General features: G+C 38.2%; 3 protein-coding genes and 1 pseudogene across 3 annotated transcripts; 3 read left to right on the top strand and 1 right to left on the bottom strand.

Annotated features, from left to right (window-relative positions):
- Window positions 1-2,213: 2,213 nt before the first annotated feature.
- On the top strand, window positions 2,214-5,106 carry LOC140230704 (uncharacterized). Its single transcript, XM_072310845.1, has 2 exons — window positions 2,214-3,373; window positions 3,600-5,106. Exons 1-2 carry the CDS (start codon window positions 2,214-2,216, stop codon window positions 5,104-5,106), a joined length of 2,667 nt encoding a protein of 888 aa, XP_072166946.1.
- A 10,080-nt stretch (window positions 5,107-15,186) lies between these two features.
- LOC140230800 (cotranscriptional regulator ARB2A homolog) lies at window positions 15,187-37,611 on the top strand. Its single transcript, XM_072310941.1, has 9 exons — window positions 15,187-15,298; window positions 19,308-19,371; window positions 23,164-23,286; window positions 28,268-28,431; window positions 29,679-29,870; window positions 30,764-30,841; window positions 32,258-32,377; window positions 35,358-35,474; window positions 36,987-37,611. Exons 1-9 carry the CDS (start codon window positions 15,194-15,196, stop codon window positions 37,452-37,454), a joined length of 1,431 nt encoding a protein of 476 aa, XP_072167042.1. The 5' UTR covers window positions 15,187-15,193; the 3' UTR covers window positions 37,455-37,611.
- Window positions 37,612-53,630: 16,019 nt separating this feature from the next.
- Window positions 53,631-95,961, bottom strand: LOC140230363 (uncharacterized). Its single transcript, XM_072310511.1, has 33 exons — window positions 95,755-95,961; window positions 90,522-90,694; window positions 89,316-89,667; window positions 88,825-88,908; window positions 88,028-88,125; window positions 86,822-86,966; window positions 85,921-86,034; window positions 85,304-85,429; window positions 83,740-83,907; window positions 82,698-82,823; window positions 82,066-82,233; window positions 81,168-81,305; window positions 80,206-80,367; window positions 78,638-78,817; window positions 77,628-77,707; window positions 77,109-77,274; window positions 75,749-75,957; window positions 74,821-74,981; window positions 73,706-73,828; window positions 67,842-67,893; window positions 66,428-66,683; window positions 65,653-65,805; window positions 65,248-65,475; window positions 64,059-64,190; window positions 62,773-62,988; window positions 61,872-62,003; window positions 60,738-60,802; window positions 59,571-59,664; window positions 58,437-58,465; window positions 57,815-57,951; window positions 57,135-57,291; window positions 55,792-56,146; window positions 53,631-53,798 (listed from the first exon to the last, which is right to left on the bottom strand). Exons 1-33 carry the CDS (start codon window positions 95,905-95,907, stop codon window positions 53,631-53,633), a joined length of 5,100 nt encoding a protein of 1,699 aa, XP_072166612.1. The 5' UTR covers window positions 95,908-95,961.
- Window positions 95,962-109,872: 13,911 nt separating this feature from the next.
- Window positions 109,873-129,978, top strand: LOC140230795 (uncharacterized; annotated as a pseudogene).
- The last annotated feature ends 14,201 nt before the right edge of the window (window positions 129,979-144,179 follow it).

The raw sequence follows: 144,179 nt of genomic DNA, 5'->3' as shown, positions 1-144,179 counted from the left end.
GTGTTTTTTTTTATAAAAAATGATTTCATGCACTTAACTTTATCACATGGGTTGATTTAAATGCAATACAACGTAAACTTGGTTGTTAAATCCGTTAGGAGTGACTAATAATCAATATTATACAAAAATGAGAGAGAGAGAGAAAAAAAAATGTTATGGTTAAGTAGACCATGGATCTATAAAACATGAGGGAAATGTCTGAGGGAACATTAACCATGCATGCGTGTATGTACAGTATGTATGTGTGCATGTATATACTATAACTATGTATACAGTTGAACCTCTCGTATCCGGACAAGTCGGAACCGGGGCTCATCCGGATAAGGGATTTGGCCGGATACGGGAGACTCAATGCTTTTTATACATGTACACATACATACACATGTACTGATGTAGCCCATTGTAGTACCACGCGTAGTAATGTGTATACTGCAACCTTTTCATTGTTACATTTGGGGATGTTTCGGGATGTTGAAATGTCTGAAGGTAAGCAATTTGGAAGGAAATTTGATGCAATGTATGTTAATCATATTGAAAGTAATATGTAATTCATGTGTGTTTGGGTAGGAATTCTCAAGGAGTTGGGAATCCCCCTTTCTTCCCGTAATTATTAAAACAAAATCACGGCGAGATTGCGTCCGGATAATAGAGAGATCCGGATAAAGGGAGGCCGGATAATAGAGGTTCAACTGTATATAATATATCTATATCTATATATAAATATATATATATATATATATATATATATATATATCACGTTTATATTTATGCAGGTTTGTATACTTTTGTGTTGTGTGTGTTTGTGTTCAAGGATGTTTGTGTATGACTAATGTGTTAAACATTAGACATATTCAGAGTGTAAATGTTTAACCACAACGAATACAATATTTTCATGTTTTCCACAGAAATTAGAAATCTATTATAATTAGATAAATTTGCTAAAATGATTTGAAGTGTATCTGCTATAGGCGTATCTGACGTGCAATCCACTTTATAGAGCGCATGTAAGTTCCGCTGGAATAACAACTCATGCATGAATTAAATACACCATCCAATGTTTTCAGATATCCATGCCCTACTCGTCCGCCGGTCCTTTTTAGATAGAGTAACTATAAATGTGCCTGATCGATATCCTAAAGATTATTGACATTGCCCGTTAAACACTTTTACTAGGTTGCCATTGTCGCGAGTCTCGATATGCTAATACATGTATACTATCTACCACAAATCGATTCTTAGTCTACGAGTGACCGTGGTGATCTTATCATGGCTTATCACATCTTGAGGTCTATGGTGGTAATCGTGTTGATCGTAGAAGAATTATTGGACTGTTCGAAAAATTACTACGATCAACACAATGTCTTTGACTGACGTCAAGATTTGATTATGTGATGATCAGCACGATTAGTCCGCGAGTAAGACCACGATTTCGGGCGAATCGAGAAAGTGGACCCAGCTTAGTGAATTCCACGAGAGTGGTAACGTACCATAAGGATAATCAACACGACAGTTTCAATACCGTACATATCAATATTTACATATCTTCAAAGATTACTTCACCTATGTAATCTAGATTCTTTTGTATGCCTCCGCCAAGAAGTGGTGCCGGAGGCATTACGTTTTCGGGTTGTCCGTCCTTCCGTCCGTCCTTCTCTCCGTCCGTAATGAATTTTGTGGACAGCGTAACAAAAAAAAAAAAAAAACCCTGAAATTTAGCATGTATGTGTATTGGGGGTGAAATTCTGCCGATCAACTTTTGGGTGCACATGCTCAAGGTCAAAAGTCAAAAGGTCGAGGTCAAATGCTTAAAATTTCACTATTTCCCTCATATCTCTGCAATGCCTAAAGATATTTTCTTGAAACTTAGTGTATACAGGTATTACCCAATTAAAATTCACTGGTAAAAGTTTGGGGTCATAAGGTTAAGGTCAAATGTGAAAAGGTCAAGTGAAAATGTTAAAATTTTACTTTTTTTCTCTGTATCTTGGATATTGTTCAAGGTATCTTCATGTCAGGTCAGGATGATCTGCTACTGGTACCCTGTAGCCCAGTACAACCTGTTTCAGGATCGGATTGTTGGCGACTAAACCGGCAACCCCACCAGTCTCCAACTGGAGAATGGTGAGGAGGGTGGCTGGACACCCTGGTGGAACTAAAAACAAGATCTATCTTAAGGACATCGACTCTGGAGAGTCAACGATGGCCATCCAGCAATGCAGAAGGACCCGGCCACCCACTGCATTTTCTTGGCCACGATAGTTCTTATGAGAGTTCGTAAACATTGTGGAAAACCGGCATCTGATGGTGGGACCCGCAGGCCAGATGATGCGTCAATGGCTACTGGGGAAGAGGAGCGTGTTGCACCGACTAGGCACAGCTGTAAGGACGCAGAATATACTGCCGATAATCCTGTGCATGAAAGAAGCAGCACAAACCTGAGAAAACCTAGAATTATAGGGACATGGAATGTTCAAGGAATGAATGCTGACAAGATGGAGATCATCATAACCCGAATGGGAGAACAAAATATCAGTGTGCTTGGTATTTCAGAGACTTGGTGGCTCAACCCAGGTCGTTTCACTACCGAAGATGGCTACACAGTTGTGTATTCAGGCAAAGACGGCAGAAAGAGGGAACACGGAGTAGGCTTCATCCTGGACAAAAACTCAGCTAAGTCTTTCTTGGGTTTCAACCCAATAAGCAAAAGAATTATTACTCTCAAACTGGAAGGTCACCCATTTAACATCTCCGTCATCCAGGTCTATGCGCCAACATCTACTGCATCTGATGAAGCCATGGAAGACTTTTATGGTCAGCTCCAAGATACTCTTGACAAGATTCCGAACAAAGATGTTCTTGTGATAATGGGAGACTGGAATGCAAAAATTGGCAAATCAGTGACCAAGTCTAAGATCGTCGGAAAATATGGATTGGGAGAAAGAAATGAACGTGGAGATAGTTTGGAAGATTTCTGCCAAGCTAATGACCTGATTGTTGGAAACACTTTCTTCCAGCGGCACCCCCGAAGACTATGGACATGGAAGAGCCCCGGGGACAATGTAAGAAACCAGATTGACTATATCCTCGTTAAAAGAAGATGGCGCTCTTCACTGCTCAGTGTTCGGACAAGACCAGGTGCAGACTGTGGGAGTGACCACCAAGAAAAGAAGAAAGAGACACCACCATTAAGGTTTGATGTAGACAACATACCGGAACAGTACACTGTTAGTGTGAGCAATAGATTTCAGGCACTTCTTCAGATTGATGATGAAGAGCTGTCTCCCAATGAACTGTGGGAAGGAATGAAAGAAGCAGTGTTAAGCACAGCTAAGGAGATCATCCCAAAGAAGAAGAAGAAGAAGAAGCAACCATGGTTATCCAGAACAACATTAGAACTGACTTGCTGACAAGAGACAGGATGCGAGGAAGAGAGGGGATGTGGCTGAGTGGCGAAGACAACACAAAGAAGTGTCAAAAGCAGTTAGAGCTGATCAACGTGCTTTCGTTGAGAGAAAATGTGAGGAGATAGAAAGAGCAGGGAGTGATTCTAAGAGGGTGTATGCTCTGGTCAAAGAAATTACTCAAAAACCATCAGCAAGGTCAGATGTCATCAATGACAGAAATGGTACCACCTTAACAGAGAGCACAGACATAAAGAACAGATGGGCCGAGTACTGCAAGGAGCTCTACGAGCAGAAGACCCAGGCAGACTCTGCCAACAGCAACCTAGGGGAACAAGAGTTAGAACCACCCCCGTTATTGGAGGAAGTGCGCCAAGCAATGAGAGAAATTAGGAACGGGAAATCACCAGGCTGGGATGATATCCCAGGCGAGTTATGGAAAGCCTCTGGTGAGGAAGGCATAAACATCACGTGGAAACTATGTGACAGAATCTGGAGGAATGTAGAATGGCCCGAGGACTGGGGAAGAGCGGTCTTTATCCCGATACCTAAAAAAGGAAATGTAAAGGAGTGCTCTAACCATCGCACCATTAGTTTGATAAGCCATGCCAGCAAAATACTACTCAAGATCATCAACAACAGAATGAAACGGCAGATGGAAAATGAGATAGCTGAAGAGCAGGCTGGTTTTAGAGCAGGAAGAGGCACGAGAGACCATATCATCAACATCAGAAACATCATTGAGAATTGCCGAGGACACTCTGTACCACTCTACCTGTGCTTTATAGATTACAGCAAAGCCTTTGATTTTGTCTGTCATGCAAAATTATGGAACACTATGAGAGAAATGGGTTTTCCTAGCCATATAGTGAAGCTCATTAGCAAGCTATATAAAGATCAAGAGTCTACAGTACGAACAAGCAGAGGTGACACAGAATGGTTCAAGATTGGTAGAGGTGTCAGACAGGGATGCATACTATCGCCCCAGCTTTTCAACATCTATGCTGAACGGATTATGAGAGATGCCCTGGGAGATTTCCTTGGTGGAGTGACAATAGGTGGCCAACGGGTAACAAATCTCAGGTATGCGGATGACACCACCCTGGTTTGCAACAACAGAAGAGAATTGATGGATCTACTCAGAGCAGTAAAAATAGCAAGTGAAGAGAGGGGGCTAATGCTGAATACTAGAAAGACTAAGATCATGGTTGTAGATGGAGAACGGAGTTTTGCAGATGGTGTCTTTTCTCTAGATGGTGATGCCATTGAAGAGGTGGAAAGCTTCGAGTTCCTGGGTTCCATCATAAACACCAAAGGGGACTGCTCACAGGAGATTAAACGAAGACTAGCAATGGCCCGGAATGTGGTACAAAGTATGACAAAGCTCTGGAAAAGTAAACTCCCTTCCTGCCTCAAGGTCCGGCTACTAAGATCTACAGCCTTTGCCGTGGCATCATATGGCTCAGAATCCTGGACAATGAAGTCAGCAGACAAGAAGAGACTGGATTCGTTTGAGATGTGGTGCTATCGTAGGATACTGAGGATACCATGGAAAGAAAGAAGAACAAATACATGGGTGCTAGAGGAGCTTGGAGTGGAAAAGAAACTACGTGCTGATATTGTGCATGGCCAGAAAATTGACATATTTTGGCCATGCTACCAGACATCACTGCCTGCAGAAAACAATCATCCAGGGAATGGTTGAGGGAAAACGTAAAAGAGGAAGACCCGCAGCAAGCTGGCTTGATGACATCAAACAGGTGACTGGAGCAAGCATTACAGAGGCTACCAGAGCTGCCGCTGACCGCAGACAATGGCGTTCTCCCATCCGAACCACACCTGCATATTTGTATGCTACGTGACTAGAGAGAGAGATCTTCATGGAACATAGTATATATTATGCATGTACTGACTGGAAGTGATTATCTAGGGAATTTGGGGTTCATGGGGTCAAAGGGCAACACTTCAAAATTTTACTATTTCCCTCATATTTATGCAATGCCAGCAGGACTTAAACTTGGTGTATGCATGTATAACCCAAAATAGAGATTCTCTGGCAATTTCTTTTTTTTTTTTGCCAAAAAGGTCAAAGATCAAGGTTCAAGAGAAAGTGCTGAACTTGCTTCTTCCTCCATGTCTCGGAAGTGGCTCATGGTATCTTGAAACTTAGTACATATTTATGCATGTTCTGCCTGACAGTGATTCTCTTATGAATTTTAGGGTCAAAGGCCAGATGAAAATGGTAACAATTTTCTACTCAATACAAAAATCACACTTTTTCTCCATACCTTGAAAATTACTCAATGCATAAACTTATGCAAGGGCCAAAGTCAAGTTAAAGTCCTAAAATTCCCAAATACAAGCTCTCCTATTCATCCAATTAGACCTAGGTCAAGGAAGGTGACCATTTTGAATTTTAAATGGAAACAATGTCATTATCGTTTTCAAATTCCCAGTAACAGGGCATTTAATCTTGTTGCTTTCGCGTGGCCTTTCTTTCTATGATATACAAGAAGTAAATTTGTTATTGCTTTCAGCAATAACAAATTTGGGCCCGTTTATCTATATCATGACGAATCTCCGGAATAACGAACCTTTGGGGGAAAAAATGAACCTTCGGAATAATAAACTGTGACCAATATTGTTATATTGTACAAGCTTTAACGCCGACATCTATTAACCTACTACTACTTTCACTCTTTGAAAGGAAACACGCCAACAACCAACGACACAACAGGAATGGAAACAATGTCATTATTGTTTTCAAATTCCCAGTAACAGAGCATTAATCTTGTTACTTTCGCGTGGCCATTCTTTCTATAATATACAAGAAGTAAATTTGTTATTGCTTTCAGCCGGCAGCATAGCTTTCGATGGTTTGTGATATCATTAGAATTAAAACATTGAGCTTTCCATAGCTGACTATTATTGTAAAGTATAGTAGCCCGCCAAAGTTGGATTACCTTTTTTTGATACGCACTGTATAACCTGAAAAAAAAAAACAGATTTATTGGGTTTTTATCAATTGTACATTATAGCCACTCAAATAATGATGTATTGTTTGAGTTAGTCTTCGTACACCACTTAATTACCAACTGCTAATAGTAGTCGTAATCTTCGTTGTAATATTAAACTAGAAATGTCGCTATGACGACTGGTATGCCTCCGCCATAATGCATGATTCTCCTAATAGGTCTATAGTACATGTGGACAATGTGTGATTACATTTTCACAAAATTGGCAAAATATTATAATGGCATGTTTGTCACAAATGTGTTGAATGGTCACCTTCCTTGACCTAGGTTTAATTGGATGAATAGGAGAGCATGTATTTCACTTGATCTTTGACCTTTGACCTATCGTAGATTTTTTTTTTTTGGGGGGGGGTGCACGGGGACCATTTCTGAAGAATAGTAACGCAGTATGGGCCGACATGAACTACACAGATACTTCCCTTCATTTTGTTATGAAAAAATAAGATAGCCATGTTTCATTTTAAACTCTGAAAGGCCATTTAACAAGTTCTTTATTTCTTAGGGCTTTTAGCATAAGATTCTTCTTTTTTTTTTCACTTTAATCTTCCAATAAGAGGAAACTGTCACGTCAAATTTTTTTCTTTAACTTTTTAATATCAGATAAGTTGTGATTTTGGAGGGAATCCAAAAAGACAAGAAACTGTTCATATGGGAAGCTGAATGGATTGAGTTTGGTAACACAGAATAGAAAAAAAAAAAACATTTTTATTTCATATAAGGAATAGAAAGTGTAATTTGTCTTTCTTTCTTCGCCAATTTTGATGAGATTTGATCAATAGATAGCAGTGATCTACAACAAACCCCAGATACAGAACCTACGCAATTGCGCGCGGAGACATTATAACCCTTAAAATAATATTGCTGTAAAACCTATTGAACCTTATCCCCTTTAATGTCGTGTAACTTTTAAAGGAATTGGTGTATTGGAAAGCCGTTTTCACATGATAATAGCTATGATTGGGGGATAATTTTAGGAAATTTCAAATGTTATTTGTAAATGCATATTAGATGTATGGAAAAGAACATTATAACCAAATTCCGTATCTTTTTAGAAAAATGCTAAAAAACATAATTCCTTCCTTAATATTTCATGACAACATCTATCTATCCCATCAAATGGGGTATCAGCTTGTAGGAAATTTAATTCTCTTCAAAATGATACCATTTTTATGGTAATTTGTTATTCATAACTAAAGTTATTCAAAAATAATCCGTCTCCTAGCAACGGGCGGCGCCCATCTTAGAAATATGCAAATTAGACGCACGCGCAACCTTTTTTTCCGCTGGCGACAACCGGATTTGGAAAATACAGGTTCTGACGATCTTCGAACATATCGTAGAATTTTGTTTTAAGGGGGGTGCACGGGGACCCTTTCTGGCTGCTAGACTAATAGTTTTGGTAAGGGTTTGGGAACCCGTCTGGCACCATTTCATATTTGCTTGCAATATATCGAAAGAGTCTACAAAGAAACTTACCTGGCTGACGCGATTTGCCGGGATGATGAGTCATTTTGGAGTATTTTGAGAAAAATAATAAAAGTCGGAAAACTGACTTTTATTCCAGAAGGATCCAGACTAACTCGGTCTCAGGGAGAACTCGACCCTATTTCAGACAATTTACACGCAGTTCGTGATCGCCATATTCTACTGTATAATACTATAGTAACCAAACGAGGCCTAAATGAACAGACAGGAAAGTGCGTGCTAATCCTGTACAAAACAAATGGACAGCGCGCGGTCCTCAAGCCTATACGCACATCACCTCAGTTGCTGAGACGCGCTGTCTTTGAAGTTTTTGTTGTTGTTTATCAAGCGTCTTTGATTGTTTTTAGAGGTGCTTGATAGGCGCACACTAATTTTGCATGCGCGCCAAAGAGGTTTTTTGATGCGCGCTTTGTAACAACCAGGACCATTACTGCGAGCAGTGCCGTATAATATATATACGGCACTGACTAGACTGCGAGTAGCCAGAACGCGAAGCGCTAGTTTATACAGGCCGCTCCCATAGTACAACACTGTACAATCCAGAGGGACAACCAATACAACTCAGCCCGCCGTCAAAGCGAGGCCGAGTTGTCCCCGAGTCCGAGATTAGCCTGACCCCGTTCGGGTAAGTTCTGAGACTGAACCTTTTGGGTTAATATTTCGCATTTTCGTCGTTACCAATCGAATATCTTGTTATTACAGCGTTATTCCGCACATTTCCTAGGCATACGTTCACATTTGGGAGCGAAATTTGACAACTTTTGCAGGCGTACCAGAACTATGTTTTGGCTTTAAAGAATTACTGACTGCCCAGTCAAACCAAACTTCCTTCTTTTTTTTTCTTTTTCTTTTTTTGGTTACAATAACCTGTTTTGCATGCAGTGAAATGAATTTAAACAATATCAATATTATTAATATACCTAGTATGCATAAAACAACATATGCACACCTATGGATGATTTCTGGACACATGCTGTATTTGGTTAAATCTGTATAATTTCCATGCCATAATACAGACTTCAGGTATTCTACCAGCACTTCTAACTTAGACATGTTTTTCAAAATCTTTATTACAGTCTAGTTAAGGCAACACCACATAAAAACTGAAGTTCTGCAGGAAGACGAATTATGTCCGAAAATGTGTAGTTTATATTTGCCTTATGTAGACATAATGATTTACAAACTTCTTTTTTCGTAATCTGCTTTTATTTGTGCAAAATACTGCATTCCTCCCGTTTGTCCCAATTTTCCTCATTAACCGAGTGGCACGGCTAGGCAGACTCAACACTGCTTGCACGTGTATGCAGTCAAACGCATCCACAGCTGCTCTGACCCAACATGCTGGCGAAAAGTTCCTGCCACCAACAGCCGCTGTGGGGAAATTTGGCAGAAACAAGCTCCTGTTTGTGTACAGAATTTGAATTGTGTGCCCGACTGTGGTGGAAAATTGTCGGATTAAACAGCTCAAAAAAGAACTCAAATTTCATTAAAAAATCTGATTTAAAGACTGCTCTTTGCTGCCAATTGTGAGATAAATGGGTAATTTCACAAAATTGATGGAAAAATGTAGCATAAATTGACTCGGCAATGATGAAAACTGATCAAATTTCACGACTTCCCTGATTACGGAATCAATGCCAGCGATGGTAAGTTCCAGCACATACTCCTACGGAAAAATTCACTGCTGAGTGACGTGACCAAATTACATGCGAAAAAAAAAAGGATATCAACCCACCCTTGTCACAAGCTCACTGTGCAACACAAAGCCAAATATCTGGCAAGTCGTGCTTGCAAAATAATGGATGTGCGTGTGAGCGCCAGATAGCACTTTTAGCGCCGCTGGCCATGGCTAGTAATACTGTTCAGCGAGTTTAAGTGACCAATGTTGTGTATAATCATCCTACACCCTTCAGTAAGAGGCAAAGCACTCTATCCCTTGGATGCTGACATAAAATGAAGGTCCCTTTTGTGAGGGAGTCACAACTCATGCACATAAAAGATTTTGCTTCATTCATTCATTGCAAAGAGCATGCATAAACCCTATGAAATCGTCCCACCTCGCATCCAAAGTACATTCCGTGACAGATCAGCTAGCACAGCTGAATATGGGCTTTAATTGTCAATTCTAGACATCATAATGAGGGAAAATGGAAGTGTTACAGCCAAAAGATGTCCCAATTAAATGGGATGTGGTGCTGTGTAAGTGGGGAAGTTAAATTATGTAGAAAGTTTATTGCAACTACTATTGCACTTGAGCTGTGTTCCTACTAAATGGGTCCCCAATTATTACATGTAGGTGAGCACTGCACTACTATATCATAAGAACCACACTGGGCGTAAGATAAGGGGTCTGGAGCAGGGTTTAAGATCAATGGGTTGTGATTCCATTATGGAGAAGATTATTGATGATTGATATGCAAATTTCAGTGATACAGACATTACAACGTATTTATGCAGATTATTTCAGATTTTTTTAGATGTCATTAATCTTTGCAGGAAATTTATTTGAAAGGAGCAGATACATATGAAGGCCCACATGAAAAGAAGCATTTCACTGAAAATATGCATAAAATTTCACAAATGAAACTTTTGAAGTTCTGACCATTTGCATTTGTATCAGATAAGACACAAGGGCTTCTTATTTTACATGATTATATTTTGAACAGTTAGAACTGCTTTTTATACACGTGTAGTGCTCTGTGAATTTTGTACACCTATACGTATGTAAAAGAAATGCACTTAATGACCACAAGTGTAATTTTCTTGAGTTTGCATCAAGTTTGCTTGATATGTCATGGAAGACGAAGGCTTTTAATGTTGTATGAACTGAAAACTCTGAAAGTGTGAAGAAAATATCTCTCTTAAAAAAAAAAAAGAAAAACATCCTATCAACCTACATAGTTTAAAACATAGACATTAATGTCAAAACGCAGGAACCATTTGTAATGATTTAAATACCAGCAAATCATTTGTGTGTGTCATATTCAGGCTGCTGAAAAGGTGTCAGTTACAACATAATGGAAATTTAAGCAAATGATCAGTACTTACTAGAAATTTGTTTCATGTGAATTCTGCTGGAGCTACCTCTGCTATGAACCAAGGTGTCCTTGTAAACAAAACAAATGCATATCAGTTACTACAGTCAAACCTAAGTGGCCACCTGTATAGCAACCACCTGCTTATAGCGGCCACTGAAAAATCCCTCGCACAAAATTACTGTATTATAGACCCTTTATACATGTACTGTATAGCGGTCACCTGCCTAACGCGGCCAGCGGCCACTCATTTTGTATTATAATTCCGTGGTGAATATCTTTAGAACTGGATATAGCAGCCACAAAATTCTTTTAGCTGAACTGTTAAATCAGCCATGAATATGTTCACTTTTATGTTCATTGCGTGAATTTTACTCTGTCCTAGCTCAGTCGCAACCACATGGACATGATTGACAAATGTACATGTAGCTCTTCGTCGTGAAAAGCCATCTTACTACTAACTTGACTAGATCTAGGCTTCAGTAATGCCACCGTAAGTAGATGCTACGAAGGCAAATACAACTCCTAATATTAAATAACATGTTCGAATTTTACCAAAATGCAGACTAATTAGTGAATAAAATCCCTTTCAAGGACAATGGGATACTTGTCTGGGTATATTGTTTGTTGTGTACATCAGCTTCACATATTATCGATCATCTCAAACTTGCTTGTGCGAACCCTTTTCATGCAAAACTGGTATGAACCAGCTCCTGAACCTGGAAATGTTATTTTGATGACAAGCTTACAAAAATTCAAGAAAAAAAATAAAGCCATAAATAATTGATTCAAAAAATATCTTATGAGTAAATATATTTTTATCAATCTAGTAATGCCTTTACACATTTCAGTCTTCAGCCAATTAAACATTAGAAGAGCAGAAGTAGGCTACAAGAAAATTTGAAATGAAGTGATTTGTAAAAAAAAAAAAAAAAACCCCAAAACCCCCCCAAACCCCCAAACCCATATTATAGCTGCTTGTGCAAACTTATTTGCTGTTTTTTAAGAATAGAGAAACATGCGGTATTTTATGCTATTATACAATGCAAACTCTTAAAATTCAAAAATGGCCACCAACTTGTCTATAGTGGCCACTTTTGCTGTTTCCCTTGGGTGGCCGCTGTAGACATGTTTGACTGTTTGTATGCCATAAAGTTTGCAGACTGATTCAATTTTTTGCATATTTTTTACAATTCGACGGATGTAAATTACTAGCAACAGCTCATGACAGTATCACCCATCTTACACGAATGCAGTATTAGTACAACATGTGCGCAATACGAGTAATGGTACAATTGTAGTAAGCAACACTATACTCCCCACACACACAGACCTGAGACCTACATGCAATAGGCTGGACTGATGAGGTCAGTTTGAAGCACTTCCATATACACACAGGAGGGAGAGGAACACCTTTTAAAGGACAAGTTCACCTTCATAGACATGTGGATTGAGTGAATGCAGCAATATTAGTGGAACATATCAGCAAGAGTTTGAGGAAAATCGGACAATCCGTTTAGCGTTTAAAAGATATGAATGTTTGAAGTTTCTGCTTTAATAGTCACTGCTGGATGAGAAGACTACTATGACTTGTGATATGACATGTGTACAACAGTATAAAGAAAGTACAGTATTCATCGCATAATCGGGACAGGTTGGGAGGAGCAAACACGGCCCCTTTAAGCGGGGTGCCCGATTTCGCGATGAGCACTCACCATACACTAACGGCATACGACATGTACAGTGTACATTATGTAGTGCACACACACACACACACACACACATGCATACTGATGTACTGTACATGTACATGAATACACAACCACGCTACCCCTCGGCGCGACCCTCTAGCTGTCCCTGCATTCTCGCAATGATGTAGAGTAATCGCAACCGGGTTCTTCTTCTGTCGCCTCTCTGCGAACACAAAATATGTGGATTAAAAGCTAGCACTTTCTTAAACATTCATAGAATTCTTGGACACATAGGGTGTTCTGTATAAATACATATCCACAACCATGGGAAATGATTACCCAGAACTGATGTGGGAACGTCAATGAAAAGTCCTTCAATCATTCAATCATCACGGCTTGGTTAGGTTCTGAAACCACCTCCACGGGGTGGTTTCATATCCTGTTATAGCAGCCGTGAAGAGCCTCCGCTGCAGTATAAACGCTGGGGGGTTTGAGAAGCTGCTTTTTTGCTGACCCAGAAGTTATTTCTGAAGGTCATCACCAGCTAATATAAACAACCCAGATTATTGTTACCAACCACTGCTAAAATTAAAATGCCACCCAGGTTGCACACTTTCACGCTCAATCACGTTTGCAGTTATGTAAGAAATTCAAAAGCCTGCGCCATGTATTAGATGGGAACTCCATTACCATGGGAACAGAATCAGTCGGGCCTGCAAGGGTCTGCTTTGGGCGAAATCAGCTTGCGCAGTATTTATAAGCAGACAAGAGTAACGCTTTATCGAGTGGGTTTTCAAACCTCAAGGAGGCTCAAAAATCCGCCCACAGTATAAACGGGGTAAAAAAATGCCATAGAGGAGGAAAACATTTTTTAAACGTGTGAATGCTATGAACAGTAAAAGTCAAGGTCAAAAGGTGCTATATTTGTTCATCACATCCGATCTACCACATGAAATGTCCTAGAGATGTAATCAACTGTTCATATTAAATGGTTGATATCAGTAGCACATAACATAATACATGTAGTATTATGTTAAAACTATGTAGTGTACAATAAAATTTGTCATAAATTGCAAATTTTGCTCTTCCCATTGACCTTGAATTGTTGCCGACACATATAATTTTGTCCGTGTCAAATGTTAATGAGAAATACATGTACATGGACTTTGACAGTGGCTTCTTCTGCCTGACCTTCAAATGATTTATGAGATTTAATGTGTTGGCAGTTGTGCTATATATCACCATCATTTGAAAATTGAAATATTTATTAATTCCAAGGTGGGATATGACAGGATGATTTGCTTTCAGACAAAAGGGTAAACAGTACTCATTATGTCTTCTAACACTCAAACAAGTGGTGTACAGAACCTGTTTCATGGCCATGAAATATAATGGCCAGCACATTGTTAATACTACATCTAGTGAAGTACATTGCCCTCCGGAAATCTGACTAACTTGCATCATGTCTCACAGTGTTTCACTCATGACAGAGTAGTAAAGTATCAATTTATGTATTTATTTGATATTCTTTAATAGTATTCAAAATCTGATACGGCAGAAGCAGAAATTTACCACTAATCAAACAATATTCAGTGAATCCATCAATAAGGTACCTTTTGAGGGGAACTTGATTCCATATTCAAGTTTACAAGTCTTTCAGTGGTTTGTACATGAAATCATTTTGGAAGGAAATGTGTTATATGTGCCCAAATCAGCTGCGAACTTTCTTTTTTTTTCGGGGGGGGGGGGGGGGGAACACAAAACTATCATAACTGACTCATTGTTATTGTAGATTTATTTGATAGGAGGGAAATAATATTTCTTCATTTTACCATTAAAAAAAAAAAATGTTGCTTAAAGGGAATGCAAACCCAAAGAGAAATGTGGATTGAGTGAAAGCAGCAACATTAACAGAAAAGATCAATGGAAGTTTGAGGAAAATCGGACAATCGATGCAAAAGTTATATATTTTTAAAGTTTTGGTGTTTGAACCGCTGGATTAGGAGACTACTAGAGGTTATGACGTATGAGTGGACAACAATATAAAGAAAATATAAAGAAAATTCCACAAAAATTCATTTTTCATGAAAATTACAAATTCCATCAACTTGATACTGACATGTGTTAAGGGAAGCAATCATTCCCCCTGCTTTCAATCCCCCTGCTTTCTGAAAGCGGTTAGTCAAGTGCTCTTTCATAATGCTAGAAAAGCGAATTTTTGTTGAATTTTCTTTGTATTGTTGTCCACCCATATGTCATAACCTCTAGTAGTCTCCTCATCCAGCGGGTCCAACACCAAAATTTTAAAAATTCATATCTTTTGCATCGATTCTCCAATCTTCCTCAAACTTTCACTGATGTGTTCTACTCATGTTGCTGCTTTCACTCAATCCACATTGGTCTTTGGGTTTGCGTTCCCTTTAATGTGTGTGTATGTGATTTGTATTTTTTTTACACAGTAGACTGTACATTTCTTAGCATTGTTATTTTCTTGAGTTGCTTAAATGTTTGATACTTGTTTCAACTCTTCTAGCCACCACCAAGAGATGAAAGCTTTTTCATGCCTTGGCCTAGAATTGATCTTCTTAGTAGGAGGACTGCTTCCGTGGCTCATTGCACTGCTTCCTACTGGTCTCTGTGTGAGTCGTTTGGTGAGTATCCAGCATAGGGGAGCACCATGCCATACCCTGGATAATGGCATTGTGTAGCGCCATTTCTTGTTCGTAAAATATGCAATATACATACTGCCATCATGGCGGCCAAATCTTAGCAGACTCAGCGATAATGATCCCATTGGCAATTAGCCCTGTTATGACTTGCTTTTTTTAATCAAATTGTAATTACCTCCGCCAAGGGAGGAGGTTATGTTTTCGTTACCGTTGGTTTGTTGGTTTGTTGGTTTGTTTGTTTGTCCGTATGCAAAATAACTCAAAAAGTAGTTAAGTGATTTGAATGGAACTGACAGAAAAGGTTGAGAATGACACAAGTAACAAATGATTAAATTTTGGCAGTGATCCGATAATTTTGGGGGAATTTATGATGGATTTTTTATATTTTGACAGGTAGGGTCAATGAATTTAAGAATTCAAGCTGCGCATTTTTGAGGTTTGCAAACACGCACTAAAGTGTGTGCTCCAGTTTCTGCAGCTGGGCGAGGCTTGCCATGCAGCTGAGGGTTTATAACGTTACAAAGGCTTCTGTATTGGGAAATCAGGCGATTTTTCAGCATGTATACCTATTGGTGGAAATCACTGATCTCTATGGAAGAGCCCAAAGAACTTTTCCTCAGTGGTGGAGAGGAGAAAAATCTCTTTTGGAAGAAGCAAGGTCAACCGTGTTTTAACATGCTATTACAATTTTGAACAGTAATTCAGAATGAGGTCATTTCAATCCACAAACTCATCTTATGATGACTTAAAGGGATCGTATAATTTTGGTTGAGACCTAATTTTAGGATTCTAACATTTGTATTGGTGAGATAATGAGAAACCCCTTATGAAATATGAAAGAGCATGTAATTCCATGAGGAATTCAATGTTTATTTGATGAAAATTGGTTTTGAACTGGCTGAGATATCCAAAAAAAAGAGGGATTCTAATTAAGTGTGGGACCCACACTTCATTATGATCGCTTTGTTTTACTTTGTTTTTGGATGTTCTAGTCATTCTAAACCCGATTTTCATCAAATAAAATTTGAATTCCTCTTAAAATGGTATGTTCTGTACTCTTTCATAAGTGTTTTCTTGGTATCTCGCAAAAAGTTAAAAGCCGAATTCTCATCTCCACCAATACTGTACTATATCCCTTTAATAAGTCTTTAATAGGTGGATTGGTAACTTCAGTCCGGTGATACTCTCTGTGTGTGACACTGAGATCACTGGTGTGGTGTGTGTAAGGAGCGCTGATGTTATGATGCTGCTGCACTGCCAAGCTTATCGTGGCAACAAAATTTATCTTCCATAACGCACTACAAATTACTGTCACCCATTGGTTGGTACAAGGGTATAGCACCAGGAAAATGAAAATAATTCAGCAAAGTCGCGGATTTCTATTTGATAAACCTGGGTTACAAAAGCCACATCTTATGCTGATTTGATATTTTGGGAGAGTACACTGATTATTAATGGCTGCTACTGATATTCATGGATCACTACAACTTTTGATTTTCCTTTGTGACACCCACACAATATCAGTTTTCATTTGGTAGAATGAACTAAGATGGAACCATTTAAAACATTAGTATGCACGTCATGTCTTGAAGTGTTCTTTTGGAGAGGAAGGGATTGTATGAGACTCCAGTAAAGAAGACTGTGAGTGCTCTGTTGTCATTGACAACAGTCATTGATGATTGTTATTGATAACAACAATAAAATTAAAGGCATAATTTACCATTTGCAGATGAAACAAAAACCCAGCATTAGTGCTTTAAAATAGTTCTGAAATGTGAGTTAGGGATAGAAACAACCAGTGTAAAAATTTGAACCAGTATGATTGATGTTAAGTATTGTTAACGGTGAGGATTTTATTTTATTGTGTATTCATCTATAGGTAGAGAGGAGTGGGTATTAAAATGGAGTTGTTGTAAAGATTTTAACAATAACAAACGATGTGACTTTTTGAAGAATGGCGAGTATGTGTGAGAGAAGAAAGGAGTGTGAAGGCTTGTTTTGTCTGTCTCTGTGAATAGAAACCCCTCGGCACCTGCTGTCTCACTTAGGTGAATAGGGAGTTTTCGATTGGGTGAACGAGAAGGACGTGCCGCCGAGCGCAACCGTACGTCAAGGCGTCACGTCTGTACGTTGACCCGCTGCTAAAACACATTTCGATTTCGGGCACCGGCGTCACGTCTCGTGCGTGGCGTGTGCAGGAGGCAACCTGTGCCTTGCGTGCATATACTAGTATGCGGAATTTGTGACTCGTTTCTGTACTTGTAATATTTATTTTGTCTTTGACTAGATGCGTATCCTGGGAGGAATTATGTGGATTTTAAAACATGATGCATGGTAAGACTACTAGGCAAATGCACTGCTGCACTAGCTAGGCCAAAAGCACCAAGATCTGTTTGCGTAAAGCATTACGTGTGAATGCATGTGTGGGACTACGGTAGGCAGTTGAAAGTGCGAAACAGTGAAAACGGACAAATAAAGTAGGTACCAGAGGCTGTAGTTTGTGTGTCAGCGCTGCTGCTGTGACGTATCAAGATCATAAGCTTTCATGTAATTAGAATATAAATATTCTCTCGAAAGAAAAAGGAAAACTGGTGAACTGAGCACGGATTTCCCGAGAGTCATCGTGCTCTTTCGCACGATACCCGAGAGGAGTGTGACGTCATAGCAAGAGTGGGTTGAGCGCGGCGCAACCGATTTGGGTGGACGGTGATAACCGGGGTTAACGCGTTCGAAATTTGTGCGATGAGCCGAGGGTCGACACTCGCGCATGCGCAGTACGTAAAAACTACGTCATAACAGGGTGACGCCTGGCTCAACGTGCAAATCGAAAAGTCCCTAATGACAGTCAGGAAGGGCGTGGAGATGACACAGTCTTCTCTCACAGCAGACTCTGACTTCACACCTTCCAAGGTCTGCTTGTCTGCTCTTATGGTAGTGTGAGTGTGCCTGTGTTTGTGTGTGGTGTGTGTGTGTGTGTGTGTGTGTGCGTGTGTGTGTTTCTTTCATTGTCTGACGTTAGAATAATTTTATACCACATGTGTGAGAGTCAATAATAATAACTGATAGTTGTATTTGTTTGTTTGTTTTTTTAACACAAAATTAATGTTCAAGGTTTCAGTGAAATGTAAATGCACGATCAAGTGATTCCTGAACAACATTTATAATAGCTGGGGAGAGGGCAGTGGTAACCCCTGTCAAAGCAAGCGGCAGGAGCTATTATAAATCATCCACTTTTAGCTGGAAAAGTTTGGATTAATAGTCACTTTATGCCGGAACAGTATAGATGATATAACATGGAGAAGTACAAATATTGTCAGTGTTGTGTAAGGATTCACAATGGTGGCGGTTGGTATTAACATCGAAGCACTGATTCCATGTGATTCCATAGACTGATTCCATAGACATGGCCTATACCATGCTAGCTCACAAGAAATGCTGCATTATCCCTGTCAAAATCTTATTCTTAAAGTTTCATATCAGGAGATATAATGAGAAAGAAATCTTCATTGAATTAAAGAGAATCAAGATTTAAATATATCTTGAACTCTTCCTGTTTAAACCAAGTTAATTGAAAAAGGATTTTTGTGCTCATATGCAATAGTACCATCTCATAAATCTTTTATATTGCCATTATCGTATACTTTTACAACATTTCATGAATTAACATAGAATTAAAACCCTATTAAACTGCAAATGTCAGTAGCCTTCAAAACATGATTGTCTTTCGTATTAAAATGTCATTTCAATTCTAATCACCTTGGTTACAAGAGTACGCAACATCTTATGTAGTGTGATTATTAGAAGTTTGAATTCTTACCCATTGTGCAAATACAACTTGTACCTGTATCTTCTGATAGGAACTTTGATGAATGTTTTCCTAAATGTGATATGCTTTTATCTCTGAGTTTAGATATACTAAATGAAAAAAAAAAGTATAGCATTGTCATGTCTTATACACTGTTTGTTCTCTCTTTTTTTATTTTTTGTGCAGACGGCAACTGCTCAAGAAGAAGGCATTGACAGTATGAGTGGCAGGAATCCGACAAAGAAAACAGGTTTGTGCATGATACTCATCACAGCTCTGCTGTGCTCAGTATATCAAAGCTCCATTCAATGGGGCAGGTTTCGGTGATATAAAGAATTACATCAAGTATGCTTGGTATACCATAGAGGTGGTTTGGTAGAAATGTTGAAGGATTCAACTATGTAATGGTTTATAAAAATCAGTTGTAATGAGCAATTTGATCTCATATGGCCATTGTTTATCAAAGAGGTGTCTGTTGACACTTAGTTTGCTCATAGTTTCACTTTCTGTCCCATTTAGGTTCATGTTTGTACAATTCATAATCAATACACTATGTCCATAACTTTCTGAGTGTATGCTTTATTGCGTCTGTCAACATTTGAATGGGGAAAAAAAAGTAATAGAGCAAACTTTCTAGAGAAGTGGTTGCTGCCTCAACAATTGAATAACAGTGATGAGTACACTTATAGGAAATTCACCTTATTCTTCTTTTTGCAGAAGAGTAACTATGCTATGCACTAAAGATGAATGGATTTGATACTGCCTGCCTACCACAACATACATGTACATTAAAAGATTTGGCTACTTCTGAAAAGTAAAAGGGTATAACTTGGCTCTCCATTTGCAAATTCCCACAAACAATGAAATACTACAAATTGGCATACAATGAAGATCGATAGTTTATTTTCAAACTCATTCTTCATAACTACATTATAGGTCAGATAATTTCTTTGCTGATTAATATTATGACAACGGATGTTGTCAGGACACAACGATTATATGTGACCCTGCACCACAAAACCAACAAAAAGTCACCAGACATGGATTTTTAGTTGAATGGAATGGAATGGAATGGTTTATTGATCAAACTTCGCAGCCGAACGGCTGAGTTGTGGGAAGTTAAGGGCAGATTCTGAAAGAGCAGACTCTAAGCTTTAAAATGATGTATAACTCAATTCAAGTGGATTTTCCTAACCTTTATAAATATTGGAAAGAGAGCCACACTCTAGAAAAGTATGAACTGAGAAAAGAGGCTCTGAAGTACAGCGTCTATTTAAGCGCTTACTAAGCCATGCCTACCTGTGCCATGAATGGGACAAAAAATAATCATGTTAATCCACTGTAGCAACAACAATGAAGGGATTATCAGATTGAGCTGAAATTAAGCATGCTCTATTTACACATTCTGCCCATGATAAATGCCAGATTTCACAGCACTAGCGCCATCCTATTAAAAATTTATAGACTTGAAAGTAAAGAGTGTGCATAGGATTTTCAAGAAATGAAAAGAGGCCTCTAAGAAACATCTGATCACACTGCTCTACCAAAAAAGTGGGTTGTTGAAAAATTGCTGAAAACCCACTTTCCTATTCAATTTATGATCCCAAACTAGAGATTAATGTAGAAGAAGAATAGCTCTTTCAGAAAATATGGAAAACTCAAAATTGACTTGGTTGACCCATTTCACCTTTCTTGAGTCCTCACATAAAATCAAGGGGTGCGACTTTTTGTTTTGTGATGCACGGTCACATATCATCTTAGAAAGTTTTCACGAAGACAGTTGATGGAAAGTTTTGATGTTGTGGCATGCATACCTCATTGGTTTTAGGTTGAAAGTGCCTTGTACATTGAGTTTCTTCCTGGTGAGACCCCTGGACATTTTGCCAATTACAGGTCGGCCTCGATTATCTGGCCATCTCTTTTCGGGACATGCTCACGCAGTGAAGATGAAAAAAATGATTTCAAACTCAATTAAAACTTCTACAAAACTCACACAACTTATCTATAATATACCCAACAAAAATGTGCAATGAATTTTACATTAAACTGTTATAATTTCAGTAAAAAGCAGACTATAATATTCAGTATGCTAGCATAGATTACACACACCACTGTTACGATGTATGCTACCTACTATTTAGCTAACACTGGACTGGCAGCTACATTGTACATACACTACACTGTATAAACCATAAACATGGTTTGTCCCATATCTGGCCAAATCACTTATCCAGACAGGTGCTGTTCCTGACATGGCTGGATAACAGAAGTTGGACTGTATGGTACTTTTTAAAAAAGAACATTCAAATTTGATGTGCTTATCATTCCTCACCGTGTCAATTGTTTTGCATGTCAATCTTATTTATTGTAGTTATTGTTGTTTTAATTGTCCCATGGCATGTATCTTTTTCTTATAGAAAAGACAAAAATTGAAAAGGGGCGTGTGCATCCCCCCTTTAATTTCTTTTTTTTTTTTTTTTTTTGAAGAAACCATCTTTGTTAGCCGATTGTAGTGGCACCAGAAATATTTTTGTGCCCTCTGTGGAATTCCTGGATCCACCCCTGGCAATTGTTTTATTTTTATACCCCCGCCAAACGAAGTTTGAAGGGGGTATATAGGAATCAGCGGACGGTCGGGCGGTCGGTCGGGCGGTCGGGCGGTCTGGCGGTCGGTCCGTTGCAAATCTTGCGTCGCGAACTACTTCCTCAGTTTTCAACCGATTCCCATAAAACTTGGCACAGATGTGTGCCTTGGGTTGTAGATGTGCAAGACGTATTTTTTGACAGTACCCAAAAGTACGTTGCCATGGTAACGGCATATTATGGGCAAAAATGGGTACAAATCTTGCGTCGCGAACTCCTCCCACAGTTTTTGATCAATTTTTATGAAATTAGGTACAGATGTTCATCTGAATATGTTAATGTGCAAGACACATATTTCCGCAGTGGCAAAAAGTGCGTTGCCATGGTAACGGCATGTTCAATTCAATTCAATTCAATTCAATTCGTTTATTCATCTCATTTTCGGATAAAACAATACAACAGTATTGGATTTTACAATACGCAAAAGGATAATCAATCATTTACATATAACAGTGAAAATGAAAAAAGAGAACTTGAGAAAAGCCAAAAGGCCTTGTGAAGTAAGTTCCCTTACGATTATGCACAAAATAATTGATTTTTAAGGTACAAAGTGTATACATGGACAGAAAACCAACAAATACAACAAAATAACATAACAAAACAAAACAAAACCATAAGACAAATGATATGATAAATTGACTATGACTATGTGTGATTTGCTAGAAGGTATATTTTCAAAAATTTCTTAAATGAGGACAGGCTATTGCGTGAACAAATATCTCTAGGAATTGAATACCAGATTAACGGAAATTGGTGACGTACGGAGTTTGAAACCAGATTTGTTTTTACTACCCACATATGAAATCTATTGCAATTTCGTGTATTGTATTTATGAATTTCATTATTAGTTGAAAACATACATGAAATATTATGAGGTAACATATCTTATTGGTAAAATATAGGGCAAAATGCTTCATGGCAAAACTGCTTCATCAGTGTTCTTCCAATTCTCATGGAATTCATATTGAATGTTTGTCTTAGGATATAGGTCAGCATGACACATTTCTTGACAGTGACAAAAAGTATGTTGCCATGGTAACAGCTCACATATTATGAGCCAAAATGATGGAAAATTTTGTGTTGCAAACTACTTCCTCAGTTTTTGCCCAATTTCCATGAAACTTGGTACAGATGTGTGCCTTTGGTTGTAGATGTGCAAGACGCATTTTTCGACAGTACCCGAAAGTACGTTGCCATGGTAACGGCATATTAATGGCAGAAGATCAAGGAAAGATCTTGCGGATTTAACTACTTCCTCAGTTTTTTGACCAAAGCTTATGAAATGTTGTTTTGACCAAAGCTTATGAAATGTTGTTTGGCAGGGGTATAACCAGTTGCTGTAGCGACATTTCTAGTTAGTCCCTAATTTCCCCGTGTTGATTTTGTTTTCATCTACCAGGTAATGATGAAGAACCTGTGAGAAAGAAGCTCAGGATGCAGCCCTCCGCCTCCACCTCGTCCTCTTCCTCAAAGTTCCAGTTTCCCAAGACTCTGGAGGAGTTCAAGTACAAGTTTAATGAAAGTAAGGTCTGTGATGGGGCACAAGTTGTGATGTATTTGCGTGTGTAAGCATGTGTGCCTGTTCATGCATGTATATTTGGTGTCTTCGAAGGGAGAGTCCATCCTGATATTTTGAACGTTGCTTTGTATGAGAATAGGAAAACCAGCTAGAGGTAGATCATTGACGATTTTTGGAGAAAAATAGAGACACACTATTAAAAAAAGTCATGAATTGGAGAAGTTTATAGAGTACGACAAATTGACATCTCTGTGTGATCTTGGTATTGAGCAGCTCTCCTGTGGGTTATTAAAGCACAAAAATTCATTCATTATTTTTCTCTATAGAAATTGGTGTTTGTTTGTTTGTTTGTTTGTTTTAAGACCTGGTCTTCCTATACAGTTAGAGTAATACGTTGTGCATGTCTTCCTCGGGGATAAGCTTTGTTCATACCTGGATATTTTAGAAAAATGAAAATTCTTGAATTCTTTGAGCAAAACAAATGAGAGCTGTTCAGGAGTAGTTTCATACATACATAGTTGCCAATATGTCTTACTCTCTGAACTTCTACAATTTACATAAATTCTGTATTGCTTCCAATCTTTCTCAATCATCCATTGATTTTCCTTTTTTTTTTCCCTTATACACCATGTATAGGCCTATGTATGGTGGTATTAGGAGATTGTAGAATTTTCCAGGAATGTCTGTTTTCTCTTTCTATATAAGAGTTGAGCTTCATAATACTTCAGATCCATGAAGTGAATGGTTTAGGCAGTTCTTCAAATTAAGTGAACTTGACCAGAAAGAAAGTGTAGCCTGTGAAACATATCCAGCCTGAAAGGAAATGACAGTGAGCTGGCTGTTTGAGCAGCACAACTACTGTAAGAGGTTCAAGAGTATGTGCAAGAAGTTCCTGGTTCAAGCCCTTGAGTGAGACCAGCCGAGCCAGTGTTGTTAATCACGTGCCATTCCATCTACATGTACTGTATACACCGAATATTTCTCGAGGTTTTTATTTTCTTGCATTTCGTGAGTCGGGTGCTATTCACGAAATTAAAAACACACGAAAATATTGACTCTATTCCCAATGTGGATGTGACGTACATGTACGCGTGTACATTACATTTCTCCGTTCAGTACAGGACTCCATGATCGCGAATTTAACCACTTGCGAAATCGTCAGAAATTCCCGATTCGCGAAAATTTAGACTTGTGAAATATATGGCATATACAGTACAAAGCAGCAGAGCACACTGTCCTTCGAGTAATACATGAAGAAAAAAATTCTTCTTGAGAGTCTCTTACTGGCAAAAATATGAATATGATAATGATGATGATATAAAAGAAAAATCCTGCTCCTCTGCTGTGAAGAACAACGTGCCGCCTTTGAAAGGCTCCATTACGATTTTACACACTTGAGAAATATGAAAGAATTTTAGCCGCCCGTGGTGGTGTTGCCCAAGGTAATACGATTGTTACATTTGTAGTTAGAATCAGTGAATGGTATCAATACTATTCCAAAAAGAAGCCTCTAAAGATTGTAATTGTATACCCACCCATAACGGCTTTCTCCCTCTTTTCTAGCCTTCCTTTCAGTTTCATTTCCCACCGTATGTGAGGCAGAGACACAGAAATTGACAAGTTGACATAGACGATAGAGGGAGAAAAAACAAACAGAATGTTTGACTCTCAATTTCACTGGGAAGTGAAACCATATTGATAAAGTAAAAACAGACCATTGATGTGTTCAGTGTACAGCAGGATAAAAGGATCAATATTAAATTCCCATTAGCATGGGGATACATGGGCCCATCGGTAAATATGGGCATTGAAGCGTACACTTGTTGGTAACAGTCGACTCCAGTCAAGATTCTCACAGCTGTGTTTGTACTCACATACAACTGTACATATCAGTGATACAAAAGCTGTACACAGTTCTTTGCGAGGGTTTCTCAAATGCTAATATATCAGATCTAGGGGTCAGCTTTCCCAATTCATGGTATCCACACGCTTCCGGGTGACCAATTGAATTGAGTTTTATTGTCATCTGCAGTCTTTGTAACTTGTCCAGGGTATTTCCTCTTGAAATGCTTTTTTGTTATCAAGATAGTGCCATAGAGTAAGAGCATCCAAAAATGTTCTACTTCAAGCATATGTTAGTGGATAGTGACTGAAGGTGGAGTAATTGATAGTGTTCATACATCCATTCAGCACACTGCAGTCATTATCCATGGTAGTAGTTTCATTGTTTCAATTACAATTCAGGGACAACAATATGCGCTGATCATGTGACAAGAGAAGATTGCAGCAGTTGACCTCTGTGCAGCAATATCTTTGCAGATTCAATCTTGTACCTTTACCATGAAGTACATGGATTTAAAGAAGACAGACCAACAATTTGTTGCACAATTCCTTATCATTCTCACGATATTTGAAGATTTGGACTAAACTGAATAGTCCACTTCCTTTATTAAAAAAAAAACCCAGAAAGAAATAGAAATATGATTAGTATACGATTGTACAATATATCATAATAATCCATAGGAAGTGGCAGAACCAGTAAAAGCCTAATGGCTTTAGATATCAAGAACCCTTTCAAACGTATGAGTGGGCAAACTATTAGAGTTACAAGACACCGGTAAACTAATGGATATTATGATTATGATGAGAAAAATGAAAGAGGGTAATCGATGCTATTTGTTCAGAAGATGTTTTGATTTTTGCATTGATGAAAGTTTTGAACATTAGTCAGTGATTGTACCTGTGCTGATTCCTTCACATTGTTGTTATAAAAGAGGAATATTATTTCATAATTGTTGGCTAGGGCAGGAAATAGACAGTAACTCTGAAAGAAAAATGACAAGGGTTAGGAATAGGGAAACACAAACAAGTTCTTATGCCCCTCATACCAATACCCCTTTACACCACTTACAAAACCTGTTGTCCTTGGTATCAGCTGGATTGTGTATGTGTCTGTGTGTGTGTGTGTGTTTGTGTGTTCCCTTAAATTTGTTTTCATTTGACTAGTCAAGACAACCATTATCTCAGAATGCATACTTTTTTTTTTTTTTTTTGTCACAGTGCAACCAAAAAGACAGACCACTAGGTAACGGCTCATCGCTGGTTTTCACTGCCTTTTTAAAATTTGTTTGCTATGTATATGCTCCATGGGAGAATAAAGAAATTTAGACAGAGAACACAGTGTAAGCCATCACTATTTTCCACCTTTGCAAGGAGCACATCATTTAGATAGCGGAAAGTGTTTGTGCGTGGTATGTGTGTGTGTCACTGTTGAATTAACCAAGGGTTACATCTCCTCTAAGGAAAAGGTATAGCAGATCCTGTTGATATCCTTTGGATGGCACGAACATCAGTACCAGCACAAGTGCAAAGTGCAGCCTTCATTGGGTATTAGGTTGCTAGCAAAGTGATAGAGACTGGAGTCTGGCGGATTCGGGGGCTCTGTGTCAGGGTCAAACCCTGCAAGAGTTGTTGCGTGCAAAACTGACGACTACATCATGTATACAAACTTTTGGCCAGACAAACTTCCTTCATGGTGCATTGTAATTGCTTTTATTTTGCTCACGGCTGGCAATGTAATGAAGCAAAATCTGGAAATTATGGAATGATTTCTTTTAAAACTTGGCTGCTTTTCTATGGAATGACTGTTGAAGGAGCTGTAAAGAATACATGTATTTCAAATATAAAGATTGATTTTCAGTGTGTGCTTTAAGTAAACTTTTTGTCCCCGCCGAACGAGTTCGAGCAGGGGACTATGAAACGGGCTCCGTACGTGTGTGTGTCCGTGTGTCCGTCCGTCCGTCCGTCCGTCCGTCCGTCCGTGTGTCCGTGTGTGCGTCCGTGTGTGATCAAAATCTTCAATTTGCTACTTCTCTGTCATTTATGAGCCAATTTTGATTCTGTTTGCTTTATATGATAGCACTACATGGGAGCTTTGAAACTTCTACACAGAATTTCAGTCGTGACCTTTGACCTTGACCTTTGACCTATATTGTACATTTTGCTACAAAATGCTACTCCTTCGCCATTTCTAACCCGATTTCGATTCCGTTTGCTTTATGTGATGGCACTAGGTGAGGGCTTCAAAACTTCTACACAGAATTTTGACCTTTGACTTCTTTGACCTTTGACCTTGATTTTTTGACCTATAATGTACATTTTGCTACAAAATGCTACTCCTTCGCCATTTCTAACCCGATTTCGATTCCGTTTGCTTTATGTGATGGCACTAGGTGAGGGCTTCAAAACTTCTACACAGAATTTTGACTTTTGACTTCTTTGACCTTTGACCTTGATTTTTGACCTATATTGTACATTTTGCTACGAAATGCTACTCCTTCGCCATTTTTAACCCGATTTCTATTCCGTTTGCTTTATATGATGGCACTAGTTGAGGGCTTCAAAACTGTTACACAGAATTTTGACCTTTGACTTCTTTGACCTTTGACCTTGATTTTTGACCTATATTGTGCATTTTGCTACAGAATGCTACTCCTTCGCCATTTCTAACCCGATTTCGATTCCGTTTGCTTTATGTGATAGCACTAGGTGAGGGCTTCAAAACGTCTACACAGAATTTTGACCTTTGTCTTCTTTGACCTTTGACCTTGATTTTTGACCTATATTGTACATTGGCTACAAAATGCTACTCCTTCGCCATTTCTAACCCAATTTCGATTCCATTTGCTTTATGTGATGGCACTAGGTGAGGGCTTCAAAACTTCTACACAGAATTTTGACCTTTGACTTCTTTGACCTTTGACCTTGATTTTTTACCTATATTGCACATTTTGTTACAAAATGCTACTTCCGGCGGGGACATATGTTATGCACCGCGTAATTTCTACTTTTCCTTGTTTATTTGAGAATATCTGTTGGGTGAGAATATCTTATTTACAATGCAGTTTTTTTTGTAAAGGTCAGTGTTTACAGCAAATCATAGTTGCCTATCCTACAAATTTTTGTTATCAATCTGTCCCACCAGAGGGAGAGCTGAGGCATGTGACGTCCGGAGAGCGCTACGTGTTTGAGGTGGAGAGAGGCAACCAGGCTTACAACCAGAAACGTTACGAAGCCCTCGGCAGAGTCATCACCCAGCACATCTACACGCTGCTGGAGGCAGAGGGCCTAGAGAGAGTGTACGTGCCAGTAAGTACTGCGGCTGTAAATCTCAAATGGTCTGGCGATAGCAGAAGACATGAGGTTGTGACCGGATCTGGGCACAAGAAATGCCCTTGAGCAATACGGATGTTTTTCCTCAGTGTGCTGATCCATGCTTTGGTAGACTATATCAAATAAAAGAAGGGGGTTTTCCAAGTGGTAGCAGCTGTTTGTCTCTATACTTGACAGTAACTGGAATGTAAATGCATATGTTTGCTCATTTTGTTTTGTGTAGTTTGATTTGTTGTAATTAAATCATTATAACCAAGTTTGTATGCTGCAACCAAACATCATATCATTGTCTCATTATTCACCCTTCCATGATACAAAAGGGACAACGCCTTCAGTCTTTAATACTTCACCAGCACTTTATGCAGCAAACATTGTAACTGCAGTAAAGTACATCTATTTATGCTGTGTCCTAAATGCAAACAGATTTTCCATATGTGTGATCAACGTAACTATGCGTGTGGGCATCATGGTGTGAACTCACCTGTTCTACCAAGATTTAATCTGAGAAAAGGCCACTTTCTATGGTCATTTCTGGGTCTAATCTTAGATTCATAATGCCTTGACGGCTAAAATTAACGAGAGGAGAAGAAGAAATAACATGATTTTCCTTGATGCTGCCAAGTGTCAGCTAGAAATTGAGGATAAAGTGTTTTTTATTTTCCCTTGTTTTTTGTCATTGTTTTTTGCCAAAAATACTCCTGGATTCATGGAAAATACTACTTTTCAATTGCATGGAAGATATAAATACTGGGTTTCTCTGGGTTATGAACATAGCATAGAGTCGATCTTGATATCAAGCATTTCGTCCTTGACAGGACTGATGTCCGTAAAGGTTTGAAAAAGCAGGAAGTAGGATCCAAATTGTGTATTTCAAGCTGCTAATTCAGACCAGTTTTTATAGTCATGGATGAGAGTTCATCCTGCTGTTCTTGTGTTTTTGTGATATAAGGGACATATCCATTATGCTGCCATATGCCAAGATGAGGGATGGGGTTGGGGGGGAGAGGAAGAGAACAGGTGATGGGAGTGATTTTGTCATGTTAGTCTGGGTATTTCAAAAGGAGGAAACATGTACTGCAAGATATCTTTTGTTGTTGCCTTTTGATATCATTACTCAAACCTTCATGTAGATACACTGTGACTTCCATTTCCACTTCCTCAAGCTACATATGTATCCTTAATGATGGATATAACCCTGCCTGCCATGTTTTTCCTTCCGCCAGTTAGGCACCGACGAGGATGAACCCAGGAGCTTCATCTTTGCCAGCCCCAATGCTGCGACGACCACGGACCGGTTGCTGGTTCTCATCAACGGGGCGGGGGCCGTGCGGGCGGGGCAGTGGGCGCGTCGCCTCATCATCAATGACTGCCTTGACAGCGGGACGCAACTGCCATACATCAGGAGAGCCCTGCGGGTGAGGCCTGGTCCTGGGGGTACATCTTTGTGTGTGATTGATAAAATCAGGGAAAAGAAATATGAAAAAAGCATTGGATAGAAGTAAAATGTGGGATATTGCTGGTGTCTTCTTGTATAGCAGCACAATTTCATTTTGAAGGTTTCTCTTGAGAGAACATATTTTTTTTCTAAACTCTTTTGTTGGACATGTTCTTGAAGGGTTGCAGGAATGGGAGGGTGGAAGGAGGCTGTAATTTCCGACACTAGATTCCTTGAGTTGGAATAACTGGACCCTCTCCTTATGCATGAATGATGTTCTTTATACTTCCTGAACACTTAATATATTAGGCTTTCATGTGTAGCTCTCAATCATTGTGTAGTCAGAGTTCATTTTTTGCAAGTTGCCTAATGTGAATTTTAAACAATTTACATCAGTGTTGTTTTCTGGTGTCTTGAATTGTTAATTTCATCCCCTCAATTCATACATCTGTCATTAACAGGAATGCAAATCTAACTGAACTGATAGAAACGCTGTTCTCATAGTGTGACGTCCTGTCATTCCGATTACTGCATTTGATAATATTAATTAACAATGCATATATAAAAAGCATAAAACACACGTGTCTATGTCCCTGTATTCTCAAGATGAGGAAAGACTACAGAATGTACAATTGCAACGGCATTAAGATTCAAGTTTGCTTAAACTGTAGAGACATGGATTTTCAAAGCAGATTTAAATTCAGTGATATTTGATGGTGATATGTGTCGTACAGTTATATTTTGCCTTTGATTCCTTTGAACAGATAAAACCATTTAAAGGAAGGAGCAAAATCTTTTTACTTGATCTTTCTGATGTGCCTTTCATCCTTCCTTCACTTTCCCCATTTCATGAATGTCCGTCCTCTTCGCTAGGAAGGGTATGAAGTCCTTGTCCTCAACACCAACGAGAACCGAGGGTTGAACGCAAGGGGTGACAGTCTGCCTGTCAAGGTACATTCCAATGAATCTAGAACCTCAGAATTACAGATACAATGTATGGTCTTGGTTAGAAAGAAACATACTGTTGAGGGTCATTTATCTCTTAAAGGGAAGGTAAACCCAAAGAACAATGTGGATTGAGTGAAAGGAGCAACATTAGTAGAACACATCAGTGAAAGTTTGAGGAAAATCGGACTATTGATGCAAAAGTTATGAATTTTTAAAGTTTTGGTGTTGGAACCGCTGGAGGAGGAGACTACTAGAGGATATGACGTATGAGTGGACAACAATACAAAGAAAATATAAAGGAAATTCAACAAAAATTCACTTTTCTAGAATTATGAAAGAGCAATGGACCAACCGCTTTCAGAAAGCAGGGGGAATAATTGCTACCCTTAACATATGTCAACATCAAGTTGATGGAATTTGTAATTTTCATGAAAAATGGATTTTTGCAGAATTTTCTTTATATTTTCTTGGTATTGTTGTCCACTCATACGTCATTACCTCTAGTAGTCTCCTCATCCAGCGGTTCCAACATCAAAACTTTAAAAATGCATAACTTTTGCATCGATTGTCCGATTTTCTTCAAACTTTCACTGATGTGTTCTACTAATGTTGTTGCTTTCACTCAATCCACATTGCTCTTGGGGTTTATCTTCCCTTTAAGGTAGTTTGTATTAATTTCAAGTGACAGTAGTCTCGATCATTAGTATTTTCCTCTTCTTTTTTCTTTTTTTGGTTCAAATTGTTTTCTTACATCAAGAGTAGTGAAATTAAAGCACACATCAAATATAGTGTTTGCGAAGTGGCTAAGTAATGAATAAAGATCTTGTTCCTGTTTGCTGTGTAGCGATGAATCATTGTAAACAGCATGTATAATTTCAAATTGGCAACATTGTCACACCAGTGTTGATATTTGATGACTAAATGGCCTGTACTGTATTTACTCTGTGCTCAAAGGACCCAAAATCCTATGTCTTTATTTAGAGATATCTTGTTTTCAAGGATGTGAAAGAAACTGATAATATGTAATTCAATCCTAGCAGAGTAATGGAGAACATTTTTTTTTTTCATCCCAGGAGAACTAAAAAGAAAAAAGAATAAAAAAAATATGTATATATGTACCTCTTGAAATGCAAGCAAAACAGTGACAGTAAGATAAAGATTTTTTAAGAAAAAAAAAAAGGAATGAAAATACACTAGCTAGAAATGAAAGTAGGATGTTGTTTTATAAATGAAACAAAGTTGTTTGTATATTTAGCAGCATGCTCACCAGTTTGGAGAAGATGTATGTATAGATCACTTGTCCTGGCCTATTTATTGTGACTATACATTGCTGTGTTCATTGTATGTCCTATCAGTAAAATCATTTCGTTCATGTGGTCTTTTGTTTGATTTCATACATGATTTTTGTTTCGTACGTAGGGAAACTCCAGTCCCTATGAGCACGGTGTGTACGTGTGGGATAACTTCATTGCCAACAAGCCTGTCAGACGAGTAGCCATAGTGGCACACAGTATGGGAGGCGGCGTCACTGCACACATTGTAAGTTGGGGGCGGGGATAGATGAATTGTGTCACTGTAGAAGTGTAAATTTTTGCGCATTTCGTGCAACCTGAAACCAGCGCAAAAATAAAAGCACGCAAATATTTTTTGCTTGCCGTATGTTCCAGTAGTTGAAGTCGTGATTCCGCAAAATTAAAAACACGGGAAACTCTTCTTACCCCACCAAGCGCGAAAATATCAACTTTTACAGTATCACATCCTTACCCACAAGCTATTTGCTGTTCAGAGTAACGCATCACAAAAAAAAAGAAAAAAAAAAGTTGTGGCCGAGTGGATTGGACCATGAACTGCCAGTCATTAAGTCCCCGGTTCAAGTCCCCTGGATGCAGCGGTCATGTCCCTAAGCAAGACACTCTATCCTCACTACCTAGGCCAAGAGAGAAAACTTAAAGCTGTCGGCCCTGTACACATGGTTGCTTGCTTACATTCCAAGCTTCCTCAAAATACAATGTCACACAAAATAAATCCATTCAAATCAATCTAGTTCAAGTTGCCATTTGATGTTAAGTAGCAATTTACTGTATATGCTCAATATTTCGCGAATTTTGCGAGTCAGCCGCTATTCACAAAATTAAAGACACGCGAAAATATAAACTCTTATCCTGATATGAATGTGACACACATGTATACATTTCTCTGTTCAGTACAGTACTCCACTATCGCGAATTCAACCAATTGCGAAATCGTTGGGAAGTCTTGATTGCGAAAATTTAGACTCGCTAAATATATGGCGTATACAGTATCCCAATTTACGTAGTAAAAGAAAACATACTTATGTCTAGACTGTAGTGAATTGTATGTCCGGCATTGAGTTCAGATATGGAATAGCACTTAGGAATAAATAACCTCTCTTATATTTCCAGGGCAGCCTAGTCAGCCTTGGCACTCCTCTCAAGGCCCTTTTGTTATCATTATCAAGGATTTTTTTTTTTTTCATTCAGGAAGCGAGCCATCTTACCAAAACCAGCCATCACTGGGCATTGACCTTGCTTACTTTAAAGAAGATGTCAACATTAAGCAGAAGTTTTGATATCGACCACATGAGATAACATGTGTCTTCCTGGTTGGATGATAGCAGAGTGGTATACATTGAAGTAGCTTTCCCGTACACAGACAGCTTATCCTGGTGTACTGGTACCTTAGCCTGAGACCGTTTGCTTCATCATTCACTGCACAATAACATATACAGTCATGTGAATGAGACAAAGAATATTTTGTGCTGCCGTTACCTCCGCCAACGAAGGAGAAGGTTAAGTGATCATCGGTGTTGGTTTGTCTGTTTGCAAAACAACTCAAAAAATTGTGTACGAATTAGAATGAAACTTGCGTAAAAGGTTGATATTGACACAAGGAACACCTCATTCAATTTTGGTAGTGATCCGGAAATTTTTATGGATTTTTGAAGGATTTTCCATCTTTTAGCATATAAGGTCAACGAACTTGGGGTTCAAGCTGCGCATACTGGAGGTTTACACACACACACTAAAGTGCGCGCTCTGCTCGGGCAAGGCGCCTTGCGATGACGTAAACAAAAGTCTTCTATTTTGGGAAATTGCATGCGTGCAAGGGTGGAAATGAGTTACTGGCTTGGCGGAGGTCTGTGCTGTCTGAGTGCTTTTCTAGTTTATCTTGTGGTAACGCCATGTAAAATGATAAGTATAATAATGTTGATGGTGACAATAATCATAGCAGGGATGATGATAATGACAGCAACAAAAATAACACTCGGTGTGGTGTAGATCTCGGCCAGCAGCTCATTTCCAACCATACATGCATGCTGAAAATTGCCCTATTTCCCAAATGATAAAAAATAGTCTATCTCAGTTTCCTGCTCTGCATTGAGTGCGCGCTCAGTGTGCGAATGCACACCTCAAGTACGTGCAACTTAACCCTAACTAGGCCGGGCTATTCAGGTAGATGATAGAGCCGGGGGGGGGGGGGGCCTCCCAGGTCCCCCCTCCGGATCTCGGCCGTCGACCACGCGATCGCGACGAAAATTGGCACAAGCATTGCCTATGATGTAATCTAAAGTACCATGAAGTTAATTTTTTCAAAAATTATCATTTACACTAAATTATGCTAATTTATTCATAATGATGCATGAAATCAGACAATTTGGTATAAATCACTAAATAAAGCTCAAAACAGGCACATTTTTTGTGTAAATATTCTTTTTAGTGTCCTTAGCAAATGTAAGAGAAAAAAATTGCGCAATCAGACAAAATTTCCTAAGTATTTTATTGTTTTTTGAATTTCTTATGTATTTCCTTGTTTTTTCGACTTAATGTTTTTCATTGTTTTTTTGATGAAATTTGTCTGTGACATTGTTCCGAACAAGAAAATGAGTTATTAATTGATTTTAATCAATAAAACCCCAAAATAATCATGCTTTTATGAAATTTGCCTGGAAACACAGTTTGCATTGAAATTGTACACAAATTCACGTTTTTGAGCAATTTTTGGTCTGACATGCACGTGCATATTTATGCGCAACTTCGGAACCCCACACCCGGGCATCGCAAATTTGGTGTCAAAAGATGCGGGAGACTCGAAAGAAAAAAGTCATGAAACGTCGCGGCGATAGCTTCTCGCGATAGCGATACATCACGCGAAACGTCGAGGGGGGGGCCTCGGAGGCCCCCCCCCCCGGCCTAGTTAGGGTTAAACTCCCTCATTTGTTGACCATAGAATCCTTTAAAAAAATTAAATGAAATAAAAGTATCCTGGATCCAGACAGTTACCTGGATCACTACTAAAATTCAGTTATCTATTTCTTAGGTCATTGTCAGCTTTTCCCGTAAGTTTCATCCAAATTGGTGTATGACTTTTTGAGTTATTTTGCAAACAGACAGACAGACAAACAAACAAACCAACACCAGCAAAAACATGAACCTACTTGGCATAGGTAATTACAGCAACAATTAATAATAATCCTTTATATTTAACTCAATATCTGCAGGCTGAGAAAAGGGAGACATCTTTCCTGCGTAAGACGTTTGCCATCGCTTTCACTGACTCCATCCACAATCTGGCTTTTACCAAGGTCTCCATGAATGTCAGGAAATTCTTCGCAAAGGTCAGTATAAATATATTTCTTTTGTCATTGTCCCCGCCGAACGAGTTCGAGCAGGGGACTATGAAACGGGCTCCGTACGTGTGTGTGTCCGTGCGTCCGTCCGTCCGTCTGTCCGTCCGTGAGTCCGTCTGTGTGTGCGTCCGTGTGTGATCAAAATGTTCAATTTGCTACTTCTCTGTCATTTATGACCCAATTTTGATTCTGTTTGCTTTATATGATAACACTACATGGGAGCTTTAAAACTTCTACACAGAATTTCAGTTGTGACCTTTGACCTTGACCTTTGACCTATATTGTACATTTTGCTACAAAATGCTACTCCTTCGCCATTTCTAACCCGATTTCGATTCCGTTTGCTTTATGTGATGGCACTAGGTGAGGGCTTCAAAACTTCTACACAGAACCTTTGACTTCTTTGACCTTTGACCTTGATTTTTGACCTATATTGTACATTTTGCTACAAAATGCTACTCCTTCGCCATTTCTAACCCGATTTCGATTCCGTTTGCTTTATATGATGGCACTAGTTGAGGGCTTCAAAACTTCTACACAGAATTTTGACCTTTGACTTCTTTGACCTTTGACCTTGATTTTTGACCTATATTTTGCATTTTGCTACAAAATGCTACTCCTTCGCCATTTCTAACCCGATTTTGATTCCGTTTGCTTTATGTGATAGCACTAGGTGAGGGCTTCAAAACTTCTGCACAGAATTTTGACCTTTGTCTTCTTTGACCTTTGACCTTGATTTTTGACCTATATTGTACATTGGCTACAAAATGCTACTCCTTCGCCATTTCTGACCCAATTTCGATTCCATTTGCTTTATGTGATGGCACTAGGTGAGGGCTTCAAAACTTCTACACAGAATTTTGACCTTTGACTTCTTTGACCTTTGACCTTGATTTTTTACCTGTATTGCACATTTTGTTACAAAATGCTACTTCCGGCGGGGACATAAGATTACGCACCGCGTAATTTCTACTTTTCCTTGTTTTGTAATATATTATTGGCAAAAACTTGTTGAAGGGGCGTGAGGGTGATATCTTAATGAGTGTCATGGTTTCTGTAGTTAGAGATGGAATACTGACTACTGCATTGTGCAGACATAATGAATCCATAGTACTGGTACACCATAATAAGGGCAGCAATGAGCACATGGAAAGCTTTCAGCTTCCTGCTAATTTGTAGTCTGAATCAGTCGGGTCAGAAGTTAGTATGAAATCTGTTGGATGATACAGACGATACTGCACTCCTCATCACACTCTCAGTGGTTCTAGATTTTGTCCTTGAAATTAGAACTTTTGAAAAGTACTTTTTTGTTTCCAAAAGGCTCTTTTGCATGATATCTTTGGGATGATCATTCCATAACAAGGCAAATATGGAGTGCTGTGTACAACTTGCCCTCTGTAGGTCAGTTGTTTTTATTTAAACTAATTCAGCTTGGATGATCCAACTCAAGATGTTGTGGGCCTTACATGTTTTAAAATCCCCCCTCCCGCCCCTCTGCAGCACTCGGTAAACTGGGTGTCATCCCCTAAGCCCCTGGACACCCCTATCATGTCCCCCTCTTCGCCGGCGCTGGACAGCAAGCGCGTCTCCGCGGGAACCAAGGTCCACGCCGAGACGTCTTGGGCCAGCTTTCAGTCTGTCTTCACTTTCCTGAAGGACAAGGAGAGCGAGCTGGAAGCGAGACTAGCGGGCAAGCCTGGCGTAAGTCTGGCCGAGGATGATGAGGAGTACAGCGATGATGAGACCGATGACGATGACGACATCGATGAATTTGACGATGAAGCGACTGAGGAGTACCTCAAACAATATGATAATGGAAGGAACTTGATTCAAGTGAAGGATAGCTCACAGAAGGTTTTGAGCAAAGTATCGGGTGCTAAGTCAGCCGGCATTGACATATCATCATCAGACGAAGAGGAGGACACTGAGGCAAGCTTTGATTTTACTCGCCATGCCGATGAATTATAAAACTCCTAGACGTTTAGGACTGGAAATTTGTAGAACTCAGGGTATATGCATCATGATAGTGAGAGATGCTTCACCATCAAGTTTGGCTTACCGAGAAACATCGATATAGCCAGATACAGTAAACTTTGCGTAAGTGGCTGCCTACAGACCTATTCAGTTTTAACCCGTTGAGGACGAGTCCCGAGTATACTCGGGCAAGTGTCTATGGGAAATGCGTGTTGTAGCAAATTCAGTCTGTCCTCAACGGGTTAAAACACTGTTACTAATGACGGCCATAACTGGGGAATTTCCAAAATAAGAAGATAAGGTGATTAAATATGTTATGAATTGGTCAGGTGCATTGCTATGTCAGTGCATAAGGCAACTGTTGTTAGGCATACTGAAGCCCCCTCGAGATGGCTGAAATAGACTTCAACATAATAAACTGCATTCTAACCGAACATGTCTATACATGGGATCAGAGTAAATCTGTTGCCTGGCAACAGATTTTCTCTGGTCCCATGACAAAAAGTCAAGTTATGCAGTTTGTATTTAAGTCACCTTTAGATCTGCAGAGAAGCAGGGTGATATTGAATTGACTATTTGTGCTGTGAACTCTTAGAGTGCATTGACCTTTGAACTCTTTTCCTTTTGATTTATGACAGAAACTTTTACAAAAAAAAAGTGAAGGTCAGATTTTTCCATAGGTTTGTGTTAACCCTAACTAGGCAGGGCTATTTAGGTAGATCATAGAGCCGAGGGGGGCCTCCCAGGCCCATATTAATTTGACTATTTGTGCTGTGAACTCTTAGAGTGCATTGACCTTTGAACTCTTTTCCTTTTGATTTATGACAGAAACTTTTACAAAAAAAAAGTGAAGGTCAGATTTTTCCATAGGTTTGTGTTAACCCTAACTAGGCAGGGCTATTTAGGTAGATCATAGAGCCGGGGGGGGCCTCCCAGGCCCCCCCCCCCTCCAGATCTCGGCCGTCGACCGCGCGATCACGACGAAAATTGGCACACACATTGCCTATGATGTAATCTAAAGTACTACAAAGTTAGATTTTAAAAAATTATCATTTATGCTAAATTATGCTAATTTATGCATAATGATGCAATGAAATCAGACAATTTGGTATAAATCACTAAATAAAGCTCAAAATGGGCACATTTTTTTGTGTAAATATTCTTTTTAGTGTCCTAAGCAAATATAAGAGAAAAAAATTGAGCCATCTGAAAAAATTTCTTAAGTATTTTATTGTTTTTTGAATTTCTTATGTATTTCCTTGTTTTTTCGACTTTATTTTTTTCATGGTTTTTCGATGAAACTTGTCCACGACATTGCTCCGAACAACAAAATATGTTATTAATTGATTTTAATCAATAAAACCCCAAAATAATCATGCTTTTATGAAATTTGACTGTAAGCACAGTTTCCATTGAAATTGTACACGAATTCACGTTTTTGAGCAATTTTGGGTCTGACATGCACAAACATATTTATGCGAAACTTCGGAACCGTGCATCCGGGCATCGCAAATTTGGTGTCAAAAGATGCGGGAGACTCGACAGAAAAAAGTCATGAAACGTCGCGGCGATAGCTTTTCGCGCTAGCGATACATCGCGCGAAACGTCGAGGGGGGGGGGCCTCGGAGGCCCCCCCCCCCCCGGCCTAGTTAGGGTTAAGTTAATCAATATATTAAAGGAGAATGAAACCCACATATGGGGATTGAGGGAATGCAGCAATAGAAATAGAACACAGTGAATTTTGAGGAAAATAGGACAATCTGTTCAAAAGAGCTACATTGTAGGAGCTAGGATGCTTATACTGGACAGAAAACAAAATGGAGTCATGTTATTTTTTTATTCTAGGGCACCCCAATGATGCAATATTTCAACCACGGTGCTTCCTGTCTTGTGAAGACAGAATGAATGGATAAGTGACAGAGTGACTTTGAGAACAAATGTAATTTAAATGCTAATATTCAGAATGGTATGTACTCTGCCTGTGTCTCTCTTTGCTTATGGATTTGAGGAGTTTAGACGTTTAAAAAAAAAGAAAGAAAGAAATTGGTGTACAAGCACCCATGGACAGTTATTTATTGTCACCTGCCCGGCATAAGGGCCCTAGGACAGAAATTCAACCTAAAATCGAAGTTTGATTTGTGATGTAATTTGATAGTTTTGAAAGCTCTTTCATAATCATATGTTGTAACCATCATCTTTTGTGATTTTGTGAGCGTGCAAGCCTTAGGGCCCTTCTGCCAGGCAGGTGATGAATTTGTAGAACCTAAAACACATACATGTTGTGTCTTCCTAGCAGTGAGTGTGCTTCATGCAATTCATTATTTTTTTCTCAATAGATGCAACTTTTCATTCTAATACATAGTGGTTTATTAGCACAGCTGGAATAATCGATGCAATGCTATGGCTAGATGTTGCATCACCTAAAATCCCCTTTCCATCCCACCATCCCCCCCCCCCCCCCCCCCGCCTTTATGATCCCTCTTGTCGGTCAATTAAGGACCATTTGACACCTTTGTTGTGGCTCCACATGTCCCCTTTACCCCTTCCTGTTTACAAAGTACCCAATGTCTTTGCATCGTGCAATTTTCTTTTCCCCCGACAAATTCAATTCAATTAATCTTTAGACTTTGTCTTATAACTGCAGACATTTAATTGAAGGATGTATGTGTTCAGGGGTGAGTTTCTTCAGTTTGTCTCCCTCTACAAATTAAATTTGTTAAGATTGCAACTGCTGATCTGTAAATTAACAAACATGTCGGAAAAAAGGAACCAGTGGGACTTGAACCTGTCATCTACTGCTTTCCGGGCAGCGACACTGCCACCAGGCTGTCCCTGATTGCTGGCAGTGACACGATGAACATGGAACGAATACCCAAGCTCCGAGATTCTGACATTGTTATGTTAAGTAGTCCAAGGCGGACAAGGCATAGGATAAATGAAAGTTGCAATCTTAACAAATTTAATTTGTAGAGGGAGACAAACTGAAGAAACTCACACCTGAACCTTCACCCCTCTGAATAATATCCTTCTTTCATTGATGTATGTGTTGTTAGAAAGTTTAAGGATATATGTATAACAATTTCTATTCCCAATGAATGAAATCACATAGGTATCTGCTCATATATGATGTAATTTATAGCCCTATGGGTATATTCCATGCAAGTGTTTACGAGAAAGGAGACAACACGTGCGAGTCAACGGTCTTGTCTTGTTGAAAGAATAGAGAAAAAAGTAAACCACTTGCATGTAGCAGCCTTCAGGGCAGCATTGCGTGTGTGTGTGTGTGTGTACTAGACAGAAGCATGTGAAATTGCACAAAGTTACTTGCCAGATCAAAATATTTTAAGAATATGGTAAGATGTTTTTCTTGTGTTCCATGGTTGCAAATACTTTGTACGTTGTACCTCGTTTGCTAAGTATACGGGCCGAGTCACACAAGTGCGTTCAACTTTGACAAGGTTCTGAATGGCAATATTTTTTGTGATTATTTGTTGTTGTTTTTTTTTTGCGTAAGTAGAAGTTGACAATCTGCATATCATGAAATGGCATTTTAAGATTACAGATGTTATTCAAAAAAATTGCTTAAAAAAGTACAAGTGAACCCCATTGTTACAAACATGGATACAAGACTTTGCTTGTAAGAGAGAATTTTACTGGTAAAACCATCATTTTTCTCTTATTAACTTGTTTGTTTGTTTGTTTGTCTGTTTGTAATGGGATTTTGTTATAGCAATCCCAGCTATCGCATCAAAACAGGGTTCGCCTGTACTTTGATTGTGTTGACTGATAGATTAGTATATTTGTACCCAGATCCAATTTACAAACTATATTTTGATTATCGCAATTCTGCTTCCTTTTATTCATTCATTCATTTCATTTTCTTTTCCACTTTCAAACATACACTATACATGTATAATTTATTTTGAATTATGTATTACAGTGATTTCTTGTAATCATTGTATGTGAATTAATAATTGGAAATAAAATCTGAATTGAATGGTATTAGATTAATGTGGATTATTTCTTCTAATTTCCCTACAGATTACGTAGAATTTATACATTGTATATCATCCTTTCTATGTCTCCTTTGTACAGCAGATTGTAGAGACCATGTCCATTGGGTTCTGCACAAAACAATAGGCACATTGTTGTGCAAAGCAGAAACTGTTGCAATGTACACTTGCCATGACAGCTATCCTTTTGAAACTGTATGTATAATTTGTAACTGAATTTCTCCGTGGTGAAACTGATCAATAAATTTCGATTGAGAATTCTACACACATTGTCTGTACACATATTGTGGAGTGACGGTAGTGATCTATTCTGTTCATATGCTTTCATGATTTCTTTTCTTTCTTTCTTTTTTCGCGAGCAAAAATTTTTGTATGTGCAGTGCCTCGATCACTGTTTGGCCAAAGATTGTGTCCTAAGCTTTCGTCCAGTCACATCTTGGTCGGTCTGTGGTAAATTTGGGGATGTTAACCCTAAAGGGGCCGGGCTTTTTTGGCTACGCTCAGACGGGGGGGGGGGGGAATGGATTCGGCCCCCCCCCCCAAACTCATTTCAATTCTTATGTATTTTATTGTTTTCAGAATTTCTTATGTATTTCTTTGTTTTTCAACTTTTGTTTTTGCTTTGTTTTTTCATTGGAAATTGTCACTGACCACTTTTCTACCATAATTAGCACAAAATTGATAAATGAAAGTGAATTATTGTAAAAATAATCAGATTTTTATGACTTTCATTACAGAGCACTGTTTTCCATAGGAAATGTACACAAAATCACAAAATTGTGCCCGTTTTGGGGCGACATTCCATTACAAAAATGGGCGTGGCTTCGCAAACGTATGCGCGGACGTTGCAAATTTGGTCTCAAAAGTTGCGTGAGACTTGAACAAATAAAGTCAAGAAGCCTCGCGACGAGGCCTTCTCGCATTACAGAATTATAGCGCGAAACGTTGAGGGGGGCGGATTCCGCCCCCCACCCCCCCCCCCCCCCCCCCCCGGCCCTTTTAAGGTTAAGGAGCAAAATAAGATAAGGTGTGCCATTCCCATGAAGAGCCATTATCTAATGTATGGGATACCACATTATAAACACTACAAGATTCAGCTTTTATTTTGTTAATAAGTTAATAAGAGCAGATATTGGAAAAACAATCATGAGGATTTACAATCTAGTCTAGAGTGTTGAAACAATTGTAAATTAATTACTGGTTTTACAGTGTTTCTTGTAAGGCCCCTGAATTACTCATATATCTATCGTTCTAAAATCAAATCAATTGTTCTTGGTGGCAAAGCAGATGACGACTGAACTTGATATAATCGCTACTCATTGTAATAGGGACTCGCGCTGGAGTGATGAAAGATGCTTTCCAAGTTTCTTCTAAATTCTCTAGAGTCATTCAGGCCTTCCACGTATTTCAAGATTGAGATTTAATGTTTAATGTTCTATGTCATATGAGCTGTCTAGGTTTCTTTCAAATGAGCATATTTCTTGCTGGTATCATACTCACAAAATATGGGAAGTTTTGCAACTAGATGGCAATTTCTTGATGCTGTAGCTAGAAAAAAAATAAAACAATTAAATCTCCCTCCAGTTGTCTCTAAATTTGGGATTCTTCTCTTCTACATGTACTTCTCTGGTGGAGGAAGGCAGTGCAATGCAGTTATGATTTGTTATTCTGAAGGTTCCTTATTCCAAAGGTTTTTTAATCAAAACATAAAGTCATACCTGTTTTAATCTGGGTCTGTCCCCGAAACGGGGAGTGGCCAGAATTTAAACTACCTCACCTCTCACAATAGCTCTCACACCTTCTAGCCATCTCTCCTGATTCTGGGCATCCTCCTCTCTTAAGCCACACCTCCCAAGCTCTTCCTCTAACTGTCTCTTCCACATATTCTTTGGTGAGGTAATGAAGAAAGGTTCATTATCCTGAAGGTTCGTTAATTTGAAAATGATTGTCATTTTGAAGGTTCATTGATCCTGAAACGAAATAATGTTCAGAATTCCAAAGCTTCGTTAACGCTCCACTCTTTGTATTTCTATTGTTTAAGTGTTTGGTTATAACGAAATTTTGATATAATGAAAGAAAACTGCCAGTCCCGAGGACTTTTGTCATAACAAGAGTCCAATGCATCATTTTCAGAATTATGGACCTTGGTAATAAAGAACCTTAGAAATATATACATGTACATGTATGCACCATACCACATATTTTCGGATTAAAGAATACTTTTTCATTTTCAGATTAATAAACATCTAGGTATACAGAATTTGTGTGCTTCGAGTAGACTAACCATATTTCAATTTTGGATGTAACGAAACTTTGGAAATGTACAAACATCACCTGTACAATACAATGTAATGCACTGTTTAATTTCATCAATACCGATCATTTCTAGCTCTTTCCATCGCAAAAAAATAAATAAATAAATAAATAAAATGTGAAGCTGTTTCTTCACACTGCCATGAAAACAGACACCAAACATACTCGAGCACAGATGCCTTTTTGTTACGAATGTGCTTTATTTTCATATGGTATTAAATAAATACATTACAGCAGACTCGACCACAGCACAACATGAATGTACGATATATTGTTTTTAAAAAAATGGACAAAAACAACTTTACTGGCTTCCAGTTGTGTAAAAGTATTGAGATATTCCATTCTTTTAAGTTCTCTTCCTAATTACATGACATTCTGGGGAGAGTAAACACAAATCGATCTAAAAATACAAGATTATTCAAACTTTGTGTACATCATCAACATGTATGTGCATACACTATTCTTAATGGCAGAGAGATACAGTACGTGCACACTTATGGGAATGTTCTTGTCTACTCAGACATATATTAATTGTTCATTTCTTTCATATCTGAACGATCACATCATTTAGAGATTTCACTGAATACATAAATGGAAATGTTTCTACAAGGTGCAGAAATGCACAAATTGTTATTAAAATACAAGTGACAATTGTACAGTTATAATCTACTCAAGTGATCAACACAGGTACTGTAAAAGTAATGTTACATAATTTACAATTTTTCTAATAAAAAAAAAAATCAATTCTTATGAAGTATACACGTATGGTAGCATATTTGATTGTACGCTGTTATCTAACCTTCAAAAGGGATGATGATACATACAGTTGTATCTTTTTATTTAATGGAATGATTAAAGGCATAATTTACCATTTGCAGATGAAACAAAAACCCAGCTTTAGTGCTGCAAAATGGTTCTAAAATGTGAGTTAGGGATAGAAACAACCACTGTAAAAATTTGAATCTGTATTATCGATGTCAAGTATTGTTAAATACACAAAATGTGAACAATAGTTACAATAAAAATGTTTCCAGACTAAACCGTCTACAGTTATGGTTTATTGAGAGAAATACTGATATCTCTTTATATTTTAGGCTTTATTTCGAAAATTTTATATGGTAGTATGTTTTGTGATACAACAGACCTACACATATGCATCAAATGTGATATCTTGAAAAATTTTTAAATCACTGCTCCCGAAGGTAAACTGGATCTTTAAACTTAAAACAACATAGATGTGAATATTCCTACAAACATAACAAATAATGTTGTAGTAATGGCAAAGATTGCGACATTAATCCATATTTAGGGCATGCATGAAGACAGGATTTTGTTCCAAGGCATGAGGAAGACTAGTATGATATGCAGCCTCCACTGAGTCCAAAGTGGTAGCCCACTTTAGAAAGCCTCTAATTTCCACCAAACTTACTGTAAGACAGTCATACAGTACACTCCCATCATACTGAGCACAGTTAATAATGAAATTCCTGTTTACAACAAGGTAAAAATTCAGGCCAAAATATATTATCCGCTCTATGGCTTTTGTTGTTTGTTTGGTTATAACAACATTTTGATGTAACGAAAGAAAATTGCTGGTCTCGAGGACTTCGTTATACCATAACCAGATTCCATTGTACAAATAAGACAAGCGTGCGTCCAATCTAAATTGATTCTTCTCAATATCAACACTACAGTTATATCATATCAGTGAAAAGATATTTCTTGGAATCCCACTTAACCTTGTTTGAGACAATTTTTTGTTGCTTTTAGGTGAATGAGTTTAATTTTTTTCTTTACAAACTGTGAAACACTGACCAAAACCCAACCACTTTAATATACATGTACAATACATTTGCCAATGCCACAAGTAAATATGTCTTTGTGACAGAGGCCCACAAGATTTGTAAATCAAAGCCACCATACTCGCAAAGGCCAATACTTCAAGAAGTAACCCCCACACACAGGTTGTAAAAAGAATTAAAATACTGCCAAAGTTTGATTTAAAAGTTTTTGGTTCTCGCGTCTCTTAAGTTCTTTTCTCTTTGTTAACTACATGTATACCGCTAGAAGAGCACAGTTAACATGTACATTCAGTGTGTTACTGTATGTACAAACTGTGCAAAGCTAGTAAATTGTTACTCCTCTTTCCTTGCATATCTTTGAGTTTTTCTGACATCAAAATGCCTTACTTACATATATTAATTCCATTTCTAAAGCCGTACCTCACACATTAAAAAAAAAAATAATTTGTCATGGCAAGGGATTGTCACAAAACCACTTCAATATTCATCTTTTGCAAAGCAGTATATGTACAAAGTTTTAAAATTGCATACAAACTCAGTAGAATTAAACTCACAAATATTTAATAATCTTTTGTACAATTGGGAACATCCACAGCAAACTTGTAAAAAAGCTACAACTCTCCAAATTAGGCAATCCATGGTTATACAGTGTACTAGAAATGAAAATTGTGCCAATGAAGCAATACATAACTATATATGACCAATAGGCCTGACAGTGTGATCATGTAGTGGCTGAGAATTAGACTATCAAAAATAAAAAGACATCTTTACATTGTCGCGATACAAAAATCAACTGCCGGATTCAATGATGTGCACATCACCGTTTGAGATGTTGACCACAAGCCTTGTCCTAATCCTGCCTGCTTAATGTTTGGCACTCAGCTTCTACATTTTCTCCTTCCCTCTGACTGGGTGCAAACTTTCACGGCAGAAACGTCTCTGACATTTGTGCAGATAATTCCCACTTAATAACCACTCATTTACGAAGAAGAAGGTACACTGTAAGTGGTCATCTTTGACATGGCTATTGTATGGGGACAAACCTTTGTGTCACTATATATTTCTTATGAACTCATCCACGCGGACAGGTTGTACTGTCATAATTCTGCAAGATAAATCCCTTAATTTCTCTCTTATGGTAGTCAAGGGGAGGCCCAATGAGAAAGGAGGGAGGCTTTCATCAAATACCATCACATTCTACAAATTGGGGAAAACTGTCAAACAAAATGATGGCCCTCTTTGTAATGAGGCTATACTCTTTTGTTCAAAGACGCCATAAATCTTCCTTTTCTTTCCACATCTTTATTGCTCCTGCCATGCATTGGTGCTGGAAAGTTAAATGTATGATCTCAATTTGCTTCCAGTACTCAGTACTAAACTCATGATGTCTTTTTACCCGGTTACAACATATGAATATTAGAACACGCTTCTCGCACTACTTGCATGCTGTGTGACAAGAATCACGTCCAATAGTCAGCATTTGCGACTGCAATGCATTAGTGACCTTACTGACTGCACATGCCACTCAATTTATCAACTTTACAATGCTGATTAATAGTAGAAGGTCACAAGTACCAGACTTGATAGTAGATGTTATTGTAATAATGATAGCAATGAACATATTATATCAAAGCAACAGAAAGATGTAGGTACAGCAAATACAGAAAAGGAGGAGAGGTTGCATACGTCTCAATCAAATATTTGATGCCATTTCTCCCAGCACAGACATAAGAGAGATAACCAAGAATTTAGCAAAAGTGTTTTCCACATATTGACTTGTCCAAAACAAATCTTTTGACAAATTTTCATTGCAAGGCTTACATCTAGAACTCTTTTTCAAGACTGATTGTTCATTCACACTTCTTTACACATTCATTTTAAATGCAGCTACAGAGAGATCACTGCATCTGTTATCAACAATTATGCAATTAACAGAATAAATTTTACATTGTCCAAATTTGGGAGCTTGACATAAATGCAACAGAGAAAAAAAAAAGTTCAGGCTTAAAGGTTAGCCCATACACAAGAAGAGACATACAAAGAAAGTTCTCAACATTCACGATTCAATGCATATTATTCACTCTCTGATAAATATATATATTTTTAATTCTAATTATAAACACTCAGTTCAATCTATGGCTTTTGATATTATTTGCTTGTTCATATTCTATTTGTTCATATTTGTGTACAGCAAGACAAAAGGCACAATCTCTGAATATTTTGGTATGTATTTTCTATTATTGTCAGGTTTGCACACAAAACATACAAAATAATGTGTGCCACTCATTGCTATAATTCTATTAAGTCCAACCAAGATTTGTTAAACCTTTGTGTGTTTTGCGTGCCGAATGGCACAGAAAAACCACATAGCGTTGTACACACTGTCCACAGTCCCTGGCCCAGAAAGGATGAAGCACAGGGTAATCACAGGCATGTGAGCCCCTACTGTTCATTGATTGAGGTTAACCCTTTAGCACTCAAATTTGCCTGTGGCTGCCCTTACCTGCGTGTGTTTCTTTCTAAAGTCACTCGTTTGATAGTGTAATAGTTACGGCTTACTTCAGGAAGAGGGGATGACATTGTTACGGATCTAAAAGCCCTCACATAGTCAAGATATCAAAGCATAAATTAACACTAACTTTGATAAGATTGGCTAATAATTGTTGATCGCTTTGTACGGTACCACAGTCCATTTGGCATTAATTATCTTTCTTCAGAAAATCAAATTAGTAGGCATTATGACCAAAACTTGATTAGTCCAGTATCATACTGTCTTTGCACTATGAGAGTCTATCTCTTAGTTCATACTGCAGAAAATATCCTTCACAACACAGATGCACCACTATGTCCATTTAGATTCCTAAATCTTAAATACTTTTGGCATCACTGAGATATTTTTGAGTGATTAGGAAGGAAGCAAAAAAACAGAGTAGCAATCCTGTGTGAGCGAGCCACCATCATGCTTCACAATGGACTGAAAAATCTAGTAGATTCACACTTTCATATTTGCACATAAGGAGGAGAGTTCAAGACTTCATCTCTTCTTTGTTGCTGCTTTATGAAAATCAGAAAACTGCACTGTCATCTGACATATGTGACCCGCTACAACAAAAGGATTCTAAAGTCGCTGATGGCTGAGCCGAGAAAATCAAGTTTGAAGTCAGCTCATCAAAATCGGTCAAAATGATCGGATTTCTGTTTTTGGCATAATTTTGTAGTCTAGTCTATCGTCTATCGTCTGCCAAATTTCAAAGCTAAATGATCAAAGGAAAAGCAAGAAAATAGCATTTTTTCTGGGCCATGATTTTCCAACTTTCAATGGAACAGCAAGATTTGGATTTAGCGCCGTAGCTAGACTCCTCCCCTAGCAAAAAGGGAGTGATCTTATTGGTCAGTGCGTGGCATCCTGGTCACTGATTGGTCGTGTGTAGACTGCAGCTGGCGCTAAGCTTGAATGAGCATCACGGAGGTTGCTAGGAGCATACCTTCTATTGTCAAGCAATGAAAACTGTCTTGCCTCCCCTTGATCACGACAGCGTCAGAAGGAAAACTTTGAAGGCGGTTTTCTTGAAATGCCGACTCCTAAACCGCTCGACATGCGCTAATAAAATCGTTGATATCTCCGCAACTGAGTACTTTTATGAGTCGTGTTATATATGACATTAAAGTGGAAGAGCAAGGGAATAATGTCATGTCATTGTCAGAAAATTGTCCTCCCCCGACTTTCGGATCCTTTTATTGTAGTGGGTCACATACGTATGTGCTAACTGGATGCTAGGCATGACCTTTGACGTAAAATTCAAAATGGTTGCAAGTGGCCTGTCTTTGTGCTTGGCAGGTCAGCGCACAAAGTCTGCTGCTTTTAGAGTTTTTGTCTTTGTGTTGCCTTGGATTGGATGGGATCTCATTTAAGATACAAGCAGCAAGATGTTTGAGAACTAACAAGAGATGTGTGAACTATGTGTACGCTTCAACAAAAATGAAAAGTCCTACAAATGGAGCTACACATAGATTTGTGTTAGCCGTAGTTCAGGGGCCCGTTTCATAAAACTTGTCATCAGTGACAAGTTGTCATAGATGTGACAAGCTACTGAAATCCTTGCATCTGATTGGCTGATAGCAAATTTGTCATAGAAATGTGGCAGTTGTCACTGATAAGAAGTTTTATGAAATGGGCCCCGGATGTCTGTGACATGTACACGTGTATCATGGAAATTTAAACACACAAATGAAAAATATCGTGTGATACAACAAATGAAACAGAGAGACCGGCCCTCATGGGGAGAGCCATGGTGTATCTCATGAGCAAGTGAGCTTTTTGACTTGACGATCACATGACGTAGTATCTGACTTTGATCTTGACCCACAATGCATTAAGTAGCATCAGCAGGTCATGGCTTGTTCTGCACAGTGGATCAATTTACGACAGTGGCGGATCCAGAGGGGGGGGGGGGGGGGGGGGGTGGACCGGGTGCGTGCCCCCTCTTTATGTTTTGTCAAAACAAAAGAAATAAAAATAAAAAAATGGGGGGGGGGCATGTGCACCCCCTCTAATTTTGTAAAGGCACCTCCCCTTTACAGAATTCCTTGATCCGCCCTTGTAATCCACCCTATTAACCCTCAGCGTGGCATTATTACTCTCCTGTATGTGTGTGAAATTTGTGCACATTAACTCTTTGGTACAGAAAGGGGTTCAGAATGCCTGCACAATGTTATGAACACATTAATTGCCACTCAGAAATGATAACTGTTAGAAATCAATTATGTCATCATTAGTGGTCAAAATTAGTATTTTGCTGTTATTGTTGTTAAATGAACTGCTTCAGAACATCATAGTTTTACACAGGGGTTAATACACTTTCTTATTTTGTGGGGCGTTAATACACACACTGTACTTCCATCACAAAGTATACATATGATACATTGATTTCACTCGTGGTTTTTTTTTCGGGAAAACTTTAAAAGAAGCTTGATCCATTAGCAGGGCAAGCAGAACATTTTTAGCACACGTCATAAAGTCAGTAGAAATCACACAGTCACCATCCCTTTAAGCAGACTAACATAGCATAATGTGCCACATCATAGTTAAAGTTATGAACATCATAGCAGAATTGCTGACAAAAAATGTCCTTTTGTTCAACACGACGCTGTACAATGAGGCATAAACACATATTGTGGAGTCACTGTTCAATACTGTCACATCAATCAGGCATTGTCATTGTCATACAAAGAGTATGATCGGTGATGCATTTTGGTGGTAAAACCTGATGGATACATGTAAGCTGGGGTGGTATGTACATGGTTATTTGTTAGGGGGGAAAAAAAGATAAAACTGCATCAATGTACCCAAAGTCTGCCAAATACTGGTGTTAGATGAGCGCTCAAAAAAAAAAACACACGCAAAAATTTCAAGACATGACAATGTAAACATAGTACACATTTATGTTTGTTCTTTTCAGTCTCTATGTTGTGGAAGCTCTGGTATACCATTGAAAAATCTAGCTATTTCTTCTTTGTTGACATTTTTTTTTGTCACATTTCATACAGGCAGAATTAGGGTGGAGTTATTATTTCCTACTGGCACATTTATGACTCTCCTGCGACATTATATTGCTTACTAAAATTTGACGCGTAAAGTTTGCATTGTACGACCATGATCTTAAACCATGATAATGACATGACAGAACATTGATAAAGTATTTGATCAAGGGATTATGACTTTGATCTCAATGGCTCATTGATGTATGGAGAATAATCAAAACAAACAGCTTCGGTGCTGCGTGTGGAACAGTACAAACCATATCATACTTTGCCTTGGATGCATATGAACATACATTGGCACCCACTATCTTTTTATCATTTGTTCGTTTCATGTGGTAAGACAAATGTTCCAGACTACAAGCTCATTATGATGCACTTTAATTCATCAAGTCAGATCAACATTTAAACTTGCACATATTTGTTAGAAAATGTACATATATATGTATGTATACAACACACAAACACACATTAAAAAAAGTCCAAGAATTGCTGCCCATTTTGGATGAGGTTTACATGATAAAAAATGGTACTGTTAGTATAAAAAGCATGAATGAACAATGTTAGGGTAACCTCCAATTAGAAGGGCTGTCTCTCTCCCACTGGTTTAGACCAGTATCACACAAAGCGAATAATATGATATTACAACAGTGAGCTTTTCATTGTGCATTGCTTGGTTCATACATACATTACAAGATTTTTACACTTCATTATCCTCCATTTGGTGTCTATTTGAAGAGAAAGAGAAAAAAACAGAGAAAGACAGAACAATGAAAGACATTATCGACTCACGATCACACAGTACTATTTCATTACAATCTCTCCTAAGCCGTAACATTTCCAACAGATGAATTCAGCAGAGCTAAATAAAGTGGCCTCAATTATGAGTTTTGTTCGGGAATGGGTAAAATGACCCACTTTTTTGGTGGCACACTTGTACAATGCATAGGCTTTGAATATTTTGATCCGTTGCAGTTAAACATGTAAAAAACAAAAACAAAATGAAGACAAAAAAAAAAACACCCTCATGAGCCTCCTTTCTCAGCTATACCAGAGAGTGTAGATCTGCGGTGGGAAAAGAAAACATGAGTTTGTACTCATACATTCACAGAATCAAAACTATCTATACATATGCAAATACCACAGTAACGAAGTGGAATTACTAGGAACTTATGACTTTCAAATAATGCTAAATATTTGATCTTAAAATAATGGTATAGTTTTGGTTGAGAAGGGGCTTCAGGTTTCCAACTTCTTTTGTGAGATAATGAGAAACCTCCAATAGAATATTAAAGAACATACAATTCTATTCAATACTATAAAATGAGGAATGTTCGCATGCATTTTAATTTTGCGAATTTCGTGAGCGCGAAGATCCGCGAAATTAAAATGCACACAAAAGTTCTTTTCTACACTATATGCATTGAATGCCAGGGGCAGTTCGCGAAAATTTCATGCCGCAAAACAGGCCGTCGGCTCCAATTCGCGAAAAATTCATGCTGCGAATATATCATGTTTTACAGTAAAGAGAAATTCAAAGTTTATCTGATGAAAACTGGTTTTGAAATGGCTGACATATCCAAAAATAAAGAGGTTCTAACAAAAAGTTGAACCCATCTTTTATCAGGACCACTTTGTTTACTTTGTTTTTGGATATCACAGCCATGAGGATTGTTTTTAAAATCTAAATCCCCCATCTCCACTAAAACTATACCATCCCTTCAAATAGTGCATTATGGGTTGTTACATGTAAACCCCTGTCTAGAGGTTACAGATAAACAACTCTTACTTTATGTCCACAATTTGCACCTACTGTGTTAAAAGAAATCAGCAGCATAAAAGCACAATTACAATTTGGCCCTTTTGGCCAAGGCCTTTTTGGCCCCCCCCCCCCCCCCCCCTCCAGATCTCGGTTGTGGATTGTGTGACCGATTTTTATATGAATTAATTGCAAAAACACAATTTACATTGGATTTGTACACAAAAATCATGTTTTTGAGCAATTTTGGGGTCTGCGATTTTTTTTCAAAGGGGCGTGGCTTCAAAACGGTATGCCCGGGAGGATCCTGTTTTTGCCTCTTTCATCACACAGAGCACAGCTTGGTTAGATTAAGCACTGAAATAGACCCTATACTTCAGAGCCTCTTTTCTCAGTACACACTTTTCCAGAGTGTGTGCCTTCTTTCCAATATTTACATGGATTAGGATAGTCCATATCGATTGAGCTGTGCATCATTTTAAAGCTTAAAGACTACTCTTTCAGAATCTTGCCTTAATTAAAAATACATATCTGACGACTTTGTGTGTTTGTTTTGTGATGCAAGGTCCCATATTCTCGTCAGGATGGAAAGAAATAAAAGCTGTTTTTGTTGTTGTTAATGTTGCTGTTGTTGTTTTTTCATGGAGCCTCCTTGTAGGATCACAGAAACTTGACGGCTTTGTTACCCCAAATGTTTAGTGCATGGAGTCTACTAGCTGTAAATACTGAAAATATGGCACAGTACTCACTTTGACCTAGAAGCACCCCCTGTCGATCCCAGGGACTTCTCAAACTTCTTGCTGGACGGAAGGACGAACCTCGCCTGCTTCTTTGCCCCATCCCCGCTGGCAGTCGGTCCCGGACTCGTGTCCCGTTTCACGGCTGGCTTCTTCATGTCCTTTATCGTCTTATCCTAAAAACAGAGAGAATAGGAGTCTTACCATTATGAGATCTTGAAAGTAATGTGAAAATAAAAAGAATATTCCCCCCCTCCCAAAAAAAAACTAGAAATGTCGCTACAGCGACTGGTTATACCCCCGCCAAACAACATTTCATAAGCTTTGGTCAAAACAACATTTCATAAGCTTTGGTCAAAAAACTGAGGAAGTAGTTAAATCCGCAAGATCTTTCCTTGATCTTCTGCCATTAATATGCCATCACCATGGCAACGTACTTTCGGGTACTGTCGAAAAATGCGTCTTGCACATCTACAACCAAAGGCACACATCTGTACCAAGTTTCATGGAAATTGGGCAAAAACTGAGGAAGTAGTTTGCAACACAAAATTTTCCATCATTTTGGCTCATAATATATGTGAGCTGTTACCATGGCAACATACTTTTTGTCACTGTCAAGAAATGTGTCATGCTGACCTATATCCTAAGACAACATTCAATATGAATTCCATGAGAATTGGAAGAACACTGATGAAGCAGTTTTGCCATGAAGCATTTTGCTCTATATTTTACAAATAACATGCCGTTACCATGGCAACGCACTTTTTGCCACTGCGGAAATATGTGTCTTGCACATTAACATATTCAGATGAACATCTGTACCTAATTTCATAAAAATTGATCAAAAACTGTGGGAGGAGTTCGCGACGCAAGATTTGTACCCATTTTTGCCCATAATATGCCGTTACCATGGCAACATACTTTTGGGTACTGTCAAAAAATACGTCTTGCACATCTACAACCCAAGGCACACATCTGTGCCAAGTTTTATGGGAATCGGTTGAAAACTGAGGAAGTAGTTCGCGACGCAAGATTTGCAACGGACCGACCGCCCGACCGCCCGACCGCCCGACCGTCCGCTGATTCCTATATACCCCCTTCAAACTTCGTTTGGCGGGGGTATAAAAAAAAAAAAAAAAAAAATCTTCCACATGATTACACGCTGTTTGGTTTTACAAGGACTGGTTTAGCAGATGTGCCAAGATAACTTCACAACCCTATCCTGAAAAGGGGAAACCTGTAAACATCAACTTGAACACACATTCATCTGCTCCCAATCAGGAGATACAGTAAACAATGTCTGTGGAGCCCTTTTTGCTTTTTAACCAATAAGTTGTTGGTGATGACATGCAATTTGGGTGCCAGAAAACAGACAAAGACATCAACTTTGCATTCTGTGCCTGCAGCACTTCTGTTTGGAATTCCACAGATACGTGCGTGATTGAGGTGAAAGGCATTGTGACCATTTCAAATACTAGCAGTGAAATGGACTTTTACTAAATGCAAAAAAAAAAAAAAGAAGAAAGAATATATTTGTGATAAAAGACAAAATGTATTGATTTCTTGCCCAAAGGTCTTGCTTGATAGTCTCCTATCATCCATACATTATCCATAAATGGCCTTTGTTCAAGCACATCAAGAATAAGTGTTAGTGTTCACTAATGCCGATTGGGGGGGGGGGGGGGGCGATAAAAACAAAAACCTCACAAGCATAGTGCTCACCCGAGAATCATACTCTGCCTCAAGAGCGTACCTGAGGTAAACTATTTTAAAAATCTCGAGATTCTGAATTGCTACATGTGACTCAGGTCAGCTGCATTAAAAGAGCAGATATCTAAGGGTGCGTTTGGGTGCTCTAAAGTGAGCCAAATCAAACTGAATCAAAGTGTGCCGTACTGAACAGTACCAGATTTGATTTGGAGCATTTGAGCACTCTATGTGGAGAAAGCATACCTTATGAGGTTATTTTTTAGAGACGGTCACATATTTTGTAGCAAGATACATGCATAATACATGCATTCTTCTCATGCAAACTTTTGGTACACTTTTGGAGCACATTGGGAAGTGGTCCACTTTTGGCTCGGTTCAGTACAGTATAGTACATTTTGTTCTCTTTGATACAAGCTGTCTACATTACAAATCCCTTCTTGTAAAGTACTGGTGACTCACTTGTGATGAACGTAGGGCCTGCAGCCGAGCCTCCATGTTGTTCAGTGAGGTCCTCCTGTTCTCATCATAGCCGGCCCCCTGGGCCAGGTCCTTAATGCTGGTCCTACGCTGGTCCATGGGTACGGGCGAGAGGCGGTTCTTGTCTCCCCCGGACGGCTGGGGGCTGGGCTTCACAGACAGCCTCTTTAGGGCTGCAGCCAGCTGCTGAGGGGTGGCCGAGCGGCCGGAGCCTGGCTTCGGCGACGGGGTGGTGGAACCAGCCGGGGATGCACGGCTAGATACCCTGCTGGATGACTGGGCACGGTCGGCTAGGGCGGAGGTGGCGGTACGCTTGACGGGTGATATTTTCTGTTGGCTGCATATATTGGGGGAAGGGGGCATAGAATATCTTTTATATTCCCAAATACAAGTGAGACGTTCCATAACTGAAAAAAAAAAATATATATATATTTTGTCTAAATGCCTTTTCAGAACTCCATGTACTAAAAATTTGAAGATAGATCTACCAACTCAGTGTTTAAATCTCTTATTTTATTGTTTTTGCAATGTTTGCTTCCATTTTCTTTTTTGAGCTCAGATAATTGTACATACCTGTACTGTGAAGGTAACACAGAATTTCTGTTGCAGTCTCATCTCAGTTTTGTGTCCACATTATTACAATTGTTTGAGTAAAATAATGATGGTATCAAGGAACATAATGGTGTTAACAGTGATGACAATGTCAAATGACAATGGAAATAATGTTCAGGATGATTACGATGAGAAGTGCATTGACAATCACATCAGGGGCAGATCCAGGAATTCTGTAAAGGGGGGGGGGGGGCGTGACTAATATTTCTGGTGCCACTTCCGGTTTTCATTTCATCTTTTTTCTCTTTATTTCTTTTGTTTTTTACGAAAAATAAAGGGGGGGCGTGCGCCGGTTGCGCCCCCCTCTGGATCCGCCACTGCACATTGACTGCCATGCTGATGACCATGACAATACTGTATATCGTCGGCCTCATGCCAGAAGGGCCTTAACACCATAGACTTTGTACACTGTTAGGGCCCTTTTGGCATAAGGCCAACATTATGTCAAATATTTCATGAGGTTTTAATTTTCGCGAATTTCGCTAGTCAGGTGCCATCTGCAAATCTAAAGACATGCGAAAATTTGATTCTGATCCCTGCAAGAATGTGACGTGCACTCATACATTTCCCCATTGAGTATTGTACTCCACGACCACAAATTAACCACTCACGAAATCATCGAGAAGTCCCAATTCGCAAAAATTATGGCTCGCTAAATATATGGCGTATACAGTATAGCTTCAGTGACAGCACCAGACAATTAAGTACGATACCTTTCTCTGAGATCCTTCTCCTTGACATTGAGGAGGGCCTCCAGACGAGCCACCTCCTTCTGCAACTCCTCATTATCCTCCTCAAGGTTCTCCTTCTCAGTGAGCACCTCCTGGTACTGGCTCTCCAGGCGACCACACTTACTACACTTGGATTTCTCTGCAGAGGGCATCAATTTGTAATGGTCAAGATAATGAAAACAACACTAATTATAACAGTAACAACGATAATATGATATTAATGACAACAATAATACTACTGCAACTTCCACTACTAATAATAATGACCATTACATCATAAGTATTGTTGTTATTATTACCGTTATTACTCTTACATGTACCACTAATACTATCATCATATTTTTAATCATCCATACTGACACAGTGCCTGCATGCAGGGAAAAAGGTGACCTTATGACCGCACCTTGGCAATACTATATCCTTACATTATCTAGAATTATGTTCAGAAATTCAGAGTCTGGTCCTGATATTGTGGATGAAGGCATTGTCGAAATTGCGTGGATTACTCAGATCCCTCTCAGCGACCTAATAAAGCACATATTATCAACATAATTGTGTTTATGAAAGGGGTATGAGTCTGCTACAGCACTCCATAACATCCAAGAGCCTTGAATATCCACTAGCTTCCTATCAAAAACTGACCGCTGCGTCTTCCTACTGACCTTCTCTCAGAGTGTCCATGTCCTTGATGATGTTTTCCTTGCTCTCCTCTAATCTCTTGTTCCTGTTCTGGAGGTTGTTCACCAGCCGGTTCAGGTTGCCTATCTCTTCCTGTTGACCTTTAACCTTATCTTCCATTCTGGTGGAAGACATCAGTGTGGGTGAAAGAGGGAGGGAGGTAGGCGAGGTGGCAGAGAGGTAAAGGGGGGGGGGAGAAGAGTATTGGGGACGTATTGTTATAACAGTAACATATAAAATATATATTTCATAAAACTTGCTTCTGAAAGAATTAGCAATGAAGTGGCAGTGAATTAAAATGCTGTGTCCTGTGTCCAGGGAGGAGGGGGGGGGGCAACTTCTGGGGAACAAGTGAGGCTATGTGAATGCCTAAAGAACATTACATCAGGGACAAAAATGTGACTATGCAAAAAAAAAAAAAGCTGGATAAGTAAAGAGCTATGCCAAGAGGATAATGGAGAGCATTAAACACAACAAATTGACAAGTGACATAATTTTCTCTGTAATGATATCAATGTAATGATTGTGGCATCACACCATCAAACAATATTTTAGAGGAAAATAAGTAGAATGCACCACTTGCTGAGTAAGTTCAAAAGTGCCTACCTTTTCACTTTCAGGTTGCTGTCTTCTGCCTGGAAAGGAGCAAGAATGAAACCAAAACCAAACAATGTTACAATATGCAGAATGGTACGAAAAGTTAACTTCATACACAGCTTTTAAATATTTATGGACAGGTGCATGGAATTTCTTCCACATCTGACATTGTTATCAAAGTTATCCAAGGTGACACTTGGCAGCACTGTTTGTCGTGACAGATTTGAAGTTCACATATACTACATAATAATAATAATAATAATAGTCAGTTCTTAGAAACGCATAATACCATACAAATAGTCTCTATGCGTGTACAAAATAATGAAACAAAATCTATCACATATTTCTCTAATTCAAACATGTAATCAACAATTGTCAAAAAGGTGAGTTTTTAACACAGATTTGAATTTATCATAATCTGTAATGCATCTAACACTGAGAGGGAGATTATTCCATAATGAGGGTGCCATTTTTCCAAAAGACCTATCACCATATGTCTTAGATTTGACACTTATTTCAGAGAGGAGATTTTTTGATTTTGAGCGCAGATTACGACCAGGATGATATGGCTTGATGAGTTCACTGAGATATGCAGGGGCATTTCCATGAAAACATTTGAATGCAAGGGTCAAAATCTTAAACCTGATACGAGCTCTACATATTGCTCTTTATTTTGGTGACTTCTTCAAATGCAATATACCAAGTATGGCAAAGTATTGCTGGTGTTTTGAGAAAAACAGTCGGGTGAAGGAGAGCAGGCAAACACTAGATTGTCTAGAATTGTTTCTTTTACACACACATACACACACACACACACACACACACACACACACACACACAAAATGTATCATGCAGTTTGTTAACATGATTATCAATGTTCAAGTGATGTCAATACTCTTGCAAAAAAAAAGGGGAGGTGTCTTGAACAGCAAGATGAACCATTGAATATGTCTATAATCATCTTATTGCGGGCATGGAGTTACACACACGGCGTTGTCAAAATGAAATGTTAAGCTTCACATTTTGAACAAAATAATTGAATAAAGAGACATGACACAAGGGATAAGAGTGAGAGGAGGGTAAATCAAGATCACGAAACTGAAGTGAAAAACATGGAATGTTTAAAAGTCGAAACCCACATACCTTTCCTTCCATAGCCTTTGCCATATCCTGCATGAGAGTCAGCTCATTCTTGTGGTAGTCCAGCTTCTTTTTCATATCACGCAGCTCCTCATCTCTGCAGAAACAACATCATCGTGTCACATGGCAACAGTCAACAAGTCACTGTCATATATTCAGAATGACCCTGTTTCTAGATGGCCACTACCTGCTACTGTATAGGCTGTTATTTTCGTGAGGGTTTAATTTTCACGAATTTCGCGAATCTCAGTTGGATCGCGAATTTAACAACACGCAAAAATGTCTCCATGTGATAGGGTAATAGCGCATTTACGTTACGAAAACAACATCTCTCACGAAAATGTCTATGACCTCCTCATTCATGAAAATAACAGCGTATACAGTATTCACACAAAACCTGGCTAGCTATCCCCTGAAACAACTGCTGTTTAAACAGCTATATAGCCAAGTATCTACATTTTGATGAATTTCAAATATATGCACTTAAATATCAAAACGATTGTAATCTGGTTGTGAATTGTCAAATATTTGAATCAACTTACTTGCCTTTAATATATACCCATAACAGATTCCAAAAAGAGAGATGATATACATGTACTTATAGCCAATTGCGCACCTGACAAACAAATAATGGCAAGTAAATGTAAACAAAAGTACTTTTTCCTTGCTGACACAGTATAAGAGTTGTACTGTTAAGGGTAGGAGGCATGATTCAAACACTTAACATGAGATCTAGAAAGAAGGCTCATCCATCCAAACCCTTGAAATCTAAAGACAGATTCAGAAGGGTTGTATGACAACTAAATGTGAAATCAACTCTTTTCCACAAATTACTAGGAAAATAAAAAAGATACCTACAAGGAACAATGAAGAAATAATCGCTGTTATTTAAAAATTGGCAAAAAAAAAAAGCCGTGCGCAAGAATTTCAAAGATAAAGCTGTACTGAGAAAAGTGTGGAGAAGATGACTGCAGTGTGATCTCCTGGAAGAAATCATAGTGACATAAATCAAAATTTGCTGTGGATATAATTATTAATGACAGAGTAAGATTTGATTGTCTGTGGTTTGTTGCTGTAACTTTTTTTTTCTCCTTTTTTTCCCCCTCTAGCTTCCACGAGGCACTTACCTGAATGTTGTAATACAAGACAAGTGACATGCTGTTTACTTACTTGTTGTCAAATTTGGATTCCAGTTCCCGCTTGAGGTCAAGCTTCTCTTTCATCAATTCGTCATACTGGAAAGTTGATCAAAGTTTGCAGTCAGAACAATCCACATTCACAATTTAGATATGCACATAAAAAGTGCTGATAGTCATCATACAAAGAAAATATTTTGACATAGCAACATTCCTGCAAGCTTTGGAGAAAATAAAATATTTCTTATCACAGTAAATCATCAATTTATATTTTGAAACAATGAGCAAGGCCATGCTAAAATACTTACTTTGGAAAGAAAATGGAACATGAATTTCATGACTAATCACATACATAGCAATGTAAAGACAGTTCTGAAAGACATCACAAACACAGAAAACACAGAAATCATTCTTGAATTTCCACTTACAGTCTGCTGCATCAAATCTATTGTCAATGAAATGGTCATATCATTGTTAGACAACTGACATGGTTTTGCTGCAACTTCCGCTATATTTAGTCAATGCTTCACCACTTCGGTAGGAAACAACATAATGCCGGTACATGCATGGCTACAGTGGAACCTTGCTATAAAGTGGTCAGAAATTACAAAACCCTCTTATAGCAAGGTGATTCTGCTGGTCCCAACTCTTTATATTTCTTTGCTTTTTGTACCCTGATATAGTGAGAAAACGGACATAACGAGAAAATGGATATAACATGGTAATTGTCATGGTTTTTACTGTAGGTCCCTGTTATAATTAGCTTCCCCAGTACCTGGCAATGCTAGGTCTACAGCAATGGCTGAGCCCTCTCAGAATACAAAGCATTATATTTCAGAGGCCACTTCAGGGAAATAAGATCATGTATCACACGATTCATTTTAGGCTGATGCTTTCCTTACTGTTGTAAAACCAGAAACATTCACAGCATAAACTTTCACAAATTGGAGCCAATGCCTTTTTCTAAGCATGAAACTTTTGAGGATTGCCACTGGCATTCAATGCACTGTGTAGGCAAACACTTTTGCATGTAATTTACAGTGTTCTTTTACAAATCTTGGCTCCTTGCAAAATACATGAAAGTTTTGCAAACACACAAATTTCTGGTTTTACACTATCTGAAACTTGTAATGTTCCAGCTGAAAGATTGAAGACCTAGTCAACGTACCTTGGCGTTGGAATCCCTGAGCAGCGAGTCCTGGTCCCTGATCTGGGCCTCCTTTATCTTGATGGTCCCGTTGACCCGGGCCAGCTCCCCTCGCACACTCATCAGCTCCTGCTCCACCTCATCCATGGCTTGCTGAGATGTCAACGGTCAAAGGTAAGAGATCAGAGGTCAGAGTAGTGATTAGAAATCGGTTGGCACGTATTGCTTTGAGGAATTGATACATTTGCACACCTTGTGCCATTTACATAACTATGGTCTAAATGGGGAGAGAAAAAGAGTATTTGAGCGCCAAAAGTGGTAGAAAATGTCTACATTAGGACAAATATTATTGTCATCAACATTTAGCAGTTGTCTTCCACTCATCCTGATTTCCCCTACACTTCATCAAATTGTATTCACTATTATCTCCTTCATTTCGACCCGAGGTTTGCATCAACACCTCTGGCTTCACGAAATCTCATATTTCACTGAATTCTGTTCAATAAATTTCACTGCCTTACACGTATTCTAGTCAGTCTTGTTGGTTTCATTGCATGCTATATGATATGAACAGAAAGAATCTAACACTGCGCTGAAGCTGTCAAGTTTCCTTTTCTGCCAGCCATTTCTGCTTCACACCAGCAAAGATGATTTACTAGCAAGCTAAATTATGGTCTTAAAGTTTTAAACACTTAGGTCACAAACTATACCTTCTGCCAATGGGTAAGGTCTCTAGCTTCATATGTCCATCAACATCGGGCAAAGCACAGGCAGGAAAAAAAAAAATTCAACAAGCACAAACACAAATGGGTGTATGAGACTCTTCAGCTTGAGCCTTTGACTTTGCACATTTTGTCATTTACTGACACTGTTTCTGTTGGATGAACACTATCATGTGTAACTGAAATTGGGGAAAACGAACCTTGAGTTTGGGATTCTTGACTTTCTCTTCTTCCAGCTCTGCCGTCATGGAGCGGATCAATTTGTCCTTTCTGTCGATCTCTCGTCTCATTTCCTGCTCCTGCCTGTTGAGGGCGTCCTCCAGTTCCCCAACAGACATGTCCTTGTCCTCCTTCAGCCGCGAGTACTCCCTGTTCGTGTCCGACAACATCTGCTTCAGGGATTCAACGTCCGTCTCCTGAAGAGAGAAACACATCTCCAATGAATGAGATCCAAACTATTGGTAATGGATTCTCCCCCTGGACCTGCTGTGATTATTCAAGCATTTCTTCTCTTTGTTGATGCTGCTTTTTTTTTGTGGCTGGTGAGGTTGTTGAAAAGCAGAGGGAGGATACTGGACATTAAAGATACCCCTAGTTACTGGTGTAATTGCCATTCTGCTTTCATTTTGACTGACTGATTTTAACATTATGATCATAAAGTGGAATCAATATTTTTCTGTTTTCTTTATCAAACAAATTCCAACCTTTAGGGACACAACAGGAAGTTGGAAAATGTGAAATTGCCATCATAATCTACGATGGCTTTTCTGTTTCTATATCCATACGATATCCACGAGGAATATCTTTCCACTCAGTAGAAAAAACATGTCAAAGTGAATATACAAATGCAGTTTACTTCTCCACTCTGGTACCTCCCCCCTCTGAGCTCTACAGATGAGCTCCTGGGAACCGTGAAAACTACTTGGCAAGGGATTGTTGAGTTGCTTTCCCCTTCAATCCGTGAGTAATCTCCGTGGTAAAGCTTCTACTTATGAGCGCCAAAACAGATCATTGGTAAGGCAAGAATGCTATCCATTCATCCCCACATTTTGTTTTGTATTGGCATCACATGTGATTGACATAGGGCATGAATGGTGAAATATTGGACCGACACAAGTTATCACATAGAGGTTAATCGATATTTGGCCAGATGTAATTGTTCTTTGTCCCAGTCATGTCACATGTAAGCATGCAAAATAACAAATGACTTCAAGATGCACTCAAAATAGTATGATTGCAGGAAACTGTGAGGGAACAGACCAACAGACAGACAAAGAGACAACAGAAAAAGAACTTTAATTACTTTTGAATAATGCTTACCACATACCTAACATTTCAGAGTATAAATTTCTCTTTGAGCTACTATGTGGAGAGCAGCAATTAGAGGACATTTTGGAATAGAAATTTGATACCCTCACTGAAATTGGAACCACCAAATTTACATTCCCAAATAAACCGTCAAGAAAGAAAAAAAAAATGTACCTACCTGTGTGTTTCTGAGTTGTCTCAGTTCTTCAGTCTTTCTCTCCACATCTTCCTTCAGTCTGCCGATCTCTCCTTCCTGTTTCTCCACGATGCTGGTCAAATGTTCCACTGTTCTCCCAGCTTCCCCTCGGATCTTAGATGAGCGAAAAAAGGAAAGCATTACTCAATCCTCCAAAATATACATTTGGCCGTCTTTTCCTGTACATATTTGACTGGTATGATAGACATTCATATTGACTGGAATCATCTTATGACAAGTATTCTTTTCTTCATAATGTTCTTTTTTAAAATACAGGACCAACCTCAGTAAGTTTTGTAATCATTATAAGGTAGGTCAAGTGTGAGTCTGCATGGATCTCAATGAAATGAAAATGATGAAACCTGAAAGAGCAAAAGAACATGATGATTGATATGCCAAAAAGGCACTATATAAGAAACAAAAATTATGATTTTCATTCAATGTCATATTTGAGAGAATTCTTTTCAATTGGTGATGACTTTATTTATGAATATCTTGGCAGCATACAAACTCACATATTAATACAAGTTCTTCCTGCTATTCTCCTCCAATATATATCTCTCTCTTTAATCTTTAATCTCTTTAATCTATCTATCCATCCATCCATCCATCCTTCTATATCTATATCAAAGAGATTTTCCCCAGTGACTGCTAGAGTGCGGAGTCTTCATACGCCCTGTACTATTGTTTTGTGAGCGCAAGGGGAGCATTGGATGGCAACGAGGCGGTACAACGGTAGGCTCACCCCTCGTGCTAACACGCTAACAAACGAGCAACCGAGGAGCAGCCAAAATCAAGTGCGTACTCGCGTAAAACTTCAGAAGTTCGTGCAATACGCGCTGTAGAAATGTATACATAGTACGCAAAGTCCGCCATTGTTAAGTGGAACAATGGCGGCCCCCACGAAATCACTGACTCCATTGTAGAGTCCGCCCTCTAGTGGTGGGGAGGAGAAAAATCTCTTTGATCTATATTGAGTAAGATAGACAGACAGACAGACAGAGAGAAAGATATGCCTGTTTGTTTATCTTGTCTTTCTATCAATCTATCAGTCTATTTTCCCTTTTATCTACCTGTCTAACTATCTTAGTTTCTTTCTTCTCCGTAGTCATCTATCTCTCCCTCAATCTCTCAATCATTCAATCTCTGGCCCAGTTCTTGGTCCACAAACCTGGTCCAGCTCCAGCTCCTGCTTGGTCTTGCCCTGGACCAGCTGCCTCATCTCGTCATCCTTCCGGGTCAGCTCCTGCCGTAGCTCCGAGGCTTCGTTCTCCTTCTTCAAAATCTGGAGCTGCATCTCCTTCACCTGCCTCGTGGCCTCCTCCTGCATCCCGTCGATCTCCGACGACTGCCGCAGCTGGAACTTGCGCAGCTCCAGCTCCTTGTCGTGGAGTTGCTCCTGGGATTGAAAAAAAAATTTCTAGTGATTTTGTGGAAGTGTTTGCACATCAGTGTAATTTGTGTGTGTGTGTGTGTGTGTGAGGAATTCACCTATCTCAACATTTTACATGTTTTCCATTGACTCTGTTTCTTGTCAATCAGCATTGCTTTTGGTGACAAACTAACACAGACGTACCTCAAGATTCCTGACATCATTTTCGAGCTTCTTGACATTCTTCCTGGTGGAGCTGAGCTCATCCTGGAGAATGGTGATTTCTCCATGCTTCTCCTGCATCAGACGCGGCTTCTCATCTCTCAGCTGCTCCAGCAACATTCGCTGCTCTTCAATCTGCCATGGAAGAGACAATCATGATACCTGTATTGATTCTTGGAGCGATGCCTCATGTTCAATTAACGGTTATGTTTGTTTTGGTCTTTTTTTTCCCATTCCTAGGCAGCTGATTAACATCTGTTGGGGTGTTTTGAATGTGTCAATTACTTCGATAAATGTTATCAACTGGACACAGTAAGCCAAATGAATTAACACAAAATGGAAACAACTGTAACTGTACATTTCAAATGTGAAGTGAATGTCATACAAACTCTAAAGTCCATATGCACACTACATGACTTTGCCATGATTCACCGGCCATACAACCTAGCAACCAGAAGTGTGATGTCACTAGCCTTGCCAGTTTCCAGTCATGTGACTGGGTCGCAATGCCAGTCATGAAGATTAGACATGTTGAATTTTCAAGAACAGCCATACACTTTCAGCCAATAACGCAACAGTTGAAGAACTAATGCCAGTACAGTCGTAAGCCTAGCTGTGTAGTCTTATCGCATAGTATGCGGTGTCCAGTCGCACAACTGGTCGCATCACCCAGCTTGTCTTCACAGTCATGTGACCAGTTGGATCATACAGTGTGTAGTGGGCTTATGAAGCATCACTTTATACCATCTGACCTCACCTTGATCTCTAGCACCATCTTCTCCTGCTCCAGTCTCCGCCGTGCTTCGCTGTGCTCATCCCTCTCCCGCATCAGCTGCTCCGCCTCCCGCGCCTTCTCCGCCATCTTGTTGTCCAGGGTGAAGTTGGCCGTCTCCAGGGCGACGTTCTTAGTGGCCACCTCGGTCTGGAGCTGCTTGATGGCCTGCTTGTGGTCCTCCAGCTGGGCTCTCAGCAGGGTCTCGATCTCTAGATCAGCGATGTAGCGATTCTTTTCCCTGTATGAGGATATTACCATATTTACATTAATGATTAGTGCACCGAGTTGTCGACACAAGAATAATTGATTTGAATAAATATGGAGTACCCGCTGCTACAAGGGATTAGAACCATCACTGGCTATCAGATGGAACCATGGTAGTCTAGTGGATATGATGCCTGTCCAGCAATCGGGAGGCCTTCATTCATTCATTTCCGTTGATGAAGAGCAATTTGTCAACCAGATATAATCATGACATACCATATCTCAGACTTACTCAACTAACTTCAAACAACTGCATCAGTAGCATCAGCTTAATTTTCATGTGGCATCCAAAATCTGTGATTATTTTGGCTGGAATGCATGACATATATATATATATGATATATATATATATATATATATATATATATATATATATATATATATGACGAGTTTGTTTGCAAAAACCGATAAGTCCATAATTTGAAGATTTTGAAGTACGGTATCTGTAATAAAATACAAAATAATCCCTTTTAAATGATATATTGGTCACTACAAATAAAGGTACATTTTTGAAGTTATGGTCAAAAGAAGCAAAAAATTTCATATTATTCTCTTTATTTTTCTTGACCTTCAATCGCAAATATCTCCATTTGACAAATATGGACTTATCGGTTTTTGCAAACAAACTCTTCATATATATATATATATATATATATATATATATATATATATCCCTAGTTGGCACCTTAGGGAGACATATTGGGGGGAAGTGTCTTCATTAGGGAGACAACTGGTCATTAAGGAGACAATTTTTGTGTCTCCATTGCGTAAACTGCCATTGAACATGTAATGATAAATTTGCATATAAAACTATATATATATATATATATATATATATATATATATATATATGTATCAATCAAAGCCAAACTCAACAAGGTTACTTGGGACTGACATATGATTCTGCTAATGTGCTCAAAAGAAGTCATTTGTTACATTTGTATAAATGACAGTAAGGATTTTGATTTACTCAATCTATCACTAGTTCATAGCAACAGAATCTGTGAGATTTTACCTCAGCAGAAGAGGGTAATTACTGGAAATTATATACTTTGTCCCATGAAAGTAAACAAGTCCTTCTCAAGACACAATCTTCTGGATCTGGCTCATGTACAAGCTTAGTGTAGCTTACCTCTCTTTGGTGAGATTTCCTTGTAACTCACTGAGCTCACTCTCCACTTGGCCTGTGAGAAGAAAACAATGAAATTTGTTGACAATATCCCCTCAATCCGACAAAATCATTGCACAGAAACTACAGATTCTGAGTGATTGACTACCGGTATGTTCATTTGCTGATATGCAATAATAAGGTGATAACCAAGCATGTAATAGGACCAAGATGACATAAAAATATCTGAGAGGATATTTGGCACATACACGTGTATCATTGTGAGAGTTTTAGAGTTGTTTGCGTTTAGCATTAATCTTTTGAAACACTCAGTATATATAAGTATAACCCACTTCTTTTTATGCATCAATGATAAGAGTGGTAACAGAGGTTTAAATACATCAGATGGATACCCGAGATGTATTGCACATGGATAAAAATGTAGCTGCATACATAATGGATCATGTGACTCATCTGTTAAGTTTCTCATGCACACTCATATCCATGAATCAATCTATGGTATTATAGTCCTGTATGACATTTTGTTATGTAATTACTACGCATTTACATGCCAGTTATCCCAAATATAATATTTTACAGGTTAACACTATGTCTTACTCTATGAGCAACAACTACAACTCACAGTTTGTTTGTAGTTCCTTTGTGGTGGGCATTGTAATTTCAAATGCAAAGTACAGCTTATTTTCCTCTGAAGATCAAGATGTATACACTACAAATATTACACTCTGTCGACTCCAAGGGAATTTACACTGCACAAGAACGTCTAACTGCGTCCCAGTTAGGGATGACTTCTGATGCATTATGCTACACCGTACAGATTATTTTTTTTTCTACAATTGCAAAACTTAAAAGAAAACAAGGCAAACCTGACACCAAAGAGAAGATATCTTGCAAAAGAAAGAAGTAGATGTAAAATTATGGAACATGTGTGCTCATTAAAGTAAGATTTTTTTTTTCTGTTCTTGCTTTAATTTGAAGATGAAGCTTTCCACTATGATTTAGAAAGACATGGAAACTCTGACCATCTGCTTGTCTGAAGCATAATGGTCTATATGAGGAAGGTATGTTGTAAAAATGTGGTAAAACATGAGAAATGATGAGAGAAAGAGACATGTGGACAGAAAGAAAGAAAGAAACAAGGAAGGAAAGATAGAGACAGATATATGGATAAATGGGATGGATGGATAGATAGGGATAGATAAATGGATAGAAAGATATAGATAGACATAAATAGGTACATACATAACTGGATAGATAGATAGACAGACAGACAGACAGACAGACAGACAGATAGATAGATAGACAGATCGATAGATGAGAGAGAGGGGGCGGGGGAGAAAGAGACAAACAGGGATGAGAAGGAAACTACAGTCCATATTTGGCTATCAAAATTGATTTTCCTCACCACATAAGCATGGAAAATGAGTCTATTTCGCTACAGCATGGGTAGCTACTGAGAGAAACCCTTTGCAACAGGCACCGAAATATATCAAAATTCCAAGCACCCCTCTAGCATACTTCATGGATAAGAAAGTCACTTTTCAGAAAGATTCATTAAAGATCTGCCACAAAAGTGAAAACTCCCAGAACAGAAGAATAAAGGAAAATGACGGAGCAAATAGAGCATAGCAGTAAAGTAGAAACAGTGATAATTGCACCTAGTAGGTCTATTTGTAGGGATTCAACAAGAAGGAGAGCATAAACTTGCTAAAGAAATTTATGATGCAATGCCTCTACATTCTTTGATTTTCTTTTCCAAAAAATATACACCAATACCACTGATGACAATTGCAAAATTCTAAGCCCATGACCTCAGGCTAAGAAAGATCTGCCACACACTAACTAGCTTGGTGAGAGTGCAGAATCTTCCGGTTAGATCCTTTATCTGCTTTTAATGACATTCAGGACAGGGAATTCAGAGGTATAGGATGTTAATCATAATTCACTTTATTATCCTCATATGCTTTGCAGATGTACATTTTAGCACAAATGAAGTTGCCACTTTCAATATTCAGGAAACGTCATAATTGGGGCAAATATGTACACAACTATAGTGTCTACATTCACACAATGTGCAGTGAGTCAAGAAAATCTTTAACAACATCCTTAATTCAATTAATGCACAGCTTATTAGACTTGCATTATGTACACATTGTAATACAGTATGAGTGCATGGGAAACCAATATCAGAACTCTATTGTTATGTCCAAAAAGGTCCCTAAAGTTTTACCATATGAAAAGCAGTCAGCTTTCATACATTAAACATGAAATCCTTTTGACAAGTGCAATTTATCATCAAGATGGATTGTCATAAATGGTTCAAAAGGCTATATCATATCCCGTGGGGTAGCAAGGTGGGCAAGTTAAAGCGCTGCTACACAGTATGCAGGAAAATTCCACTTTTCCTGAATTGCTGCCCTTAACCACCTGTTACCTGGATGTCAGTGAAAGCTAACCTCACTGTCATAATGCAGTGCTACTGCACCAATGTGGTTTTTATTTTCTACAAGAAGGGTACAACGAAAATCTGCATTTGAGCCCGACAAGTTTGCTAAATGTGTGCCATACACTACAAGCATTAAAAACTCAGCTTGGCAATTTGCTACAGAAGTAGATTGCAGAGTGTGACAAGCAACGCCGGATACACACAATTCCGCCAAAAATATGTACACACAATCACATGGCACATGACATTCTATCACCGTGCCCCTTTACCGGGAAAAACTGGCAGCGTTAGTGTACAGCAATGCAGCATTTAAGTTGGTGCAACTAGTGATGGCTAGAATGAGTGTACACAGGCACTTACTTGTCGGGTATACTTGTATGTGGTCTGTTTCCATAGTTAGGCAGATATGGAAAATATATCATGTACATTGATGTGTCTATATACATATATACGGATGAAAATTGTGCACTTATATAATGAAGGTGATGATCCCTGTTATTTGGGTGCATATAGATAAATCGGTGTATATTATGTGCTTAAATATACCAAAATATCTAAAATATTCATTTGATACATGTAATTCAAATTAACATGATAGTTATGTCTGACAAACATCTCTGCATGAAGTATTGGGATCATGACATAAATGGTGCAGAACATGAAACTGAGAGTAATTCTTACAAACAAGCAAAACTAAGGTATCGTTTAAACTGCACAGTAGATACAGAAACTGTAATAAGCGTATCAATGTTTCCTCACTATTATTTCCTAGAAGAATAATATGCAGGCCATACATGCACAAAGTGCACTATACACCCTTGAAATGGGAACACATTACTAGTCTGAATTGCTTGACTTTCTATTTAGCTTCAACATTTCTTTGCTATTAATCTGAACACACATTTAATTACCCTTTGTAATATAACATCCACAAGGCTGTAGCTCAAAATCTGATACTGCCTCACACAATTTCTATTAAGAATAGGAAAGCAATAAAATCTCATTGAATGAATGAGGATTCTGGTCTGGTTTTATATTCTTAAAAATATATCGGTATATAAACGAAACAATTACCACACAACATATCACAACACCATGTTAAGGAAAACAAACTATTAGCGTTACAACACCAACAACAAAGCAAACAAGTATCAAGCATGTGCCTTGAGGGTTCATACAAATCTTACGCATTACGGCACATGCTGTAGTTCTTCCTCATGAGTATAAATTTCACTTGGAATCTTTCTTTTCCTCTTCAGACAGGCATCAGTGTTACAGTGCACTCCCGTTATAATGAAATGCTCGGGACCGGCAGTTTTCTTTCGTTATAACGAAATTTCATTATAACCGAACAAATACAATATATAACGAACACAAGGAACCACGTATATATATCATATTATGTTTGCTGAATACTTGTCATACACTGGAAAGCTATGTGAAATGTGATGGGATATATGTATTACAATAATAGACGCAAGTTCCCCTCAGAAACTGTGCGTGACACAAGGTGGTGGTGTACGTGTGAAGCGTTCACCCATGCAGAGACGCTATAAATGCTTGTTCTGCTACGTATTTTCGAAAGCTATTCCCATTTCGTTATAACGAAGCACATTTCTTTTATTTCTCTTTGTCTGTGGCGCTGGGAAAAGACTTCGTTATAACGGAAATTTCGCTATAACCGTGTTCGTTATAAAAGCGAATTTTGTACCATAGACTTTAATGGTGATAATTTTGGGACCAGAAGATTTGCTTCGTTATGTGACGAAATTTCGTTATAACCGTGTTCGTTGTAACGGGAGTGCACTGTACATCAAGATTTGATATTAATATGATTAGATTTAACAAAGTACATTCCTGTGGGGGGGGGATATGTTATAAGTAAAATGTATGCATCATATTGTTACTGCCTTTTTTCAAGAGAACATCAGTTGTTTTTTTCTTATGTGTCAATGTAAAACAGTCAGTAACATTTTAATTCAAGGTGATAGATACTACACTTATGAGATCACAGCTAATCATGCACAAATAATGCAGAATTATGAAAATATATAATGATAAGAACATTTGCAAAGTGCATGAAAGGCTCGTGCTTGTGAGAAGATCATTAATGTAAAAATTACTTTTTGGATATGCAACATCTAGCAGTGATTTTTGTTTTAATACTGCATAAAGATGCTATAATGTGCCTCCTCTTTGCTGCATTATTACAAATTAATTGGCAAAATTGGATGGCACCATATATGATTTAACTCTTCAGAACTCATATAAACAATGGATTATGGCAAAAAAAACAAAAAACAAACAAACAAACAACAAATAAAAAAATTCTGATCCAATTTCTTTCACATTTATAGAGTAGTGGTTAGCATAAAGACAACAGCAAAACAACAATAAAACCATGTCAAGCATCATGCAACAAAAAGACTGGGCATTTTTTTTTTTTTTTTCCATTATGACATTCTTTTGTCGTTTTACTTTGGGCAATTGCCTCTTTTCTTTTCCATAAATTGTAGGATAGGATATTCTCCTGGCATTTTGACAGACTCACTCATTTCTCAAAGAGCCTATCACTTCTATTCTGATTATCTATTTTGCTGTGTATCAATGGAATTTGAAGTGTCCATTGCTTGGGGTTTTTATACTTTCAAATGATACTTTGGAGAACTACTCAAATCTGACAAAGATATAGAAACTTTCATTAGATATTCAACAGTGAAGTGGGGATAGCTCCTATAATCTAGGCATGTGTCACTCAAAACTTGACATCCATGGTTACAGTGAAAAACAAACTTTAGCAATCGAACACATTTTGATGTTAAGTAGCACAAGTATTTACAGGAAGACAGAAAAAATTAGGACTTCTATTAAGAAAACTAATGCTTTCTTGACAAAATGAAACACAGTTGATATCAAATATATGAGATATGTTGTCTATTACATGTTTAAAAACGGTCTACATGTTACATATTGTGGAAAGTTGTGTTGATCGTGCAGGAGAACTACAATATGTACACTCTTTAAACTACTTGATGGAGGTGCATGTGAAAAATATGCTTTTTATATATCGTCACCAAGGTGACAAGACCTTGTATGTCAAATTTTGGTGAAAATGACTTTTTTTGGATTAATGGTCAAATAATCAATTAAGTGATATCCTGTCCAAATCTTAACTGTCTTACCCCCAAAATGAAGCCACCATGGCCTGTCAGAGGAGAGGGTACCCCACTTGATATCATAGTGCTTCAGCTGCCATGTTTTTTTTGCTTTCCTGAACATCTGACATTTTGTAGATACGAGGTCTTGTCACCCTAGCCATGATGTGTAAATGGGGTTAATAGGAACCAACCACCGATAACCAGCCACCCATCACCGCAAGCCACCCAAGTTTAGGAGGAGAAGTGAAATCGGAGGGTCTTACGCAAGCGGTCCTCGGCTCTCTTCTTGCCGTTCTCTGCCAGCACACTCTGACCCTTGAGGACATCCACCTGTCTCTCCAGGGAGTCGTTGTCTTGACGCAGTTTCCTCAGCTCGTTGATCTCCTCTGTGAGGAAGAGAGAAAAGAGGAAGAGTCATGTGTCTGATCTTACAACACGGTGTGTATACTGTAAATGCAGAATTTTTTGCAATACATTTATTTTCGTGTATTTCACGCTACTTCAGGCTAGCGCAAATTCTAAAACCATGAAAATATCTTTACAATATTTTTCGCACATTGTGAATGGGTTGACAATTGCGCAGTGCAAATTCAACAACCCACGAATACATTTTTGAGCCAATTAGCACGAAAAATTAATCACGCCAAATTACTGACATTTACAGTATGTGTTTGTATGTGTCCTAGTGTTCATCTGGGCACATGTGTGTATGCTAGTAGCTTTCTGAGCATGCTCTACGCTGTACATTCAAATGGATTGTTTGTGTGTACTTGTGTAATGCAAGATTGTCTAGAGCTGAGGCATGATGAGTGCACAGCGGTATACATGTTGCACAGCTACATTCTGATTTTCATGCATGGAAATGTCAAACCAAATTCTTTTTTTTGTGTGTGTGTGTGTGAATTGGTGGAAAATATACGATTAAGCAATTGCACAATGCAAATTTTAGAACACTTGAATAGTTTTGAGCTGCTCAGCATGAAAATTTAATCACACAAAAGTAATTACAACTACAGTATCTCATGGTTGCACTAGTCATAAAGTAAGACATCTACACAATCAGAGTCTATTCTTAGCACAGTATTCAAACATAGACCATGTTTTTTTTTAGATCTGTCCTACAATGATAAAAACCCTGTTGATATATAGATTAATCTTTGCTCATGTTTACCAAATATGCTCTTTTCCTTTACTCAAATTGCTGCCTACTTTCTTCACTTTCTATTCAATGCTCACAGTCATGGATCGGAGCATGCTGACTCCTTGCATTGTATCTTTTTCATCAGAATCTGGTCATTAAAACAGAAGAATAAAGCTAATAACTTGTCTCCCTCCATACAATTTTCATCCTGAGAAGTACTCTCCTCTGCTAGCTCACCTCGTCTGTCCAGGTTGCTAAGTGACAGCTTGAGACCTGATGCATCCACAGTCCTCGCCAGGTGGTCCTGAAGAAACTTCTGATGTCTGTTCTCCAGCTCCGTGTACTCCGCCTTCAAAATCTCATAGTCCGCCTCCAGCTTGATCTTGTCCTTCTCTATGCTGTAGTACACAGAATGATGATAAGGGTAAGGGGTGAAAAGAGATACACTCATATCATTATTTGTGCTGGTGATATACACACTGAGATGAGAGCGAGAGGGGGTGGGAGGGAGGAGGGGGTTAGGAGGGGCAGAAAGAGACCGGGTCAACTCATCGAAGAATAGACCCACCACAGGAGGACAGAAAAAAGGAACACAAGTTGCGTGCTCTATAACATTCTTTATCTGTTTTAAACTAAAGCTTGAATTGCACACATCATCAATAAGAATCAATGCAGTACACACTCGTAGTTCAGGTGGTAAAGACACGTGCATAATATTGATCCCTCGGATACATTAGTGTACATGTGGCCATGTTTTTTTCAGGGTGACATTCTATGCAATCAAGTGCATTCTTATACTGCAAGTGTTAACATTTTTGCAGATTTTGCACGACATGAAACTCTAGAATAAAAAATAGAAGCTTGTGAATATTTTTACTTCTCATGTTATAGTAGTTCATCTCTTTGATTTCGTGAATTTTTCCACTAATAATGTAAGAAATACATAAAATTCATTTTACCTGGCTGATCGTGAAAATTACTTGTGCAAAAAATTCCATTTTTTTTTACAGTATATTGCTTAAACGTTCTGATCCTTATAAAGTATTGTTTCACTGAATCGCTAACATCTTTGCACGTAGGCCTACACACACATGCACAAATGCAAATATCCCCTCAATTAAGTCTGAGAGTTTTAAGTAGATCTGATGTCCACAAAGACACTCACGTGTCGTAGTTAAACTTTGGCACCCATTCCTCTTTAGGCGTTCTGATGCGAAGCTCGGCGTTTTCCCTCTCAAGCCTGCTGACCTTCTCACTGAGCATGTTATTGAGGTCACCTATGGATCTGACCTGCTCCTCCAGTTCACGACCTTTGACCTCTGCATCATCGGCCATCCTAGCACGCATAGTGAGTTGAGCGGAGTTCTCCTCAAGCTAGGAATGGATATCAAATAAGAAAATATACGCAATACAAGACAATTACGGTAAATCTATTGTATGCTATGCACTCATCTTGGAACATGCAATTTCTCAGTACATAATTTCAAAATATTGTCTTGAATTTTTCAGTCGACATTTGTGAATTAGTGCTCCAACACATATACAAACACTGTACAGTATTCTCACCTCTTCAACTCATCACAACTCAAATCAGAATGAATTTATTCCTGATACTGATAACAAAATTAACAACATCTGCAAGGAATACATTGCAATGATGCAAACATTTTTCAATGGTGATACCTCTTGTAGAGTCAATAACCTTCTGCGGAGGTAATACATGTGACCAGTTATCCATATGTGACAGTGCACCTCAAAACAAACAAAAAGTCGCCAGACATGAATTTTTAGTTAAGACCATATTCTGAAAGAGCAGACTTTAAGCTTTAAAATGATGTATAACTCAAATCAAATGGACTCTCCTAACCTATCTAAATATTGGAAAGAAAGCACAACCTCAGAAAAAGTGTGAACTGAGAAAAGAGGCTCTGAAGTACAGTGTCTATTCAAGCGCTTAATCTTTACCAAACCGTGCTGGCTGTGCGATGAATGGGACAAAAAACAGGAAGTAAACCACTGGAGTAACAACAATGAAGGGATTATCAGATTAAACTGAAAATAAGCATGTCTCATGAACACATTCTGTCCATAATTAATGCCAACTTTCAAAGCAGTAGCACTATCCTTGCAAAAGTTATTAGAGTTGAAAGTGAAGAGTGTGGACAAGGTTTTTCAGAAATGAAAAAGGGATTCTGAAGACACACCTAATCACACTATTCTATCAAAAATGTTCGAGATAAACTGCTAAAAAAACACACTTTTCTGCCCGTTTTATGATACCAAATTTTAACATAATGTAAAAGAAGACCTGCTCTTTCAGAAAATATGAAAAAGTCCATTTTGGCTAGGTTGACCCATTTCACTTGTTTTCAGTCCTCACGCAAAATCAGTGTGTGCGACTTTATGTTCGTTTTGAGGTGCACGGTCACATATGTTCAGCCAACTTTAGCAAATATATCATTCAGCGTTTCACACAAATGATTTGATGCGCCCTTCAAGCTTGCTGATGAGGAAACCCGCTTCACCTTTGAGATCTTTTCTTGGAGGAGTTTATTCATCTCCTTGAGGTTCTTGATGTGCTCCTCATGGTCCACCCTGCTCTCAAAGGCTACGGGCGTGGCCCTGGCAGACCGGTATCCTCCTGGAGTCCTCTCGCGAGCCAGCTCCTCCTTCAGCTCTGCTATCTTGTCTCTGAGGAGAAGAAAGAGGCATGTGTGGCGAAACTTTAGTTTAGAATCATTAGTCATCATTTAAGAAAAAACAACAAAATAGTGGCATGCAAGGAAAATCAGGAAATTATGACACTGTCCACTTTACAGTGATATGATTACAATTAACCAGTGAAATTTCAGCAGAACACATGGCTCATTTCATAGAGGTTATGGGCATGGCCTGCATGGACAGACCAGTATCTTCTTGGAGAATATTGGCATCATAGATAACACACTCCACAAGAAATGGGAATCCATAATGCTATCATTAGTCACTTCCAAGTCAAAGTGAACACTGAGTCTTCTAGTCAGGGCTTTCTGCACAATACTTACTCTGATAGACCAAGCTCTGCCTTGAGATGATCAATCTCAGCTTGTAGCTTCTCGGCAGCTTGCTTGGGGACACCAGTCGTCTGTAAATCACAAACAGAATCAACTGAATGTTCCACATGGATATACACATTAACCCTTTGAGAATAGGCTGCTTTTGCTAAAAAAGCATTTCCCATAGACACTTCCCCGAGAATACTCAGGACTCGTCCTCAACAGATTAAATACAGTCTGTAGCTGACCTCGTTTTGGGCACTTCATTCGACCGCAAAGCCAACACAGCCACACTGTTGATTGCAGCTGTCATCAGTATATCATGTTAATATATTGAAAATCATTTAACATCCAGGCCACCATTTCATGAAAGTTGTCAGTCTCTGACAATCACCATAGTAACAGTCAGTGACCAGAGCTTCTCAGCCAATCAAAAACAAGTATATTTTACTGACAATGTCAGAGACTGACAACATGTCAGGGCTGACAACTTTCATAAAAATGGTGCCCAGGTTTTGCAATCAGAAAACAACTTCCTAGATTTTATCTTATGCTGCCTTCCTTGCATTCGACTGTGAACTGTGGTTTTGCATGACATCACTTGATATGTGTAACCTGCAGTCACAGTTTGAATGATATTGGAGTTCTCATTTAGTTTTATCTGCAAGCATGATAAATGTGTGTAACAGACTTATTAAACAAATGAAAGAAAAGCAATATACTGAATCCGTTGACTGTAGTAAAAATGAGTGGGAAAAGGTGTAAGTAAATAGCAGATAGGGTAATACGACCAGTCTAGGCTTTTCAGTAAACTGAATGTCAAAACAGCGCAGGCCTTTCTCCAAACTGGTTATAGCGCTGGTGTAGGCTTTTACCTAGTCCTGTACTAAGAACAGTGCTACAAAACTAGAATTCTTTTGCATGCATGAAACTTTTGTAAATTTTGCTAAAAACCAAGGTTCACAAAAAAGTCAAATGTACACACAATACAATTTTTTGTCTATAGGCCTGATGCTGACCTGGTTCTTGGACAAGATGGACTTCTGCATCTCCAGGAGTTGGATGACCTGCTGGTCCTCGCCATGCTCCTTGGCCAGCCGTTTGTTCTCCTCCTCCAGCTCCTGGGCTGTCTCCCTCACCATGGCGAGCTCCTCCAGGGAGGCCTGCAGGGACTGCATCTCTGATTTCAGCACCGATATCTGGCAGGTGGTGGAAGAAGCACGTATAACACTGTAAGTGTCCATTGGCATTGACAATCATTCATTCATCAATCATTCATTGGCATTCATCATTCATTCATTCATTCTTTCATTCATTCATCATTAATTAATTAATTCATTCTTTCATTCATTCATTCATTCTTTCATTCATTCATTCATTCTTTCATTCATTCATTCTTTCATTCATTCATCATTCATGATTAATTCATTCATTCATACATTCATTCTTTCATGCATTCATCATTAATTCATTCATTATTTCATGCATTCATTCATCATTCATCAGTAATTCATTCATTATTTCATGCATTCATTCATTCATTCATCAGTCATTCATTCATTAATTAATTCATTCATTCATTATCTATTGACATTCATTCTCAACACAACCATAGCAAGGAGCACATCAAGTTTTTCTACGGAAGAACATTTGATTTATCAAAGGATGAATGATACAATTTCATCTCAATGAGGAAATGATCAGGAATGGGATATTTTCATGCTATACAGTTATATTGCTCCCAACTGGCATATTTCTGTTTCTATCAGTAAGTAATGCCATTTATTTGAAAACAACTCATGTTTGCTTTTGTGTGTGTGTTAATTTCTGATCATCTGCAAAGGAAGAAATTGTTCAATTTCACAAAAATGTGTACATCGCTTGATTGAAGAATACTACTAATAGAAACATCAGTATACAAGTAGGTCATTAGCAGAATGTTTCAATATCCTTTTCGACTAACAGCGTGAAAATTAGGATGTGTTTTGTACTTCTGCATGAACTAATCAGCGGGTATAATTACTGTACAAACAAAAATAATTGAAATAACAACGTAAGCACATCTTTGGCAATGGTTGTGGGAGGGAAATAATCAAAGACAGAAACATATTCTTATCCTTACTCTAATTCCATTATTCTCACCTACATATTAGCACTGAAATTGAAAGTGCTATACAATCATGATAAAGTAATGCCCATTTCTTAGTATGTCATAACGTTGGATTGGTTTTTCTAAAGTGTCATGTACAGGCATGTGTTGGGGAGCTATGACAATCATGTTCTGAGGAAAGTGCTGGAGTTTAAATTGAACGAGCCACAAAAGCAAGGAAAATCAAAGAAAACATGGAAGAGAGAAGGCGGCTGAGCTTAGGAATGTTGGTTTGAAGAAGGAAGACACCCCAAATTGGGCAAGATAGTGAAAAGGTAAGAGAGCAGTTGTTGTTAGAGTGAGGCAAATCTGGCCATCCCCACTATCAACCTAAATCAAAACCTGATGATGATGATGATGATGATGATGATGATGATGATGATGATGATGATGATGATGATGATGATGATGACATGCAACTCTGGTTACAGCACCCACCTGTTCATTGGCTTCCCTGAGCTTGTCCTTGAGCGAGACGGATTCCTTCTCCTTGAGAGTCAGACTGCTGGAGAGGCGATCACAGGAGGACTTCCACTCCTCCTCCTCCTTTTGCTGCTTCAGGGTGGCATCCTTCAGGTCCTCGTTGGCACGGTGAAGCATCTGAGGGATGCGAGAAGAGGGATGCAACATAATCAATCAGTACATCCTTCATCCATTGACCAAATCATCCATCCCTCGATTCATTCATTCATTCATTCATTCATTCACTCACTTATGCATTAATTCATCAATAATTCATCAATTCATTCATCTGTTCACTCAATACATTCTGAAATCCATTCTTTTGTCCGTTCCTTAATCCCTCCATCTATCCATTCATTGTTTTATTAATTCCCTCATCCATTCATCCATCCATTTATTTCTTCATTCACTCATCCATCCATCCAGTAATTTATCCATTCATTCACCTATCCATATGCCCATTCATTCATTCATCCATCCATTCATTCATTCATTCACTCACTCATTCTTCAATCCATCCATTCATGCATCTGTTCATTAATTCATGTATCCATTTATCCATTCATCTGTCCATCCAGTCACTCATCCATTCATCCAACCCTCAATTCATGCTTTCTTTCATTTATTCATCCAACTGTTCATGGTTGATCTTACAGAAGCACACTTCAGAGAAATCACTCATACACAATTCACAGATAGGTATGGCTACATAAAGCACAGGGGGACAGGATAATTACCAAAAGTCTCATTTATCAGGGGATTTGTCAGCTGCTAAACATATCTAAGGAAATGGAGGCATTTCAATTTTTAAAGATTCAGTAGAGTTAAAGTATTACTGATTCATCCCAACTAATTGTATGTAATCTTTGTGGGCCTCCTATCAATCAGGTAACGATCAAGTCCATGATCGATTCCATGCTAATCAAACACTAACTCACCGTCTCTAGTTCCTGGGCCTTTGCAGATGACTTGGTCTTCTCACTGCGTGCCTCCCTGGCACTCTCTCTCACAGACTGCAGCTGTTCCTCATACTGTTCTTTCTCCCTATGAAAGTCTGCCTTTAGCTGCTCAATAGCCTGGTGGGATAAATCACATCACAGGGGTGTGCTCCAGTAAATGACTGAATAGTCATTTGCAATAATAACACATTATGCTGCCTTTCTATTGGCCTATCCAACAGGTGCTTGCACATCTTGTTTGATTTATACAGAATGTATGTCCTTATAAGTTTGAGAAATATATATTTCATATGTGAATCTACCAGGAGACACTGCGTCAAATGAGACACTGGAATATAACCAGAGAACTTAATCTTTGTAGGTTATCTTCAACAGGGTCATATCTTCCATTGCATGAGTCAAGTCTGCGGCTATGATTTGCAACACTGAAGTGGTGCATCTCAGTAGATACTAAACTCAATTACAGTGGGCTGTGTGAACAGTCAAAGACCTTGAATTGAGATTAACTACATTCACTCAGTGAGATTTCAAAGGAGAAATTTTCTACATAGGCTGTGACAACAAACCCTTCTCTCACAGCATGCCTGTAGGCAATAATGATCACAAATTATTCCATCAAACAATAAAGATATTCAGAGAAAAATGCTATAACTACCCATTGACCATGAAGGGCTCCACACTCAGCTGCACTAAAAGATACTTGACCTTCTTTTAATTGCCTTGTGATGCTTCTTTATGGAAGATAAGCAAAAGAAATTGTTACTACCTACTCAGGAGAACCTATGAACATGTCTCATTGTTTCTGCCTTTCAGTTACCTTTCTCAACAACACACAAAGTAATGGAGCCAATCCAGAGAAGAGAAGCAGACCACTTACCTTGGTCAGGGTGTCCCTCTCCCCAGCGATTCTCCTGGCCTCCCCCTCCCAGTAGGCCTGCTGCTGGGCGATGGAGCGTTTGTCAGCTCCTGTGTTCTTCAGTTCCTCCTGTAAGCGCTCCTGGTTCGTCTTCAGCAGTGAGAGCTCTGTGGACAGCACCTCACTCACCTACACCATGAATCATATCGGAGATTCAGTCATTCTTTTGACTCCTAAAACCATGTTCTCATTTACATAATAGTCAATTTACATTAAAAATGAAAATTACAACCTGTAACTGGCAGTATCTACAGAGACACAAGCCTTGTAAAAGGCATTTCAGTATTCTGAGAGTAAAAAGGTGTATTTATTTGTGAAAATACAGTATTTTACCTTTCCTGCAATAGACATGGGTAGTAATATAATGTGGAAAAATGTATTTTTCATGAAACCTGAAATACTTTTGGTAAAAAATCATGCAAAATGCTGCAAAAAGCATAACAGCTGGCATCTCTGTATCTATTCACACACAAATTAATCATATAGAAAAGTGTGCTTGGTATTCCCTCATCTGCACATCAGCAAATGTTAAATGAAATATTGAGGCAAGTTATGGCCTGTAAGAAATGTTGAAGCGGATTTAGATGGCTAACCTTCTTAGTGGCATTCAGTTCCTCCTCTAGTTTCTCCAACTCCTCCTCTTTCTTATCCACCATGAGTTTATGCTGGGTGACAGCCAGCTGGGCTTGTGTCAACTGACCATCAATATCCTGCTTGACCTGAAGGGGACAACAGACACAGTCAATCAGCAGATGCACAACATTAAGGGCACACTGGCCATCAATTTCAGTACCCTGTTTTAGGTTTGAATGAGACTTACTGGCACTCATATGAAGGGCAGCACAACTTTAGAGTTTAGGAGTACAACCAGAGAGTATGTAACAAAGTTGTACCTCACACTCCTTGGTAAGAAAACATAAAGTAACATTTGTGCCCCTAAGATTTTGACATGAAAACCTCATCAACCTCATCAACCCAACACCTTGACATTCATGTGCAGAATCTGTGCAGAATACCGCAAAGACAATCTCACCTAACTAAACTACACATCTGTTTAAATGTTACAGCTATTTTCAGACATGGATGGATAATATATCATCGCTGAGTTGAATCTCAAATTTTGGTGAAAATGGCTTTTTGGATTAATAGTCAGATAATCAGTTACGTGATGTCCTGTCCAAATCCTAGCTGTCTCTCCCCCAAAATGAAGCCCCATGGCATGTCAAAGAAAAGGTTATCCCATTTGATAGAGTGCATTGGCTGGCATGTGTTTTTGCTCTCCTGAACATTTGAAATTTGCAGATACACGGTCTTGTCGCCCCAGCTATGAAATGCAACTGTTAATATCACAATACTAAATTTTGAATAATGTGTGTAAAAGTTGATCAAGCTACAACGAAGGATGCTAAGGAAAAAAATAAGGTACATGTGTCAACAATGGAACACTGAAGAATAAACTTCCAATGTGAACAACAAAAAATAAAAGCTTTCCACCGACTGAGAAAGAGACTAACAGAAAGGGAGGAAAAGAAAGAGGATAGACAGACAAAGACAGAAAAAGAATGAGAAAGAGAAGGGGGAGAGTGAAACAGAGCTTGAGTCAGATCAGTACTTGTCTGCCACTCCCTGTCGTACCTTGATGATGTCTTCTTTCTCATGAGTGGTCTGGTTGAGAGCTTGCTGGAGGTCCAGCTTCTCCTGCATCAACCTCTCCTTGGAGGCGGCCGAGCTGACGCAGCGGGCGTTGAGGTCAGAGCACTTATCCTCCAGCTGTATGGCCCTGTTCTGGAACACCTCCCGTTCCTTGGGGTGGAGAGGAAGGAGAGAGGGCACCTTGGATTAGCCATGTGACAATCCTCGAGCCATTCCATTGATAGAAACTACAGAGCTATCACCCAGGTACACTTTCTACCGGTTTTAATCTGTCTCTGTAAAGTTTATCACAACAATAGTTAATTAAAAGCTTCAACCGACCTTCATATTTGACGGGCTAGGATGGTTGAAGCTTTAGTTTTTGTTATGATATAATCTTTTCCCAACCAATGTAAGTTTTCTCTAGCATTCTTTGAAGTTGTTATCATATGGGCATGACATCAACATTACTCTCTGGGAAACTACTGGTTATGTGCACTGCATCTCACATGGTTTCCAATCACAAGAACAGCTCCTTTAAAGGTAGGGAATCCCATTTGCATGCCTTAAATGAAGAGTTGTATAAATACAGTGGTATGTTGAAGAGAGTATCATTTTAGAAACTCCCATAAAGTATTGAAAGTGGAAGGTAACATTTAGTACATTTTTATTGACTGTTAGATTTTGAGTTGAATTTTTTTCGGGGCTCACCGTAAATTCTAGTACATTACTAGGCTACCTTTGCAGACCCATGCACTGCATGTGTGTCATCATGTATATTTTGTGAAGAAAGTTCATCAAAACTTACAAACATTTCTATATACATTCTTGCCACACACTCTATATGTTATTACATCAGCTCTTATACTTTTAGATTTGTGTTTATAGATAAAAAAAAATACAGAAGACTGCAACAAAAAGGCTTAAGTGTGGCTGACACACAGAACTACTGAGTAGTTGAGTTTTGTGCATTATTCAAATTGTAGATAACTGTTGACTTTCAAATTTCTCAGCAGTGGCCTAAACAAGTCCCCTGAGGTTCATATTTAATGTTTTGCTGCATTTTGGGAGGTCTGTAAAAGGTATCCACTACCTTTAATCTGCTATAGTGTTTAGTAGTCCCCTTCATGTCTTTACTAAATTCCTGACTTATACTGAAATTGCTGACTTACTGCAACAGGTCACATGGCTTGAACTGAAAAGAAGTTATTGCTGAAGTGCAAACAGGAACAAGCAGTATGAAAGGCAATTTATCAATCTTAAATTCCAGGGTTAGGTTCAGTCAGACCTGAAGGCGGAATTACTTACAGAACTTTCCACCGAGTACGTGGAAAATCATATGATGACTAAACCAAATACAAATACAGTAGCTTCATGCTTCACAGTTAGTGTTAGGCTTCTAAGTCAAAGTTGTTGTAAACCTCAGAATCAAGGAGCACTTGATTTCAATATTACTATCAATATAAAGAAACAATATCTATATCAACAATCTTTGCACCATTTTATTCCTCCCTTCTTGATCTTTCTAATACTATGTTAATGCTAATTGTTGGATTATGCCTCTCACCTCACTAGTCTTCATCAAGTCAGCTTTGACAAGCTCCAGATGGTGCTCCAGCTCAGCCACATGTCTTCTCTCGTCCATGAGGTACGCATTGAGCTCGGTGTTACGCGCTGCCAGCATCTCTCGGCTCTGTCATCACCCAGGGAATGCATTGATCAATTCATCCAATCATGGACTCATTTATTCACTCTTGTACACTGACCAGATACAATGCATGTGCAGTCCTTAACTTACAGTGGGATGAAGTTCTATGGGCTTGCCCTTTAACTTTAAGAATCCACTCAGTGTGGAAGAAGAGTGACAAAAGCCGGTATACTCGTCCCGTTTCCTCTCCCGAATTATTACACTTAGTTTGATTTTTTCTGGTTTCTCTACAGTAAAGAATCTGCTTCAAAGTAAAATAAATCAAGGCTATATACTGTGAAATTTCAGAAGTATTCTAGAGAGACTGCATATCAATGTCATATATCAATATCATATCCATTATGAGCTCTCAACATCAAGTGTGTTGATCTTCAATGTATGTTTCTTTTTTTTTTTCCTTCTTTTTTTAAAGTTAATTATGCTGCAACACAAATTCATCAACATCTGGATAACTTGAAGGAACTTTCCAAACCCACCTCATTCAACTTCTCCAGTTCCCTGACTTCTACTTCCAACTTCTCATTCTTAGTCTTGGCAATCTGGATGGACTCTCGCAGGGCCATCGCTTCCTTCAGCATGGTTTCTTTCGTCTGAAAAACAATTTCACAGATGAAATTTGGAATTCAAATACCTTGTATTTGATATTATTTATATACAACTCTTGTTGAAGAACAGATATGCATACACAATTGGTAAATAGCCTTTATTTGATACTTTTATAAAACTGTTCATTCAAAATCTCTCTTTGTGGCAACTCATAGGAAAATGAAAAGCCAATGTCTCTGGCAGGTTGCCTATGAGAGGTCGCCATGAACAAGAACAATTATATTAGCGTACATTGGAGACTTCAGCTGTAACTACCAGTAAATCACTTGGACAGAGATAAGTCTGCTGTGACAGGTTAGACAGTATTTATACTGTGAAACCAGAAACATTCTCAGCATGAAACTTTCATAAACTGGAGCTGATGGCCTTTTTGGTGACATGAAACTTTCATGCTTTGGCAACTGGCATTCAATGCACTGTTTAGACAAAAACTATAGAATACATTTTACTTTTCCATATCATGAATGTTTCATGCTTGCAAAAATTGCTGGTTTTACAGTGTATTAACAACACCTGGGGTCCATTTCATGAAAGTCTTATGAGAGACTTTTCGCTCCTAGGACATACTTGTGGGAGACTTCGTGAAATGGAGTCTCCCTCTCTATGAGAGTCTCCCCTCTTTCCTGGCTACATATGAGCAACTTTGGCCATTCTGAGATTCATGAAAAGACTTTTATGTGATGACTTCATGAAACGGATCCCTGGTATCTAAAAAGCTAGAAACAAACTATATATTGTGTCTTGAGACTGGAAGGCAAGCTAGCAGCTCACCTGCTGGAATGTCTTGTTCTCCTCTTCCAGCAGCATCATGGCCCTTGAGGTCTGGTCTACCAGGGACTCCCGCTTCCGGTTCTCTGTCTGCAGGGCTGAGTGGGCCAGCCGCAGACTCTTCAGCTCCTGCTCCAGTTCCCCCATCCTGGTGGGATGAAATCGTACGAAGAAAGTCATTGGGGGTGGTGTGGGGGGGGGGGGGGAGAAAAGTGGCACTTTGTATTCACAGATAACCCATTAAATCCAGGGCGGGGGGCTTTACTGCAGAAATAATCAACCTGACATTAAATTGCCAACTCTGAATTTCATTGCATATCTTAGGTTGGAGAAAGTTGGATGAAATTGAAAGGGTCGGTGCAATATAGTGCTAACCCACACTTTTGTCAAAATTGAGTTACATGCATTTTCATAATTCTTATCCTTCACTCTAACCTCTGTGAAAATATCATATTTGAATTCAACCAATAAGATGGTGAAAAATGCACGCATTCATGTTTTATTAATGTACAATATATGGACTTTCCAAACATTCAACAGCGATTATCTCAAAATGACTATTGTCTGGGTTAGCACTATATTGCACCGACCCCTTCAATTGGTTAAATTCATCAAATCTATAAACAATCAAAAAGATTTTAAATTTCGTCAATGTGACAGAGAATCAGGACCTTGAATCTTGTGTTGCTAATCTAAGACACAAATCTAACATATAAAAGACTTTCAAATATTTTGCAGAGTAATCTAACAATGAATATTACAAATCATGATAAAAAGACATCCCACCAAACCACAGCAATGTAGCTTTTGCAATTGAAATAGTTAAACAAAACTGACAAAATTAATCAAGTGTCGAACAAAATTAGATACAAGATAAAACAAGTTGTGTTTAGGTCACTATTATGAGATCATTTAATCTGGAAATATAACACTTATCATCACTGTCATGTGGCTGTATTATTGCTTAAACAATTTCTCTCATTCGCATCGCAATAGAAATAAACCCAAAAGCACTGTCACCAAATTGCATGAAGGGATTAATTGTGACCTCGAATTTATGAAGTCAGGAAAAGTATTACCTCACACACCATGTTACAACAACAGATACAAATTTGTACATAATGCTGCAGAGAATGATGAGAAAGTGAAATTGAGTTTTCAGGAGCTGGAAACAGAAAAAGATGAGATTGAGCTCGAAGTAGTACCAACCTCTGTTGAAGCAAGTCTTGATTCCTGATGGAATCCATTTTGTCTGTGACTGACATGTCTCTTTCCTTCTGAAGGTCATCCACTCTCTTTTGCAATGCCTGAGAGATAATTGATTTAGGGAGAGACGAGAGAGCTGACCATACCATTGCATACATTCTTCAGATGAATGAGATATTATATCTCTTTTGCAATGCCTGAGAGACAATTGATTTAGCGATAGATGAGAGAGAGAGATGATTATCATCATTACATGCATTCTTCAGATGAATGAGAAATCAAATGCAAGTGTAAATCTCAGATTTGGGTGATGAAATCCAGATGAAAATGTCTTTTGTAATTTGAAAAACAGCAATGCATGATAGACTACAGGCTTTGTAGACTTGCGTGTCTCATGTTATGAAGTATCACTTTACTGAGGGTATTACAGAAGCATGCTGTTATACATTGTAAACTAAACTCTATGTATCACTGGTACATGGAGATTCTAGTTGCTGTTTGAAGAAAACAAAATAATCTGACAAATCAAAATGCAAAACTGTTTTTTTTTTTTCAAATCTACGCATTTATTCAATTAAGACAAAGAATTTGGTTATATCTGCATTAATTTGAAGATACGCAATACAAGAATCAAATCTTTTTACAAAGAATGAAAACATGGAGTGGCAAAAACCAGAAGAGAAAAAAGATTAACTCTCCACAGTAATAGTATGTCTGTCTGATGAAAAAGTGAGAAACATTATGACCTCTATGGACATATACTGCACAGGAAGGAAAACCTTGAACCCTTGAACCCTCACCTCATTAGTTGCAGACAGGTTGGAGAGGGTGTGGTGAGTGTCATTCAGCATGCTCTCATTGCTGCACAGTCTCTCCGTCTGAGTCTGAGCCAGAGAGGATGCAGCACCAGGCATTGATGAAACAAGAGGATGATACACAGTGTTACATGATATCACACAAGAATTGGATTGGATTTCCTTCACTTTAACACGGGATGATAGATCAACAGTGAGATATGACATTACTCAGGCTCTATTATACACAGTCTGTAATTGTGGTGATAGTTACAGTAATTACACAAACCAATATTAAATGATAATCATATATACTAAACTGCCTAAATTTGTTTGCTGTAAAGGCGTCTGTGGATTTGTCTACTTCACTGGTTTTTGTTGAAGTATGATCAATTATAGTATTAACACTATTTGAGTACCCTATCACACCTGTACCGGTATTTAACTACTAAAACTATTAAAAGAGGAGAGAAATAATGAGAGAAGAATCCACCCACCTGTAGAGTTTCATGAGCTTCTCTGAGTTTCTCAACCAAAGCCAGTCTCCTCTGCTCACTCTCATACATGGCATCCTTCATGTTCTTGACGGAGGAGGGGGACGTATTCCAGAAGTCCTCCCCAATGCTCCCACCACCACCCACTCCCACGCTCCCTCCCACACCCCCATTGGTAACCCCCATGAGGCTCCCCGCCCCCACTCCTCCCCCGTAGCTCCGCGTGGAGTGCGGCAGGGGGGCGGAGGAGGGGCTCCGATGGGTCATGTGATTGCTGGACAGCTGGGGGAGGGAGGTGGATGGCTGGGGAGGGGACATGTGGTGGTACGGGGACTTGGTTCTTGAACCTGTATAGCTGTTCAGCCAAGAGCATAGAAAGTGAAGACATTTCCAGATCTATCAACTAAGCTCTGACTGCAAGAAGATACATTGTATAGATTTACTGTACAAAGTGTGCATGGAAATTCAACAATGCACAATAAATGACAGCCATGCGATATCTGTGTTATATGTATAGTACATTGATATTTTCACATACAACTTGTACATTTCTGGTAAATAGCCAGTGGCCAAACCAGAATGTATTCATTTACACAAACAACATTTTGAGTGAGCGGCAGTTATCCTCATAATAATGAGGTACATAATGTATTGCACAAGAGATGTGTGGTGGTACCCTCTCCAATCTAAAATATGATACCTGCTGGTTATGTCTCCTTTTTTTTTTCATTGTCAAGCTGTTACTGCAAGAAATTGCCATCCATTAATAAACAAAGATAAGCAATTTAAAGGGATGGTATAGTTTTGGTTGAAGTGGGGATTCAGGTTTTAATTTTTTGCAAGATAATTAGAAACCACTTATCAGAAATATCAATGAAGAGCATACAATTCTCGGCGGAATGTAAAGTTTAGCTAAAATCGGTTTTGAAATGGCTGAGATATTCAAAAACGAAGTGGTCCTAATAAAAGGTGGGTCCCACCTTTTATTAGAACCACTTTGTTTTACTTTTTTGGGGGGATATCTCAGCCATTTCAAGGCCGATTTTCATCAATTAAATTTTTAATTCCTCTTAGAGTTATATGCATGCTGTTTAATACTTCAGATAAGTGGTTTCTAATTATCTCGCAAAAAGTTGAAACCAGAATCGCCATCTCAACCAAAACTATACCATCCCTACAGTACGAGGATTTTTTTTTTCTCTTTCTCACCTTATACCAGAATCTGAGTCTTGACTGTTGCTAGGTAGATCACCGTACAACTTCCCATGCAAGGGGGAGGAGGTTTTGGGTGTGGTACTACTCCCTCCATAATGACTTGGGCCCGTAGTTCTCTTCAGGACATCAATTTCTACCTCTTTCTCTCTTCGCCTCACTTGTTCCCTCTGAAAGAACAAAGAAATGGATAAAAAAAACATGCAGATTTTAAGAAAAGATGTGACAGAAAATAAATCACCACAAACTACATACATTGTACATGGCAATTGATAAACACTACACTCAACTTCCATATGGCATGTACAACATATAAAGTGTAACAGATTTACCAAAATGTGTACATGTACATTGTACAAAATGTAGCTTGCACAATACGTATATAAACATTATCGTTCATATAATTTTTTTATATTTTTTTTGGTAACATTCTGCCATAAATGTATGTGTACGGATATCTAATACACACTACACAAACAATTGACCAGAATGGATGAGAAAATCTTTGATCTTTTTTTTTTTTTTTTTTTTTTTTTTTTTTGGGGGGGGGGGGTGATCACTTGGGTAATTAATCCTAGTGACAGGTTACTCTGGGAGAGCATTGCTAATGCTGGAAATGGCTTTACATACATGCACCATGGGTAACAAATCAGACCACCCATAGAACTTGGTCATCATAGGATCATGATCTTCTACACAATTATTGTACAATTATGGACACAACCAGGAAACTGAGTAAAAAGCATACCATGTGAGGGAAACGTTTCAAGAAGTCATATTTCCGCATTCAGAACAGGTACAGTTGTACCCTGTACAATGGAAACTGTAATCATCCATAAAATTGATTTGCTAACCTGAGTGTGCCAAAAAGTTCTTTGTACAGTATACTTTTCTCACCTTTCTTTTAATGGCACATGTAATGTATGTTTCTGCACATGTTACACTGCACATCATATGTACAGTAAATTGTACTTGCCTAAAGGCCAAGTACTGGCTATTTAAAGGACAAGTTCACCTTCATAGACATGTGGTTGAGTGAATGCAGCAGTATTAGTAGAAAACATCAGTGAGAGTTTGAGGAAAATTGGAAAATCCGTTCAAAAGTTATGAATTTTTGAAGTTTATGCTCAGTCACGGCTGGATGAAAAGACTACTATAGCTTGTGATGTCACACGTGTACAATATGATATGAAGAAAGAAAAAGGAAAATTCAACATATTCCCATTTTTCTCGCATAGCAAAATACTCGACTTCTCTCTTTCAGAAGGCAGGGGGAATAATATTACCATACGTGTACGTCAGTAAGAAGTCGAAGAAATGTGCACTTTATTCAAAAAGTAAAGTTTTGTGAAATTCTCTTTTCATTTTCCTTATATCGTTGTATGCATGTGACATCATACACTGCAGTAGTCTTCTCACCCAGAAGTGACTGCACAGATACTTCAAAAATTCATAACTTTTGAATGGATTGTCCGATTTTCCTCAAACTTTCACTGATGTGTTCCACCAATATTCCTGCATTCTCTCAATCCTTATGTATACGTATATGAAGGAGGACTTTGTCCTTTAAAGTGCTTTTGGAGTGTACAACTACAAATGTATAATGCATGCAATCAGGGAGGTGTCTCTTCCCACCTCACTGGTACAATGTAGTGCCCTGCAAGAAAATGCTTAATGGTTTTAGTAAATTCATGTTTACCCAATCACAATGCTCATGAATGTAACTAGTAATTCTTTTCAAATTAGATCTACACAGGTACAGTGCTTGTATGTCTGCAATTTTGATGAGGCATTCAGTATAATGACAAGACATCCCATCACTCTGTATGAACATGTGGGCACTAAGAGGTACCAAACAATCAAGGTACTGGATTTGGACGAGACAAAACTATTGCATCAATTTTGTTAAGTACATGTACACTCATACAGGAACTGAAAGGCACAGCTAGTGCATGTCTAGTTTCAAGTTTACTTACGAATTACTCTGTTTGCTTTACACAGTGTGGTTATGTGTTAGAGAAATACAAGAGAGGCATGCGGTGTATGCACTGTACACTTTGAACTTTGATTGGGGGTTGATTTGGATAAATTTATGATCAGTTTCACAGAGTGTTGATCAGATTACGGTACAAAGTGTGTGTGATGTTGTTTTTAACTGAAGTTGTAAAAACACAGATTTACAATCAATGTCAATTCAAAAAGCAACCACACTTCTTTTCAGTTGCATGCACAAGTTAGGGGCTTCTGATACATAGTTTACACTGATCAATATAGGCATTAGTTCTCAATATGCTTGAGTTGCCAAGTGTGGGCTGCAGTTACAGACAAATTTTACTACTGTATTAGTGTACACTTGCTCTATTGTACAATGTCAAAGTAAGAGTTTGCTTTGCTGCCTGTGATGTATACTCTTGTGCATCCACAAAGTTTACTCACTGCACTAGCACAATGCTCTATGTTTACGCTTTTCCAGATCAAGTACACTCTATGCAAGGATAAAAAGACTTAACAAGTATGTAGTCAGCTGCGTGGTCTCACACTTGGCCAACATGGAGCACTCCACCTTGCGCCACAAGATCACAGTGAAAATGGAATTCCTGGGATCCATCACACATAACACATTTTCCTTGAATATTATTCCATCTACAATTGTACAAATCAACTAGTTACACTGACAAAAGTAGGCCTACTCATTTTTACTGGCCATAATGTCATGTGTAAATTGTCTTTCAATTGCTAACTGTCTCAGATAGTATAATGGTGAAAGCAAAGAAAAGACAAGAATCCCATTAAGTGTGAGCACGTTGTATGTCAATACAAAAATTTTATTTATGAAAGCGGAGAAGAGACAAGAGTCTCATAAAGGTTTACACAACTTGTTAACACAGACCGTGTTAGATCATGCGGTGCATGTCCAATATACTTTTGCATTTGCCATGGCATAAGAATATTTTTTAGTTCAACAGCTCTCCATCTTCACTTTGGTCTCTTAGTCTATCAAATCGTACATTGTAAATGTAAGCCCTATCTCACCCAGTATATGAACAAGCATTCTTGATCATTGTTTTTTTAAGTTAATTTGAAAATGTACAAACTGTACATACCCTACAACAAAATGTGAGTTCCTCAAAGATTTCCACACCATTGTTTAACTACTTCTTCGATTCAAGAAATGGATTGCCATCTTGTATTTCAAATGCATTAAAAGTAATAACTACTCATATAGTTCCTGGTAAACCAGGCTTAAATAAAATAATCCTGCTTAAAAACACAGACCAGTGTCAAAAGCCAAACAGATTTCCCTTCCAATGTGAAAAAAAAAGTGTTTCCAGAGACAGGTAAAACGGTACATGAAACCATACTTCTTCAGAGTTTGGAATCATGAGTGAACATTAATCATTCACTTTGTAAAATCATCACAACTGGAAGTCATGTAGCAATATAATACCAATGATGAAGGATTACCATTGTGGTGATACAGACTGGAGTCAATACATACCCTGTTTGAGGAGTAGACACATGTAGCCAACAAATGAAAAGATCCACCTTGATCCCCAAACATCATATTTTCAATTTTGCATTTCTATCCCCTTGCAATATACTAGTAATTGATTGAGGTGGCTTGCAACCACATACATTGTATAATTCTGTGTACAAATATATGTCAGCAGCATCAAACACTTCGGAGACTAGCAACCTTTATGGATTCCATATCAACGCTGCTGGTATTGCTCTATCATATTATACCAAGTTTCATTAAAAGATCATGGTGTACATTACAGTAATTGCAATTATCATATCAATAGAATTTATGATAATGGCAGTTTGTCAGGTCTATGAAAGTGCAATTAAAATGCACATCAAAAATAGGTTAGAGTAGTCTAGTTGACTGTGATGGTGATACTGCCATTCATTGTGAATTTAAAATAGCCTGCTGTATAATTGGTGCTTTACAAATTTAATTCCTGGTGGACTCGTCAAATTTTGAATTTAATGATACTAATAAAACTGATTCTTCCTTGGCACCAGCCCTTCATGTAAAATTAGTTTATAGACTTGTACATTGTATTCATGACAGCTTATCACGCTGCATGTCTGAGTACAGTATAGGATTGAAAACATGAAATCTACACAATTTGTACATCATAATGCATCTCGTTTATAAATATACAATAAATGTGTAGATTTTTTTTCATGAAATGAATACTTGTTTAAATTTGGGAAATGGATCAAATTTGATTTCAAAGGAAAAAATGAGTAACTACGTACAATGCACACGTGCGTACAATCTATAGCTTATCATCACACGCATTTCAGCAGGGATATATACCCTGACATGTACAGTGTAGTTTGTCAGAATTTGCCATTTGTATATGTACAACCCCCTCCAACCCCCCCCCCCCCCAAAGAAAAAAAAAATATTTTATGCAAACTAAAAGAATACAGAGTGAAAGATTGCTAGAGACTGTCAGCTTTTACTCTGTTTTATTGAGACCATACGTAGGGGACATACAGGTTCTGTCATAACAATACAAAAAAAAAAAATAGTGTCAGAAAAGCAGAATGTAAACATGTAAACAAGTATAACAATTGTTGGAAATATCATACCCCCCCCCCCCCAGAAAAAAAAAAAATCCTATAACGCTTTCCTAGAAAAATATACTTACCAGAATGATAACAATAAAGGAGACAAACAAAATAAAAACAACCAAACAAACCAATTTCAGCTGGAATGTTTACTGAATTTTGAGATCAGGATACTGAAAGATGCTAAAGAAATTGGGTGATCATACAATCTGTATACAGGGAACCGTTTTCTCTGGTTTGGCATAAAGAGGTATTCTTTCCCTCATGAATAATGACACATACATGCATGTAGTATTGTACTTTGTGCAAAGAGCACTGAAGTACAGTAACACAGATTAAAATCTTTCACATAATTTCTTTTCCCTGTCAATAATCTTGAAGGCAACGTTGAGCATCATTATAGTCTGCAAAGATGCAGAAATCTTAGACACATGAAGTGTAGCTACTACATAAATGTACTTTAGCAATTTTCACTTTCATGTAAAACACATACATATACTTTGTATAAATTGTAATAGATACATTTGTATAAATACACATACACAGTTGTACGAGCAAGAGTTACAAGTACATCATTAGTGATCTAAAATGGTGTACATGTATGTTTGCAAAATATAGTGGGTGATTATAAGCTCACACTTACTCTCAGTTGATCCCTAAGCTGACTGGCAGACATCAGTTCAAAACTTGTGTCTAGGTTGGAGCCGAATCCAATGCTTGAATCAACTTCATAGTTGCCCGGCGAAGATGTCATGTTATTGTGCACAGAGCCAGAATCACGTATCCTTACGTCCATACTTGTGAGTGCGTCCCTTTAAGAGCAAAAATGCCTGTCTTCCTTAGAGTCGAACATTTCCCATTGTTTTGCACATTTACAGCATCCTTGTCTGTGGAATGTAAGTTAAAAACAGATTATAAAAGAGACAAAGAAAGAAATAGAGTTGAACCTTATTTCAGCTATGAGAGCATCTCAATTTAGGGGCAATTATGACTACCTGACCAATAACCTCACGGTACGACTCACCAGACTGGGCTATACTTCCTGGGTGTCCCTACATGTGTACAAGTAGGTGACACTTTTTCTTTGGACTGAAGTCTCCTTTTGAAGGGAAAAAAACACTATTGTAAAAGTAACAGTCATAGAGTTACAGAGATGAATTTCCATGACCAGTCATGGGCTTTCAGCCAATCATGGTACAGCATTATGCAAAGAGCATAGAAGTGCAAGCGATGCACACTGCATGCGCTTCTACACTCATTGGTAAAATGTACTGAAGCCAGAAAGGTCACAAGCCTAATCTGATCGTATTGTGTGCGTTGCCAGGTCGTACGACCAGGGCCCCATTGCATAAAAGATGTTAGGATGACAACTCTTGCTGGAATGACAACTTTCCACAGCAAACAGCCAATCAAGAAGCTGTATTCTTGTCATTACCATGACAATAGTCATTCCAGCAAAGAGTTGTCATCAAATAAACTCTTTATGAAATGGGGCCCTGGTCTCATGGTCTTGACATAAGGTCATATTCTAGTCGTGAGTCGTGTCTAATGTGTGTGCAGCCAGCTTTTTAGTTACTATGACGTCGTCACACGTGCAGTTGTGCCTCAGTCATGTGGCTCCATTTACCGTGCAATTTTGGATCCATATATGAATTGCTCCACTGCACGCACACCGAAAGCCCGGCACACTACACATGTAAAATGCTTGCGTTTGCAGTGTGTGCATGCGACAGCACGCTAGCGTAAAGTGCTCAGTGAGCACTCTCTCGATCTCAGATTCTCTCGTTTAAATTAATATAAAACATCAAATGACAAGGATCTACTTTAGGCATTATATAAAACAAACAATGTTTTCCATTTGTGCAATGGACAGAATATTTCATTCGGTGAAAGATGAAATCTTTAATCCATTCAACTTAGCTGCGCCTCGTTGAATGGATCATTTCATCTTTCATCTTTCTTTCATGAAATATTAATAATATTCTGTCCACATTGCATTCATAACCTAAAACATTCATTATTTGTAGAACTCTATAATAGTCTACTGAAGTTGAAAGAATGTAACATAACAAAAATTGTTGGAACTGAAACAAGTCTTTTTCTGGATGTCTAACCACGGTTGTTAAAGCCTAAAGGTCAACTGTAACAACCATGCCAGACTGCTGGTGGTGCTCTACCACAGAAGACGTACCACAGCACAGCACTAGCACAGAAAACCTACCTGGTCGGTACGTAAAAACAACCTACTACTGCCAGTTGCAGCTGCAGCGCCGGTGTCGGACGGACTCTACACGTCCCAGCGTTGCAGGGCTCAAACCGATCAAGAGCTACCTGCCGGCTGTCCGCTGCATGCAGCAGCGCAACACTATACAGCGAAGGGGATCGGTGTTGACAGTGGCAGAATGGTGTGACTGTAAAACCTCGCTTATTTTCTAGATACGTCACATATATTCCCAAATGCAATTCATCTGAGATGTACATAACATTATGATGTATCAAATATTGAGAAGATTTTGTATCAGTAGTAATTATACTTACTCGGAAATGAAATCAGTAATATCTTCGTGTGGGAACACTTGTGGGAACTAGGGACGCCATCGCCATGTCAGTTGTAAACTACGAAGATTTGGAATATTCTATTATGTATACGGGGGTGCTTGATTCACAATAACAGTGCCTGTTACGCCTCACTAGTCCTATTCTTCATGCACTCTTCTCTTCCAGAACGAATGGTATCAAATATCGTCCGAAAATAATCATATAAAATTATTGAGAGATGATAGTATCACCTTCATGGTCAGCAGTTTCTTGAAATTTACGAAATATGTTTCGTTTGTGTTGACATACGAACGTAAGGTCCTTCTTCCCTGCAGATTGTGTTCACCCACATTTGGGTAATCAAGCGTGCCTGAAGAGCGAAATGGATAAGGCAACTGATGATCAGAGTGAGTGCATTTTGTGTTTTTTATCATCTCTTTAGCGAATAAAGCAAGTGCGTGTGTGTTTGTGTGTGTGCGTAGAAGCGATACGAAACAATAAAACTAATCGATATTTAGTTATTGTGAGAATAAACTGTTTTACGTAGCCCGTACCCCACGTTTTGCGTCATCTTGATCAATGGACAACTTTCAAGGCGTGTTTTTCCAACAATCTGATTTTCTGGAGAAATAATTTATATCATGAGAATAATGTTAAACACATTGTACTAACCTCATTTTGGTGGCTGATCTGGTACAATTTGATTTTTTTTCGGAAAGCGAGCTATATCCGGGGTGTGGGGCTGTTTTATTTCGTGTACGGGTTTATGTTTTGTTTTATGTTTGTTTGTTTGTTTGTTTGTTTGTTTGTTTGACAGTAAATGCTTGTTTCCTGCATGCTAAATTACATCGACATAATGTCGTGAGATTCCACAGGAGTTGGTATTGATTTGACAAATTAATTCGCGTCGAACGATTAAAAAAAGTCAAAATAGCTACTAGAGGCCTTGATTGATAAATGTAACATGGTGACATAAGGATGATCTTCTTAATGTTCAGTATACACAGTCCACCTTTGGTGTATCGTCATACTGTTATAATAAGCTGCCTTTGCATAATTCCAAAAATTTCAGAGGTACTGATCGGCTAGGTTATCCCCACATATCAACCCCTAGTTATGACATTAGGAAGAGGAATCAAAGGAGTTGTTAATCGAAGTACAAACTTCTTAAAAGCTATATAGAAAATTTGATGCCTAATCTTTGGCAGATGAGTAAATAATCACTTTGCTTCAGGAGCAATTGCTCAAACTGTGACGGCTGTACACCTTCATGTGTTGCTTGCTTGCTATTATTATTCTATAGCCCTTTATCTGCCTTTAATTTTTCAGAGTTTCACTCGAAAGTGAACTAGTTTGAGAAGTTACAGCTATCTTAAATCTACATTCAACGCCCTGTTATGAATAATGCTTCATTTTTAAAATTTTATTTTCCTCTCAAGAATTAGAATGTTTGTTTACGCGACACATGGAACATGAACATTAGTACAGGACTGCGGGTCCAGGCAGGGGCACATGAGGGGGCACCCACCCACTGTAATTTTACATATAAATTTATAGTTGATATACCGGGCTTATTCTATCGATCATCATTCTCTTTACTACTCAGAGAGTCGCCTTTATAGCATTTACATGATCGGATTCTCTGTCAAATATTTTGTTATCGTCAGCAAAACATATTTCAAAATCTAACGGTCACCTGATTTCAAAAAAACAAAAACAAAACATACTTTCTAGATCCTAAAGTTTGCTAATATACCTAAGTTTAATAAGTGCTATTTTCTACTGTATTCCATATAAACATCAATGTATTTCCACTATAATTTTTTGTATAAAGGGTTGAGCTTATCAAACAGTGTTCTAGCTATAAACTTACACAGTTTATAGAGCATGCAAGAAGCGGACTGATTGACAATTAACATATTAATTGAAGACGAAAGCCATTGTATGAAAATGATGTGTTTTATCAGTTAATGCCAGATTTATGTTCTCCTTTTCCATTTTCCATTCAGTTTACAAAACCATTCTGTTTGTTTAAAATGCATTCAAGGAACAGACTTATTAGATCTTTCATTTTGGTCTATAGTAATTATAATTTATAGCCACGACACCCATATGATAATGATATATGTTGTGATATGATATGATAATTATGATATTACATGTATATGATAATACGATGATAATTATGATATTATATGATATGATATGATGATGATATGATATCATCATAATCATTACCATAATAGCGTATCATATCATTTCGTATATCGTATATTGTTACATCATATCATATCATATCATATCATATCATAATTATATCATAATCATATTATATCATCTCTGATATCTATCATAATTATCTAACTTGTTTCTTGAACTTAATTCATTTGGGTCTGTGTAGAGTATTAGTTGATACACTGTATATGAATGTCCTCATTACCTAGTGCATCATTTAAAGTCAATATTTCTGTCGTCACTCAAATATTAATAAGAGTTAGTTACGCCGAATTTCATTTTCCATTTCCTATTTCACAGACAGCGTAAATCCCAATGTTTTATTCACTGAATAACAATATCTAAGTCAATGTCTTTCTTCTCATCCTGCTCTGAAAATGTAACTTTTAAACATTTTTTTTTTTTCAAAAAGTCCTTATACCATGGGGGAGGACTGGTAGGACCAATCTTCCCCCTTACAACCTCCCCCACCACCGATGAAGACCTCAAAAGCGAGGTATGGCTATACGGGCCATATAAACTATCTGGTTATTCTGTAATAATATATATATTTTTTCTGCAAAACTCCACAGCCATGCAGATCATGCCTGTTGGAAACTCATTGGTCTTTACCGGCCAGCTCAGCCAACGGCCTTTAAAAAGAAAGAAAGACAAAAAAAAATTAAATGAATATTAGATGTTCAAGTTGATTGTCTTGTACAATAAGGATAGAATCAACCAGTTTCATTGCAAATAGGAGATACAAGTTTCAATGCTTTCCCATAACAGAATTCGGTAAAAGTTATTCCCTATACGCTGATCACGTGATGATAACGTGGTGTTACATATTCTGAATGTTGGTGATTCTCCCATAAGCGTTCTCATCACATATTCTCTAATCATGCTCCTGAAAAGTAATTCAAGCTATACGCGGGTTCTGCATGTATTACTACCGGTAGGGCCTATGAATCCTTACGATTTTGCCTTTTCACGACTTTTGTTTGGTCGGAACTACCCCCTCTGCGACGAACTAACTCATTATTACTATCTTAGTCTGCACAATCACCACCAGTTGATATACTTCCCTGTGTGATAAGGGGAAAACCGTCGACTTTTACCTTTCAAAGGGGATATTTAGTCCAAATATGAGTTTGTTTGATAAGAAAGAGTTTAATAAAATATTATACGAATTCAACGGTATAATTTTGATCGAAATCAGATGAAGAATAAGGAAGTTATGATATTTTGAAATTTCGCTATTTTGGGGGAAACAGTTCTTGAACAGTCAATATGAATAATGCAAATGGCAAAGTGAGCATGTCATTCCCTCACAACTTACCATATAGTTTGTTCATAAATTTTTGAAATTTTCAGTTTTTCATTCAAACGCAGAATTGTTATGTCCAAAGCTCGAATCCTCATATATCTAACTGATCACTATTCTATAGTTATTCAACCAGGAATATGACAGAAACATTGAATTTTCGTCATTTTCTTTTTTGTACACGATCAATGGAAAATTGTGAGGGTATGGTCACCTCACTCATTTGCATATTCATATCCACCGTACAAGAACTGTTTTGCTGAAAAACTTCAAAATGTCATAAGTTCCTTGATTTTCATCCGATTTCAGTCAAATTTTTTACCATTGAACTTCTAAGATTTTACTCTCTTTTATCAGATTAACTTAATATGTTTGGACTGGATTTCCTCTTTAAGGTACACAAAATCCCCAATATTCATTAAATCTACTTATCGGATAACACTGATTTACTTCGCAAAGCCGGGAACTGTATTATGTTTTGCGTTTATCATGGTGCTCATTATGACCTCCGCTATATAGCATAGGTTTTCCCGGCCAAAGGTGTCATTTATTTTCATTTTATGTGCATTCAAATTCGAATTTTTGAAGCGGTGCGATTTCACGTCTAATGCTTTCAAATTCTCTTTTAGGCACCCAAATTAGTGCAGTCAAAATATCAATTTAGGGTGTGACTATTCAATTTCGTGTGTGGGCATGAATTTCCAAGTTAGTGCATTATTGGATGGGTTCGATAAGCACCTACTTAAAAGCAGGTTGTCTCCACAATAATCATTAAGCATTCGTTCCGTAATGCACGTATACTTCTGAGCAACAGTGATTATGTCCAGCTTTAGTCACTGAATGTGATTTTTACTTTTTATCTTACACTATTTTCATCACCATGATCAGCATTTGTTTATTTGAACATCCAGACTGCTTTCTTTTGCTAAACATGTTAATGTAAAATTCAATATAAACTCCTCATTTCGTCGTGTCATCTCATCATGGTTGTCTTTATCTCTAATTTCCATCTTTTTATTCATTAAGAACTTATTTTGTTTACAATATCAATTTGACATCTTAACTAAGTTAATCTTAATCAATATGATCATCACAGAACTTTCTGATCTTCATCTTAATCTTATTTGCATCATCCATGTGTTATCCACATGTAGATATTCTGTCTAAAACGCAGTAGGCCTATACCTCCCCATGGGCATTGTACAGGATTGATTTGAATGTTCCTTTCATGAACTTGTTTGCCCATATCCGAACTTGAAATCTCGGAAAGAGCTATAGCTGGCGACAGGTGGATCGACGAAGTTGAATAACCATTGCCGAAATGCAAACGCAGTCAATGAGTATCAATAATTGCGAAATCACATGCCAATTTTTTTTTTTTTTCAATTTGAACGAAGGAAAATATTCTGAATGACCTTTTTTTTTTTTTTATGCCTGAGCATTAATTTTGAAGAAAATGGATGCTTCTGATGAATGACAAAACAATGAACCTGACCGGGGAAACCTACCATTATCAAAATCAGTTGAAGACTAAAGTCCCGAGTTTATACTGGGGCAATTAGTGTATATAGGAAACATGACTGTGTTGTAGCAAAATCAGCTCGTCCTCAACGGGTTCAAAAAGAGACTAATAGTATATGTTGACCTGCACTGATTAATACCCTGATCATCACTCATAGTATACTGTGGTCAAAAAAATATTATGTGCCATAATGTGGCACAAGTCATAACTTTGCACAAAATAATTCTTTAGCAATTTTTCTACCACTTTCTTCAGATCATTTGGATACGGTCACCGAAAAAAACCCCTTCCAAACCAAGATTCTACCAATTACATAATCTGTCAATCATTGTCTATGATTAACAAACGACGTTGGAATGCAACTTCCCTTGTGTTACAAGGCCGGCGCCACGTTTTGAAAAGTCCGCCACTTCCGGGTTTAATCAGCTGACAAACAAACAAAACGAACAAACAAACACACAAACAAACAACAAACAAAAACACAAAAAGGCCTTATCCACGATTCATCGGATGACAGTTTTTGTCAAAAGCGTGCCACTTCCGGGTTAAAAATAACGGGGGCAAAGTGGTTACACCCTATGCATTCCTTTATTGTGCAAAAAAAAAAAAAGCCTGTGTGTGTATGTGTGTGCGTGTGTGTGTCTGTCTGTCTGCCTGTCTGTTTTTTTTTTTTGTTGTTGTTGCTTACCAGCTGATTAACCCTATAAAGCCCAAGCTATTTTGACCCCTTCCAGGCCCAAGGGGGGGGGGGGGGCACATTGTGCCCCCCTATATAACTTCTTTATTATGATGTATGACCGTCATAATAGATTATTTGGCCATGGGAAGAGCAACTCATAATTATACTAGTAGTACTCTCCATGACCCAACATTTGAAATTTCGCAAGATCATCCACTGAGGGCGCTATCTAACAAAATGTAAAGAAATACATACGAAATACGCTAAAATCATGTTTTTCTTTTTATTTCTTTATCCACAGTATACGGTTATGTTTCTATTTTACATCAATCATTTTCATATTTACCAAAAAGGAAAAGCATGTCATCCTTCACTATTTTTTATGATTGAAATTTCTTAAGGTCAACATGTGGGGGCTCTATTTATTACAATATAAAGAAATATATGAAACCTATGATGTATTGCTTGGAATGGGTACTATTGGGTATCATTTCACATTTCCAAAATATTGAAATTTTGAGTTTACAAATTGATAAACAAATGATATTACAGGCAAAGCTTGTGTGAAGATAACACAAAATAAAAGGGTATTCTTTGGAAAGTGCTGTATTTTCGATTATACTATTTGTTGTTTGATGCCTATGTCATAATGTAAAGGAAATAATAAGAATAGCATTTCATGGTAATTCACAACCATAATTACTTCACATTTTGGTCCTTCAGCAAATTACAGCCAAGAAAACCCCCATTGCATCCATTTGTTAACTGAAATTGGAGCAGAAAATTATGCAAAATCTGGGGACGGACATGGTTGTCAGTTTATGGTTGCCATGGCAACCAGCAATATCGGACATAGCTAAATTATACATCAAAATGTTTGCAATAAGATTTTAGGAAAAGTCACCAAATTTGGTTAAAATCGAGTAAAGGGTGTATAGGAGTGGCAAACGAAAATATGGCATGGGGCACAATGTGCCCCCCCCCCCCTTGGGTTTTAGGGTTAAACCCGGCAGTGGCACTAGTAATATTTTTGTGCCCCCCCCCCCTTTTTTTTTTAACGGAAATCCTGGATCCATCCCTGGTTATGCAGATTATTCATATCTCATTCTGTAAGCATGATTATCAAACTGTAGGCAAGTAGGCCTAATGGTTAAAAAAGGAATTGGAACATAAGAGAGTATTTGTTTGTTTGTTTGTTTGATTTATTTTCTTCCAACACAATTTCATACATAAATCAAAATTATTTTCAGTAATATCACATGGAATATCAGTAAGCAGATTACAAGTACATGATTCAAAGAAGGAAAATCGATGTGTAAATTAATTTCATTAACAAAATATAACTCGTATTACCAAATTTCCAAATAATCATCTGAGAAATTATGCGGAAGAAGGACTGCCACTATAAGCAAAAGCTTGAGCACGTAGCAGCCCAGGGACCTATCTACATATACACAAAAAAAAATTATGTTGTTTGCGGAATGGAGAAATACTACAAAATATAAGACACTGTAAATACATTATGTTTTTATATTCCTAGTGCATAGATATGAATAAGAGTAACGTGAAATATGATGATGATGATGATGATGATGATGATGATGATGATGATGATGATGATGTATGATGATGTTGACAGGGTAACGATGAGGAAAATGTGATAATGAAGATGAAAGTGATGGTGGTGATGCTGAAGATAATGGGAATTAAATGAAATGATAGACACAGAAACATTGCGTATATTTATTGTAGTTTTAAATCCAATTTACAGGAAAAGAAATGTGATCAAACAAAACAAAATATACATTCAAATGCTATATTCATAGATTGTAATCTGACAGTAATGTAGTTTTCAATCTAAAGCCTTGAAAGAATATAAAGTTTTACATAATTTAACATAATCTGGGTGTGTATTCCAAAGATTTGGTCCATTATGTCTTATAGATTTTTGTGCAATTAATAATCTGGGATTTACTAAATGAAAATTTTGCGAATTACGAGTGGGATATAAATGAACGGTATAATTCAGTGTAAAGAAATCGTGAAAAATGTTTGGAAGTAAGTTGTTCAAATACTTAAACATAAAAAGCAAAGAATGAAAGGTATTTATATCAAATATATTCAGTGTTTTTAACTTATAAAAAAGTGAACTGGTGTGGTATTGTCATAATCATGTTCATAACCATAATCATAATCATAATCATGTTCTTGTTATTGGTATCCTGCAAGTCCAAGAATTAAAATGTGCATTTTCATCCCTGCCCATCGGAGTGACATAAGAAAGTTCAGAACTTTCGAATAAAAGTGGAAATCATTAATTCTTGAATATGATACGGTATAGGTCCCGTATATTGCCATTATGGGGCTATTATTGTGAATATAATAGGGTGATTAACACGAAAAATTACATTCGTTTTAAGGTTTGATCGTTATTTCGGAAGTGAAATAAGTTTAGTAGGCCTATAGTCCAAAGGTTTGTTATTCCGAAACACACAAATTCCGCATGAAGTTGTTCTAATCCCAAAATGATCGGTAGGATTCGTTATTCTAACCGGGTGCGCACCACGAATTCGACACTCACGAAGGTGATTACAGCCCACGAGTCACTGAGCCCAAGAGTTCGACACTAGATAAAATAGTGACGATGTTCCGCATTACAACACGTTGAGGACGATTTGATTTTGTTACAACACGCATTTCCTAAAAAAAAATTATATTATGGCCTAATACTCGGAACTCGTCCTCAAAGGGATGCCATTTTTAGTTGACAATAGGGATTCAGGTTTTAACTTTTTGAGAGATAATTAGAAAACACTAGGGCCTATGGAATATCAAAGAGCATATACAATCATTTTAAGAGGTATATTTGAAGAAAATCAGTTTTGAAAGAGATATCCGAAACAAAGTAAAACAAAGTGGTCCAATATAGGCTATACCCTAAATGTGATTTGACCCACCTTTTCAGTAAGTAAGATCTCTTTGTTCAAGACAAGTTGTGGACATCCTAGCCATTTTCAAACCCGATTTTCATCAAATAGGTCCTAAACTTTTGATACCTCTTAGAATTGTATGCTCTTTGTTTCTGTGGTTGATAATTATCTCACAAGATCTGAGGAATCTCCTTCTCAACAAAAACTAGGGACCTTGTTTTGCTGAATGCATACAAATGTCGAACTCGTGGGCTGTATGAATCGTGGGTGTCGGTCTTGCTCCTGCATACGTGCACCCGGTGCCTTTCTCTTCTTACCTGATGTTATTTTATGCTCTTCGCAGAGGTCCATGTTGTTTCATTACAACTAAACAAAAAAGAAAAAGAAAAGTTCTCAAATTTTCCTACAAATTTTGGTGCCCCGATCGGATTTTATAATTGTGGTTCCCAATCAGCTGTGGTGCCCTATATCGGCTGACAAGCAAGGACCTCACTATAACTACGGTGCCCGATCGGTTAAATTGTTAGAATTGTGGTTCCAAATAATGATGATGATGATGATGATAATAATGATAATTACAATGATAATAATACGAAGAAAAGTGTTTAAATTCTATGCTCTCCCAATGTGCTCCAAAAAAAAAAATGGTTTTAGGCCTATACGTAGCTTAAAAGGTCCCTGGGCCTACTGTAAATTTCTTCAATGAATTAGCCGACAAACGAATGAAAATAAATACAATACACAAAACATAATAGTGATTTCTTTTTTGTCAACAATTACTATTACTAGTATGCTAGAATTATGCTGAAAACCAGCGTGGATCCAGAGGGTGCTGCCCTTTTTTTCATTTTTCATTTTCAAGTGTTAAAACAAAAGAAATGAAAAGGAAAAAATGAAAGGGGCGCCTGTGCCCTCTTTCATTTTTTTTCTTAAGAAACCATATTTGTCAGCCCACCCCCCTTTATGAAATTCCTGGATCTGCCCCTGAAAACAGACGAATTATGCTAAAAACACACGATCGCTGAAGCGTCAAAGTCCAACATGCCAGAAACAGCTATAATACTCCAGAGTATAAGAAGCAAGACTCCTTGATAGAACTGAGCTAGCTAGCGCCTTTGTACTCTTTGCTGGCAACTACAGTGGAAACTCGATATAAAAAGATCTGACATAACGAATTACCTGATATAACAAACTGGTTTCTCTGGTCCCTATGAATTCATTTCTTTTGTTTTTCTAGTGTATATTGATACTGATATAACAAATTATTATCCATGCAGAGGATTTTTAGAGCCCAAATACAAGTGTTATTTTGTCGACGCACCTCATAACCTCCGACCCACTTAGAAAGTTTGTTGAACTCGACCAAAATTTTTGCCGAGGCGACCAATATTTAAAATATTGGACGGCAAGAGGGGAATTCCCCAAAGTTTTTATAAACTGCACAGTGATTGGCTGAGATATACGAGATGACCCGAAATATGAAGTAAAAACGTCTGTGATTGGTCAATCACGAATTAACTAGAATATCGTTTTTTCTAAAATTCTGTGTTTATACAAACAAATTTCATCGTAGTAAATTCGACGTTGATCTAAGTTTCCTTTGGAATGTACATCAAAATACATAGATCACATAGATCTGGGATAAACAAGCGCGCCGGAACAGTTCTGGTTTTGGGGGGGGGGGGGGGCAAAATCTCAACAGGGGCACGTGACGATGTGAGATCCTCGGCGCGGGAGCGAAGCGAGTGAGCGCGGGGGGGGGGGGGGGGGTGTGGAAAGGGGGATACCCCCCCCCCCCCCCCACTGTAGGGAGCTTTTGTAAAAACAGGGTACAAAAGTCGCGTTTATAGACCATTTAAAAGCAAATTTCTAAGGAATTAAACAGTGAAAAATAATCAGTGCGAAGGACTCATTATTACATACGGGAGTACGTGTGAGATCCTTGGCGAGGGAGCGAAGCGACCGAGCGGGGGGAGGGTGTGGGAGGGGGGATACCCCCTCCCACGGTAGGGACTTTTTGTAAAAACAGAGTGTAAAAGTCGCGTTTATAGAGAATTTAAAGCAAATTTATAGGGAATTAACATATTGAAAAATCAGTTGGAAGGACTATGATCATAACATACGGGAGTACATTAATAATGTGATGGTGCGAGATCCTCGGGGAGGGAGCGAAGCGACGGAGCGGGGGAGGGTGTGGGAGGGGGGACACCCCCTCCCACGGTAGGGACTTCTTGTAAAAACAGAGTATAAAAGTCGCGTTTATAGAACATTTAAAAGCAAATTTCTAGGGAATTAAAATACTGAAGAAAATCAGTTGGAAGGACTATGATCTTAGACATACCCGGGGGTATATTATGTGATGGTGTGAGATCCTCGTCGAGGGAGCGAAGCGACCGAGCGACGGAGGGTGTGGGAGGGGGATACCCCTCCCATAGTAAAAGAAACATAGTAAAAGAAATCACTGCGAAGGACTATGATAATAACTTATGAAAACTTTTCATTTTACTATAAGTACGGGCAGAACGAGCGAGCCACTTTTACTTTGCAATTTATCTGAAATGTACTCATTAAAAGCTTAAACGTGATCGCATCGTTCAAACAATAAAAAAATATTCTTATATGCTAGAAAGCAAAGAAGAAAATGAAATGTGTAAGGTTTACTAAAGGTATGTTTCAGCGGGCACACTCAAGGACACGAGGCTACCATCTATACACTAAATTTACTCATAAGTTACTATTAGTGTATAGATACAATAATGTATGTTGTTAGTGTATTATAATTTTCGCCCCGTTAGGGGCGAAAATTTTTGCATTTTTAGTTATGAAATTACAACATTTAGACAAGAAATATGCCTTTATTGTTCATTTTGGTCTTTAAATCAGTGATTAATTATTTGTTACAGGGGGCACTTGGGGGGGGGGGCAAAAACTCGTTTTGCCCCCCCCAACATTATGTTTGGGGGGGGCAAGTGCCACCCCTGCCCCCCCCCCCCCCCCCCCCGCTTCCGGCGCCCTTGTCTGGGAATGAAGTGGATTAACTTGCACTGAAGAGTGTACCATACCCCATGTCAGGATCAAGTACAGTAGGATACCATACAGCACTCAGAGACAGAAAGGGTAGCCCCTAAGTGAAAATATTCTTTACTAAAATCCTCTGTAGGATAATAATGATAATATTGGATGTCCTATTTTCGGTCAATACAAGGAAATATTGGACTCGCTAAGCAAAATATTGCACTCGTCTTCGACTCGTGCAATATTTGTGCATAGCTCGTCCAATATTTCCTTGTATTAACCTCAAGGCCATCCAATATTATATAAATACATGTATCTGATAAATAAAGAGCAAACTGTCTCGGTCCCAAGGATCTCGTTATACTGAGTTTCCACTGTACTAGTATACTGTACACGCAGACACGTCGCCTAGATAGCTAGGTCGACTGCTGAGCCCTAAGACCTAAAACCTGAAACCCGGTTGGCTGGTTGCACCCAACCACTGCACTGGGCAGGCACCAGTGCTGTTCATACACGCATCGCATGCACAATAACTTCGATCAATACGATCCCTCTCTCTTTCATAAAGTTCGCGCTGGACATCTCGTTGCGGCTTGGGCCCCAAAGAGAGTCAGGAATTTAAGACGTCTCTGCAGAGCTGATTAAATGAACATAGTTCTTGATCCTCCAGTTCATCAGAAACGAAACAGAATGGGTGAAGAAGTCGGGTGCGTAGTCAGTATGATCATATTGTCATTTTACTGTGTCATTCGATTGCCGGTCGACCGACCGACCGGCCTAAAAAAAAAAAAAAATATAGGGCCTATATATATACAGGTTCCTTATTTCCAGCACTGAAATGGGTATGTGGGACCACACAAATTTAGCCTGATCTGCACGCACGAGCGGGCGGGCACAGCTCAAGTGGTGGTGATCGTCTGGAACGGAATGTGAATTTCAATTGGTCACTCTGATCAAATAGCTAAGACTAGGAGTAGATATCTAGATTTCTAGTCTGGGCTGTAGCATCTCTTTTTTTTTTTTTTGGGGGGGGGGGGGGGGCTTTCTGAAAATTTATGTGATAAATGTCATTGTCACAAAAACAAGGGTCATATGCCTGGACTGACGCTTTGGCTTTGCTTGCTTGATTCACGATTGATTGAGTGAACTTGACAAGTGTTGCAAACTAATGTTGTGAGTGAATGCAATGCAGTGATGACAAGTGAGACGTGTGATTGAACGTGTTTGATAGTTTGCATAAATTACTGATTAAATGATTGTATTATTTGCCCTGGCCCTAAAGGACAAGGGAAAACCTTGCCATTGTCCCCTCATGTGCACGCCTCAGTGCATTGGAAACATACCAATATCCCAGTTACTTTTTATTTTTAGTTCTGTTTCTAAACCAGATTGATCTCAGATTAGGCAATTAATTTAGGATTGAACTTGTGCTAAATGAGTTGATATGTTGTGTGATTGCAAGAAGAGTTCTTTCGGCTTTTGCATGGGACAGCCACCGCTGCTACCCAAATAAAAAAAAAAAGCTCTTGAACACAGTTGAGCAGAGGGTTTACCGCACCAGTGACGTGCCATTTCCCTTTTTTTTTACCACTGTTTTTTTTTTTTTTTTTTTTTTTTTTTTTTTAAATCTGTGATTGAATTCATAAACTATTTGGAATCGTAAGTTTGATATGGTTTATTTTACCTTCCTTTGCAGTAAAATTTTTGTGGGTGGAGTCAACCGTGACACAACTCCAGGTGAGTCCCATTACTAGAGATATGGTATCATGCTGTGATTTTCAAGACACTGATCAAAATTTTTATGCTGTGTATAAATGTTTTCAGCATCAAGGTGTTTTTTTTTTTTTGTGAATATCAAAATGCAACCCAAGAATTTATATGAATTTGTTCAGAATTGGAGTAATTAAAAGGAAAGTTTGACGACAATTGTACGTTGCTACTGATTTTAAGCACCTGGTTTGGTTCACATTTTTTGTAGCATGTGTCTTGTTCTTATTCTCTTCTATTTCTTTTTTTCCCCTCAAATATTGCTGATTCTCGGGAGAAATATGTTTCCCACTTGTTGTTTTCTGAAGTATTGTGCTGACATGATATTCCCAACTGCAGTTTATCCATGAGATGAGAAAAAAAAATGTTTTTAAAATCAAAATCATTCTGAACATACTTGTGTAAAGTCTTACTGCTTGTTAACTAAACATTTTAATCATCAAATGTATTGTTAGGAATGTGGATGCATTGCATGTGAGTCTGATATTTGACAAGTTGCTTCCATCATAAGAGTACTTGAAATAATTAAACTGAAATCTATTTTACATCGAATTTGTTATTTAATTACAGTGTAGTGAACAGTATTTTGCTTTTTTTTGTGTGTGTTCTCTTTGTGTAGATGCTTTCCGTGCATTCTTTGAGCAGTATGGAGCCATAGCTGACATTGTCCTCATGATGGATAGAGACACGCGGAAGAACAAAGGCTATGGCTTTGTCAAATACAATGACCCAAGCTGCGTTGACGCCATTCTGGAGAAGAAGGGCACCCAAAAGCTTGATGGCAATATGGTATTCTGCCAAACTTTATTATGCTGTATTCTTGTGATAATGCATTGGAGGTTCATTCACACCCCCCCCCCCCAAAAAAAAGTGTTTAGAATCAATGTGTGATGTATCATTCAAAAAGCAGCAATTAATTTGCATGGATGGTGATACACATAGAAAAAAACAACACACCACTGTTTCATTATTGCAGTCTACAATGTATGTTGCAATGCATAATAAAAGCATCTTGATTTAACCCTAAAGGGGCCGCGCTTTTTTGGCTATGCTCAGGCCGGGGGGGGGGGGGGGGGGGTGGATTCCGCCGCCCCCCCCGAGATCTCGGCCATTGGTGGCGCGATCGCGATGAAATTTTGCATGCGTGAGACCTGCGTCATAATCTACAAGATTGTGTCATAAGATTTTTTGAAACAATAAATTTCTAATTTTAATTGATTAATTATGCAAATTAAGCTCAAGATCATATTTTAGCCTAATTAAAAGCATTGAGAGTCTAATTTTTGGTCTGTAAATCTGTTGCAGCATATTTAACAATTGTACATCACAAAAACTTCCAAAATTCATTTCAATTCTTATGTATTTTATTGTTTTCAGAATTTCTTATGTATTTCCTTGTTTTTCAACTTTTGTTTTTTCTTTTTTTCTTTCATTAGAAATTGTCACTGACCACTTTTCTACCATAATTTGCACAAAACTAATCAATGAAAGTGATTAATTGTAAAAATAATCAGGTTTTTATGACTTTCACGACAGAGCACTGTTTTCCATAGGAAATTTACACAAAATCACAAAATTGTGCCCGTTTTGGGGCGACATTCCGTTACAAAAATGGGCGTGGCTTCGCAAAAGTACGCGCGGACGTCAAAAATTTGGTCTCAAAGTTGCGCGAGACTTGAACAAACAAAGTCAAGAAGCCTCGCGACGAGGCCTTCTCGCATAACAGAATTATAGCGCGAAATGTCGAGGGGGGGGGCGATTCCGCCCCCCCCCCCCCCCCCCCCCCCGGCCTTTTAGGGTTAAAGAGATTTAACAAAAGTGTGTGGGGTTTTACTGTGGTCATTTAGCATGCACAATTTGGGAATTTACAGGACTATGCATGCCTCCAAGTGATTATTTTTGTTTTGAGAATAACATTTTATTAGATTGAATTTTTGTCATCATGATCCAAAAACTTATAATTCTTTGATGTGAATAGACCTAAGGCAGGGTTTAATGAACTCTTGTCACTTTGATCGTTTGTCTGTTTGCAGTGCCATATTTATATTACAAAGTCTAAACATCATTCTGTAAATAACTTCAAATGATGCCATAAAAGTTGTATTGTTGTTTGTAATTTGAGAGCATTAGTGACAAGATTGATGGCTATTTGATGTACTGTGGTTTGGTCTTTTGTTACATGACACCGAAGGTCTGAAAACACTGACATGCACTTTGACAAGGTGAAACAGAATACAGAAGGTGATCAATTTGTAAATCACATCAGATGACCTTGTAGCAGAGTTACAACTTACAACCATGTCTGTGAAGATACAATTACAATTTTTCTGAGGATGTCATGTACATGTACCTGTATATGTGATCAGCTGTCAAAAATGCACAAAATATTTTGGTTGGTTGTTTTGATTTGTTTTCTGCTGGTGCCAGCTTGACTGCAAGCCCTGCAATGCAAGAGGGACAAAGCCGAGAGGAGATGACCAGCGAACCAAGAAGATCTTCGTCGGTGGGATCTCCCAGCAGGCTGAAAGGCAGGATCTGTATGAAGCCTTCAGTCAGCATGGCAAGGCAAGTTTCTTCATGGTGTTTCTGTAAAGCAGGAAATGTTTGCCAGCATGAAATTTTTGCAAATTGGAGCCAACAGCCCTTACAATGTAAATAAGAACTTTTGCCTGCATTGTAATTTCACAAACCTGGCATCAACAAAATTTCCAAAATTAAAATGCATGTGAACATTTCTTGTTTGACAGTACCGGTATTCTGTTTGATGTACTATGTATTTGCACCTCTGGCCAAGTGGATGTTCTTGGCAGATGTGCAGTACTGTATATTGCTCAACTTTGGTTCCTGCATGAACAGCAAAGGCAAGACTTTTTTTTTTTTTTTTTTTAAAAAAAGAGGTTTTTCTCTTTATGCGTAAGCAGTAGAAACAATTCTTCATTTTGAGAGGATGAAGTGCTAAGTTAGTATGCGAAGACTGATGTTCTGGTTTGGGAACAATTGTGTGCTGTGAGCAAGATGAGATATACATGCAGGTCTGCTGAAGTGCTGCATGCTGAAAGTCATAAATTTTGCATATTCACATGAACTTATATCGTCGACTTCTTTCTTATAACCCCCTTTTTATCAGTATTTGTAGAAAGCATATGACATGGGTATGTGCATTGCAGTCTGGTGTAAAGACGTGAACTTGGTGCATTAAGAGTTTAGTTGGACAGCACACATCTTTGATTTGTGAAGTGGTGTATATGCTCTTGCCCCGTTCTTGTTAACAGATCCTGTTTTTGTGTTTATGTGTGCTTTGTCTTAATTGCAGGTGGAGGATGTGCATATCATGATTGATGATGCAACTGGAAAACATAGAGGTAAGTCATCAGAACTGTCTCCCAAAGTCTGTGACAAGTGATAACAGTAACTAGTTAATTCACTTTGAATATTTTTGCGTGCAGATAGAGCCTCTTTTAGACTGATAATTGGTGTAAAAATGTTGTATGCCAAATGAGCAGCATTCTTCACAGATGGCAGAAATGGGAAAGTTGATGCATTCAGTAATCAAGTGAGGACCTGTACCTTGTGCATTATCCATGTGACCAGGTGCATTTGTGCACAATGTATCGTATAATCTAGCTTACCATATTGGTATTTATAGCAATCAGTAGGTAATCTATGCAGTCATGGAATCACATACCATGCATGTATACAGTTCCTTTAATGAACTAGTACATGGCAAAAAAGTAACATTCCACTCATGATGCTGCATAAGGGTGTTCTGTTTGTGTATAAAGAGCAGTGTTATGTCTCTACCTTAAATGGTTATGAAACATGGTTTGGCTACATGAGTTATCGTGTGTGACATTTTAAGAGGCATGGATTACACGAGAATGCAGTGTTATATAATTTGGCAACAGAATTAGCCAGTGAACAGGCTTCAGGTTACGCATTGCCATCAGAGTGGCCAAGGAAGAAAACGCTTTGCACAATTCTACACTTTTTCTCTGAGCCATCACACTGTTCTTGCATATATATGCCGAGAAACCCTTTTCCTCAACATGGTGTTGGGAATGACAGAAGAGACGACAATGAAAGATAACAAAAGAGAACGAAGAGCAGAATTGACTATGTTGAATGCCTACCACTTGAGATGGATGCACGTTGGAAGTTCACCATGTTTTACAATGAATGCTTACATGTAAGTCGTACTGTTATTTTAATAACTGAATGTATTTTCTCCCTCTTTAGTGTTTCATTTTTTTGTTTCCATGTAGGTATTTCCTGAGTAAGCAATAAGGCTGTCACAGTGCAATGGCTAGTCCCTCTAACCTGTAAAATTACTAGAAAGAAAGAAAGGAGTATTATTTATATCATAATTAAACTCAAGATTAAGACACAATTTGTTTTCAAAACACTTTATTTTTATTTGACTTTGTATTCAAGGAGACAATGGATTTTTTTTTTTTGTATGAAATATTCTGACTGCAGTTTTAAACAAATCAGCACCCCCCTTGTTTGTTTGAATGTGTATGCTTAAATTTTAAGTTCTACATTTTCAAGCAATTGTACAGAACTGCAGATTAAAGTTTCACAGACACTCGCTCTAATAAGTACAGGAGTCGGCCCTTAGCAGGCAACCTTCAAAGTTAGATGATGTAAAAATTTTGTTCAGTTTGTTTTACAAGGGACTAGCATTCACTGTGGCACCATAGCCTATCTTACCAGTAAGATTTATTACTTGTACGTACTGTGGAATGGCATGTATCTACCTACCTACCCGTACCGTACCTGTGTATCTAGGCTTCGGCTTTGTGACGTTCGCTAGTGAAGATGACGTGGAGAATTGGTCAAAATGCATTATCTGGACCTGAAGGGGAAATCGGTAGAGTTCTAAGTCATTATCTTAATCTTTCTTCTTTTTTTTTTTCTTTGTTCTTGCTGGGTGTGTGAGAGAGTGTTCTTGATATAATACAAACACAAGAACTTTGTCATAGAGCATGGCTACAGATTCAAACTTTTTTTCTTTTTTTTTAACCACAAGTTTTAAGGATTTCTCGGTTGGTAATAAGGAAAGCATATAAATTCATACATGTTTTCGACTTTGCAAGTTATAGTATTTTTACAGATACAAAAGAAGTAATCATGTGTCGTAATCATTCAAATTAAACATTGAAAGAATTTGATACATACGTTTTGTAATGATTCCTATCAAAATTATTCTAATTAGATGTGATAACTGTCATGTTGATGTTACATGACAAATCTTCAGAATAAAGAGTGCTTTCCTGTAAGTTGAAGTAAGAGGTATTAAACAAGTGAAATAAAGTATTATTTGATCAACACATCTGAACAAAATTGATGAGTGTGTGTGTGTGAATGTTTTTGTGTAAAAATTCAATATAAGCTCATTTTCACATTGGGCCGCTAATGTTTTGAATAAGTTAAAGTACTTGGAGCACTACGTAAGCAGGAAATGTACTTTCTATCTGTACACTTACTTTTATTAAGATACTTACAGTGTACTTAAAGTGTACATACATGCGTAAGAATATGTACGTACCGTAATTTTTAAGCAGCAATAGGCTTGCTTTCTATCGTCTGAGTGTAGTCATATTACACATGAGGCTGTTGAATATGAGGTATCTATTAAAACATTGTTTTGAAATGAGTAATTTTATCCACAATGTATTACGTCTTATGCTCCCATTTAGAAATCATCCTTTGACGTTGTGGTATTACAGTAACTTATTGATTCAATGGAATAAGTAAATTTTGTTGTTATATATTGGGTAAGAGTTAAGTATTTAAACAAATTCATGCATATATTGCAAACTTGACAGTGAAAAGTACATGTACAATAATTTGTACTAAGTTATATGCTCAGCATGCTCCAAGTAGTTTAATTTATTTTAGGAGTGTTTGCTTTTTCTCATTTCATCCCAATGGAAACTATGAAGCTCTGAAGACAAAGTGGAGACAATCTTATTGGAGCCTGTGATTTCACTGATTCTGCATGAGGCTCCTTGTCAAAAGAAAGAAATTCTATCAAAACCGAAAAAAAAAAATAAAAATGAATATGTCTTCTTGTAACACACCAGACATGTCACTAAAGGCACTTTGGTATCTTTGCATTTTCAGTGGGCTAATGTTAGCAATCTTCCATTGGTGTGTTGCAGTATGGCTTGAACATATTCACCAAGCTTTACCTCTCCTGACAGTGCACAGAGTTTTTCAACAACCTTTATCTTTGCCAAGTTTTTTATGCTATTGGTCAGCTTGAAATTGTTACCCCAAGCAAAGTGATGTGCATATTGGATTGCAAAGCTTTGTAGCAGAGCTTCATAGTGCAAAACTAGAGGATAATTTGTAACCATCTGAGCAATCATTGCACATTGAATCAAGTACTTACTAACCACTCTTTCTGTCCTTTCAGTAATCATATTATTTCCAAATCCTTAACACAGCAATTAAATGAGTTGTTTTTTATTCATAATTCATTCTCAAATAAATGTAGTATCAATAAAAAAAATATAAAAAAATATTGGTAAGTACAGGGTAACATGACATACACATTTGTAAACTAGTCAGTAACAGATTAAAATGTTGTTAAATTGGAGTTTAAAAGGTGTTCAGTTCATGAATTGTACTGGAAATCAGTTAAATATATTTGACATTACATATTACCCTTTGTTTTTTGTTTTCCATGTTCCAGAGTGAATGGAATTGACACTTAAAATTATTACTTAAAACCGTTTTGTTTTCTATGTTACATATAACATGTCTTTAATTCTGCCTTCCAATATTCTTACTGATCTCTGAAAATCTCTCTGGCAATGACTTACAATGTATCTTCAGTATCCAGGATGATACTTTGGCACCCGTTTCTGCATTCGAACAGTTTCAAGAATATCTGTTTCTTAATATAATGCTACATTTGAAAATGTCCTTGTCATTACACAGCAAGTGCAGCTGAATGTATTTAAGTAATTCTTGTAGCTCCTTGCATTTGGTGGCATTTGATGCCTAAATGAATTTGTCAGACCAATCATTAAACAGTATTTCCCATCTTCCTAGCAGCACAAGTGTTATTTCATAAATCTAAAATTCATCAATGTAAGGAGAGCATGCCATATTCCTATATGATTGATTTCAGCTTATACTGTCCCTGGTGTATAATAATCACTTAATTTAAAATATTTTATTTTCTCTCTTTTGAAAAAAAAAAAAATAAAATGAATGTTGGTATATATGAACAAAATACTTGCGCACAAAAACGTCTGTCTTGTTAATATGAGTGTAGACTGCTGGTGTGCTTACTTCTTGTTTTGATTCTCGATCCTGTGCAGATGGAAATCAAGAAAGCCATGCCAAAGATGAATCGCGGCTTTGGGGGACCCCCAGGGCAAGGCCAGATGGGCGGTCCAATGGGGGGCTTTGGCCCAGGAGGAGGCTGGAACAACCAGGGTGGCCAGCCCGGCTTCAACGATGGCATGGGAGGCTACAATAACCAGTGGAACATGGGTCAGCCCATGGGTGAGGATTATGGTTTGCTGTGCAAATATTAATAGAACCTGTGGCTTAATACTTTGATGATTTGTTTGTCTGTTTGTCTGTGTTTGTGTGTGTGTGTGTGTGTATGTTTGTGTGTCTTTAATTGTGTGAATGTGAGTGTGTCTGTATTTTTAACAGTAACAAAATATGTGTAACCAATGTGTGAATGACAGACATCCAGTGTGGTAGCACTTGGCTAGCCTTGGCAATGGTCAACTTTGAAAGACCAAGCACAAAGTTGGGGGTAATGACGTTTGTTTGCAGAGTGGTACACTGTAAAACCAGAAATTTTCAAGTGCACAAAACTTTTGCAAATTTTGCATGGAGCCAACATTCACAAAGGTAAAATGAATGTGAAAGTGTTTTTTTTTTTTTCTCTCTCTCTCTCTCTCTCTCTCTTTCTCTTTCTGCACAAGGCATTGAATGCCAGTGGCAGTTTGTGATTTCATGCTGTGAATAATTCTGGTTTTACAGTACCTTCTTTGCTAACTTTTAGTTTCTGCATGCAGTGACAGAGATCTAACACTAAAACAGTATGAAAAACCTGTCAATGAGTAGGGCTAATGTGTTGTTGATGATCCTACATATTTGATGTCACAATTAACCTCTTTTGGGACCAAGCACTGACTAACTTGTTTTGGTCGTTGTAACATGCAGTGGGTATGTGAAATGAAAGAGATGAAAATGGGCTGTATGTATTGAAATTCTCTCATTTCCATACATGTAATTTTCAAAGGGCAATTTGGCCAAAGTGGAGGTCAGTTTGGCGGGCAGGGTGGCGGCCAGTATGGCGGGCAAGGTGGTTTCCAGCAGCGAGGGCCACCCCAGCAGAACCAGCAGGGGGGCTATGGCCAGAACTACAACAATGGCTACCGCCAGCAGCAGCAGGGAGGATACGGCCAACAGCAAAGCTATGGCCAGGGCCAGCAGAGCTATGGTAAGCCATCAGCCACAAAAGTCAGTTGTCCACTGTCCAACTGAACTGGAAGAATGTTCCAGGGCATGTAAATGTACATTGTATACATGTGGATTCTGTATTTTGATTAAACAGTGCGCCCACATTCCTTAGCATGACTGCAATTTGTACTCTGTGCTTGTTGCCCCCTTCTCCAGAGTGTTGAAGTTAGTGTATAAAGGGCACACATCTGCTTTTGTTGAAGGAAATGGTAAATGTGCCTATTGGATCTGCCTTAAGAAATTGATGTTTTTCACATATAGTCATCTACCCAGTGACCACATGAAGAATTTTAGCTAGATTATAACTGACCCACATGTAGTTATGTTATGAATGAAGAGAAAACTGATATACTATGTTTTGTGTGTGCTTGTTTTTGTGTGCCCATGCATGTTAAAGGTTGAACATAATGCCAAGGTGCTTGCATGAATACTCCTGTTGAGATAGTGATATCTTATAGCATTGGGGGGGGGGGGGGGAGGCAAAATATATTTTCCTGTGAACAGTAGGGTGTCAGAAGATTGAGTTTTACATGCTTTATTCTGCCAGTACATCTGGGCCTTTTGCCCACTAGGTATGAACACGGTGGCAAGTTCATTTATTGTTTGTTAGTTTTATGTATGTATTCTTAGTAAGATATTTTCTTGGAAATACACGTAGATTGTTCAGTGCTTCCTTGTTGTCATTGTCTGAAGTGAACGTAGAATATTGCCTGCTAAGTCAAGACAGTAAATTTGCATGTGGTTTGGAAATGGTCAGTTGCGAGCATCGTCATGGGTGTGGCACTAGCTCGATTTTTTAGTTGTAGGATATATTGTAATATGTTGCAAAGAAAGACTTGTGTGTTTGAAAAGTTGGAGATGCTGTCTGTGACTGTACAAGTGTGTCACCCAACACCAATGTCTGTACCTTGCAGGAAAGCCCAGTGCAGCTGGTGATGGAGGCAAAAGCTCTCGCTATGGTAACCAGAGTTTGATGGTAGACAGAGCCTTACTCAGACAGCCAGTGTCATGTGAGGGGGGGAAAAGCCAGTTCGTAGTAGCAACAATATACCCACGACCAGACAAGGATTACTAGTATACAAATGATGCACAGGATAGAGTGCGTTAGTGGAGGCGTAGCGCACTCGAGGGTATTTACAATTGTGAAACATGCACGAGGCGAAGCCGAGTGCATGTTGCACTACATTGTAAATACCTGAGAGTGAGCTGCGTCTCCACTAACGGCACGAAATAATCCTGTGCATCATTTGTTTTATAAAATGGGTCGAAAACTAACAACATTTTTCACGTACCTTTGTGGATCAAGATGTCCGAAGATGTTCGTTCCAAACATGTCGCACTCGGAAATCCCGCACATATAAGTACTGTACGTATAAGAGTATACGTACGCCACACATGTTATGCACACAAGAAAGGCCGGCCGGCAGCCCGAACTAGAAGTTGTTTACAGGATTGACAGCGCGTATAGTAGCGCGCGACGCACTTGTAACAACTGATTGAGTGCGCACTGCTAGTGCAAACATTGTGACGTCGGCCGTGAATGTTAGTGAGAAATTAATACAAGCACACGTGACTCATTTCAGCGCTTCCAATTGGCTACATTCTTGAACCCATTTTATAAAAACAAAATAACTGTCGATTGCTTTGATGGAAATTATAAATGTCAAATTTAACTGTCATTGCATGTGCTTGAATCACACTTGTCTAAAAGATAGGCTACAATTTTAATTAAATGACCCCCGTAGCTTCAGAAAGAACTTTTCTTTATGATAATGAGGATAGTCTTTCAGTCTGCTTTTATTTGTGTGAGAAGATAATGCTTTTCCAACTACAATCTGGCTTTCATGACATACCGTGGGTGGTTTTTGCTGAGAAAACCCCCCCCCCAAAAAAAAAACAAAACAAAACAAAACAAGTGAAAGCAATGTAACAGAAGAATGGAGAGCATGAAATAAAAGGGAAATGGACTTGTCTTATGCACATCCTCCAAGGAAACATTTCCATGGCAGGGTTTTCCGGTTGTTGTTGTGGGAGGATGTCATTTACTGTGTTAAATCTGTCCTGTTCCTTTCATATATCTCCTGATTGCCACCTCAATCAGATTAAGAAAAAAAAAAAAAAAGCAGTATGTTACAAGTGTTGTTCACAGCTTCATATATTATCTGATCCATGAATGTTGTGTGGATTGATATGCTCGTGTGAATCTTCAAGGTGAATTACAGTTTTATAATTAAACCAGTCAGACTCATTTCTGTTGAAATTGGAATAACTTAGATCACGATTCATCCATGTACAGTTTTTATTTGTCAAGGTTATCTCATAAGAGACAAAAAACTATGTTTTAGTATGTCACCACAAACTTAATACTCTATTAGAAATAAGGCATGAAAAGGGATTCTTACTGACCATTCTTGTTATAGGGCTATTTCAGTCATTACCATTCAAGTAAAATGAACAATATCACAAAGCTGTCTGAGAAGGCCCAGTATTGTATCATCATCATTTTATTTCATTGAAGGTACTCCATACATATCCCGACTAATCTCCCATTGTTTTGTCGTGATTACACCATTGTTGAACTAACACCTTCACTTTTGGGCGGGGTTTTCTTTTGAGTTGTTGTTGTTTTTTTCTGTCATTTTGAATTACTAGTATCCTGCAGTAGCAGGACATGTACAACCTGTAGCTACTAGTACATTGTATGTTGATCTAGCATGATTTGCAGTCATTCTGTACTCCACAGGCCCTCTTCACTGCCATGGAGTTTTCTTCTAATACTAGTATTGCATGCTTTGGCCGTGTTGCTTCTGATCGTAGTTTTATCTTCACGATTGGCACTGTTTTTGTATGACAACTGATTCGATGAGAAATCTGTTTATGCATATTCTTCTTTTTTTCTTAGTGCTCCACTCAAAGGATTTGCTTCATATCTGTAGTCCATGAAGGAAATATATTGTGGACCAACAAACTAATATAAACGATTGATTTGCTGATTTTGCGGGATGTAAAACCAAATTATTACAGTCATGTTGTTCTTTCTTAACAACAAAAAGTGCTGAGAATTCACTCCTGTGGTCACACAAGAGGTTAACTTCAGAAGATCAGGAAAATTTGATACCTTGCCATTCCATTCATATCAAAACTGAATTATCCAGCCCATGTGGGTAGACATACACTGTAAATACATGCAATTCCATTCATATCAAACTGAATTATCCAGCCCATGTGGGTAGACATACACTGTAAATACATGCATTTGTAAGCATGGAGCACTCGCACTTTACCATGAAAATAGTGATAATAATGATTGTACAGTAATGACAATAATTGTACGGTCTTACTGTATTTATTTGGAGGAGCTTCTCCAGTATAAGCACTAGTCTTAGAATAAGGCTCCATACATTAATTGTGTACGCCAGCATTTCCAATGTGTTTTTGAATTCCTAAATTGTCACATTTGGTCTTTGAAATCTAACTTGCATTTGTGATTATTGTGAAGATTAAATATTAAGATGCGAATTTGTATGGACATTCCAAACAACTTGTGGGCAATTTCCTGTTTTTATTAGAATCCACTACTCTTGTTTGTTTTTCCAGACAAAATAAGCATGGGGTAGGCTTATTCCCTTATAAAAATGGAACACAGACTGCCCATAATAACAATTGATAACATTCAGCCATTCTTTTTTTCGCTTTATGATAAAAAAGTCTGAGGTGCAGTCAGACTGCATTGCTTCAGACTGCGTTGTCTCCATACCATGCTCAGAAGAGTTGTTTGATTTGAACATGAAGAAAAAGAAAAGGGGGGGGGGGGGCAAATACGCACTAGTGTACTCAGTACTCAGTAATTGGCATTGATCAGAGATATGGTGGAAGGCCTGCAGCAACTTTGTTCATACTTGTTCTTGTTATTGCTTCCACAGGGACCCAGGGCTATGGAAGCTATGGGAACTATGGCCAGGGACAACAGGATCCGTATGGACAGCAAAGTCAGCAGCAACAGTATGGTAACCCTGGTGAGTGACCAATGGCATGCCATGCCTGCTTTCGTGTGTTTGTTCAGTGTGTGTTAATGTCAGTGTGTGGTGTTTGTGTGTGTGTTTATGTAATTGTGTGTTTAGTGGTATGCTATGTGTGTGTGTTTATGTTAGTTTGTGTAACTATTTGACGAGTCACATGCATGTGTGCACTTGTGTGTATGTATTTGTTGGTGTGTTGGTGTGTGTCTGCATGACTGTGTGTGTGTGTGTGTGTGTAATTGTGATTGGTGGTATATGTCGTGTGTGTGTTCAATGTGTGATTTGTGTGGTGTGTGTGTGCATGTATGTTTAATTTTGTGGTTTGTGGATGTGAGTGTGCATTAGGTTTGTTTAATGTGTGGTTTATGGATGTGTCTATATTTGTGTGCATGTGAGAGTGCATTTGTATAGGTGTCTTCATTCTCTTGTGAATTTCAACAACAAAGTAACTGTTTGCAACTGTTTGAGGATAGTGAGTTCATTTAGTATGCAATGCAACAATGACAAGCTTTATTGGGGGGGGGGGGGTGGGCTGGATAACCTAGTATGTTCCGTAAGGCTTGCAAAGGGATTGAAGCACAATTCCACCCCCCCCCCCCCCAAAAAAAAACAAAACAAAACAAAACAAAACAAAACAAACAAACAAAAACAAACAAAAACAAAACCCCAGTGATAATAATAACAACAATGACACAAACCAAATATGCAGGAATTTGTGATTCAGTTCAAGTGATTGGAATATGGCATGAAGGAGAAGAATGACCTGCATTCTTGCATTTGTGATGAAATCCAGGCCAGCATTTTCCTGTTAGTGGAACAAGAAATCATGAAAAATGTGATTGCTCATTCAAGCCCAAAATATGAAAGAGGAGGGACCTTCTGTCCTGTTTGGAATTTAAATGCATAGAACTATTTTTCTAAAAACATTAGTATCTGGACAGTAGCACTAGTACCAAAGGAATGCAGCCCAAGTTTTCCATCCTGTAAGGACTTAATTTAGGGAGCTACAAACCTTCTTGCTCATTGCCTGGAGCAACGAACCAAGGAGGTTTAAGAGATGGAGTTCCAACTGGCTGTAATTATTCAAACAGTTGTCACTACTCTATTGATGTACAAAAGAATTCCACAGGTGCATCTGTGCCTTTGGTGGCGGGGTTTGATGCCGCCGTCTTGCTGAGCAATCTGAAGATTCATTTTGAACATTAACTTAATGTTGGCTATATTTTGCTTGTTTATCTATTAAATGAAACGAAATCTCACTTAATGATAAAGCTCATTAAACAAGGTCAATCCCTTCAAGAAATATGTGCAAAAGTGTAAATCAGAACTGTATCATGTGAAAGTGTCTAAAACTGTGCCCTCCCGAAAAGCCGGTTTTATCACTTTTCCAGTTAATTCCTCCAAATAAAACTGATATGGAATAATCTTCGAGTATAATTCTATATTAATAGATATATCAGATTAGTGGCCAGGCACGGCCAGTCGAGTAATTTTCATTTTTATTTCATCATTTTTTGCGCAACTTCTATTCGCACATCCCCGTGTCTTTACCATCATATACCACCTATCTTTTATAAGTACGGAGGGCGAAAAGAATTTACCATCACAAAGACGTATTTTCGTTAGAAAGTGGCTGATGATTATGCAATGAGACATGAGTCAATTGTCTTCCTATCTGCGCAGCAGATCCAGTTTGCCACATGCTTCAAATACTTTCGAGTGGCGGCATCGAACTTGACTTCAAAGGAAATACGACAGTTGTGACTCCATTCTCTTGAACCTCCTTGAGCGAACACTCACTGTTGTGCGAGTATTGTAGATTCAATCTATGCCCATTTGGCATTTGCCTGCACAAGGTTTTGGACCCTTGCCCTGATGCCTGTTCAGGCAAGTGGGAGATATACAGTGCACTTTCGTTATAACGAACATGGTTATAATGAAATTCTGGGTACCACAACGAATAAAAATTCAGGCCACAATGTTATCGGCTCTATGTATTTTTATTGTATGTTTGTTCGGTTATAACGAAATTTCGATAAAACGAAAGAAAACTGCTGGTCTCAAGGACTTTGTTGTAACGGGAGTCCACTGTACTGTTTGTAGTGCCCAAAATGATGTACATCTAGTAAAACTGAGTCCGTGTAGTCAATGATGAATTTGCGATTAGACTGAAGCAACCACTTTTGTTCCATGTCTTTGTCGTAGGTTCCATGGGTAACTATCCCCAGGAGGCTTCAACCTATGGGCCGCAACGCGTGAACCTACAACCAGCAGGGCTACAATCAAGGTCAGTTCCTCTTTTGATTTATCTTTTTTTTTTCTTCTTCATGGATGCTCTTTGCAGTGTTGGAAGAGCCTTACCATTCTCTCACCAATTCTCTGTGCTCCAGTGGTGCCAATGGCACCATTCTTTCACCAATTCTCTGTGCTCCCGTGGTGCCAGTGGCACCATTCTTTCACCAATTCTCTGTGCTCCAGTGGTGCCAGTGGCACCATTCTTTCACCATTTCTCTGTGCTCCAGTGGTGCCAGTGGCACCATTCTTTCACCAATTCTCTGTGCTCCAGTGGTGCCAGTGGCACCGTTCTTTCACCAATTCTCTGTGCTCCCGTGGTGCCAGTGGCACCATTCTTTCACCAATTTTCTGTGCTCCAGTGCTGCCAGTCGCACCATTCTCTCATCAATTCTCTGTGCTCCAGTGGTGCCAGTGACACCATTCTTTCACCAGTTTTTCTGTGCTCCAGTGGTGCCAGTGGCACCATTCTCTCACCAATTCTCTGTGCTCCAGTGGTGCCAGTGGCACCATTCTTTAACCAATTCTCTATGCTCCAGTGGTGCTAGTGGCACCATTCCCTCACCAATTCTCTGTGCTCCAGTGGTGCCACTGGCACCATTCTCTCACCAATTCTCTGTGCTCCAGTGGCTCATGTGTTTTGAGATACAGTAACCAAATATGACAGTGTATGTTGACTTTATACTTGTTAAGTTCTGCAGAGCAAAAAGCTCAGTGAGATATCTTCATTGAATTTTTATCCTCTGTCCATTGTGTGTGGTCTGTTGTTCATCATACTTGGGTAAACTTTTACTCATATTTGCTTTTGTCTTATAATGCCTGTGCTCCCATTATAACAAAACAATAGAGGAACTATTCTAGGATAGGGGATTCAAAATTGTTTATCCGCTTCAGGTAGCCCCCATGGGGGCACATGATTGTGCCCTAAAGCCCCAAAATGTTTTAATTTCGGAGATTTTATTTTCCAGATCCAGAAGTAGTACAGCCAAGTCATATCGCAGTTAGATACTCGTAGAGGTGAGAAAATAAGATTATCATATAGACTTAGGGGCATAGGTTTTTCAAAATGGATGCTTACAGGATTTAGCATGTTTAGGTAGACCCAGGGATTAGAACTGACATTTTCATCATGATAAGATTTTCACCGAACTTGGCAAGATTCATTCTTAGGGGTAAGGGAAACAAGGGAATTCAGCTTCTTCAGGTGGCCCTGTGAGGGTCGAGGGCCAGGGCACCAGGGGCAGTGCACCAGGGACAAATTTGTGTCAATTCAAATAAAATATTTCTTCTTTTTTCCCCCCGTGCCCATCCCCTTTTTTGTTTTGTTGTTGCTGTTTTGTTTTTAGGTTTTGTGTGTGTGTGTGTGTTTGTTTGTTTTAAAGAGGGGTTTGGGAGGGATCCAGGAGACACAGCAAAGTTTACAGGGTCTAGGTGACTGCCAAAAGTGTCAAGTTGTTCATTAGAGTGGTAGTGACCCCCACAGAGGGAACAGTGTTTTTGAGATGGCAAACTACTGAAAAGCAGAGGAGAAAAAAAAAAATATGATAAGAAATGATCTACAGTATGTGATTATGGCTCAGAAGGCATCATCCTGGGTTGGTAATTGATTTGATTTGTGCAGCATATGTCCTACATTGTGGCCCAGAAGCAGGGCCTAGTGAAATGTCTCAGAGGTCCCAACCACTGATATTATATAGGTAACATCTTCTCAAGATTTTGACAAGGCATCACATCTAGGGTCATTTTCCATGTCGCTTATCGTCTCAGATGAAACAATACTTTCTCATACTGAATTTCCAATTTCAGGAAATAAAGTCATCAAGAATTTGATGGCCCATTTGTTTCTTTAGATGAACTTAATGTCAGGTGGAATAATTTTATGGTGTTTTATGTGTTTGTTTTTGTTGACAGCAGGAGGGTTTGGTGGTGACATGTCCGGCCACCAGTACAACCAGGCCGCCCAGCAACAACCCCAGCAGCAACCACAGCAACAACAGCAGCAAGGCTACGGACAGGCAGATGGGAGCCAGGACATGTACGGCGGCAACAACTATGGCAGAGGCAACATGGGCAACTCGCAGTCGCAGGCATTCCATCCGTACCGGCGGTTTGGGGGCAGCCAAGTTCAGTAATCACCCTCTTTGAGTCGGGAACAGAGATAATCAATACCTAATGAAATTAGATAAGAGTAATGCTAATGAGAGGATTTTTTTTCCAAAATTTAACCCCCTCCCCTTTCCTTCTTTAAATAGGGTAAACTTTGCCAATTTTCTGATTTGCCTCCCGTTTTTTTTTTTTTTTTTTTTAGCAAGATAAATGGTGACAAAATATGCATTGATTCAGAGAAAAAAGTTTTATTCACACACCATTGCGCGTGGTGTTAGACCAACCTTATTCATTTTCTTTATAAAGGAGACCATCATAAAGAGATGTAGACAAATTATGTCCTGTCATTGATATGTAATTAAGTTTAGTGCCGTTACTTTCAAACAGATACTTTTGTGGTCCCAATCATGTCAACTTGCCCCCTCTTTTCATTGCACGTTTTTACCTTTATGACTATATTTCTCAGCTACATTTGTTTCTCTGTTTTGATCCTTAGCAGACAGTGAATGTGATGCAGACTTGTGTAATTTCTCCCTTTCCATATCTCACTGTATGGTTTGTTTAGAAGAAGTGGGTATTATATACATGATTACTTTGCTTCAGGTTGTTTAGTATATCATCATGCTGCCCTGGTATGTTTACTTGGTTAAAGTGATTCGAATCAAAGCACATTTATATTACATGTACTGTGAACAGATTGGAACTTGAGTCAATTCTTAGTTCCTTCAGTCCTGTAAGGATATTTGTTCTTCCATAAACTGACTTTTTTGTTCCTCCCATGTGCAATGAATGACACATATTTGAATAGTTTTGCATATAAAGATACCATCTTGTTTTGTTTTGGGTATAATTATTATTTTTCTTTATTTTTTCAGTGGAACCCCAGTGCTGATATACATGCTGTGCTGGTGCTCATTTATACAATTTCATGTTGTGGGAATATTGAGACTGTTAATTAAGAATGTTTAATCTTATTGTGCACAAGATAGTTACATACAGTTTGTAAACAATTGCGTACATCTACAGTGATGGATATAATATGTTCTATCTGCCAAGAGAGATTTCCTATCCATTTCATATTTATAGTGACCTCTGAAATAAGGTCAAAGAACAGCAGGAGACATCACTTGAAACCTCTCTTGCCACTTTTATGTGTGTGAGATTAGAATATTTCACGTTAGATGCCATAACTGCTCATATAAAAGTAATCACAATTTAAGCCAAAGTATTTTTTTTTTAATTATCGCCTGTTAAGTACACAATATTTAATGGTATGTGAACGTGATAACAAAATGGTATTTCGAGAATGCATGTAAATAGTTCCAACAGCATTTGCATGTATGTGTAGCATAAACCATTAAAATGGCTTTAGCAGCATGACTTGATCCAGCTGAATGTACATTTTTTTTTTATCATGTTACCTCAGCATGCTCGACACAATTTCCGCATCATTCAAAAGTTGATCTTATTTATGTCGAAGAAAGTATATACGATGTTCTTGTACATAAAAATATCTAGTGGTATTTTGGATATGGACTTATTTTAGTTATCTACAGTTAATTGATATGAGCCACATTTCTCTGGGGAAATGAAATTCCTCTTCAGTTGATGTTTGAGGCTGATGAAATTCAGCATTGTTGATAAAGTACTGTCATTTTTATATAAACTCTGAGGCATAACTGTTCTGTCATATGATAAATACAAAACCATGCGCTGTGTAAATTTGAAAATTCAGATACATTTGATGGACGTTTTCTTTGTGCCTGATAACCGACGTTTGTACAATCATTACAACATTGTATCTTGTATTCAGTTAGCAGCAACCTGTGCAGGGCAGTGTGTCTCTGACTGAAAGGCAGCTAGTTATGTTCATTTTACTGATTGCCTTAAACATTCACATCCGATTAATTGTTACTGTTCACTTTTTCGAAGGAGACCCATTAAATTTCCATGTTTTTAAAGTTGCGACCAAAATTTGTGAAGTTGGCTCCTTGCTGTGGCACTTTTTGGAGTTTTGACTGGTGGGTTTGTAGATGCATGGTGTGGTGGTGTGTACCATTTTTAATCTGCCAGAAACCACAGGCCCACTCAACTAGGACTGCAGACAGTATCAAGACTGCCGCAGATTTCAGTCAAATGCAGGCTTACAGAATATGTTGACCACTTTACGTAGTGGCCCATTCAGACAAGTTTGGAAAGATACCAAGTACATGTACAAATGTACTTGGTACAGTGCACTCCCGTTATAAATATAGAACATGGATATAATGAAATGCTGGTTACAACGAAGTAAAAATTCATGCCAAAGCATTATCAGCTCTATGTATTTTTATTGTTTATTTGTTTGTTTATAACAAAATTTCAATATAACTGCCAGTCCTGAGGACTTCGTTATAATGGGAGTCCACTGTATATTGCAAGCAGGCAATTTACGTCAATCTACATACACTTGAAAGAAATGTATCGTGTATGTTGTACATGTCAGAGGGATTATAGTGTACGCACAGCTGTACAGGATTTTAATGTTTGACAGTCTATAATTTCCCTGTAGGCTTACACTTAGGAATGATCGCTTACACAGTTCTGTATAGCCCCCCCCCCCCCCCTTTCACTTGCTGGTGGCAAAGCCATGTGGGCAAGAGTCTGGTGTACAATTTTGAACACTGAAATTTATTGTCCCCGCCGAACGAGTTCGAGCAGGGGACTATGAAATGGGCTCCGTACGTGTGTGTGTCCGTCTGTCCGTGTGTGCGTCCATGTGTGATCAAAATCTTCACTTTGCTACTTCTCTGTCATTTATGAGCCAATTTTGATTCTGTTTGCTTTATATGATTGCCCACGTCTTACAGAAACCCCCGCTCGATTTGCTTCAGTGGTCAAAGAGAAATACGGAATTTTGTAAAGGATGTCGGGGAATCTCTTCCGTCCAACATGTCCAAGTTCTGCCTATTATTCACACACAAGATCATTGAAGTGCTAAACTCGGAAGAATCCGATTCATGATATTCTTTACAACAATCCACATTTCTCTGTGACCGCTTAACCAAATCGAATGGGGATTTCTTCAAAATAGAGCTAAAATGTTGTATATTAAGACCCTGAAGTAGCATTTTAAAAAAATTAATCATATTGGGTGTTATCAATGCGAAAATCTGATTGTAATTTTTGGGGGGACATACTGCAGTAAGTCGCCCCCAAAATTACAATCAGATTTTCGAATTGATAACACCCAATACGAACAACCAGTCTAAGTGCTACTTCAGGGTCTTAAAATATAACTTCTTAGCTCTATTTTGCAGAAAACCCCACAGAGAAATGTGGATTGTTGTAAAGCATGTCATGAGTCTGATTCTTCCAATTTTAGCACTTCAATGATCTTGTGTGTGAATAACAGGCAGAACTTGGACGGAAGAGATTCCCGACATCCTCTACAAAATTCCTCATTTCTCTTTGACACATTGTAAAGGGGAAGGGGATTTTACCTTACTTTTGTGTGCGTTAGAATTTCCTGAAGTACGTCGTGTACTGTATATTATTATCTATCAGACTTATTCTAATCCGAAGCCGTAATTGGCAATTTGAAACTTATGCACTATTAAAACAGTCGAGCAAACTTTCTTTTACGTGATTCTTATCTGATTTTGTTATTAAAGTCATCAAAGGGTATCCATGAAGTCATTTAAACTTTGTACCTTATAAAACCTTAGTGTACATGTGCTAAAATATGATTAGATAACTATGTTATATGAAAGAAGACACACACACACGCACACACTCTATCAAACTTCAAGAAAATACACTGTAAATCAATTTAGGATCTCGGTCTACACTCACAGATGTCAATACCTTTCACGAAGAGACTTGCAGTAGGCCCTATAATTACAAGGCCGAATGACAGTAATTGACGCGATCTAATGAAACACGTGAATTAATTTCGTTGCGGAGCTGGTTTAGCGACGATAATGTAAACCTGTCATCCCTTACGTAACTTACGGCGTTTTCTTTTGTTCCTGAGAAAGGGGGGGGGGGGGGGGGTCACGAGCTTTCTAAGCATTCTTACCAATTAATCTGGCAGCACCGACTATTCTTGGTGGAGTTGATGGTTGAAAGGCGCGATATCCGTAACGAACGAATGCAAATCTGTCGCGTTTTAATCAGGCGTAATCCCGCTGTCTCCATTGACAGGCGATTAATTTCGTACTGTACTGACACCTGCTAATCACGGATTCGACGATGATAAAAGCCATCGAAGAAGATGCCGTTGTTGGTCCTTCCATGGACGTAGGTCCATGGTCCATCTCCCATCTACCATCAGTCATTGATCGTTAATGCTGCACGGGTGCCATCAACAAAGGAGAGTTCAGGAAATGCCACCAATGATAGAGGGTTTCGTCTGTCATTACTGACCTGTTAACATTGGGAGCAGTGAATCAAAAACTTTCGAATTATATATGTATCTCATTTTGATGTGTATGAATGGTTACTTGTATCACCAAACACTATCTTACAAAAATCCCGCCATAAAACACTTAGAATAAGGAATATTCACTATTTTTGCTGAATGACCAAGCTGACAATACATAAACGATCATTCGAGGAATGATGTGTATAACGTATACTGTATTGTATTAAATTACATTTTCATTATATGATATTATATCATATCATATAATATCATATTATATTATATTATATTATATTATATCATATTATGTTATATTATATTATGTTATATTATGTTATATTATATTATATTATATTCTCCCTGCTTTCTGAAAGCGGTTATTCAGGTCCTCTTTCATTATGCGAGAAAAGTGAATTTTGTGGAATTCCCTTTATATTTTCTTTATATCGTTGTCCACACATGACACCATAGCCTTAAGTAGTCTATCCAGCGGTTTCAACACCAAAACTTTAAAAATTCGTAACTTTTGCATCGATTGTCCAATTTTCCTCAAACTTTCACAATCATTCAATCCACTATCTTTTTGGGTTTGGTTTCCTTTACGCACGAATTCAAAGAAAGATACATTGTAGCTGGCATAATATGTATATATATGATATGCAGAGAGGAGAGAGAGAGAGAGAGTGAGAGATAATGTATGTGTGTGAACTTAATACGATGATGCCTTTTTTTTTTATCATTCTACATGACACCAGTATGCTTATGTTGATGTCCTTTATTTCTTTCTGACAAATTTCCACTTTCTCTCTTGTGTTCCATTAAACCAAGAAGTAATACCACGGTATATCTTGTGTGATACTGTACAGTAGGCCTATATATATACCTCCTTGATAAAACCATGGAGTTCCTACCATGGTAAGACTGACAATCTGAATCACGGTACACTGATTCCTCCCAAAACGGTTTCATGAGACTCAACCATACACTTTCAACTCCAGCCATGACTGTGGGATGTAGCTATGACAACAGCGTAAACAGATTTCCCAGTCAGCGCCCCTTCGGGTAAAGCATGCGAATTTCCGTGGTATGCTAGTCCCTTTGTATACTGTTGTCCGGGAGTCGTGAGCTTCTTAATTAGTGACGTACATTCTTCCACTTTCGCCACACAAAAAGGTCGGATTGCTAAATCAACACATCAAGATGTCCTGTAGTCGTTGCTTTCAGACATTAGAAGTCCAAGAAAAGTACGCGGGCGAAAAAGATCAAGATAAGCAGTGGTAAAATATATCTCCTTTGTTGAACTTGGAGTGATACTTACTAAATACCAAATTTATCGAATCGCGTACAATGTGGAGTAGTTCTACATGAAAGTAATATCCCATAGATAATCAGGAGTCAATATTCTTAAAGTACAAAGGATATAAGCATTATGACAAAAATAAAATAGTGTCCTCTTACAACATGATTTTTACGACTTATTCTAATCGTTTGGATAGTAGGCCTTCCCTCGATCTTTTTGCCCTACTATTTCATCGCAGAATCAAAATGTTCTTTAGTGCACTTTATGATTATCCACGTATCTAAGCATTGAAAGTGTAGATTACCATATGAAGTATGTCTACACTTCATGTATTGTATATACAATGCGTTTCCCTGACATATATTGCAGTCTATGAAATATTATTTCACCGCTTTCAATACATCACATGTGAAATGAGTAAATAAAATAATTCATAGAGAATTTTTTTTTAAAGTAAAAGAAATAAGGTGTGTTCTGTGAGACTAGCCGAGCTCGTCTCAAGAAACCGATCGCTAAAATAAGACTTGGCGGGCCCGTGATTTTGTCTCATTCAAATTCGTTAATGCGTGACGTTAACGGATCCGAGAGATCTCGTCAGACAGCACAATGAAAGCTTCAGGTAACTATATAGGTTTATACTGTGACCAGGTGACGATGACTACGGCTGCCCATAGCTCGATGGTTGCCAGCCGAGGATCAGAATAATATGCGATGTGCGCCACAACGTCCCAACTGTGCTCTGCAAACGTGCTGTTCAAGTGCTCTCATTCAGGTCTGCGATTTGTAGCAAGAAATCGTAAGTATTCGGATGTTTCACTTATATTTTCATCACTAAACCAAAAGGTTAATCGTATAAAGACGATCCGTAAACCTTTGCTAGGTTTTCCTGATAGGTCATAGAGCATATCCTATATCCTATGAGAGATGAGCGCGCTCATAACGCGAGTCTCAAATTCTATAATTTAGAAGTATCATTCGTCTAGTGGAACATGTACAATGTATTCATTATCAACTTTACCAAGCTCCTCACGTAGTGACAAATGAAGATTGTGAGCATCGTCAATTTTCACAAAATATTGTTTTTGGTCAGTTTGTTATTATGAAATCACAGGATATGAGTATTATCGTTGTTTTGAAAAATTACAGGCCACCATTTAATGGGGTGTATGAGTACCTTTATGCTTGGAACGATTTTATCTATATGCACATAGATACTGTATGTCGTACAATATAGTACAGTATGACATAAACCGATACTCTTCTTTTTGGTTGTTCTTCCTCCGGTATTCGGAGATCAGCGGTTATCCGCGTCAAGCTATCTGATGACAAGTAAATATTGCTTGATTAATTTCCTTATATAGCTGCGGCTTATAAATGCTCTGAGAAATACAGCAATACATACTTTATGGTATCCGAAACATAAACCGTCATGAATTTCGATGGAGAGATATTCTGATTATAAGTTTGTTATTAACAGTGGCGGCATGGATCCTAAGGCTGAGAATATTATGGACGGTTTGTTAGTGTTGCTCAGATAAGATAGTTAAGTGACCAGAGGGAAATTTCGATTTCCATAACGGAATTTTTGAGCTCCTGAGCGTCAGGGAAAGAAATATAAGAAATTATTATCATAATCATACAGTTGCGCAAAATGCACAAATCGCGGGTCAAAGAGTGCATTATACGACAGAGTGAGCATGAACAGGTATTTCTGCCCTAACCCTAAATACAGAAATACATTGTATCTAAAATGTTGTTTGACCCTTTTCAAATATTCGATTCGGTAGTTCCATCCCCGCTTTGAAAAGTATAAAAGCTGACTTCCAATGGAGAGATAAAATGGGATGAGAATTGTAGTGTTTTATACCAAGGTCTATACTAGACTATTATGAAAAGGATGGATTCGTGCTTGATATTTATAACTTTGTCATTTTTGTTCAAGCAGAGATGTAGGCCCCAACACAAATCCTTAGCATAATCAGATTTTTATAAGATGTTAATCACGTTTCTCTCTTTCCTACGTATTCTTCATCAAAAATTCAAATGCGCCAAGGCATGGTCAGCTGTAATACTACAGTAAGAAGTGAATGTCCGCTATGGCCAGGGGCAACTATCGAGAAGCCCGGCATGGGTGATAATCTCTTCCGCAAATGTAACACGCTTTCGATTCGTTGTGCGTGTGTTTGCCTTGACCATAGATGGTTTCCCTGTGGTATGCCATGTTACGCCACTTTGCATCTGGTTGCTAGTATACAAAGACTATTCAGGCCTTCTTGACTATAATCCTGTTCTTGGCCCACATTATGCATTAGGTCGTCAGCCAAGCAGAGAAAAAAAGGGAAACCTTTTAAGCAAACTTGATGCTATTTTATTTGAAACAATATGCGATTATCAAGCTCGTTGCACATTGACAAATTCAATACAGTATTGTGATATGAAGCCATCTTGCCATTTCTTTCATTTTATTCGGCTCAGAGCACAATTTTGCCAGCGGAGATGAAGGATTAATGTTTATCTTTAACAGCTGCATCTCTAGGCCATCGTATGCGTATACTTTCCTCTTCATCTTTGACACCGCTGCAGAGTATAATTTCAAACGTCGACGTAAACAGACATTTTCACGGATTGATAGAGTAATTATAAAAACAAGTAGAAGTTGTGAACTTAAGATAATTGCATGCAGTTCAGTCTTTCGGTTGCAAAATTCGTTAAAGCAGAATGCTGAATGAGACCGAATTTTCTGAGCGAGATATATTAATCTATTTCAGTTTAATTTGATTTATGATGTTACAATGGATGAAAACACACTCAGGCATACAAAAGCGTTGTAAATTCTACCTTCCCTATCAAAGAAATAATCTGTGATCATTCTCACCATACTTCAAAAAACAAAACAAAAACTGCTTGGTAAACGGTTTATTCTAACACTCTTCCGTCTGAATGGTCTACTGCGAATGAGTGATTTTCCGGTTAGTCACAATTATCATTTCAGGAGTATGCAATGTTCATTGGCAAGTCTTTTTTTTTTCAAAAGTCATTTTTTTTTCACACAATATTAGAGACACTACCTATTATCTTATGCACGACTTAACTTGATTAATGATGGTTCTTTTCAGCTGCAATCTTCAATTAGTTCGATCGTTATGACAAAGTTTCGAAGCTTTTTTCCTTGTGTTCTGCCAGATACATCATTCTTAATGAAGTTTTCAAAATTGGAAGCAATTTTTCGCGATACTGAATAAAAAAAAAACAAAAACAAAAACAAAAACAAAAACCGACAATAGCCCGATTTTGTACATCTCTTATTCTCCAGCCCGCGATGCCATCATCTGTCTGTGACGTCGCTGTTCCCATGCCGACTACGCAAAGAGAGATGCTCCGCCCGCGATCTTCAGTGACGATACGAACCCTCGTCCTAGTGATTGGTCTCTTCACCACATCGTCTATGTTTTACACCAACGTGGTTGTCCGTCACCCAACACCGCATACAGGTATGTCTGTGTGATGTCACGTTAAAGAGAAATCCAGCTCCATGTTTAAGATGACTTTTATAGCTGAAGTGAAAAAACAAAAACAAACAAACAGAAGTTGTTTCTTTAAAATCTGGCAAAAAAAAAAAAACAGATGAAAAATTTGAATTTATTTTTGTCGTGACGAATACCACCTCCATGGTAAAGTATACTATACTTTAAATTACAATAACCTCACTTTCGTTTTCCTCATAGTATACATCGCAAATACTAAGTAAATGCAACAATACATTACCTTGACAAAAAAAAATGATAGTGATTTTATAGATGGGTAATGATACTTATTTTGTAAACCTAATTCAACATTGCATACGTTTTTAATGATACAAGCCTTCCTGCAGTAGGCAAAGTGTGTCCTTTAGGGATGAACTATCTGTACTTGCGCGAAAATTAACTTTTTTAAGTGGGCTTAATCAGTTTCAAGCAAGGTTAACGACATTTTGAAACAAGTGGGGCATAATCGAAATGCAATTGGTTCTCTACGTATTTTATGTAAGCATTGACTGGTAGTGTACGATAATTTCCAAAAGAAATCACCCTTAACGACCTCACGAGTACGCATATATTGCATAATCCTACCTGCCTGTGATGATATTATTACAGTTTATTATAGGTTGTGTTGAATTCTGGGGGTTACTATGCTGATGAAACCACCAAGAGATGATTCAGAGAAAACAAAGTCCTCTATTATTATACAATTATTGTACTGCTGTTTAGCTTCAGAAATATTGCTTTAATCAACATGCTTTGTATTTTTCCTCTGTTTTATTTCAGTGTACAGATCGCTCAAAATCGTCGACACGACGACAGATGCAATCGAACCTGAGAACGAAACGAATGCTACCCTCTCATCGCGAAATCAAGCCAAGGGTGGAAACGCTTCTGAGATCGTTCCGCGGGAAAACCAATCAAGACGGACATCTGCTGTTCCTCCAAGAGGAGACATCTTGCAACAGCAGATCGAGGCTAAAAATGCAGAACCTGTGCTGCCGCGACACAGATATCGGCCGTTGGTCATCGACCGGTTGTCGTCGGACAAGGACGCCCTCCCAAGCCTTGAGGACGAACAGTTTATTCTAGTTAAATCAGACTTGGGTACAATGCCCAAAACGAAAGATAAGGAGCAAAAACAAGAAGATGTGAAATTCGCCAGTGAGACGTGGGAGGAGACTCAAGCGGAGAGAAGAAATCGCCTCAAAGAGGAGTGCAGACGACATCCAGAGCTGCGTGTCGACATGGCTCGAATCATCAACGGCAAGTCCGACGAGCTCACGACGTTTCTCGTCAGCGACAGATTCAAGGTCGTCTTTGCCGCCGTGCCAATGACAGCATCCAGCTTCTGGAGGGACGTATTCAGACGACTTCAAAAGACTGCATCATCGAGGCAGAGCTCCATCGGTGGCAGTCCCCTGGCTGGCGTAAGAAATTTGAGTAGCTACGCACCTTGGGAAATTCGGCATCGTCTGCGAACGTACAAAAAGATCGTAATGGTGCGCGACCCGTTCGCCCGCCTCTTATCTGCTTACCGACGCAAATTTCTTCCCCGAACTACGCAACAGAACAGGCATTACGGGCCATTGATTGCGAAGAAATACAGACAGAAAAGTAATGAGCGAGGTACTGCTACGTCGTTCAATGTCACTTTCGAGGAGTTCGCATCCTTTGTTGTTGACTTTTCGAACAGTGTTAACAACAGCCACTGGCTCCCGATGTCGAAATCAATTTTGCCTTGTAATATCGATTACGACTACATTGGTAAGTTGGAAGAAGGACCGAAGGAGTTTGACAATATGTTACGGGTTGCGAAGGTCCAGTGGTTAGCGAAGTACAAGCCATCATTTCTAAAGACTGCAAGCCACGAAGAGAATGTCTTCGATCACTATTTTTCGCAACTTGAGCCTAAACAGATCAAAAATCTATTCAGACTCTACGAAGCCGATTTTAACTTCTTTGGATATGATGTTCCTGCTTACATGAGTTCATGGATTGAATGACGTGATCAGGAATAGCTTTCCTTCAGGTATCTTAATGATTATGCGCAAATTGGTTACTTGCTTTAATAAGCAGAAACCACATCACTGAAATATGTCTTCACTAACCATGAGCACAAATGCAATGTTGTTTGATTCTGCTGCACTAATTTTGACATATTGTATCTCAACAACTCGGAAACTTGTTCGTCGATTGGTGTACATTGTTTACAGTATTCGGGTATGATAGCCCAGTGTTGGGAACACATAGCTTGCCGATGGTAATTAACTTAACTATTCTGTGTAATTCAGGGAATGATAGCTATATCTCATACTAATTACACTTCGTTATCATTAATATAACTACCGGTCTTAGCAAATGTGTGGCAATAGCAGAAATCTTCTGCCCGAGTGACAGCAACGATGGCAAAGAAATAAACTCGGCACATTGTGAAATTTAAGACCGCTAGAGTATGATTTGGAATGTCAAACACATTGATATCTTCTCACTTGAGAACTCAGTTTAAAAAAACAAAAACAAAACTGTCGCAACACCAATGACATGACAAGTGATGTGAGTTTATCATATTCATCGCCGAGCCTCTGTAGTGAAGTTGAAATCGGAAAATGTTTGTGCACACAGGACTTACTTTCACCAATAGTCTTTAGGCACTCCTTTCAAATTCTTAGTAACTTGTTCGAATATCAACTGTAGGCTATAAAATATCCAAAACCTATACAGGCTTGCCGTCACTAGTGATAACCAAAATATTACCTCTTTGTCGACGACAGGGCGACATTCTGTCACTCGTCATTTAGTCCGTTACAGAGATGATATCGCTAGCAAAAAAAAAAAAAAAAAATGATTTTGAATAGTCATTACAATGTCACTTTCCTGACCTTGATAAATTGTGATGCATGTGTGAAAAAAGTGCAATAACAACTGTCCAAGGGTTAGTTAAAAAAATAATACATGATCAATATGGACTGTTTTGGGCCCCTGGTATGTGAATGTATCCATGAACCACGCTTGTTATTTTTGTTTTTGGTTGTATGAATAATTTATAATGATCAATCTTTCATTTTTTTTTTATTTATTTATCTATTATTATTATTATTATTATTATTATTTTTTTGGGGGGGGGAGAGGGATGGCGGGTGTGTGTCTGTGTGTGTGTGTGTGGGGGGGGGGGGGTAACAGAATACAGTTTTGAGCATTTTTCATCTCCAAGTACTATAAAATATGGTCGTCGTTTTCACTTTTTGCAATTTTGTTATACACATGCCTTTAACGCCTAAACTAATGCGGGTTGTCTTAACGGCGGTATGTTAACACGTTATCATCAGTAGATATTTGCTACACATTACTAGCATTTAAGTCTTGTAAATCTTATTGACGTTTGTGAAACGTAGTCAAGATTCTTCGCTTTCATCTTGTGTAGTGTTAATCAGTTCTCGATATCGCAATATGGTATATAGAATAATGATTATGACCTTAACCATTTACCATGATTCATCACCTTGAATATTCTATATCCCTCTATTTAGCTGCATTTTTAGCAGAAGGTTTTGTCAATCAGTTGTAGCGAAGTTAGTTAGTTTTTTTCCAATTTCTGAAATCGTTTTCATGGAACCTTTACTCTTAAAATATAAGTTTAAGTATATGGCACATGATATATGGAAACAAGTTACAAACATCAAAAAAAAAAATGATGACGAATCTTCAGTTCTATCTCGCGAATATATCAATGAGGAAAGAAAGAAATAGAAATTCGTAAAGGAATGTTTTCAAAGAAATCATTTGAAGACAGTGATGCGTATTTCTTTCCAATTACAACTGTCATAATTACTATAAGAAAACAAGTAAAATTTTACTGGTCGGCAAAAATTTTGTTCAATGTCTCTTGACATTGTTATAGTTAACTATTTTTAGCTTAACATAATTGTTTATCATGTGATATCATGTGGCAATGTAGCATGTAATTATGACATACAAGTTGTCGCAAAATGACAGCATTTTTTGATAACATTGTGCTATTTATCACAAATTTCCATATTTGCGGTCATTATACATGGCTTATGTTAAGGTTGGAATGTATTTGATAGTACATTGTCTATGTGTATTTCTCTGACGGGTCCAAATACAGTTTGTTTTTATCATACTATGATAATCATGTATCATGAATAGTCAAACATATAAACAGTTCAATACAGGCCATTTAATGGAATATCCCCAGAGACTCTTGCTTCAAGTTCCAATAGAACATTTTGCATTACATTTTGCGTGCCAGCGTGTAAGAGTGGTGTCAAGCCGAGTGTGTGATGGTGCCTTAGAATATTAAAATGCAATGTGTGTGCGATTTTGTGTGGGTGTGCGTGTGTGCGCGCGCCAGTGTGCATTTCAGAGTTCTATAATACCCAAGTGCATTCAATTTTGTTTAAAGGGATGGTACAGTATTGGTGGAGATGAGAATTGGGCTTTTAACTTTTTGCGAGATATACCAAGAAAACACTTATAAAATAGTACAGAGCATACCATTTTAAGAGGAATTCAAAGTTTATTTGATGAAAATCGGGTTTGGCATGACTGAAACATCCAAAAACAAAGTAAAACAAAGCGATCGTGAAAAAAGTGTGGGTCCCACACTTATTAGAATAGCTCTGTTTTGGATATCTCAGCCATTTCAAAACCAATTTTCATCGAATAAACATCGAATTCCTCATGTACATTTTCTTTCATATGTCACAAGAGGTTTCTCATGAACTCACCAAAATAATTTGAAAATGTTAGAAACCTGAAATTAGGTCTCAACCAAAACTATATGATCCCTTTAAAATAGGCCTACGTATTAATGGATGGCGTGCTCATACCTTGTCTCGTATTTAAACAACCTGTTCTGCAATTTGAAGAAAAAAAAAATCGCAAGATAATCGAAATACTATCTTATTCGCTCATGTCGTAAAGGTCATACTGTTTATACACTTAATCATGTAATGTACATACTTTGTGTATTTTGTGTATTTATTGTAGATAACTGGCATCATGTTTTGCTGTGTATACTACAATTACAGACTAAAGTTGATAAACAGAAATACATTGTATATATATATGTGGATATACATATATAAATTTAGATAGAAAGAGAAAAAAGAAAGAGAAAGACAAAGAGAAATACATACGGATACAAAGATAGTTTGTTGAATAATCAATATCAGGAGCAATAACAAAATGATGATGTAATAAATCTACAGTCATATAACATGATAGGATTGTCGCCTTAACATAAACTTACTAAGAACTTGTTTTCTATTTTTAGCTGAAAATACCACCACTGATTGTCAATCAGTTGCAATAAGTACCACCCTGTCATGAATATTTTCGATCAACACAAACTTCGACCACCAATACCTACGATTTAGGGGTTGGACTGTAAAATACTTTATATGCATGTACTATAAGGCTCACACCTGTAAATAAAATGGAATGTCCCATACCCCTTCACAAAATCGTACCAAAGAAACCACAATAAATGAAAAAAAAAAATAAATAAAAAATCAATAATGCAGTTTGGCGAAAAAAAAAAGCAGAATAGCTGCAGATAAATTGAGTATGGATTCCTCTGCAAACTGCATTTTGGTAGGAAGATGAAAGTTTTTCTCATGGAATTTGAAGGGACTATAATTATATCAATGGGTGAATGTACCGTACAGAAAACAAGTGATCTTTTGAGTGAAAAGAACTCGTAGTCTGGCTTTGCGGACAGAGTTTGAGCGAAAGCACCCGCCTTGAAAATTTGATGGATGAAAGAGTATATCTCACTTATCCAGGTTAGTGAAGATGAAATACTTCATTTCTCCCAGCTATTTTACAGATTTTTTTTGAATTTTGAATTCTAAAACACGTCTCTATGGGGAAATGCCGTGTGAGCCCTATAGAGTATATGCATGTGATGCACACAAGTCTTCCAGCTATACACAAGTCAATGGGAAGTCATTCATCCCATACAAGCTCTGCTGGTTTATGTTTATCTATTCTGTCAAATCCCTCCCCCCCCCCCCCTTACTGCTCCCCCTACCCCCCTCCTCTACCCCCCTCCCAACTCTGCTTGGCTACAATTAAATAAGTTTTCTTATTATGTTCTTGTGGTACACATGTACTAGATCCTAGTGCATAGTAGTCATCAGTATCACACAACTTTGAATGATTGTGGTATTTTAATGTATTTCTTTGTTTTGGCTACCACTGAAACAGCTCAAAATACATCAAAGTTAATATGTTTGATAAATCAAAGTCTTTTACAGTACTTTGTAGGCAATAAGGTGATGATGACACCCCCTTAATCAAGGATAACTGCCTGCATCTATGTATTCATTTTATGAAGAACTATTCAACACTGCAAGATTTATTTTTGAAAAAAGGGCATCATTTTCAAAAGTGTCCCTTTGAGAAGCTTTACAACCCTTCAATGTGCAATTTCTAATATGATGTAGGGAAAATATCATCAAAAACACATTTATGATGTTAAAAAAACTCTATTAAGAAATATGACCTCTACTACATGCATAGCTTCTGAATTGATTGCATCCAGAAATCCCTCTATAGTTTTCATCAGCGCCCTCATAGTTATAATTTATTATTGTGTCACACCCTGCTGAGCTCCTGAGCATCACCGTGAGTGAACACTGGCGTTTGTTGCCATGAAACAGCCTATCGTAAAACAGAGACATTTTGACATTGCAGCTACAACTAAGTAAACCTTTGATAGATTTCACGACACTCTGAAGTCTCATATCTGAACATAAGATGGACATGCACTAGCTCTGAGCTCCATCACTTTGTTTGACCAAAGATAATAAAATAAACAGTAAACAGTTTGGGGAAAAAGGCCATACCACCGTTACGAGGATGAACCCTGCCACAAAATACCCCTCATTTGGAGAACACACATGTAATGCTTTAC

The sequence above is a fragment of the Diadema setosum genome, chromosome 7 (genome assembly GCF_964275005.1).
Source record: "Diadema setosum chromosome 7, eeDiaSeto1, whole genome shotgun sequence".
In the NCBI taxonomy this organism is placed as follows: domain Eukaryota; kingdom Metazoa; phylum Echinodermata; class Echinoidea; order Diadematoida; family Diadematidae; genus Diadema; species Diadema setosum.
Note: the sequence above shows the minus strand (reverse complement) of the source record. Positions and strands in the feature narration are given on the sequence as shown.

What these genes read in the sequence shown, in the direction of transcription:
- LOC140230704 (XM_072310845.1), top strand. Translation starts at nt 2,214, where the DNA reads ATGCAGAAGGACCCGGCCACCCACTGCATTTTCTTGGCCACGATAGTT. An exon ending in AAGAAGAAGAAGCAACCATG is followed by an intron (nt 3,374 to 3,599) that starts GTTATCCAGAAC and finishes ACCATCAGCAAG; the next exon opens with GTCAGATGTCATCAATGACA.
- LOC140230800 (XM_072310941.1), top strand. Translation starts at nt 15,194, where the DNA reads ATGAAAGCTTTTTCATGCCTTGGCCTAGAATTGATCTTCTTAGTAGGA. An exon ending in GCGGCGTCACTGCACACATT is followed by an intron (nt 32,378 to 35,357) that starts GTAAGTTGGGGG and finishes CAATATCTGCAG; the next exon opens with GCTGAGAAAAGGGAGACATC. An exon ending in TCAGGAAATTCTTCGCAAAG is followed by an intron (nt 35,475 to 36,986) that starts GTCAGTATAAAT and finishes GCCCCTCTGCAG; the next exon opens with CACTCGGTAAACTGGGTGTC.
- LOC140230363 (XM_072310511.1), bottom strand. Translation starts at nt 95,907, where the DNA reads ATGGACGTAAGGATACGTGATTCTGGCTCTGTGCACAATAACATGACA. An exon ending in ACCTGTCTGCAACTAATGAG is followed by an intron (nt 88,126 to 88,824) that starts GTGAGGGTTCAA and finishes ATTATCTCTCAG; the next exon opens with GCATTGCAAAAGAGAGTGGA. An exon ending in TCAAGAATCCCAAACTCAAG is followed by an intron (nt 62,004 to 62,772) that starts GTTCGTTTTCCC and finishes TTGACATCTCAG; the next exon opens with CAAGCCATGGATGAGGTGGA.